This window comes from Ptychodera flava, chromosome 20 (genome assembly GCF_041260155.1).
Source record: "Ptychodera flava strain L36383 chromosome 20, AS_Pfla_20210202, whole genome shotgun sequence".
In the NCBI taxonomy this organism is placed as follows: domain Eukaryota; kingdom Metazoa; phylum Hemichordata; class Enteropneusta; family Ptychoderidae; genus Ptychodera; species Ptychodera flava.
In genome coordinates this window covers 16,266,936-16,380,826 of record NC_091947.1, presented here as the reverse complement: position 1 = coordinate 16,380,826, position 113,891 = coordinate 16,266,936, and the positions used below count along the sequence as shown (strand labels likewise).

The following is a 113,891-nucleotide window of genomic DNA, read 5'->3' as shown; positions in this document are numbered from 1 at the left end:
CAGAAACAGGCACAAAGATAGAACAGGTGGTAGTTTTGAACACACTCAATGTAGTTTACCTATGTGAGGTGCAATGTCTTCCACTGCATATTTGAAAATATACAGCAAGTTGTTGTTTATTGTGATGATGACTGCGCGCCGCTTGCCGTACTTTAAGTTTAAATAGAGCATTTAGAGGAATTTTGGGCAAAAAAATAAGGGGAAAATAAAAGCTGTTCACAACTGCCTACAAGTCACGATTTAAAAAGCTTCCCCTCCCATCAACTATTTACCCGGCTCCCTCCGAAACATCAAAATAAACTCCAAAGCGCCCCCTACAAGGGCTCTCAAGTGCTACGAGCTCTTACCATAGCAAAAGTTCCCGATTGTCCATAGACAGATGATTTTGTTCCTTAAGGGATGGTCAGTTTTCTTCAGCCTGGGGGGGGGGCCGGTGGATGCATGGGGTCACCCTGTTTTTGACTTTGGTGATAGGGGGGGTCACCATGTTTTTGAAATACTCAATAGGGGGGTCAGTGTGTTTTTGAATTTTGACAAAGACTCATCATTGCCTAAAATGCTAGTGTCAGCCACAAATTTCATCATTCAGTTGTATTTTTCGGCGCGCCCTTCGGGCGCGTAACTTTAATAATCAGTCATATTTTTCAGCATGCCCAACTTAAACATATCAAGCATACATACATCAGAGATATCTGTATGTTCAATATTTTTCAGCGTGCTCTTCAAGCTCATTACTTTAATATATCAGACATTTTTCAGCATGCCCTTCAGGTGCATGACTTTAATATACAAGGCATATATATCAGAGATATCAGGATGTTTCATATTTTTCGACGCGCCCTTCGGGCACCATACTTTAATTAATCAGAGATATCTTGATGTTTGCAAAGTGAAAGTGTACATTATGATATCTGCATTTCATATGAAAAGGATGACAAATTCCTGATACTTTTCTGTTCTCTGTATGAGAATTCAGTATGAGAAAGCAACATGCACAAATATTTCACAATATATATTTGATACAGTGACTTATTTTAGAGATAGAAAAATGACAAGATATCTTTCCTTCTCATTGATGCAATTATTTTCCTTTGTGTCACAGGTTTTCTGTAGAAAGATGCTTTTTTATGAACAAAATAACAGTTAAAAAAGGCAGTTTTTGTCATTATTAGCTGTGCTTTTATGGTTTCAATGTTACTAGAAAAGGTCCTCTCAGACACTGTACACATCACATTTGGCTAAAAAAGCTCTCTATGGCTCCTCAGGAGATTTAATTGGATGGTTAGCAAGTCTTAACACCCATCAAAGTTTTTGATTCACTGCTTTTTCCTCTTTGATATTAATGATTGACATCCACTTCTGTACAGCAGTTCAGGACATCTGGTTAAGCATAGACAGTGTGAAATACATTCACAGCTCATTCAAAATACAGCTCATTCAAAATGTACTGTATTCAAACTTTAAGATTGACACTTTGAAATTTCTATCCTACAACTGACATGTTAACAATTTCATTAAAACATAGAATGACTATTTAAATATAAATATATATGTAAATGTAAAATATTATATATATATATATATATATATATATATATATATATATATATATATATATATAATTTATGTCCACCTTTTGATTCTACCTATGTCGCGTGCCGGGGGGGGGGGGTCACCCTGTTTTCGAAATTTGTAATAGGGGGGGGTCACCCTGTTTTCAAAATTTGGAATAGGGGGGGGTCAGCCACTTTTTGACGTCGGCAAAAAATAATCCACCCGCCCCCCCCCCCCGGCCGAAGAAACTGACCAGTCCCTTACACTAAAGTTGGTATCGATCTTCTTCTTCGTTAGGCCTTCCTTTCACTATTGACCGAAAAAAATAATCCGTTCACGATAAACTCCGGTAACTAAAACTGCTGAATTGTTGTTTATCCTTTACAGGAAACCCTGGAAAGAGCCAATAAACTTTGGGTTCATTCCGTGAAATTGTTTTTGTGTCTATGTCAATTGATAAAGCAAAATCTAGCGATTCGGAACTTGCTGTATAGTTTGACATGGCAAAGAGGGTCTCGCTTGTATCTCCATGGGTCAGGACATCAACCCTGACAAAGTATCAGGTATCTGACCATCACTATTTCTTTTCTGAAAAGAAAACTATTGTCAGATATCGGACCATCACAGTATTTTTTCTGAAACGAAAACTATCATGTGAAAAACGTAGACTCCAAAACATGTCCATGGTGTCAAAGGACATCCGCGATTCACTTCGCTCAAACGTTTATTGCAAAATTGAAGCGATTTATTGCGCAAATCGAAAGAACACCGCAGCGTTGCATCGATGACACATACATACACGCATAGATGTCTTTTGGTAGCAGCTGGTCAGGGGCTTAAATCCCAGGGTCGATTACACCATCGCTGAGTCAGAGCCCGGACAAAAACATGGTTCTCTCGTTATGTCAATTTTATTCGCACAACCCATCAACAGAATTTAGTTTTAGTTTTTCCTTATATGACACTTTTCTTTGCCGTGTTTGCTGCACCATGGAAAGTCATAATATTTGTTATTTTTTTTCTGACAACCACTTGGTAAAACAATGGCAGCTTTCCTAACCCAGCACGTCGCGCATGCCCCCTACGTCAGGAATTACGTCATGACACTTTGTTTCGTATTTTGATCAAACATGTAAAGTGAAAGTACCGAACTGCACTGATGTAAGACTATGTATACTCACATAACACATTTTTATCACAAAGCACAGCAAGCATGGGGTCGATATTTGCTAAACTTTTGACTGGTTTACCACGCTTATATTGAAAGAAGGTTTACTAATCGGATGCTATAGACCCGGGAAACGAGTAGACGGCCGGATAGGTGTTTTGCATGGAATTTCAGAAGCTACATACTATAATCAGAAAAGTTCCCTAATATACGCCTGCATTCATATACATATGCGAGAAAGAGAAAGAGAGAGACACAGAAGACAGACAGACAGACAGACAGACAGACAGAGACAGCGAGACAGAGGAAGAGAGAGACAGAGAGAGAGATACAGACAGAGAAAGACAAAGACAGATAAAGAGACAGATATGCACAGATAGATAGATAGATAGATAGTAGATAGATAGATAGATAGATAGATAGATAGATAGATAGATAGATAGATAGATAGATAGAGTGGCAGACAGACAAATACACAGGCAGACAGATAGACAGACAGAAAGACAGAAAGACAGACAGAGAAACAAATTAAGATTTCTTTATGCCAGCATTCTCTATACGAACAAATATAATCCCTAGTCAATGGACATATGTATTTCAGGGCACGTAAATATCTATTCTATACCGACGAACTTTATGAATCCAATTATCCAGTGTTGCAATCCAGCCCAGTGATTCATACAGTGCTGACTGTGAGCTACGACTCTTTGGAAAACCTGGCGGAATCCGAGCTTCCGATTGGATGACACCAGTGTGATAACTCACTATAAATATGCATCAGGCCCAGGATGCTTGCATAGTCTGCTTTTGGAACACTGCGTTGAGTGCATACGACAACAATCATGTAAGTACACGATCTGTCTGTGCTTTTAGTACAATTGTCACATATGTTGGGCACCAAACTACTTCTCGCTGTGGTAAAGTTACATGTAGGAAGTTACCTCCGTAGATATGCTATCCGTGCACATATTTTCATTTATTCATGTTATTAGAAAAGGCTTAATTTAACGATCAACTGATCTGAAAAAGATTGAGCAGGGCAATATGTGAACAATAATCAGATACAGTCACACAAATCGTCATATGACAAATTCATCCTTCATATTTGTCAGTTGATAAGTACCCATCATCTCGCCATTTTGCCGGTCTCACCACAGTGGTAATAATTTTGGATGCACCGTGTGCTTCTATGGCTTCCCATGGTACGAAGTGTTCGTTTTCCTATTGTACTGTATCAGTAATCCACAATATTTGTATCAGGCAAGCTGTCGTTTCTGCGACTGCAAAACTACAACCCGTGTGTAGAGCCCATTATGTCGATCTTTTTTTTCTCTCGATATGAGTACAGTTTTATCTAAGCTGAGGATGATGCTGGCGGTAATAAAATGCAGCGTCTGTTACGCCAAGCTATTATTAGCTGTGGGTGGCTCGAACAAGTCCATGAACATCGTCGTGCCTTCCGTGAATATCAAACAACAGCCAATTGCAGACTTGCTATAGCCTGCTTAAATACCCATCAACATTTCACATTCTTTCTCTGTCCGTGTGTTCTTTATCGTTATTCAAGTTATAAAACATAAATGTTGACGAGGCTAATATACTCTTTTTAATACGTGGCATGGAAGGGATTTCTTTGTTGGTGCATTAATATACATCGTATGTGTACACTCAAAGGCCTTGGTTCAATGGCCGGATAGCCGAGAAATAATCCGTGCTCCATATTGTATCTATTGCAGTATTCTAAGGCCCAGCAAAGACGAGAGAGAGAGTGAGAGAGAGAGAGAGAGACAGAGAGACAGAGACAGACAGACAGACAGACAGACAGAGAGACAGACAGACAGACAGACAGACAGACACAGAGAGCAACAGATAGACAGACAGAGACAGACAGAGACTGGCATACAGACAGACAGAAGTGGGCGTGACAAATTGAACAGTTTATTCAATCACAATTGCATACGGATCCCAAGTTTTCAGTTGTAAATATTACACTGAAATAAGACTCCTGTATCTAACGAGAAGTATGATATAATAATTCCATGCCTGTTACATATTAAACTTTTCGCGATCGTATTATCAAACATGCATTCGGTAGTCGATGGAAGAGTGTCACGGTCAGTTTATACCAAATCTTATTCTAACGCTAAGACTTGCAAATGTTAGATTCGGTACACATGTGTACCGAAATTTTGTCTCTTTAAGCTATGGTAATATTTATGCATGATAATGAATCTATGCCATAATAATGCACATCTTGTGAAAATGTCCACCAATTCCAGTGGCCTTTATACAACATTAAAAAGAACGTTAAAACCATTCACGATACTCTATGGTACAAGCTGTTACTGCCGCAGCCGCTTATCGAACAAAATGCCAGTTACCGTTTTTCCATTCAGTCAAATCAAATATTTGCCTCCGAAATTATCTTGGCATAGGCCATAGTATCATTCGCGCAGCATGTGGTACATACACGGTTCCCAGACAAATCGTTGCTGATAACTCCTCTTTTTATTGCTAATGTCAGGATTGTGATATTTAATGTTGCAAATAAGGGCACTTACTGTGAAAAGCTGGCACAGTATTTTTCAGGTATGCCGATACTTCAACTATATGACAAGTTTTTTATGAAACGATTTGCGGAGGCGGCATCTGAAAGGATGAAGTCGACGATGTACCATCATGATCATTTTTAGTTCCAAAGAGGATAAGGACGAAATTTTGATTCGAGAAGCTTTTAGTAACAACGTTCCGTGTATGTTTGTCCAACTTCTATCTCATTTAATATTTAATTTTGACTACAGCGTCTAGATTCGAGTACTTATACGAGTAAAGCGAGCTTAAGTATTAATGTCGTTTTCATGAAGCGTGTTTACAATAGGATAGGGGTGGTAAAAATAGAAAAAATCCCTTTCCAAAATCATACAGACACGCTGGTTTAAAAAAATCGATCACTTTTAAATCAACGAATTAGTGTAAATTATCAAATATAGTATGCATGCAATGCATTATGAAAAAAAGTCATTCGTTAGAGTTATGCTCATTCAAGGAAAAACTGCATATCAGTACACAGTTTTGAGGAGAGAGTGAGAGAGAGAGGGAGAGAGACAGACCGGCAGACAGACCGGCAGACAGACACAGAGAAAGACGAATAGATAGAGAAATACTCAAAGATATACACGTCACATATATTATATTACACACAGACACATATATATATATATATATATATATATAATATATATATATATATATATATATATATATATATATATATATATATATATATATATATAAAGCAGTTCTATTACGGTGTTTTACTTGATATTTTGTTTGACTCCGCAGGGCGTTGCTGTATGATATCGAACTTGTTAGAAAGACTGAAGACCCAAACTTTGATGGTATAATTGTCGTCACCGATAAAATAACTAGTCTACCAGATGCACTGAGCTCAATCAAGACCCACTTGGAAGAACTGAAAAAGGTAATGTAACACCGTCGAGACGATTGCCAAGTCATTCATCTGAACTTCTGTTGGCTGGGATCTTTTATCTTCTTTCAGTGTTCATTCTGTTTGCACAATACATGTTCTTGTTCGACTGTCAAAATCCTGACAGTTAGGAAATGCCTGGTGTTCGCCCAGTTAAATCTGCCTGAATTGTTTCATGTCCAATGTTGCGTTTGATAATGAATTTCATTCCGGACTAAAATTCTCTTACAGTGCGATTACATATAATTATACACGGTACAGACTAGGTATACAAGGCCAAGATCTCGGGATCGAGTTTCAACATACGCTTTGAGACGAAAATATATTGTTTTGTAGAAAAATGAGAATGAAAAAAAAATCAAAAGTTCCCAGGATGTCCCAGTAGATAGATTGTTGAGCCCGCCCAATAATTTCAGTAATCTTGACCGGATGACCGTTGTTATTTTACATATCGATTTGACGATTAACTAATGTGTACAAAACTTACAATAACTACATAGTTGTTTTTTCTTTATTAAAAGGTGGATGAGACCGTTGAGAAGGAAGTGGTGTTCACCATCCTGCAGGATAAACCGTTCAATAATCAGCGGCTGTGTGTTTTCACCGACGGGACCCCTGGACAGAGACTATGATGACGTCAGACGATTTTCTGATGCTGCAAACGCCGGCATGGAGAGGTATGAGTGTATTTGAGAAAGGGAAACCATGAGATATATAATGGTTGATTTACAACACAATAGTTTGAAATTCGAAACAAAACTAAGTCCCGATCATTTGCAAGCTTATATTTATCAAGTTCTTGAAGATTTTAGAGATATGTAGTTATAATGTAACACATGCGCAGTAACACATCTTTTGATTTGTGTGTTCCAATATGTTTTATTACAGGGCTTTGAAGGCCGGCTGTAAGTCCCCTATGCTGGTATGTCCGCAAAATGCGTCCTTCAAGCACAGCCAGTTGGTTGCGGTACTCGGTGCCTTACACGCCGTCTACGTGGTAAGTTCTGATTTCAATGCCGAAATCTTTCCTATATTGATAGTGTCGGCACTCTTGATTAGAGGACAAATTGATTTTCCGATTGAAAATCGAACAATCGTCCTTCCATGGAGTGTGGTTGTGCAGTTCAAAGGACAAGGTTTCAGAAATGTTTCTACTGACGGGCGCTCTTTTCTCACTATTTCACAGCCACTGGAGGCAAGAGAAGCTGACGCTGAAAAGCAAAAGAAAATCGATAAACTTGGTATCTGGCAAAGAGGAAAAAATGAACGTGTTATGAAACTGGCCAAAGCCTTGGAAGGTGGCAGGTACGTACTTCTATGGGAATGGGATTACAGCCATTACACTCACTCACCGACGCATTTCATAGGTGAAATCTGTCTGACAGTGTTCACGTATGTATGTATGTATGTATGTATGTATGTATGTATGTATGTATGTATGTATGTATGTATGTATGTATGTATCTATCTATCTATCTATCTATCTATCTATCTATCTATCTATCTATCTATCTATCTATCTATCTATCTATCTATCTATCTATACAAGGATATGTCGATAGATGTGGAGAGGGGGTGAGAATGGTATTTAGTGTAATGTTTTGGCTTTGGCTTTTTTTTTTTGGCTTTGACTACACACAAAAAAGGCGAAGTAAGTTCGCCAACAACCAATTAATCAAGGGTATTGATATTTTGTTTTAGGTCAGTAGCCCGTGACATCGGAGGCTCGGATCCCGAACGGATGGCTGCCCAAAACGTCGCCACATTTGTCTCTGATCTGTTCAACGACCAGAATTCCGGCGTTTCCGTGAGTACTAGTAATCAATTAAACCCCATAACATCATTTTGTGTAAATCTTACCCTCATTGCGTTATCTACATTTAACTAACATCATCTCATTACCTATAATCACAGATTGGGATGTTGGCTAATTAATTACGAGCACATTCAGTAATATTGAAATATCATTAACTATTACTTGCAGAACATCGCAGCTTGTTAGCTTGAATTGATAAGAACAACATTAGGCCTATTTTCGCAAATTTCACATTTTTGATGAGTATTTTTAATTGATTAACATCTTTAAAACTGGCACATGAGTGGTCGACAATACAGTCCTCCAGTCTGAGACTCGATTCGACTGAAATTATTAAGATAAGGGCGTTCATGGTATTTAGTAGTCTTGGTTACCAATACTGATCTGTGGGGCTTTCATCCGGCGGCCGAGCCCCGCAACGCGGCCTGGGTAACGTTAACCGAGACAAGGTATTCAGCAACGATGCCCGCCAGCGGGCGCTCTGTCTAGTTGTTCATCTTTGCACAGAGTAAAATGAGATTTTTTTCCGACATTGTGACCTCTTTTGACAATGTTGAAGAAGTACTTAATTTTTAAAATTGAAACAAACTAAAAAGAACGGAAAAGGTGCTTTCTCCATTTGACTCTACTTGTAAAGATGATACCAACCAAGTTAAAATCCATCTTTGTTATCGTAGGTCAAGGTGATTTCCGATGAAGCCACGCTGGAGAAGGAATATCCTCTGCATGCCGCTGTGAATAGATGTGCCAAGCACGTCGACCGTCACAAGGGATGCATTATTGAGCTAGAGTACAACGGAGATGGCGAACCAGACGTCACTTTATTGATAGTTGGAAAGGTGCGGCTGTTTATTGCTGACAAATGTCACAACCTCACTTATGTTTAAATTTTACCCATTAAAGAATTCTGTACTTGATCGTTGTATCACCATTTTTACAAAAAGTACCTTTATACTGATCGTATCTCATCACAATTAAATCTCAAGGAAAGTGGTCAAAATGAAATGAAAATGTTAAATTACTCTTGCGCTTGCTTTTGCGAAAAAGTGCACATGGCTGTCACTAGAAAAAGTGGCATTCTTGAAAAATACACGCGTTCCATGAGAATCACATAAAATTGTCAAATCTTGGTATTCTAAAACTTACATACATGCATCAGCATTCTGACCAACGCCCCTATGGTATTTACTGGTCCATTCCCTTTAAGGTAGTCGCAGATTATTGCCAAAATGCTTCACATTACTATCTGATATTTGTTTTATCAGGGTGTTACCATGGATACTGGAGGCGTTGATATCAAGGTTTCAGGAAACATGCGCAGTATGCACAGGTTGGTCGGTTAAACGAAAGGATAGCGTAGAAATGACAAGCATCACCTTGCTGTTGACTACATTTAACATTGATGTTGACTACATGTAACATTGAGTCGTAATTTGAGTGATAAATATCATGAATTGTAATCGATCACTAATTCATTATTTATAAACCAGAACTTTACTGGTGTCAATATCTGTTCATTTACTTAAAGTTGTTACTACTCACCTCTTCACCCTACGATATGAACACATTGAGAGACGACAAGAAGGGCTCATGATGATTTCGTTTTCTAAATCTGTACTTGTCTCAGATACACCGCAAGTTCTCAAACACCAGTATCTGTCGCTGTCTGTCCATTACAGTCTCTTCACAATTTCTTGATCTAACTCTATCGTTCTTCCAGGGATAAATGTGGCGCAGCTGCAGTGGCAGGATTCTTTCAGATACTGTCCGCTCTGAAACCGCCTAATATCAAGGTTCTCGGTACGATGACCATGGTTAGGAACAGTGTTGGGTCTGGTAAATATGCTTCCAAAATTTAATCACAACCACCATCTTCGGGGCGTCATTGAACCTCTATCAGCATCATTACTGTTAAGAATTAACAAATTGCTAGGGACAATTGACGTTGAAGATTCAGAGCAACCACCTCACTTTGACAAAATTACAAAAAAAAAAACACATTCCTTTTAATGTCAGATCTCCTGTACCCCAGTCGTTGCCATAGCAGTCATTTTGCCTGTCATTCGCTTTATTTTTCGTGACGTCAAGCATAACATCGATTTACCTCACTAGTCATGCAGCTTCAACATGACCCATATCACATTTTGCTTGTTCTTTGTTTGTCTTTCCAAGGCTTCTGTGTTGTATTTTTTTAAACATGCGTGATGGTCAGAGCACTGAGAGCTCTGTCTCTATCAGTCAATTCTTTGGGCCTTATCACTTTCGTTGAATTTTTGTTCACAGATGCCTACGTCCCCGATGAGATCATTAAAGCTCGTGCTGGTGTCCGGGTCAGAATTGGTAACACCGACGCTGAGGGGCGTATGGCCATGGCTGATCCTCTCTGCAAGATGAAGGAACTGGTAAGTACTCTGATCTGGCATAAGTGAATGAAGAGGGATTTTGTACATGTACATCCTCGGAAGAAAACATGTCCCATGAATGTCATCGTTACCTCTCTTTGTCAACAAAACCATTCTTATATCAGCAGCTGTTACTTAGTTGGACGGATAGCTTAAAACAGATTAATACGAGATATGCTGGTCTCTTGCAATTTTGCATAACTTATTTGAAAAATGAAATTCAATCAAATTCTTAACCCACGTTACTCACATACCACTTCCATGGCAATAGAAACTACGTCTTTTGTGTTTTATTTTCCTTTTGTTTTGTTTCGGAGTTATCCGAAGCCCTTTAGCTGAGGATGACACATGTTGTACATTCTGCTTGTCCCTTTGATATCCTTAAGTTGTCACTTGCCATGCCAAGTCTGTCTGAGGTTGTAATTTCTCTAAAACATGCTGTGTGATAGGAGCACTGTCTCCAGCAACTTTTTCCGAGTCACAAGGGTAATTATGTCAATGAAAACCATGCCGCCCCGGATATGGCTCTTTATATATTCAATACCTGAACATAAATGCCACATAAAATTGGTCCCAACTTTACCAATATCCGGCATTGACTCTCTACCATATTATTGTATAGGCACTGAAGGAGAAAAATCCACATATCTATACCATTGCCACTCTTACCGGACATGCTGTGAGCACTGTCGGACCAAGCTATTCTGTGAGTAGTTCATTAAAGCTCCGTAAGCTGTATCTTTTTGCTATTTTTCAGAACTGTTGTTTAGTGGTTTCCCTACACTTTCTAAATTGAATCCCTGAACTGTAATTTAATGCCAAGCATTAAGCATATCAACACAACCTATATGAGTATAATTTCCATTGTTATTGTTGAATATTGTATTCAAGTCCGGACTAGAATTCATTTGTAAACAATAAACAATGATCACTACACACATACAAGCTGTGTTGACAAGAAGAATACTTGAAATTTCAGCATGACATAACCTTTTTCACAGATTGTAATGGATAACGGTCCTGCTCGCAATGCTAAACACGCGACTGGCCTGGCAAAAGGTGAGGATATGATGTACATCTAGTTCCATTTTAACTGTCTGAGAACGGTTGTCTTGAAATTCCATATCCCACCTTAGCACAGTAGGCCTATAGTCTCTCTCTCTCTCTCTCTCTCTCTCTCTCTCTCTCTCTCTCTCTCTCTCTCTCTCTCTCTCTCTCTCTCTCTCTCTCTCTCTCCTCTTCGTTTGTACAGAACAACAGAACAAGCGCATCTGTACGTACTCGAGTATAATAAATAATGGGTATTTCTGAATCTTTATCCCTTAAGCTGGAGGAGACTATGCTGATCCTATAGAAGTGTCAACCATACGACGTGAAGTGAGTTTAACTTTATTACTTTAATTACTGTATTTCATATGTTTCAAAAGCAAAGGTATTGAACAGACCCGCCATGATAAGAGAAAAACGCCATCAACGTTGATGCGAATGTACGATATTGACGGTAGAGCAGGCTGCAAATGGAGCAATGATTAAAGATTAGAAACGTTGCACGCGATTTTGCCATGTAAATTTTGAAACGTGGCGGTTAATTTAAGGCATCTTGGAGTAATCAAATGTCACTGTTCGTTCCTAGGCTAACATAATGTACATAACCCATGGACAAGTACGAAGCACTGACCGAGAAAGAGCCGTTATAAACTACGATTTAACGATGAATCCACCGTAACACTTGGTAGCAAATATTGATCGATGCTGTAGCAAGCAAATTTACGTTTTCACATTAAGTTACCATGTAGTTAGCTTATCGAGTCAATACAACAAGTACAGAAATACACTCGCCAAGTAGGGGTTCTGTTTCGAATCGCCTTTCTTCATCAACAAGCCTTCTTCCCTTTGGTCTGCTTTTTTGTAACTGTACAGTAGAGTAAGCTAGACACTCTTCTTAACAACTATGGAATTTCTGTGCTTACCAATCAAACATATTGCGTTTAATGCATGCACGAAATAAATTTCCCTCCTTACATGTTGACCGTAGGATTACGAGTACAATAAGGGCACGACACAGTATGAAGACATGATACAAATGGGTCTTAATGCCAGTGCGAGCAGCTCCAGAGGTCATCAACTCGCCGCTGCGTTCCTACTCATGGTGTCTGGTCTGGATAAGGTGAGTGTCGAGGTTTTCTCCGCTGCAAGCATTAGTTGCATGTGGTAATCAGTCAACTCAACCCACGAAGAAGACTTGTGATACGTAGAGGATGTATCTACACATTCTCGGACAATATATTAGCTTCATTGTAATCCCAATCTAGTAATTTGCATCTTCTTTGCTTTATAACCTTCATGGATGATCATGCTTCGCTGACTCTTCAATCTCGTGTTCCAAGTAAAGCACTCTTTAAAAACGAAATCGCTCAATAATAAAACTACATGTAAAGTGATTCGAATAGCATGTACGTGTAGGGTGTGATCAAACTCTTTGCGGCTATCGGAGTCTGTATCTCACCAGCTTAAGCAAAAACTAAAAGGCAGGGCACAGAAGGACAGCGAAGGACAATGAAATGGTGAAACATATAGTTTCTGTACGTAATTAGGCGAATGACAACATTTTCAGCACACTAGAACAGTAGGCCTATTATCCCCTATCCTGTTGTAAAGATATTGTCCTTCACCATATTTTGCACTGGTAACGTTGTCCTTCGCCCAATATAGCGAAAATGCTGACCTTTAAGATAATCTACACTGATAGCATTGTCCTTCGACCAATTATAGTGTCCTTCACCATATTCTCCATTATAATATTGTCCTTCGCCCCTATTTTGCAGTGAAAATAGTGTCTGTTACCCTATTCTTAGTGAAAATGGTCCTTCACCCAACACTGTAATGAAACTACTGCTCTTTACCATATTCTGCACTAATAACACAGTCCATAGCAGCGTGTTGTTAAAATGCTGGCCTTCAACCCATTATGTGACGGATAACACAGTCAATCATGACGGATAACACAGTCAATCACCCTACTCTTGAGAGGTTGCGCTCTCCTTTACTCGGTTCTAGACAGAAAATACTGCTCTCGTCCTTTCTGTATTCAGAAATATCGTCGTTCGTAATTCTTTGTAGTCTTTTGTATAGTCCTTCGCTTTAGCCTCATACCGAGCTTGAAAAACAATTTGATGTCGAAAATTAATGCCATATAAGCTCAGATACATTAAAAACTTAACTCTGTACATGTCTCGCTCTAATTTACCAGTTCATTTATTTGTTGTTTTTTTTCTTCTGCCGCAATAGCATGGCAACGACGCTGACAATCCATTGCGGTTTTCTCATTTGGACATCGCCGGATCCGCCGGACCGTACCCTGGCATCCCAACGGCCGCCCCTATCGTAGCTTTGGCTGCCCAGTACGTCTTACCAAGAATCAAACCACCAAAGGAAGACGAGAAACAGGAAAAGCAAGAGTGAAAAGCCAGCCCAGAGAAAAGCTCTTTAAACAGTGACTTGTACTCCTTCCGCGATTTATATCTCCTGTTACTGATGTTATTGAGTTTTCCAAACAGTTTTGAGTCGTGGTAAATTTTGACTTACACGCGCTTGTTAGTTGGTTGCGCAACTTTCACTCGTGAAGGTAGGAACGGAAAGTAGTCAAGCAAAGCGAAATATATCGGATCAGAGAACAGGTAGTATGATCGAAGGAGAGACGTGACGTCGATGTCACAAGTGTAGCAAGCATTGCCAGTGAAACAGGAGAGGGTATAGTAAGCACATTGGTTTGATTGGATTATGGAATATTGATTATTTAGAAAGGTTCGTATTTTACTAAAAATCTTGCTGATTCGAGGGGATGCTCATAGCAGGAAATTGCATGTTTTTACGTGTTTGAAATTGCATGGAAGCATTTTACTCTGGACATCATAGCACAGAGCAAGCGATTTGTGCAAACAAATATGGCAAACGAGTCGATGTATCTTTGTTGTTGTATTTCCTTTCAGTGGGGATTGACCATTTGTATTTTGGATGAGCTGGTCAGAATGCGTTCACGAAATATCCAATATTTGACAGTTTTTGCCTTGCACTGTTATTGGGTAGAGTAAGCGTGCTTGCATGCATACATTTCCCTTAAATTTCCACTTTTTGTGAGCGACCTCTTACGTGAATATTTTTCGCGATAGAATTTTTCCCGTTTTGATCACTCCCTTCAAATATCAAATGGTCCACCTCCTATGGGAAGAGTGTCATTTCATTGCTGTTCATGTTTCATTCGGAAACGTTCGTTCTGAGTGCATTTGACGATGACAAATAAACAAAATCAACCAACACTGAAAACAATGACTGCAATAACTTAAAGAAGACTAAGGGGGTCGTCGATCATAAAAGCTACAAACATAATTCCTTAGTTTAGGCGGGGTAAGGCTCTTATTAGTTTTGCGTGCGTCAAAATCGCTGTAAGGATTTTGCTTTAAAGGTAGTTTGCACCTCGAAAGTGAAAGACTGAAACTTTTGCTGCAACTTTCCTCAACGAAACTTTCAACCATTCTCTTACCAAAGCAAGAATAAAAATAGGGGTTCACCGGGCAAAATTTGGTACCGGAGAGATAAATTTCCTTAGATTTTCCGCCACCCATTTGTTAACTCCATAAATAAATTTAAATTTTCGACTTTCTACAGACTAAGAAAATTTTTCTTTCATCAAGAGCTTTAAAATGAGAGGTAGATCAGAAGAGAATTGAGAAAATTTGAAAGCCCGAATTTCTGTCCCCGAGTCGCGTTCTACCATAATAAAATAAAATGAAATAAGACCATAAAATCATAATAAATGCACACATGACATCGCTACAAGTCATGACCCCGACTAATGGCCTATCTGTTGCAAATGCATTCTATTTTGACACTTTTTGATACAATTGTACATAGGGGTCCATGATTTGTACCAGTAAATCATGATAGATCGAATTTTTCTGAAATATCTTCACGTGGTTCGAACGTGTTGTTTCCTGCCATGAAGAACAGTGTGAGCGGAAAATCTGTTTATCTATATGTCATGTGTAGAGTTTGCATCTTGTGTCCGTGAAAGAAAGGTCGGTATTCTCCATACAGAATAAACAACACAGTTTTCTTATAACTAACATTACACTAAGGAGTTTCGTTTTGAAGGGGATGACTCCAAAACTAAGGAATTACGTTTGTAGTGCGCCAGCTCTTATGATCGACACCTCTTTGGCAGATTCTCAGCACAACTTATTTTCAAAACGCTCTTTCTGTTTCTCGTTCTATCTTCGTTTGGCCAATCGTTAGACTTGTTTATCACCATAAATTCTCCCAAGCCTATAGCTATGCCGACTTATGCGTTCAACCAAAAGTCTTAATTGTGCAGAAATTCATTGAATATTCTAAAACTCACTTATAAACCATTTCCGATTGAATATTACGTGTTTGAACTATCAGTGAATGTGAAAGTACAGGCAAACAGTGTCAGTGAAGATTAAACTGAAATGGATTAATACCAAATTGATATGTGTACTGTTTATTGGTACCATGTCTGAGTTGGCTCTTATAACGTATAAACAACTGGATGACAGCCCGGGGTGACGAGAGGTTAGCAAAGTCAATCAGATAGGACGCTGACTCGCAAGTGTTAGAGGTAAAAGAACGCCTCAGCGTGACCTGTCAACGACCCTTTTAACCCCTATATGTTTCAACATTGTAAATTACAAAGAATCCATAGCAACATCAACGGACGAATCCATTTGCGAGGAACTTTCTTGTTCAGTCTCCGTTTGGCAAGTCGGTTGATATATATATATATATATATATGTATATATATATATATATATATATATATATATATATATATATATATATATATATATATATATATATATATATATATATATATATATCAACCGACTTGCCAAACGGAGACTGAACAAGAAAGTTCCTCGCAAATGGATTCGTCCGTTGATGTTGCTATATATATATATATATATATATATATATATATATATATATATATATATATATATATATATATATATATATATATATATATAAGTATGTAAAATATATAGAAGTATGTAAAATATATAGAAGTATATATGTATGTATGTATATATATATATATATATATATATTGTACGTTGTGTGTACGATATATATATAGAAGTATGTAAAATATATAGAAGTATGTAAAATATATAGAAGTATGTATGTATGTATGTATGTATGTATATATATATATATATATATATATATATATATATATATATATATATATATATATATATATATATATATATATGTATATGTGTATGTATGTATGTATGTATACACCGTACACACACAACGTACACACACGTTCTCGAGCTACTTTGCGCCTTTACCGATAGAACTTTCCTGGGTTCCTCCCCTCTTCATTTGAGATCGAAAAATTTACCGAAAATATTTTACTCCGCCTGCTGTTTATTTGATTCTTGTGAAAAACGGACATTGCTAGCATTTTTTTCTTAGTTTCAAAAACAAAAGAATTTTAACAGGCAAAAAGTGAAAGCGAAGGGGAAAAAGAGAATTCCATCTTGTTAATATGCTACCAGCTACCTACACACGCGTAGACGTCTACCTGACTCAGTAAGGTACGTTATTCTCGATGACCTCACGGTAACCTTTACCTGGTTGCTTTGGATAACCTAAATGGGAAAGGATATTCACCATAGTAACACCTATATATTTGTCCAAACAACACAAGGCTAACGTGTCTTGTGACAGCATGTCTAGACAGCGAAGCGAAACAGTTTTTTCCTTGTATTCGAGGTCGTCGAGTCACATTGAGGACACTACGTTACCTCATAATGAGACTGGATTATGCCTTTCATGTCTTCACGACACCACGAATAAAACAACGAGGTCTTTGTATCATTTCAACTAGCACACAGCTCAACAAGCTAAATTGGTACGTTCTCGAACATTTTGATGGCCTGTGTACTTTCTGTCAATCACCTTCAGTGCTGGGTACAAATATTCTCTCAGCTGATACGGCATTTCCTCCCCTGCGTCTAAAATGGGTCATCCCTGATCACATGGTTCGGCGGCCACTAGACACACGCCTCCTTTTGCTGTCCTTATTTCGAGAGTCACAACACGTTGGTTATAACACTCGCAAAAGATTTTAGTTGATCTGCTGACATTCTGCTTTGTAGACTGACACTGTGAGGCAGAACTCTGATCAGTCATGTAAGTAACATCTATTAGCTCTAATTCTGAAAGCTAAGTAGGGCTGGGAGCTTACAAACAAGTTTCATGTACAGCATGTCAACAATCGTAAAGGCAATATATGGCCTGGCTTGTACTTGGGTTGCACACCATGGAGGTCATACTGGCTTCACTAAGCATCAATTGCACCACAGTCAGTTGAGATTTAGCACTCAGGACTAATGAGGACTCGTTTGGGGACAGCTTAAGTTACTCGCACGCTGTCAATATCGTGAACATCAGAATTGACGGTGTTCAGTTGGCGTCTTTTGCCAACTGTAACCAGCAACGGGAAATTGGTTTAATGATAGACGGCTACTCCTTGCATACAACAGCTGAAGCTTGAATCTGCTCTGCTCGTGCCATGGCAGAGAATGAAAACTGTGCATTCAACGCGGGTCTGAACGCACGCGGGGTCTTACTGAAAAGTTAGTTACAGAAATTGATATTAGCAGAAGATTGTGTGCCTATGTTAGGCTTCGTACTCCTTAGATCTTCACTCTGCTTGATACAAGTCTGCCTTCTTTCAGTTTCAAAGTTTTACTGCAAACAAAATTATCGTAAGGCAATTTTTATTTTCTCGTCATCAGTATTAAAATCAGCGTGAAAAAATCAAATTCAGTAATGGACTATGATTTTCACGTTGATACTGCTCATCGCAATTTTTTTTTAGTTTTATGAAAGGGACCCGAGAAGTCTTTGTTTGCCGATACATATCATTGCATGCTAAGTATTTCCACCGACATGGGGCCGGTCTATATATACATTCTTTCGGTTACACCTTACTACATTTAGCACGTCTCGCTCATTACAGTCACACATTAGCATGCTAATTAATCACCTATTCAGTTTCCAGTTTCGAAGGGGTTAATCAGGTCGTTAGAATAGCGAAATGTCAGGGATATGTTCGTGTAAGAATTCACCTGCTCAACTGGAGGAATAGACTAGATAACAGCAGGTTTTCCTGATCGAAATAATTCCAGTCAACAACCTCTTATTTTACATGCTGCCATGCTAAAATCCGAATATATTTGAAAATAAATTGGTTTGCTGTATGATTTTATATAAATTTAGATTTTATGTTCAATAAATAGATGTTCGTGTTTTTGAGTTATTGCTGGAGAGTTTATGAACTGTTTCTGTGCAAACGCAGTAGGTGACAATGTAATCAGCAAACTGCCGTAATCTGACCCAATTCTGTCATGGAAACTTCATACTGCCACAATGCCTGTCAGAAAACCGTAAACGTAGCTAGCACACCTCGGTTTTGAACATTTTGTAAACCAATTAATAACTTCCCCGCAGTAAATTTTAAAGCGACAGTCCTCCATCCCTGGTTTCAGCATTAGCTGTTGTTAACACTGATTTTTTACGTGATTTTAGTCATTTGTGCTACTTAGAAATATGTGTTCGGCAATGCACTTTATTCATAATAAAGCTGATAAATGGCGTAAAATTTCAAAATTACACAGGGTTTGAATTGTATACACCCTTATTATACACGAGTTTGCTTTTGTTAAATTCGCTCACGGAGCGAGAACTAATAGTTACGCTTATCCTAATCCAGGACAGTAAATTCGATAAAAAAAGAAACTCACAAACATATATTGATTATATCTGCACGTCAATGAGTCAAGATAACAGTTTTTATGCGTGTACCTTTGACCCAAAAATGATATCCCAAAATTGCTCTTTGTTTCCTCCGCCCCTTCTGTTGTAGGTATATATCTTTGGTTTATGATCTAGGTCAGATGGTTGTACATGATCTCGCCAGAGCTTTTATATCAGATTACTACTATTATTAATAAGTTTAAAAAACTGCTCAGTTCAAAAATACTGATCAACTGTGCAGTCTCTGTTACTTTGTATATAAAGCCTTGAAATTGAGAGAATCACACGTACACAGTGATTGATGTATGCATTCTCTTCACTGTTCTTTTGTCACATGTTACAGTTGACGAAATTGTATGTATTTCCCTTTCTTTCTTTCTGATTTGTAGTATTCTCTGTCACAAGTTATGTATTCTATATAATTCCTCTTTGTATATGGGCCGGTGGCCTTGGAATGCAAATAAATTCTCATTCAAATTTCTGTTATATTACTATCACATATACATGAGTCATCAAGCTTTTACTCTTTATTTAACTCACATTGAATAAATCACATTGATTAAAGTAGTATGCGCGTCAAAAATGAAGGACTTAAACTTTTGATCATACTTTCCTTAAGAAATATTTCAACCATTCTCTTTCAAAATCAAGAATAAAAATCGGGGGGCACCGTGCAAATTTTGGTAATAGAGGAACAACCCAAGATCTACCAATATTCGAAATTCAAAATGGCCGCCATCCCTGTGTTAACTCTATGTAGAAAAATACAAATTTTCGAATTTCGAAAAACTAAGCCGATGAAAAGTTTTTTTACACCACGAGCTTTCTAAATGAACCCCAACAAGTGGTATATCAGAAGAGAATAATAAAAGTTTGAGAGTCTGAATGTATGTCCCCGAGCGGAGGCGCGTTCTACCTTAATTGCTTTTAAAATATGAAACTGTTAACTTTTGAACTTTTTCTTCCATTAAAAGTCGATGCAGCTGATTTTCTATCATTTGTTATGTTATGTGTAGTTGCGCAGTATTCGGGGGTTACGTACTTGACAAACATTGCAAATGATAACGGAATATGGAATTATAATAATAATCAGAGAAGTACCTCAAATTTACTGATGTTTCAAATCCAAAGTAGCCACTATTCTATGTTTATTCCATGTGCGATTGTTTATAAAAAAACAAGACCACAAAAATCACCATTTTCATCTTCAAGACCGTATATGCTGAAAACGAGAATTGGATAGTTTTAGAGACCAAATATCTGCCGCAAGAGATGCATGAAATTCAAGACTTTACATGTACGTAGAGCAAGTACGACGAAATTTGAATCAAGGTATTCTCACAGCTCGTCAGATTTTTACTTTTTTTCACACGACTTCACAGGGCTCTCCCGTATGACATCGAAATTACAACAGCCGTGGACGACAAGAACTTCGATGGCATAGTTCTTGTCACTGATAAAATCAGCACTCTACCCGCAGCATTGAACGACCTGAAGAAACCTCTGGAAGACCTGAAAGAGGTATTATCAATAGTTTCTCAGAGGGCGTTAGCTTACAGTCGGTCTGGTTATCGACTTTACGAATTGGAAGACGCAGAGGTGTCCTGATCAATCAAATTATATTTCACTAGGACCAAGTAACTGAGGGTCGATAAAATAAAGCTTAACCACTTTGTAAGATGTTTATGATGAAATAAAATTATGAGATGCATGTCGGATAAATCACGTGGTCATTAAAGGAATGGTCTTAGAATAAAGGCAGTGCTTTAACATGAATCTGTCTTCGAATTTTGTACACAAAAAAGGTGTCTTATTTTCTTTTTCTTTCGTTTTCCACCGACAGAATGACAAGTCCGTTGAGAAGGATGTAGTGTTCACCATCCTGCAGGGTGAACCGTTCAATAATCAGCGGCTTGTGTTTTCACCGACGGGACCACTGGACAGAGACTACGATGACGTCAGACGATATTCTGACGCTGCCTTGACAGGCATTGAAAGGTCAGGGGTGACTTTGAGTCTTGATTTCCATGGATAGAAATGAAGCAAACGTGTGGCCGTTGCATGTTGTGTATGTTTGACAACATATTTATTGGTGAGCGACACGTTAAAAGAGCTATAGCTGTGAATAAATTTTGACAAATTTTCCGTGGCACAAATCAAAGGAAAATGTAGTGAAACGTAGCCATTAAAATAGGATATAACAGGATTTAGACATGGAACTAAAACAGTAATTTTACAAGTTATGTACCACGTGTTTGTATCTTTATTTCCCCAGAGCTCTGAAAGCTGGATGCAAGGCTCCGCTATTAGTGTCCCCACCAAATGCATCGTTCACCCAGTCCCAGGTAGCGGCAGCGCTTGGCGCCTTACGTGCCGTGTATGTGGTAAGTGGGAATGTCCGTACGCACAGTATATGTTGCAATTCCCAATTCGTACCTTGTAGAGTGGTAAATTGATATGACTGTGCTCTATAGCTTCTTTTCTCCTCTGTCAATAAAAGATACCCTCCAGTTACCCGACAATTACCATCCTAACATGATAGCGAGGTGAATTTAAAATAGCATGCTTTTAGAATAAATTGTATGTTACGATATACATAGACCGTGGAGGCTAAAGTTCGACAGACTTTTGTAGGGAAGTGGTTGTCCAAAACTGCATTTGTAGACAGATATGACGAAAGAGGAAGCTTTTCACAAGACTAATTTGTTATGAACCTGCCATCAGAGTCCATCACTAGTACTTGTCTGGTACATTGGGGAAACCAGTAAAAAGCCATGACGATTTCTGTATTTACAGAGTCATGCGTTCGACGGTTGTTTTCGTCCATACATTGGTTTCATATTTATCTTTGTAGCCATTGGAAGTTAGGGAGGCAACGCCCGACAAGGCCAAGAAGATTGACAAACTTGGAATCTGGAACTCGGTAAAGAAAGATCGCTTTCTGAAAGTAACGAAAGCCCTAGAAAGTGGAAGGTATATCCTTTAAGATGTAGATATATTAAGTAAAGTGTGATGTAAGCGACACGTGTGATCGCTTGATAGATATTGCTGAAAAGAGAAACTTTAAGGGAAACATGTATCAGTTTGTAGAGAGAGCCATATGAAAAAGGTCTTATTCAAAGAAATTAAGTAAATAACCTCAAAACACAGCCAAATCAAATAGGGGTACAATATACACACGATATAAGTTCATAACAAAAGCGGGAGATTAATTTTATCTGTAAACTTTCCGTTTCTTCTTGGAAGGGGTTTTAAATCAATTTAGCCGTCACGTGTAACTTTTTTTGGAACATTATCTACAATTTTAGATTAAATAATCATGATAACATATGCCTCTAAAGTCTCCATTCAGAAGAATGGGAATCTGTTATTCCATGTAAATATCTTGATAAAAATTTATCAAATCTTACAACACATCGATATATGAGTCTACACCTTGTATACATTTTTCACACTTAAAGTGTACTCTGCTTATTTCTATCTGATCATAATACCACACGGCTTGTTATATCGTCAGCTGCGTCCTTTGTAAAAACAAGGAATCAGGAAAATCTATACACATTATTTCGAAATTTCAATGGTGACCAAGTTATTTTTCTTCCCAATTAGATCGGTAGCCCGTGACATCGGAGGCTCCGATCCCGAACGGATGGCTGCACCAAATGTAGCAACTTATGTCACCAAGTTGTTTGAGGATCCGAAATCTGGGGTAGCTGTAAGTCCACAATAATATTTCTGCATTTCACTGTTTTTCGCAATTTCGTCTGTCAGAAGTCTTCTTTTATAGGGACATACATTTTTGCGATGAACGTCTTTTAACAGCTGCCGAATACTCAGAATATCAAGAACTTGATTTCCAATTTATCTATAAAATGATGCTAAGTGGGCTCAATCATCTCTGTCACAGGTTAAGGTTATCAAAGATGAAAAAACTTTGGAAAGGGAGTATCCTTTACACGCCGCTGTGAACAGATGCGCAAAACACGTTGACCGTCACAAGGGATGCGTCATTGAACTAGAGTATGTCGGAGATGGCGAGCCGGAGGTCACGGTGATGCTCGTTGGGAAGGTAACCGAATATAACCATTCCGTCAGTTTTAAATGGAGGATATAGTTGCGTTTTGAATACAAAGGGACGTGTCTGCCATGCATTTGTTTGTGCAGCACCGGTTGCAGTAGCGAAGACAGTGGTGAAAAGTCTAGGTATAGCTTTGACGATTGTTCAGTTTGAATGCTCTAATGATCGTGATTTTTAGGGGGTTGGGAATCCAAAAATTTGACTTAACAACAGAGATAAGAAATTCTAAACTAGTTGTTGTCCACGGAATTTATTATCGCCAAGTATCTCGGAAAGGACATTGAGAAACCTTCCCAGTTCTTTCAATCAAATTTCCATCCTTTTGTATTAGGGTGTCACTATGGATACAGGTGGTGTCGACATCAAAATTTCAGGTGGCATGCGCAGTATGCACAGGTGAGTCAATAATATCTTGGCAAATCTGAGAATTGGTTAAACTTACACGATTACTTAGTGATTTACTTAAAACCTAATTGCTCTCAACGTTGCTTACTCGCTCACATGCTTTATTTATTTATTTATTTGTTTTTTATGCATTTATTTAATGATTAATTTATTTACATTTCCTGTGTTAGAACAAAATTTTATTATTATTGAACGTTCCACTATCTGAAAATGAATAAAAATGTTGACCACTATATGTAGATTTACAATAGATCAGTTTGCATCCATCATCAGTTTACAAACACTCTTTGGCAGTCTGTATGTGGCTGTCACATCTAAACGTTTCTCGGCGTTGTTTCCAGGGATAAATGTGGCGCAGCTGCAGTGGCAGGATTCTTTCAGATACTGTCCGCTCTGAAACCTCCAAATATCAAGGTTCTCGGTGCGATGACCATGGTTAGGAACAGCGTTGGATCTGGTCAGTACGTCCTGATACGTTGATGTAAACCAGAGTGCCAATCATCATCATGATGGTCATTATCATGTCTCCTCCTCCTCTTCATCATCATCATCATCATCATCATCATCATCATCATCAACGTCGTCGTCGTCGTCATCACCTTCACCACCACCATCATCATATCTTCGTGCTCTTCTTTGTCGTAATCGTCGGCGTCATCATCATCAACAACGTCGTCGTCATCTTCTTAATCCCCACCACCACCACCGCATCATCGTCCTCTTCGTTGTTGTAATCGTCGGCGTCATCGTCACCATCATCATCATCATCATCAGCAGCGTCGTCGTCATCATCGGCACAACTGTAGGAATTTGACATGTAATTGCAAATCTAAAACAATCTCACAGTTACAGAGAATAGACCCTAATTCATTCTTTTATGCCTTTTTCCCGGCGAGTTTCTTTTAAGATTCTGCCTCATTATTAAATAAGTTATTCGGCGACATTTTCATTTCTGCTCATCAATTATATTCACAGATTCCTACGTCCCTGATGAGATTTTGACAGCTCGTTCCGGCGTTCGTGTTAGAGTTGGTAACACCGACGCCGAGGGCAGGATGGCCATGGCTGACCCGCTTTGCAAGATGAAAGAACTGGTAAGAATAATTTATTGAAGTTTATTTATATTCTCGGTAAATTTCCGATGCAACTTCAATAAGTATAAAATCGTCTATAACTTTACAAACCAAGAAATTGGAACTGAGGTATTTTTCTAGTAATCGCACAAATAGAATGACATTCAGTATGACTGTTCTTCAATAAACATCGCGGTTGCTAACAAGCCTAGTTTCTGAGTTTGCTAACGTGATCAATGATGCCAGCTTCGTTGTCATGGCGAAAAGCTAGTCAAGCTGACAGAGGGTCTTCTTGCTGTGAATACGTAGGTTTTTTTGAGATCGCTTATGGTATATCTTTCCGCTGAGGCAGTTGTTCTCAATTAATTTGAGGCTTTGTATCGTCTTCAAGAGGACTCCTTCGAAATTGGCAATTTACGACATCAAGTGTTTGTGTAAGCGACACCGAACGATTTCATGTAAAGGTATATTTATGACAAGGAACATTGATCATGAGCAATCCAGTAAACTACATATGCAAATAGCGAAGAGCTCTTTCAGTACCTCTTAAGAAAAGTTTCACATCTATTTCTAGGTGAGTGATACCCGCCAGAACATCTCTCCATTTTGCCAACGGCTACAAATACAAGATATTTAAAATCTTAAACCTACAGTGCATCTCTTCGAATATAAAAAAATCTCGACAATGTCTAAATGTCCACAGGTGTTTCAAACAAGTTTTCATCTCATAACATTGTTATACAGGCTCTGAACGAGAAGAATCCACACATTTATACGATTGCTACGCTGACTGGGCATGCCGTGCGTACTGTTGGACCCGGCTACACTGTAAGTATACGATATGAAAGGATGTACATTTTAAAGAAAAAGGGACGGATGTAGAAAACAGACTTTGGCATATCGTCAAGTAGAGCGAGTGCAGACATTTTAGACCAATAGAATGATCGTGCATACATGTGATGCTGGCATGTAGATATACCATTGAAATGATCTATTTTTTGGTCCAGCTAAAACAAACTCTTCTTTATCATATGACTAAAACAAGCTGTTCTTTATAACCTAGATTGTTATGGATAATGGACCGGCACGCGAAGCAAACCACGCCCAAAATTTGGCAAAGGGTAAGGCCTCGTCTCTACTTAAAAGTTTTAAACGACAAAAATGTTGGAGGAAAATTTCAAGTTATGGAGTACTTCTGTAAAAGAAGAGTGGTCGACGCTTACTAACTATCAACTTGTAAAGCTATTCTCTGTGTAGTTTGTCTTCGTTTCAGAAACTCGTGCCAGCCATGAGACCTTCAATATGCAATGAGGCGTTTTTTCACTTTGAATACAAATGTACTTCATCTCTTTTTCCCCCCAGATGGAGCAGACTTAGCTGACCCGCTGGAAGTGTCAACGATTAGACGTGAAGTGAGTTTTGTTCCAGTTAAAATATATGCTTAAGAGTTTTGTGGGCATTATGACTTTATGCAGAGATACATATCCACCTCATATTCCATTTGCTAAATATTTGCTTTAGACTACCGTTCTTCAACATACATCTCTAATTTTTCAAGCAAAGGAACTGATCTTTCTTTGTCCACTTTCTCTGAGCATTTAGGACATGTCAAACCATAGATAGTAGCTCTATACTGTGTATGTTCAAACAGATTGATGTTCGTAAGCACTCTTTTGACCTTATTCAATAATTCGTCCAATTCCCAAGAGTCCTAGATAAACATGTTGTGCGAAATTGTTCCTGAAAGAAATCCATATTTTATCTGATCCCCCCACCCCTGAGTTAACCCGGGAATAACCGTAACAGTGGAATTATATCTGACTGTTTTTTTTTCATTGGAAATTTCTTTCCACGCGTAGGATTATGAGTACAACAAGAGTTTATCCCCGTATGAAGACATGGTACAGACGAGTGTGAACCCGGCATCTGGACCCGGGCCTAGGGGACACCAGAATGCTGCTGCGTTTCTGCTCATGATTAGTGGCCTGGACAAAGTAAGTAGTCATGTGACTGTCACGTGATTGCGCTGTTTTATTCCTTAACTAACTCTAGGAACAGTATAGTTTTAAATAGACATAAAAGCAGTCTTCAAGAAAAAAGCCGGCATGTCAAACATAACTATAAGCGAACATTATCTGGGTAGCTCTGATATACGATGGGATATGTCATTGATGTAGAACTTTGCATAAGTGGTTTTCGTCAAATTATGTAGCTGCAGTCAAATGTAATCGTTGTTTAACCAAATAACCATGTTCGTTTAATTTGAAATTGTACGTCCTTGTGACTGTGAAGCATAGTAGTATTTGACAATGCCACTTCACATCACATTCTGTGGTTGGCATGCCCTTCGTGAATACTATAGATGTCGGACCTTTCATCAACCGGTGAGAGCTTTAGATAAATAAAATCATACAACAAATCAAATCACATATATATATATCTTGTTGCGCTATTTGTATGTTCAATTCTTAGAAAGTATAACAAGAAAACGTTTTTAGCAAAAGGTATTGACAATCTAGTATGTGTCGTCGTATTATTGGGTGTAACGGTTCAACGGTATACAAAACTGAATTGGGGAATCTTGTCCTTACAGTTACTCGTGAAACATTTTCCATCATATTTATCAGTTGGAAAATACCGTATCTTCCAAAGTCATGTCGAAGTGTCCAGTGTTCGACCTGTGAACACAGCATGTGTTTGTGTATAGCAGTGAATTTTAGTCCGGATTAGAATTCATCCGTCAACTTTAAAAAGGAGTCTGCAAGGCTTTTGCTTTGTATTTCATTTGTATTTCATCGTACTGTAGGGAGATTGAAGAAGGACAAGATGTATTCGTTTTCCAGAACGAATGTAAATTGAGAATAGTGCATAGCCAATGTCCCTTTAATTTCGAAAATTTTACACTAATGAAAATTGATCACAAACTAAATCTGCACTAACTGATTTCTATCGCAGCACGGACTTGACTCCGAAAGTCGTCTGCGGTACTCTCATCTGGACATCGCCGCCTCTTCCGGTCCTTACCCAGGACTACCAGTAGCCGCTCCCATAGTAGCTTTGGGAGGCCGCTATCTCCTACCAAAGGTCATAGACGAAGAAGCAGGAGACAAATAGGCATCACAACGACGAAGCTATCACAAAGACCTTTCCAAAAGAGTGGCATATACTACTCCAGATTCAGTTCCCTGTATCGGATGTGATTCTTCGTAATATAATGATGAAAATTATGGACATTAATTTCAGCATCTTGGCCATAATGAGGCTGCGGCAGTATCGTTTATTGGTTGCTTAAAATTGTTGCATAAAGCTGCTTAAAGATGTTCAATGTGCAAAAGTGACGAAACTGCACAATACTCATTGTTATTCCTTTGAAATGTTATACGTTAAGTTTGATAATGTTTTCAGAGTCCGACATTGTCATGCTCTTCACAATAGTAACAGGAATTACATTTAACCGATAATCGATAATTCGCTTGCAATGTACTTTTTGTCATCGAATGTTTTCCTTCGCAATGTAACTCCTAGCTCCGTCAGCTAGATTTATGCAAATTTGACGCTATAAGACAAACCAGTATTAGTGTTTTCCATTTCATGCGTTTGAAACTTTGCAATCGTTGATCTAAGTATCCACACGCACTTTTACATCATTCGGCCTAAAATTTAAGGTGTACACAAACCAGTTACTCCTTTTCGAATCATTTAGTCGAATAGGAAGCACAGAGAAGAGTGTTGATCGTCGTGTTTGGAAATTAACTATACACATTGTGAAAACAGCTACATTGACGTGATGGCAAATGAATATGGTGTTTGTAACGGTACAAAACTGTTACAACGTTGATAAGGATTTTTTGTTAACCTAGATCAATAAGTAATGTTTAAATGTACTGTTTAATTTCTCGCTTTTTACTCAATTACTTCAATGCCCATACAGTGAAACTTGCATTTTGCGGTATATACAATATATATAGTTGTACTCACTCGCGTCCGATAGACGCATGCTTTGCTCTTTCCGATTTAAATAGTGTTTCGTACTGTAGCTTCCTCTGTTGGGTACTCTTTAAAGACCCCAGAAGCTTCCTTTGTACCTGATCCAATTCGTTTTGTCGGAGTTGTTTTCCCAATTTTCAGGCACGATTAAGCGGAATAATGAGTCGAAAATAAAACGATAAAAGTTCACCAAACCTTTGAATACACGCTGTAAGTTGCTCTTTCGTTTTGTCCTCAATGGTTCCCCTGACTGGTACCAAAATCATCAAGCGTCAAACAAGATTATAGACTTGGATCGAAGCCATGTTCTGAGAGCAGCCGTACAGACAAAGGTTACATGTACCTTGTTTCCAATGGCACATAGGTGTGTCTCTGTGCCGCCCAAAAAATCCCAACTTGTTTTGTAAATTTCAGAACAGTGCATGAAATTTGGGCTGAACATTTAAAAAAGGGGCTTAAATTTTGATTTACCTTGATAGGTATGACGTAGTGTTGCTAGGTACCAACCTGACACAATGACATTTCTTTTCAAGTTTGACTTACGGGTAAAGTACTGTGTATATTGCACAAATGCTAATTACAAAGAGTGTTACAGCAAGTGCAGTGAGATACTTGCAAGCAGCGATCAATTGTTCTGGAAACAACCACAGATTTCATACACAAGGGGCGCTTGATACAAATGCGAAAGCTACAATAGCCAGTCACATGCGGAAGTGTCACATCCCTTTGACAAATTTTCTAGGGAAAAAGTATTTGCTGATGGAAAGAACTTACATATTGGCATTTTCATTTTCGCTTTTTTCATATGAGAGACTTGAACTGGGGGGAGGGCCTAACATGTAATCATATAAAAAAAAGTCAGAATGTTTGTCAGCAGAAGATTTCAACTTTTACACTGTGCCATACGGTTCACGCAAAACCAATTGACTAGGCCACGGCTATAGCTTGTTCAGGGTGGAAGAGCATTATAAACTCGGTAACAGTATTCAATCTTTATCACACTACGTTTTTAGTAAACTACGCACTTTTTACGGTAAGATAGGAAATCCTGACAAGTTCTTAGAGAGGTCTACTATTTAATTAACAAGCGACCGTACGGCCGATAGAGCCCCGCTGTGTTATGTTGAGATTAACTATTTGTGACACGTGTTGATGACGATGGAAATCTGTCATAGCTCATTTCAGGATGGCCTGACCAAAAGTGTCAAAAACATTTTCAAAAATACACAATTTAAAATGTCATCATAATTTGAATATATCATAATTTGATCATCCCTATGAACCTGTCTATTATATATTAAAGTTATCAGACGAGCGGTTTAGCCGAAAAAATTTGGCCCACAAATGACAAAAATTGCCTTAAAAATACAAATTTGCACATTTCTTCACAATTTGAAAAAATCTGAAATAGGTCAACCCTGGGGACCTATGTCCCCAAGATCAAAGCTATCTTACAATACTTTTAAATAGAAGATTTTTGTAGACAAAGCCGTGTGTTGAATCTAATTAGTCCCCACGGACTAAGTCCCGGGGGACTTATAAATTGGGTCATCTCCGTCCATGCGTGCGTCCGTCCGTCCGTCCGTTCACGCAGATATCTCAGACACGCCCAGGTCAATTTCTTTTAAACTTTGCACAAGGATAGTACCCTACCCCATACAGATGCACGTCGATTTGTTTCACAATGCGATCAAATTTGGCCGTGTTAGAGGACTTTTTAGTTTACACCTCCCATAGACTCCCATGTTTAAGGCAGTTCTGCATAGAATCCCATGTATAAGTCAGTTGTGCATAGAATCCCATATATAAGGCCAAGTAAAATAAAACTTTAGTTTCTCATCGTATTCATATTGCAAAAAGGATGCAGTGACACAGTTTTTAGTCCCAACGGATGAAGTTCAGGGGGCTTATAGATTGGGTCATGTCCCTCCGTTCACGCAGATATCTAAGATATTTTGACAAAATGTCACGTGACCCCGGTGACCTTTGACCTCAAATATACATATTTGTCCATAACTCAGTAACCACAAGTGTTACACCCTATATGGTATGATGGGACACCTTATGACGCCACATATTGTACCTCATTAATTATGTACATATCTAATTTTGAGCGAGCCAATAGAGCTAGAGGTCTGATTTTCGGTATATAAGGATAATTTAGCAATACAATTTTTTGACAAAATGTCACGTGACCTCAATGACCTTTGACCTCGAATATACATATTTGTCCATAACTCAGTAACCACAAGTGCTACACCCTTCATGTATAGTATAATGGGACACCTTATGACGCCACATATTGTACCTCATTAATTATGCGCATATCTCATTTTGAGCGAGCCAATAGAGCTGGAAGTCTGATTTTTGGTATATGGGGATAACTATAGGTTAGAAATTTTTTGACCAAATGTCATGTGACCTAGATAACCTTTTACCTAAAATATACGTTTATGTCAATAAATAATAACCACAAGTGCCATGTCCTTTATATTTAGTAGGATGGGAGACCTTATGACAACACACGCTTTACCTTATTAATTATGCACATATCTAATTCTGGGCAAGTGAATAGAGCTAGAGGTCTGATTTTTGGCATATAGGGATTAATTAGCAATACAATTTTTTCCACAATGTCACGTGACCTCGATGAACTTTGACCTTGATTATACATAAATATGCATAACTCAGTAACCACAAGTTCTATACCCTCCAATTTTGATAGGATATTAGACCTTAAGATGTCACATCTTGTACCTCATTTATTATGCGCATATGTATTTCTCGACTGGCCAATACAGCTAGAGGTCTGATTTTTTTTCCCGATTTAGAACCATAACTTAGACATGCCTCATGTGTTTCAGATTGGGAACAACGACATAGACCTATGTGCCCATAGATCTCAACATATATACTCAAGTGATACTTCTTAAGGACCACATTTCCCTGGGCCATCAAGACTAATACTTCTATTACAAGTGGGGACTATGTCATTGTTAATGACTTGTTCACTAAGGAACTTCCGAAGCAAGCGTCTGAATAAGTCGAAAATGAACCGAAAGTATGGTTATTCTTCTTATTATTATTAATCTTTTTTTAAACTCGATAACGTCATAGGTAAAACACCTCTTTTCATGGAGGTCGAATAGACAAAAGAAAATCATATTACAGCACCAACTTGAAAACACAAAAAACACAGAAGTACAATATAAAAAAAAAACTACGAAGAGGCATCAGACAAGTAAATAGAATACAGAAAGTTGTTACAAGATTTCTTAAAACTAGTCAGTGATTCAGAGTTCCTGATTGATTTGGGGAGATTGTTATATTCATCCGCACCTGCAACAGACAAGGTGTTTTGATAAAGAAGTGTACGTGCTTTGGGAACTTTAAGGAGGTTCTGATTGGAAGAACGAAGTGATCTGGAAGGGATATAATTGTTTAACATACTGGTTATGTAGTCAGGGGTTAGATTGTGAGTTGCTCTGTACATTTGGGCAATACGACTAAAACGGACTTTAAAGTTAATGGGCAGCCAATGAAGCTGATTATACATCTGATAAGTGGAAAGAGGCGGAACTGTGTGAAGAATAAGTCTCATTACACGTCTCTGTAGACGCTCCAATGCATAGGTATTGCTATTGGAAGTAAAGCTCCAAACATTAGAACAGTACTTGATGTGTGGTGAGATGAAACAGTAATAAAATAGCTTGCGTGAGTGGAGAGGAAGAAATTTTTGATGCGTGCCAAAAGAAACAAATTAAATTCAATTATGCGTTGCTCTTACCCTTTGTCATAAATTCCAATGCGTGTTGCTCTTTTGTTTTGTTATAAATTCCAATGCGAGTGGCTCTTTCGGGTTGTCTTCCAAAATATCGGTGTGTCGCGACTGGTACCTGAAAGACAAGAGTCTCGTTAGGTAGCGGAGAAATTTGGACCAAAGCCATTCATTTAATCATGTCGAGCAGGGAATTCTTTCATTGCGCGTGTTTCAACAAAACGTATGTGACCACATAACCTTATTTCCTCTGACTTTTGGAATAGCCGATGGTATCAGGACTTAACTCTTAAAAACACCCACAGGTTAATTTGCCAGGTACAACGTAGCGTTGCCAAGTTGCTAATCTGACGTAATGGATTTCTTAACAAGGGAATGTTAATGGGGGTACTTCAGATCGTTAACATCACCTGGTCACTCTAACAGAGACAACAAATGATGGTATCTGTACATTACGTGATTAAAGACGTATATTAAGATATTTGCTTGAGTCGGTACATGGCTGTTGTGGGACCAAACATGAATTCCGGATCCGTAAAAAAGAGCGTTTCTAGCTAATGCAAGGCAACAAGAAAAAGCCGCTACAATCGTATTACATATAAAACAATCGCTTGTAGAGAGAACTTTCTCGAGCGTTTTTCCTTTGATTTTCCTCAAAGAGCTCGTAACTGTAACTTTTGATGATCTTTTCAATGTTTGTTTTTTGTAATTTCAACTACATTTCTTCTCCGCCAAGTATGTTGAGACAGACATCCAGGCTGTCAACTTAGCATGTATACACACACAAACTGTATCGTTATTGCTGACAAGAACATTCTGGTCCAGACTAGAATTTAACAATAATAGTGCATTTCATAGTCGAGACGCTGTATAGACAAGCTAATGGTATGTGTTTGACATGCCTTGCGGAGTAGAACAAGAAATTGCATTGGACACACAACACAAAAATAGTGGGAAAATTATCGAACAACTGCATTGTTTGCATGCTCCTTGCAGAAGTTAAGATCACTTCTCCTGACTGTTGAAGCTATGAATGTATACGACCCTCTGCTGCCCGAATACCGGTTAATCGCCATTATTATGGATATAGGCAAATATCGCCTATTCAAACCTGTTCGGACAGAAAGCATCAACAGTCAGCAGAGATTTTTTTCCCCTTGAGGTTTGTTAACAAAGGGATTGACATGATTAACATCAGTAATATCTTACACAACAAGGACGTTATGGACAAAGTACCACCTTATTTTACATTTCAAGACCCTCCTATAGTGTCCTATACCTATTCTAAGACCATAGGTAGGAAATTGTTTAATTACAATAGGGTCTTGAAAGAAATTGATATTAGGAACAATGTTCATGATGGTACTTGTGATTGTATGTCATCTCCCTTTTGTTACAAACCTCACGGTCATATAATAACAGGTGACATGAAATAGTTCCACATCCTAAGCTTCGGCAGCTGTTCCAGTTTGGCCCAAATTATCGCGAGTCACCCAAAGTAAACTGGAACTTTAACTTTAAGTTAATCATGGATGCTGCTGAGGCTTATGCTAAGAAGTGGGCTGCCCTTGAAGACGAAGACGTTGGATGTCTTTCGGACTGGCTTCGCACAGTCCGTGATAAGGTAAAATCTCGCATTTCACGTCTTCGTTCTTTACACACTGTCATCAACACTACATCTGCCTTCGATGACCCTTCTGTACGGAATGTCTAGATGCTTTACACGATAAATATGTTGTTGTGCCTGCAGACAAAGCATCAAACAACATCATTTTTGTCTGCAAGCAATATTACATTCAATGTTTAAAGAACGAACTTCAGATTAACTCAGATGATGAGAGTAGCACAGCATACTCTCTTTCAACCTTATCTGAAGAGGAAATATTGCAGAACCATTCAACAGTTTTGAGTGAGTTTGGCATCGAGTTAGCACAAGATGACAAGGTATTACCTAATCTATATTGGATTCCTAAGATCCATAAGAATCCCTATAAACAACGTTTCATAGCTGGTTCCAGTAAGTGTACAACAAAACTAGTGGGGTCAATCAAATGTGGATATTAAAGAACTCCAAAGAATTGTTACATATTTTACAAAATAACAAAAACATGTACAATTCAATCCACACATTTGATTTTTCAACGTTGTACACAACCATCCCACATAACAAACTTAAAGACAGGCTATCATCTCTCGTGAAGAAAGCCTTCTTTTACAAGAATGGTAGTCGTAGGTATGAATACATTGCCATCAAGCGCAACTTAGGCTATTTCACTAACAACAGTGATGCCAAACTCAAATACAGTGATGTTGAGGTGATTCAAATGCTATATTTCCTAATTGACAACATATTTATCAAGTTTGCTGGCATGACATTCAGGCAAACCATAGGCATTCCCATGGGCACAAACTGCGCCCCACTTCTTGCAGACTTATTTTTATATTCGTATGAAGCAGAGTTCATGCAATCACTTCAGAAATCTGGGTGTAAAAGGATTGCCAAGCGATTTAACAACACCCACAGATATATTGATGATCTCATCAGTTTAAACAATCCCGGTATATCCAATTATCTACACCACATTTACCCAGATGATTTAGAAATTAAAGAAACAACTGAAAGTGTGGACTCGGCATCATACCTAGATGTATTGTTTGAAATTAGACATAATACACTATATACTAAGCTGTATGACAAAAGAGGACGATTTCAATTTTGAAATCATAAACTTTCCCTTTTTGTCGAGCAATATACCATCATCTCCAGCTTATGGTGTGTATATTTCACAACTCCTCAGATACAGTAGAGCATGCCATTCATATGAAGACTTTCGAGTTAGACACAGCCTATTAGCTCAAAAGTTAGTGAGGCAAGGATTCTCAGAAAGTAGATTAGTGAAATCATTTAAGAAGTTCTACGGTAGATACGGAGATGTTGTATCCAAATATGACCTATCTGTTTCTCAAATGATGAGTGACAGCATACCAAATTTTGACTCACAAAAGTAATTTGGTGAATTCACCAAATAACAATGAATTTGTCGCTTTTGGTCAATCTTGACGGGTGCGGCTAGCTGGCAGGGTACGCCTACCAATTCCGGACACCTGGTACCACCACTATTTCGTGGTTCAAGATGGCCCCATTGCCTTTGTCATCATCTATATTCCTTGGACCTGGTAAATTTCATAGTTTACCTTGAATGATAACGATTATTGGACCTGATTTGATGTCTATTACTATGAGGGGACAAATGAATACACAAAAGATGACGGACACAAGGGAAATCATGTACATGCAATCCGAATTTATAAACTCGGTATGCAATCCTGTTCGTTGCCTGTAATCACTTTTCGTTGACAGCTCTTACTTCTTTGCCTGAGTAGGCCACATGGTTGGCCTTGAACTGATAAATCGACATGATTATTCCGCACGGGGTGGATTTATACGCGAATGAAGTCAGTGGGAGGACAGAAAATCTCATGTTTTACACCTTTGTTCCATTCTTTAACGTCATCGTTTTGAGTTTAGTTTGACTTTCATTCATTAAATGAACCTACCGCTATTTCTGACAACTTATATAAAGAAATAAAGATAATTCATTCATGTTGCATAATGTTTAAATACTTTTCAGCGTCATCACATCGTGATGAATGACATTATCGGTTTACTTTGATTTTATCTTAAATTTCTCGCGAACGAATTTACCATACCAGAAGAATCTTCGGGCTGTAGCTTGATTTCACTATGGACCTAATCATTTTTTATATCAAAATACATAATGTATTCTCAAGCAATGTGTAAGCTTTGCAAAGGATATGGCGTTATCATCAGGTTGTGGATTGATGTTCATTGGAAGATTTGAGAATCATTCTTTTGGCTGCCCATACGTTAGTTCATCTGTTTTTAAGGTCCTTTATTTCCTTTGGACAACAGGTAAGGGCAGTAGAATAAGTTTTAGAGTGCGGATGAGGGGCGGAATAATACAGTTTGTTAATAAGTGACAGGCCTAATAAGAAGGTGGGTAGCGGGAACTATAAAACGCTAGAAGACTAACATTTAAATATGTATTATTTTATTAACAACGTTAACTATACACTGTGATCGGAATAGATAAATATATAGATTATACAAAATATTACTTTCGCTTGTGAAAAATCATAATAATGACATAAGAAGAAATTATAAATTAAATCAAGAGGTTAACACTCTTTGCATTGCAAATACAACATTTTGAAATTCCTGAATAATTCGTACGCAGAAGGTCGGAGATTTGGGGTTGAACAAGTTGCCAAATTGACAAGTACGCCAACTTGTTCCAATATTGGTCCCTTCCCTTTGAAAACTCGCCATTCCACATTGCCCGCTCTTGCCTGACGAAATCTCGGCAACTCTCGGTTATTCTCGTGAAATACTGCATAGTCACTGGCTGAAAACAAGTCAGGGTGATTCAAATACGGTCGAAATCCGGTGAATATCTCAGCCAGTACCATACCGAGACTCCATACATCTTCTCGGTAGGTGATAGCGCGGTTGTCGAGTACTGACTCGGGTGACAAGTATCTCGTTTCACCAAGACCACGGAATCGACCAGCGTCACCGATGAGGGCAGTAGTACTTGTAGGAACTAATGTCACATTCAGTGTTTCGGGATTAACCTGTTAAATGAATACAAACACACATATTATGTTGACTAAAAGTGTCATAAATAGAAAGGGAAACATGAAGATGAGAAACTCGTTCCCCCTGACAAAGTTGCAGTCCATAGACAATTATAATATTATATAGGGCTCAGCCCTTGGTGTCGCGCCAGGGTTAAGATTGGCAATGTTATTTGTATTGATTCATGATAAAATGTAATTAATTGTTACTTCATAAACGTTTATATGACAACTATGCCCAGTTTCCCTCTGATGAAAGCAGTTCACGTCGTAAGTACAAGACGTCAAACCCTGCAGCAGAGCAGGTATAGATTTTCTGTAACGTGTAAAAATTTTGGACAAAAATTGGCAATTTTTATAATGATAACAGCCTATTGCGTTAAACAAGGGACGTATTATGCAATCATTATCATTGCAATGGTAACCGCACTGCCCACCTTCACTTGCAAGCTTAAAACACGGTTCCTCGTGCTGAAAACTACAGCGTTCCGTCTAAAAACTGGCAATTTTTTAGTCTGGTTCCCTGACCCATTTCCCCGGTAGAGGGCGTGGGGAAATATATTTCCCCACGCCCTCTACCGGGGAAATGGGTCAGGGAACCAGACTAGCAATTTTTGAATCTAATTATTGACACAGGGGGCGCTCTTCTGAAATTAAATCACAGCATTCTTTGCGTATGCCCCCGTTCATATGCACGACAGTTTTCTCCCTTTATCTACACAAACGATATTTTGTATCGGCGACAAGGTGCATAATAACATTTACTGGCAAATAAAAGAGGTATATTTTATAAAAGGCATGTTATATAATAGTAATTTGTTTCGTATTTGTTTATTTACGAGTACTCAAAAAAAAAACATGGCGGCGCCCGTGAAAGAAGGGTACACTTCCGGTTACTCGCATAGTTTATTATGAATAAGCGCATGCGTAGTCAGTAAGCCGCTGGCGCGACTATTAATCTGTTGGTCCCATATAATCGCACTACTATGCAGTATATCAATAAAAGTTATCAACACATCAAATGCTATATTACCGTTAATAGAGTTGCAGACAACAACAATTTTCGAATGGATCTACTATTTATCGAATATACACGGTGACTGCAACTTACACAAATATATAGGCCTATATACACATATTCACTTCTTCTGTCTGATGTTTGCAGGATGCATGAAACTTAAAGGGCCATTATTTGTACCTTTTGACCATTTTTACCTCGGAAAATCCCATGTTGGAGGCTTATATTTGTTGCAAAATGTTGTTTTACGAAGAAACAAACATGATTATATATTGATGTTATAGCCACATAAAACTGCTAATTTTTGTTCAAACATGTTGCCCTTCCGAGCTCGTTTGTTGACGTCTGGCATGCTCAGCGTGCTGGGGATCGAGAACGCAGATATGGTGACGCCGCGATCACGCCAGACGTACAAGTTCACGTTCATTGCGGGATCAAAACAACATTGCGTCGTGCATTGCCAGACATCTGGCTACGCAACGTGCTCGGACAATGGACTACGACGTAAGTACCGGGCATAAGTAATCAATATTTATTTTGAAATTGCTGTAAATGGCTCGCGCAGGTGCAGAAGAATGCCTACGTTGCAATCCGCGTGTCAACAGAGTTTGTATTTCTGTCCGGACAAAAATTGAAATTTTCGTTGTAAAATCACATGTTATTTAGTTGTAGGGCACGTAATGTTTCCGAATAATATGCGATTCTCTGTTATTTGACAGGCTATTCAACATGAGCCAGTGATCATTTCAATCAAAACTAACGGAAAAATCGCCAGAAGATACAGCTAATGGAACTTTAAGTAACAGATATCATTACTTTGCACTTGAAGTAATTTGTCTTATTTATAACTCCTCATACAAGCACTGTAATTTCCCACGAGGACATATGTATACTTCCGGGTCGATATATATGTATATATATATATATATATATATATATATATATATATATATATATATATATATATATATATATATAATATATATGTATGTATGTATATATGTATGTATGTATGTATGTATGTATGTATGTATGTATGTATGTATATATGAATATACATAGACAGCTATACATAGACACACTCGCGCGCACATGCATGCCCCGGGGGGTAACTCCCATAGATGGCTATACGGGGAGGGTCCGCGCGAAAGGGGTCGTTTTTTTGTGTTGTTTGGTATCAGAAAGGGTATACTTTTCACGAGGTGTTGGTATGAGAAAGGGTCCGGTTTTAAACACAAACTGACATTTGTTAAAAAATCATGCTGTCAACACTGGAAACCCATGTATCTACATCCCAGATCTACCATCAATATTTCCGATCTGTCGGTTTGACTGTTGGTAACCCTGGTACGCAAGGCGAGTGAGTCGTATCTGTATACGTATGGTATTGTATGGTATCAGATAGGGCGCCGTAAAATAAATTCTTTGTTTGCCGTCCGCGTGCGGGTAGGTTTTTGGACGAAATATGAAAAACAAACACAGATCGTATGCTCGAAAATACGACGCGTTGTGTCCTTCCTTTGTTGGCAATGACGCAGCAACTTACTCAAATGTCTCAAAAACGCAAATGTCGTACGATCGTTTCGATACAAATCAGATTACCTATCGCAAAGGGTACATCAACCGCTGTACGTAAAGTGTACATGTGCACCTCCTGTTGTAGTGGACTGCAGTATACCGTAAGTGAAGATCGATCGACCGTTTCACAAGTTATTTCTCCCTCAAAGTTTCCTACGGTGGCCCAAAACTACCTGTTCTCCGCATTCAAAGTCTGCGTCGCATTCAATTGTTTTTCTCTCACATATGTCTCCCGCATTCAAAGTCTGCGTCGCATTCAATTGTTTTTCTCTCACATATGTCTCCGCATTCAAAGTCTGCGTCGCATTCAATTGTTTTTCTCTCACATATGTCTCCGCATTCAAAGTCTGCGTCGCAATCAAATGTTTTTCTCTCACATAAGCTTATGTCTCCGCTTCAAAGTCTGCGTCGCAATCAAATGTTTTTCTCTCACATATGTCTCCGCATTCAAAGTCTGCGTCGCAATCAATTGTTTTTCTCTCACATATGTCTCCGCATTCAAAGTCTGCGTCGCAATCAAATGTTTTTCTCTCACATATGTCTCCGCATTCAAAGTCTGCGTCGCAATCAAATGTTTTTCTCTCACATATGTCTCCGCATTCAAAGTCTGCGTCGCATTCAATTGTTTTTCTTTCACATATGTCTCCGCATTCAAAGTCTGCGTTGCAATCAAATGTTTTTCTCTCACATATGTCTCCGCATTCAAAGTCTGCGTCGCAATCAAATGTTTTTCTCTCACATATGTCTCCGCATTCAAAGTCTGCGTCGCAATCAAATGTTTTTCTCTCACATATGTCTCCGCATTCAAAGTCTGCGTCGCAATCAAATGTTTTTCTCTCACATATGTCTCCGCATTCAAAGTCTGCGTCGCAATCAAATGTTTTTCTCTCACATATGTCTCCGCATTCAAAGTCTGCGTCGCATTCAATTGTTTTTCTCTCACATATGTCTCCGCATTCAAAGTCTGCGTCGCAATCAAATGTTTTTCTCTCACATATGTCTCCGCATTCAAAGTCTGCGTCGCAATCAAATGTTTTTCTCTCACATATGTCTCCGCATTCAAAGTCTGCGTCGCATTCAATTGTTTCTCTCCTAGATGGGCGTCGCAGTCAGTGATTTTGTCACCAACACATGAGGGCGCTGGCAAGTTTTTGTGAGCGTGACCCTCGCTCCATGACCCATGATTGCATCCGGAAAAAGTATCACTCTTTCAGTGTTCGTGATCGCAAAAAGCTCATTGATTAAGAAGGTAAGTGACAAAGTTATTCATTGTATTGTAAGCTTATGGGGTTAATGATCTAGCCACCGTCTAGCCCTGGATGTATTGGCAGTTGTGGACGGGCTGCCGTTTTACATTCGGACGCTCATGTGGGACCCATTATGGTGCGCCCATACTGGCACGCAGCGTACCCCCTTGGCTAGATCATTAACCCCATAAGCTTACAATACAATAAATTACTTTGTCACTTACCTTCAAAAATGAGCTTTTCGCGATCACGAACAATAAAGGAGTGATACTTTTTCCGGATGCAATCATGGGTCATGGAGTGAGGGTCACGCTCACCAAAACTTGCCAACGCCTTCATGTGTTGGTGACAAAATCATTGACTGCGACGACCATCCACAGGCGGCCCAATCACTATTAATAAAGCTTATTATTGAGTTTTTCTCAGTTTTCTGTCACTATCAGTCCCTCTCCTTTTCTTCATGCTCTGACTGATCGTAGTAAATAAAATAAATGACTATATAGCCTAACCTAGCCTCTTGACTCTTTATTTATTTTACACCCCATTACAAGGATGTTTATCTCTCATATACACATCTTGTAATTAATTAGTCAACACAACTAATTATGCTAATCCGTGGACTTATCAAGGGTTGGTCAACATTGGAAAGATAGAGATGTAAATGAAAAAGGAGTTTTAGTAACCTTTCCTATCTTTCGCGATGTTGACTAACCTATAAAATCCCTGATAAGTCCACGGATTAGCATAATTAGTCATGTTGACTAATTAATTACAAGATGTGTGTATATGAGAGATAAACGTCCTTGTAATGGGGTGTAAAATAAAGAGTCAAGAGGCTAGGTTAGGCTATAAAGTAATTTCTTTTTATTTCCTACGATCAGTCAGAGCGTGAAGAAAGGGAGAAGAACTGATAGAGAAAACTGAGAAAAACAATAATAAGCTTATTAATAGTGTTTGGGCCGCCTGTGGCCCATCTAGGAGAGGAACAATTAACTGCGACGCAGACTTTGAATGCGGACACATATGTGAGAGAGAAACAATTGAATGCGACGCAGACTTTGAATGCGGAGACATATGTGAGAGAAAAACAATTGAATGCGACGCAGACTTTGAATGCGGAGACATATGTGAGAGAAAAACAATTGAATGCGACGCAGACTTTGAATGCGGAGACATATGTGAGAGAAAAACATTTGATTGCGACGCAGACTTTGAATGCAGAGACATAAGCTTATGTGAGAGAAAAACATTTGATTGCGACGCAGACTTTGAATGCGGAGACATATGTGAGAGAAAAACAATTGAATGCGACGCAGACTTTGAATGCGGAGAACAGGTAGTTTTGGGCCACCGTAGTTTACAAATCGGCGGAAGTGCGCTGTATTGGCTTGGTCTCCATACAAGACGGATCGAAACAATTCTTGACTGGTTTAGCTTCGAATAAGGAATGGAACTGAATTTCCATCAGCTTCTGCGCGATCCGCGATTGATCACGAGGGGGCAAGCAGCCGGTGGTGGGGATAGCAGTTACCGCCGGTGAAATGTTCGTTGTTGAATGCTCCAAATAGTTCGTACGCAGTATAAGTTGCTTTCACTTTGAACACTGTATTTGTGCTAAAACGATGTGGTCATTTTATAAGTCCGGATTAGAATTCAGTTTTCAAAAATAGTAATGGCCATTCGGCATTGCTGTCTTGACAAACAGAATATTCAGCATTTTAGTATGCAATAGCGCTGATCACTTAACGTCATTTTTCTTTCATTAATGTGCAAAAATTTGTCTGCATTTTCGGCAAGAACGATGAAATCAAAACCTGCTAGCGTCATAATGCATACAGAAAATCACACTAATTCATATGAATTTATGGCTCAGACTATAAGTTGCAACAACGACCTCGACCGCCCATGCAGTAACACAATTTGTCCGATTTTCAGGCAGCGGTGTTCGAAGTCGCGCGCGCAGCTATATATAGTAACAAACCTGACACCGTAGAATTCGGGTAAAAGACTAGTTGATACACAAAATTCAGATTAAATAGCCTTTAAAGTTACAGCTAATGGAGCATTTAACTCAACAGAAACAGTGCTCAGGACTTGTATTTATTTGACATTAAAAGGAGGATTTGTACTCGAGGCTGTTATGATTTGCTCAGCTACCCACTCTTCTTACTGCAAAAATTCTAATTGTATGCACAGTCCCTCTATCCACTATTGATAGAGGGACTGTGTTGTATGGAAGAGACAGTAGTTTCACCTTTTACCGAGATGTTTAGCATTTGTTTTCTGAGTGACATCTATACTTTGTTATACTCAGTAACTTTGCAGTTTAATATGTGGAATGTTCAGGTTTTGCAAGAACACCTTTTTGTTGTAAGCTTACCCCAACATTTCGAAATAGTGTTTCGTTGGTACTATATAGACTTTACTTCTCGGTAGACAAGCTTGACAGGTGCCGTCCAAGCTACGCTTCTCCAATTGTCTAAATGCCCTGGACTACTCTTTGGTCGTTGTGTCCTCCTGCCCTGTCTGTTGTATTTTTCTCTCTTGTCCTTTCCCGTATTATTTTAGAATGGGATTTTAAACTAAGTTTAAAGCTTGTTTTGATCATTGTAGATATAAATTAAAGATAAAAATATACGTCCAATCGTAAACATCAATACAGGTCTCAATCTTAAATTTACGTGTTATAATTAATATACAAATGTCACTTAGAAACGTTGCAAAATTGAACTCATTACGTGAAATTCTTAGGTTCCTTCATTAGGTGTTAATTCAAATATATTTTGTTTTCTTCAAAACTTTGTAAACATCCTCGTATACGTAAGTTGCATTTGTCGCAAATATGCTTTTATTCATATTTGCGATCTTGTTATTTTAATTAATAGTTTCACTGGCACCTATGACCACCCAGACTGAGTGCATAAATCTCCGTCAGAGACAATCTGTAGATCTTCGTAACACAACCAGTTGATTACTATCACACTGTACATGTTGTACATTATGTTCTGGTATAGTGTTTATTGCCATTGTTTATTATGGAATTTTTGTTCAGACTCAGAGTCACCTAACTCTAAGTATGCTTGTTGTATTTACACAAGTATAACCTTTGTTTCCACGCATTGTTTTCAGCGTGCTAATGAAGAGCATAAGAAACACTGCATTGTAAATGTAACAGATGATTTTTTCATACTTGTGACCCATAAACCGATGGAAAAGTTAGAGTTTATGCGATTGATCTGTGTTGTGTTTTTTTTCTGTGTTTGTTTTTTTTGCTGGCTGGCTGGCTGGTAGGTTTTTCAAAAATCCAAGGACGGCAAACAAAGAATTTTATTAACACGGCCTAGCTGTGGAAACGCAGCTATCTGTTGGCGGGGTAGCGTGAGTTGCTATGCGGGTCAAAGGTCAACCCCGCCACTCACATAGCAACTCACGCTACCCCGCCAAGAGATAGCTGCGTTTCCACAACTAGGTATCAGAAAGGGTAGGTTTTTTTGCTCAAAACTGGTATCACAACAGTTTGGGTTTCCATGTTCGTGCGGAGCCCGCCGTACTATTAGCCATGGAGTTACCCCCCGGGATGCATGCACAGACAGACAGACAAATATACACAGACAGACACAATACACAGACAGACAGATACACAAAATTAATGTGAGGAGGCACATTGCCATAAGGCTTATACTATTACACACGTAATATCGTTGACTGTTATTGTAAGTTTGATCAGAGAGTAGCATACTCACAATGATGTGACCCGGATGGATGTTTTGGTGAATGATGTTATGTTTGTGGCAATGATCAACGGCGTCACACAGTTGACAAGCTAGATCCAGCTTCTCAGATAAAGTAAGCTTGTCCTGAAACACAAAGGTGAAACGGAACACATTCAATAAAGGTGTTCGTTTGACTTCCAACATTTCGGTCAATGTACCTGTACGTTCGTCTCATTTTTATGGTGAAAAACAAAGCTTCAACGTTGTTAGAGGGTTAATAGTGTGATAAGGTACATAGTTAACTCTGAGATTACTAACCAAGTCGCCATCCAGTAGCATCATCTCCAATGTCTTGCCAGCTGCATACTCCTGCACCAGTCCGTAATAACCACCACCCATATAAGTTACACCGTACAGATCAGGTATGTTTTTGTGTCCATTCAACGTACTGTAAATGGAAGCAGAAAACTTTGATAAGAATCGATAAGAAAAGGTTTGCAGTATCAATGAAAATTTGCATTTGGCGGTAACCATGGAGGAAAGTGGGCCCAGTAGAGGTAGTTGTCTAATACAAACGAAAGAGGAAAATCCATTCATGCATCACCACGTTATAATTTTAGACAAACTATCCTGCAGATGAATCCGTCAGTTATTTACAATGATGCCCGTCCAACTGGGTCGTCTATTCTTAATTGCAAGCTCAACTGAGAAGAAAAAGATATGCCCTTAGGTCTTCTATCTGCAGCGCTGGTGGCTGTAGCATTCTTCTAGGTCGGAAAAAATGGACGGAATAAGCCCATATTATATCATTTCCTTGCACATGTACCGGGAACTCAATTGGTACATGCGGTGAGAAATACCTGATCTATTCAGTGATAAATGAACAAGAATATCTAAAGACACAACGTTAACGACCGTAATCATAAAAGAACATGGAAAAATAAAACTGTAAATTGTACCTGTGAACAGAGCCACCATGATTTACAAGGTCCTTGCCCATGACTTTGACGACAGATTTTCCTGTTCCTGAAGTCACTCGATATACTCGAGACATCAATCCTTCTATTACACCATCAGGCTTGAAGAGTGTCTTGTAAAACAGTGGTAGATCTGTCGATATTAAGATTCGCCCGTCTATGTTATTTATCGCTTTGAACCGAGGAATCATCCATCACGTAGAATCAAAACAGTTTTTATTATCAAGCCAATTGAAGAACAGAATAATTTTATCTTGCGTTTATCAATGACGGAACAACTTACTGCACAAAGCAACTTCGCTAGCCAAGTGTGTTTCTTCGGACAGACGCCTTCGCCTGCTGGGGAGACTATGCAATACCTGAACTAACCAAGCCGTGCGGAGCGGAAGATGTGTTCAAAGATAAACAATTCTTGTAAAACTGTACGAATCTAATTCAAATTCTTTACCTTTGAGACATGGAAGGTCCAAGTCTGCATTGTTCCGCAACAACTTCTGCTTAGTGAAATATTCGATATTCTTCGGGGCTGAAAACAATTTCGTCGGGGAAGGTAAGCATTAATTATCATTATTTACTATATATATATATATATATATATATATATATATATATATATATATATATATATATATATATATATATATATATATATATATATATATGCGTTTTGTACTATAAACAAGATCGATAAATACTGTGTTGCGTACATATAACAAGATAACTCGATATATCTGCGCATCAAACTTCCGAGAGTTTTAATCTCCGTTTCGTTTACAGATGAATGAAATAACTAAAGTTAAACTTTACCTGGTATAATGTTCAGAATACGTGTTGTTTCTTCACTGACATCGATGTCATTATTATTGAAATCCGCTGAAGTTCTCTCCTCAGCAAGACTGTTTGTTTCGCTTCGTAAACTCGATTGCTCTGACAGCAGATGAGTGTCTTCGAAACTCTCGGATTTCTTGTTTCCAAGATTTGTCTGTATGATGCACAATAAATACCTATATTAGGCTACACTTCAACTTCAGAAAACTCTAATATGTATGGTTGCATTTTCCCGAGTAAGCTGCAATGTAACGAAAAAGTTTAGTTGAAAGTTAGTGGTCTGGGATATAAACTAAGCTTACTAACCGGCGCTTCGCTGGTAGACGAAGGCACCGACGAAAGTATCGTTGCTCTGAAAAAGTCTCCGATGGCTTTTCGACAATGGCGCATGCGTCGTCGGAAACCTCTGCGACGGGATGGCATTGTGAAAGAACTCGATGAGAATTAGATATAACGAAATTGTCAGAAATTGTGGAGATCACTCAATGAACTATCCGCACGGATCCGAATATTCTGCGATTGTGATTGTTGTGATATTTAGAACGTATCAAGGCAATAGTGGCCTCGTTCCAAGAAAGTCTTCAGATTTTTAAAGTTCTCATTCTTCTTAGAGCACGCTATTCTAGTTTTAACACGAACGAGGTTAAGAACTTGGAACGCGAACATTTGTGATGTCACAGAGAAACTTCGTAGGCGCGATTATCGAGTTGGCGTCGGACGATGTTTTTTAACTCTTCTAGAAATCTGATTGAACGTTTTAAAGTGTTGTTTCGCTGAATGTTGAACAACTATGGATGATCACTGGGCCATAAAGCGGTATTTCTCATTACAAGAGCGTAAAAACATTAATAAATTTATCATTATGTATTATATTGAACATAATTTAATATTTCTATCATTATTGTTTACTTACAACAGTATTCTACTGCACTTGAGTCCTGAATGATGATCAGTTTTATACCAAATTCACGCAGTTTTAGTACAGACCCTATTATAAAGAAATTTATGATAATAAATATTGTTGATAAGATTTAATACTTCAAGGCCTATCGTATAGGCCTGATGACAAACAATGACACAGCTGTTTCTTTGGCAAAATTTATTTATTGTTGTTTTGAAAAGAGAAAGTGTTATATCATTTCTAAATGAATTTTGAGGTTTTTTCTTTCATTCTTTCTGACTTGTTCAACTTGAAGTTTGCGTGTTCAATATCTTTATTGTATGTGCTAATATGCCTGACTGGCATACGGTTCAATAGAGATCTATTCTATTCTATTCTACTTACAAAAATACCCAACTGCACTTGATTCCTGAATGATGATCAGTTTTTATGCCAAATTCACGCAGTTGTAGTGCAGACCCTCAGAAATATGGTCAATATAGGCCTATTTAGGCCTACAGCCGTTCGCGAATCAAGTTACTTAAATGCTATATGTAGTAGGCTTATATATCGAATATTTTCTAATTCTACGCAATTTTTTCAATTAGGCTTCGATAATTAAATTTATCGGTTGCGAATTTTACCCTTGCGTTTAGGGCCGCCATCTCCTTAGGCCATCGCCTGCGACACCCCTCCCCCCCCCGAATATAATGCCCTCAAATGTTTGAGTCGGTGGACTATACTCCCCTTCCAACAAAGTGGAAGACTCTGTAGTTGACCTTTGACTTCATGATGGCGGCGTGCATGCAGTAAACACGATTCTCGACAAGCAAGCTAAATTGATTTAGTTTGAACGTTACCAGTTATCCAGTACATCCGTTTCAGCGTTGATGACATTCGAACATCAACAGATATATTGCATCTGCCATCTGCAGTCATAAACACAAGCTGATCGTGGTAAAATTGGCAGAGCTAACGTATATTGAATTGTATTGTGTGGCACTGTGATATTGACCAGTTCTACTTCCACTGCTCAGACTGTCCAGTTCTCGTAGTGTATGACTTTGAGGTTGGCGACTAGAATTGCTGCGCTGAAAGTATGGCCGAAATCAAAGTAGTACCTCTAGGTAAGAGAATCCAATGAATATTGAGTGTTTTCTCAAGTTTACTTTGTGTCATAGAATATACATTATGACACCATCTGCATTGGTAAACATTGGCAAGACCATAAAGGTGAACAAGATGGTGGGACTCAAATATGATTACATCATAGAGGTAGAAACTCCATGGTTTTAATACATGTAACTGTATTTATAACTTCAAAAATCTGGAGGTAATATATGCTAGGAAGGTGTGTGTGTGGGGGGTGGGGGAAGGGTTAAGTATCATGATTTATAGGGAGTTACTTTAACGTGCGCCAAATCTGGGCTTTGTGAACAAATGTTCAAAGGCGGTAAAGAAAGGAGAACTGATAGCTTGTGAAGTGCCGTCAGCCCATGGTTATTTTTGTACATCCATGGTCATCCCCATGCTAAAACCTCCTGGTTTCATGACTGTCACTTTTGTAACACTGTCTTCATTAAACACATGTCTGAAGTAATAGGTGACAGTATTCGCCAACTGTATACAATAATAGAGGCTATGACAAGAGTACAGGTCAACCTCCATTATAAGTTCCTAAAAATTTCTTCTAATAACATGGATTTGTATTCTCCTTTCCTTCATAGGTGCTGGTCAAGGTATGTACACATGTAAAGATACAAAGCAGTCTCTCAGTGTAATCTTTATATTTTTTACTCAAGAATGTTTGCACATTTTACTATTGCTTCTTCTAACTCCTTGAGGAATGATGAAAGGGTGATTTAATTGTGGTCAATTCTGCCGTAATTGCATGAAGTTATGATGATTGAAAAAAAAGGAAAATCAAACAGTTTAATTATATGTTGTGTTTATATTAACATATACAATTCGACTTTAGATTGTGAAATTGTAAGACTGCAAACATTTATATTTTGTGCATGTAAATTGAACTGTAATGAAACTAAGGCGATATGCCATTTCATTATACTTCTGTCAGATTTTTACAAGGGGTATACTTTTATTAGTGTTGTATTCTGAACAAGGGAGCAAATGTAAACCCAAAGGAATAAAAAATCTGCTAAGCTTTATTGTGTAGGGAATAATCAAGCCATGAGAATTCACAGACTAGACCAACATTTCAGCATTTTAAGAATCTTTTTTAAAATTGTGGCATTATGCAGATTTTTACAATTGGCTGATAGGTGAATCCATTGAATTAAAATTCCAGTGGTACGATCTATAACAAGAGATTCTTTTGTTCATTTATTGATCATGAAATTCAAATCACAGTTTACAGCATGAGGTTCAAACATAAGACATGAAATTAAAAATTACAGAAATTTACTGTAGTATGGTGTAAAATGCTACAAGTGTTTGTTTATGGTTTTTTCCAATACAGATGTCGGTAGAAGTTGCATTTTGGTCTCCTTTGGAGGAAAGAATATCATGTTAGACTGTGGAATGCACATGGGATACAATGATGAGGTAATTTTTAACCCTTTCAGGCCTATAGCCTATATATAGGGGTAGTTCTGGTAAGTTAACAGAAAGTCAGAGCTGAATGGGTTAATCATATGTGAGGTAAATCTAGGAGTTTATTTTGGAATATCAAGTGTGAACACAGTTGTCACAATTCATCAGATAAAATCAACTTTGCAATGTAAAATTACTGAAATTTCATGCTCAGTGTAGTGGTGTAAATTTACAGTTTCTTCATGTTCTTCATTATTATAACCAAAATAAAAGCTCTTGGTGGATACAGGGCAACGGTATAATAATTGTATGTAAATTTTAAGAATTTTTTACCGTCAATGGGTATGAAATCCGTTCAAAATGTTTTACTTTTTAATCTAGACCAACTTTCTCCTGCCTTTCATACTGTTTTCATCAGAATCTGTCCCGTCAGGCATATGAAAATTCTAGTTTGAAGATTCTAATTTACAAGCTACCTGGTGAAAGTCATTATTACTTACCTTGACATGACCCATATCCTAACTAGGCCTCTATTACTAGGATGCAGACAGTGTGAATCATTTCCATTGATGAGAAATTTTTCTGTGACCCTTTTCAGAGGAGATTTCCAGATTTTTCATACATTACCAGGACAGGAACTCTCTCAGAACATTTGGACTGTGTCATCATCAGGTAATTTATTTTCTGAAATGTACCTGTATATGAATGTTTTTCTTGAGGATCAACATAAGTTTTACCGTATAAACTCTCTCAAAGACATTATGACACTCTGAACTCACTGTACTGGTATATGGTCATTTCTGCTCGCTACCAGGAATCTGGTTACAATGCTGTTCAGTATTGTTGGTCCTCAGAACCCTTCTAACCATTAGGAGTCTACAGAGAGCATTATTATTTCTAGCTTTTTCCTATTTCACTCACCAGGCCTTCACTGTAAAAACTTAGAAAGTTTTATAAGGACCTTGTGTACTTCCTCCAATCAGATATCTTAAACCCCAGCATGTACATCCCTCATCGATATGGGCATGTATTGCCAAAGATTTTATTGCTTGCTCACGATGGATTAAATTTTGTAATTTTTCAAGCAATTCAAGCTATTTATTTCTTAAACAAATACTGATGCCTTTTGTTTTGAAGTCATTTTCACTTAGATCATTGTGGAGCACTGCCGTACATGTCTGAAATGGTAGGATTTGATGGGCCAATCTACATGACACATCCCACCAAAGCTATCTGTCCTATCCTTCTTGTAAGTATCTAATGATTGTATCGATCACGTCAAGGTCTTTTCGCCAGTGAATTATTTTAAATATCTGTTATCACAGCTTGTTCTACACACAGATGCTTGCAGCGTTGCATAGATAGTGGATCGAAGGCTTGGAGTGTAAGGTCAAAGGCTGACAAGAACGGAATATTTGACTTTACAAATTGGAAAGAAGTCCAAAACCAACAAAATAAAACATCCACCCTCAAAAAAATAATATCCACCAGTCGAAAAATACCTTCAAAAGTTCAAATCTTTAATCTTGTAACTGCATTTGACTTATATATTCCAAAGCCAGGCAAAAATTCACTGTCAGGTATTCTCCATACATAAGTTATCCACCACTGGGAATTGTCCAAGCACAAAGGATCATGGGTGTGAAAGTTCACATCACTCAGGTTTGGCTTGGTTTATTAAGTGAGGTGTTGAAGATAGAGAATATTGAAACCCGCCAAGCTCTGTCTCTGATAATTATGCCAGGGATCACCTCCAACAGTGAAGTAAAACGTTTGCATAGTTTTAATCCAATATTCATATATTTATTATTTTTACAGGAAGATTACAGGAAAATTACTGTAGAAAAGAAAGGAGAAACAAACTTCTTCACCTCACAGGTAATTCATATTTTGTACTATGATCAATAATTCATTACTCGATAAGAGTCCATTAGGGGAGATGTCTTCACTTCTTGGATCAAATTCGAATAGATAAGATCCAGTTCAGAACATGGATTTTTTCCAAGGAATGTCAAAATAAAATTGTATCAAAACTTCATCAGCAAGTCTTAGTAAAAGAAATGTGCAGTGTGATTTCAATGGTAATGATCGCTTTGCATATTTAATAATCTGCTTCTCAGACTAATATGGTTTACAGGGTTAAAATAATTTCAGAGTCAAAATCAAGTTTCTAAACTCATAAGATTCTCTTTAAGGTGTCGATAACAAATATTACTGTTTCTTTTCAATAGATGATCAAAGACTGCATGAAAAAAGTGGTTGTGGTAAACCTTCATCAAACAGTTCAGGTATGTATAGTTACACTTTTTACGTTACCATTCTTATGTCACCACATGAAATATCTGTCGTTGTAGATCAGAAAGTGTCACATCAAAATACGCATGTCTCTCTGCTCTGTTTGTGTAATACTGTTTAATTTCTTTGTACCCAAGTTTTATGCATGTTTGCAAATTAATGTTTGGTTTTCAGAAATTTCATTTTTACTTTAACTGATCAAAGGTGTAAATTTCAAACATTAAAAAACCACCTTTATGATTATCCTTGTGTGAGTCATCACGGGTAAAACTGATAATCCTGACTGAGATTAACCTTTGTGATCCTTACCTTGTAGGTTGATAGTGAACTTGAAATCAAGGCATACTATGCTGGCCATGTACTTGGTGCTGCTCTCTTTCGGATGAAAATTGGATCTCAGTCCGTTGTTTACACCGTAAGTTTCAGACCTAAGAAAGAGGATTTTTGTCATAATGTCTGCTTGACTCTGTAACAGAGAAAGAACAATTTTACAATATGAGCAAAAACCCCAACATTTGATTAGATTTTTATTTACATCATTTTACTCAAATATTTTGTTACCATATTTATGAAAAACATCTGCCTGAAAGGTATTACTGAGAGGATGCAGTAGTGTTAACTATCCTTACATTTATTTTAATGCATTTTTTCCAGAAACAAGCATTTCATGAATGAGTGTTACATTCATTTCGAACAGGTCAAGCATTAATTTATTCGTGCATTGTTACTGTTATGTTTCATCACTGCAATCCATGTACGTATCGTATTCTTTGCTACCATACTGACGTGTTCTTTACAGTATGTACATGTAATCTACATGTACACTTGTGCAATTGACCTTGCCAGATTTCATAAAGCAGTGGTATTATCTGTGTAATACTCAGTCTGGAAGTTTTGTAAATCTGTTTCATATTATATATATTAAAGTTTCATTCAATGGTGTAATTTACTTGATGAGATACATTAATTGTAGAACTTTCCAACTTTGTTCTCAGTCCATCTAGACAATTAGTCTGTTTCAATGCTCTGAGTATATTTGAAGGAAGTTTGACAATAATGTCAATCTCTGTTTTCTTTTTGAAATAGGGTGACTATAACATGACCCCAGACAGACATTTAGGGTAAGGTTACCATCATATGTTCTGAAACCCATCAATTATTTTCCAATTTTATCATGGTAGTTACATCTTTTGCTTTATACATGTCCCAGCCTGATGAACTCATAATAACTAAATGTTTTAGTATCGTTATTTTGTGTTTCAGTTCCGCCTGGATCGACAAATGTAGACCAGACTTGTTGATCACAGAATCTACCTATGCCACGACAATACGAGACTCTAAGAGGTACTGACTAGCTTTTAATATTAAATTAATTGATTTCATATGAATAGCATTACACTAAATTAAATGGGGCCATACTTGAAATACTCTTCAGTCTGGTAAAGTAAAGAAAGCGTGCTGTAATAGTCGACTGAAATTCCAGTTGCCATGTGTACCTCATTGTGCACATACATTGTACACAAACAATCTAATCATTGATGTTGGCAGAGTCATGAGGAATTCTTTAATCCATTAAAGAAGTTCTATGTACAGACAGCTTTCTATGGCAACAGCCAGATGACAATATTTCCAGTACAATGGTATCATTTTGGTGAAGTTCACAGATATCCAACAAAGTGATATTATTTTATTATACCTCAGGATGTACGGTAACAATGTGTATACCATGAGTGCTCTGGCCACGTTTTACCATCTAATCATCTCCCTTTAAACCAGAATTCATTTGTGCAAAATACTTTGTAGCTCAGAAAAAAACATTGTAGTTAATGTTTGAAAGTTCAAAAGTTATATATTGATAGTTGTCACTTCCTCACATACTCTCAGCAAGTATGTTACAAGTATTACAGCCAGATACAGTATTTAGTACTTGGTTCCAGATTAATAGTTTGATATTGGCAGATATTTTTTGTACTACCAGTATTCTTGTGGATGTTTAATTTTAATTAACAATGTACTAAATATTTAAGCCAAAAAAAGCAATAGATGACAGACAATGTTATTGTTTTTTACTAAAAACATTTACATATATGCATTGTATTACAGATGTAGAGAGAGAGATTTCTTGAAGAAAGTACATGAATGCATAGAGAAGGGCGGGAAAGTATTGATTCCAGTTTTTGCACTCGGGAGAGCTCAGGAATTGTGCATTCTCCTGGAGACATTCTGGTAAAGTATTGTGCTCTTTAATGATTATAATAATTATTGAAGCTCAGCAAAAATCAAGCATAATCTTTTTTAGCTCTACTTTCAGCAACATGGAGCTTATCAAATAAGTGGCTGTGTGTTGTCATCCGTCGTCCATCAACTTCTTACATTTAAAGCTCCTTCAAAAGGGCCTGTCCGGTTCCTTTAATATGTGGTGTACAGATCCTTAGGGATGACTACAATCAGATTTGTTCAAATTGTAATGGAATATGCAAATTTGTATATTTTAGGCTAATATCTTCTTCTTTAACAGCAGGTCCAACAGTTTTAATATTTGATATACAGGTCCCTAGCAATGACCATATTCAGATTTGTTCTGAATATGATGAAATGTGCAAATTTGCATTTTTAAGACATTTAGCTTCTATAGACAACATTGTAGTACAGAAGCTATTTGGATGAGTATCTTTTGGCAGTAGAAGATTCCTAATAAACTGAAATATCTTAAATTGCACATTGTATTTTGTAATTAAACAGGAATTGCAGAAGAAAACATGATGTTTATTGAGCTAACCATTGATTTTTTTATCTTCACAGGGACAGAATGAATCTGAAAGCACCCATTTACTTTTCAACTGGCCTGACAGAAAAGGTGAGTGTTCTACAGAATACAGTGGTTCCGTCTGACCCAGATAATTTGTAAGGAAAACAGGTAGTCTTTTCTCAAAAACAGTGTTATGGCCAGATTTTGATAGGTCTCAGAGCATGGCCAGATTTTGATGTTTATTCCTTCCAAAATGCTTGCTACAGCGCAACTTTGCTGTTAGAAGTTTATATCTGAATGCTAAGGAAGTTAATGCATCATTTCTGTATGTTGTTGCCCAAAGAGATTATTACCGGTAACTAACTACAGTTTCATTAGTTTTTAGCTGATATTCACTGCATTCAGCCTAACAGTTAAGCAATGTCAAGTTACAAGTTACGCACTGTGAAATACATTAAAATATGAGTAGATTTGTCAAAGATTTCAATATCCATAGATTAATGACTTTATCTTAATTTTTTTATTTGCCCATTTCAGGCAAATCATTATTATAAGCTATTTATCACCTGGACAAACCAGAAAATAAGAGAGACGTTTGTGCAGCGGAACATGTTTGAATTCAGACACATCAAGGTAAAGAACTTTTTGAGTAAATCTAGACCTGTGTTACAATTTTACAATTGAATATAATCAACATGCCCTCTATTTATGTTTGTTCTTAACATCGATTGTTTGTGTAAATTCCAGTAAGTCCCCCATCATGCATGTTATGTTCAAGTCCTGGCCATGACCATGCTGTCATGCCCTTGAACAATACATTTCAGATCTCATTGTCTCTCCCTAACCCAGGAGTCATGGGCACAGGTCTCATCCTGCAACTTGACTTCTGTTTTTGTATGATGGGAGAAAAAATTGCAAAAATTCTCTATTTTTTTGTGTTCCTCTCCATGGTGACAGCCATTTGACAGGGCATACAGTGACAACCCAGGACCCATGGTGGTCTTTGCCACACCAGGGATGCTACACGGTGGTCTCTCACTGCAACTCTTCAAGAAATGGGCTCCCAATGAGAAAAACATGGTGATAATGCCCGGTTACTGTGTGGCTGGAACAGTGGGACACAAGATTTTGAACGGTCAGAGAAAGATTGAACTGGAAACCAGGCAGATTGTAAGTTATTTGTAACTAGTGCGCAGAATAACGTATGACATTTCTCAACACTTTGATTCAATGTTGGAATATTTTAAACTTCTTTGCTGTAGCCATATACCAATACAACAATTATGTAAAATTTTTGTTCGCTACGAAAAGAAAATTCTTGAGTCACTTGCATTCATCATTTATTCTACATCAGAGAGTATGCTATTTCTGACAGGTACATTTCAAGGACTTAACAATTTGAACTCCAGATTTTGTAATATCTTAATTTCATTCAATTTTAGGTGAACATACATTTTCTTTCAGCAAAGAATACATGTTTCTGTCATTGTGATGTGTTTCTTTACATCAGCAAAGACGAAATGACTGAGAAAATGCATCACTTCATCCATTTTCAACAAACTTACTTGGAGTCTTTAGTTTTGCTAGACCCAAAGTACACAGTGTATTAGGTTCATACAAGGTCAGGGAACTTTCTCGTCACAAACAAAAATGGACAATAAATGTGAACTCTAATTTTAACAAAAACTAGGAGTTTTATTTGAGATGTGAATATTAGCACTGATAGCCAACATATCAGTAAACCTGCCTGAACATTTTTATTCTACACAAAGTGTCCTTTCTGATTCAACAATATTTTCTTTCATTTCAGATTGATGTTAAACTGTCCGTGCAGTACATGTCATTCAGGTATTATCAACAAAATGTTGCTCTAGTTTTCCCCAATATCACTCACTCATTTAGATCTTTGGTGTCATTTGTTTTCCCACATTTAAACGGATTTCTTTCGTCACACTCCTTTGACATGTATTGTCATTGTGGAGGTCACCAACATTAACAATGAGTCAATCTGCTCACATGAAAACATTAAACTTTGAATAAAAAAGAATTCCTGACTTCTCGCATCATTTTAAGCCAAGATTTCATCTATGAGAATACAAATATAGATGGAATTACATGTGTTCAGTCTTTTAACTTTGATATTGTTGATATGATTTCACAAATTTTCCAGTACACATGTCTCTGCCTGTCCATCAATGCTCTGTTCATTTTTGGTTTTTACAAACTTACGTGCTATAATTTGACAACTTTAAAATCTGCAAACAAAAGTGCTATCAGGTTCTGACTCAGTCCAATCAAATTCTGTCAAAATTTGAATTCCAGTGCTCACGCCGATGCCAAGGGTATCATGCAGTTAATCAGACAGTGTGAACCAAAGAACGTGATGCTTGTCCACGGTGAAGCTAAGAAGATGGAATTTCTCAAACAAAAAATCACACAGGAATTCGGTAAGACTATTTCAGTTATTATTATTAATGTCTTTGTGATGTGTGTTTAGTCACTTTGCTGTCAATCCTGGTATAATTCCTTTTGCTATGTAACACACAGTCAGAACATACATGTATTATCATGGCAAAATGATTCTTGCATACATGTATAAACGTATTTTTCCTTTCTTAACAGGCATTGATTGTTCCATGCCAGCCAATGGAGAAACTGTGTCCATACCAAGCCAATCCAATATTGCAGCAGATATCTCTGTAAATTTGTTGAAGAGGAATGCAGCTCTTGCAGGTATGCATCATCTGTCCTCCTACTTTACTTTTACTCAGCGCATAGTGTGAGATTGGCAAAGTTAAGTGGAAATGCAGTGTTGTTTACTGGTTCTCCCAGTCATGTCACCAGGGTTCACCTTAGAATATCAATGCTATTCTCTCAGTGGACAACAGAAATGTTACCAGGGTTCCCTGACCATTTAGCTGTGTATCCAAACTTCAGCGAAAACACTGATAATGTGTTATCAACCTCTTGATAATAGGGCTATTTCCCACCTTACAGTTATTAACAACTTGAAATGGACCAACAGCCAAAACACATTGCCTTCTGCATACTAATAATGGTACTAACATCAACCTGATCTTGTATGTTCTAGGGTTGAGCAGTTCTCTTTCGACGGATCCCAAGAAGCTGTGTACCCTCCATGGTGTGTTAGTGATGCAAGACCATGTAAGTTTCCATAAGAATCCGTTGATCATTGAAAGCAACCATGTGATCAGTTACTGCCAACAACTTTTGATGGGCATTCTACACCGGAACTTTCATTTTTTGGTTCAAGTATCAAAGAAATTTAATTTCTGTCATTGATTAGAATAGCTGAAGCAAATCATCACTTTCTGCTTAGAGTTTTTGTATTGAAAACACCACAAAAGATTGACAAAATAGAATTTCAACAACAACTGGAACAGCTGATGTCACATACCAAATGATCTCCCAATCAATGATCAGTAATGTCTTGTTGTCATGTAGCAGCTATGTGTATTGCTGCAACAGATCCTGCATTAAAAGTATTAGTTGATTCATGCCGGCATTAATTTACAGAGATGAACATTTGTCTGAAATTGTTGAAAAGCTTCTTGGAAAGTACATGTACAAAGACTTGTGTAAAGGCTACTTGTTCTTTGATCACTAAAGTACCAGATAAAGAGAAAAATATAGAAACATTCATTAAGGGCCTGTACCAAAAGTTGCAGCAGTAAATACAAGTGCAAAACATATAAAATTTTTTGCAAGTTTCTATCAAATGTCTACAAATATCACAGGTACTGCTATGTTTAAATTCCTATTCTATAAGTATTACATGTAAACACTGTATAATAACTCAAACAGTGATGTTATACCTCTTTTTCACTTTTTACTCTTGTATTTCATACTGTGTTCGCAGTGATGTTAATGATCAAACACTGTACCAATTTGTATCTCTACTACCAAATACAGGGCATGAAGCTAATTGAGCCAAGCCAAGCACTGAAGGAATGCAACGCATCCGAGCATGAAATCAGATTTACATCCACCGTGTCACTGCCACCAGTCAGCATGGATGCACTCTACAAAACACTCAAACAGTAAGTTACTTTACACAGGCACTCTGACTAGTGTAACCATGGCTTGGTTCAAAAGATATGCCAATTGTAACACCAGTAAATTTCCAAGCCTTAGATGATTAATCCTTTCCCTTGTTGTTGAAACACTGGGAGAACAATCGATTGATTGAATTTCTGTGAAGCAGATCTCAGGGAAGAAGTCTTTCAGTCTTTTTTGAGGTTTTTTGGGGTTTGCAAGTGCTTGATATTTGCCCATTTTTGAATTTCTCCAGGAGATTTACGGGTCACACAGTTCAACACACATCAGACGGATCACTGGTAGTGGATTCAGTTTTAATCAAAGTAGGTGCATCATGCAATTATTTCATCTGTTTTGTTCAAACTTTTTCACTTCCATTTTCCTGTAAAAAGATCCACAACAACCATTAATAACTGTGGCTTTGGGCCACACCCTGATGCTGAAATGGAATAAGTCTGCATATTAATATAATACTCTGTATTATGACATATATTTACAAATGAAATCAATTTGTGATGTCTTCCCTGCAGACTGCTAATGAATCTGATGAAGGTACAGATGTCCTTGTGTCATGGCCATACCAGGTAATTTCATGGTTATTGTAAAGCTATCAGTGTCACTTAACAATTACTTCAACTTAAAATATTACAAAACTTAGTATGCCATTTTTTCTATTTCATGCATCTCTCACTGCACATGTATTGTTACTGCATTGTCATTTCACTGATGGCTTTCACATCAATAGTCACATATGACTCTTGCAAAGCAATCTTTCTTCATAAAGTTAAGGTAGTTCTGGAAAGTGAAAGACAAACTTTTGCTCAAAATTTCCTCAAGGAATCTTTCAACCATTCTCTTTCAAAATCCAGAATAAAAATCGGGGGTCACCATGCAAATTTTGGTGCTAAAGAAACAAATTATCGAAGATTTATCGATATTTGAAATTCAAAATGGCTGCCATCCCTGTGTTAACTCTATGCAGAAAAATAAAATTTTTGATTTTCTAAAAACAAAGATAGTGAAAATCTTTCTTACCCCAAGACCTTTCAAATGAGCCCCCAATAATGATAGATCAGGAAAGAAATGTAAAAAATTTAGAGTCCAAAATATATGACCCTAGAAAATTTGTGCCCACATACTGACAGTATAAAACTAAAGATAAGATAACGATTCAAGACTATACTGTATCACTCTCTGCAGGATGAAGAGCTCGGTAGTTCATTATTCTCCATGCTTCAAAGCAGATTTTGTAAAACAGAGCCTCAGTGATTGCCAGTCTGGTCATCAGGAACGCTGATCAGGAAACTGAAGAGAATACGTGTGAATGTGTTACACATGAAGCAAAAGCACTTATACAAGTATTCTGAAACTTGAAGAATTCAGAAAATCACCCAACACATGTGTGCTCTGGTTCCTTCCAAGCTGAAATTGACAAAAACAAGACACTAGCACTGACATCTTCAAGAATGGAACAGTGATGTATAAAAGTCACTTTATGACTTTATCGCATTTTAAGGATTTCTATCATTATTTCCATGATGTACATGTTTTCTGTTGTATTTTCATATACCATCTGTTTCCTATCATCCCAGTCAGATTTCAATTTCGATTAACAGTCACTGTTCTCAGCAGACATAATGTTTCCAATGACATATTTGAGAGAACATGAATTTTCTCACACACAGCGAGAGATTACTTTTATTCTTGGTAAATTCATCACCATGAGCTTTGCAATCTTCTATTCTGAAAACTGAAAATGTGATGACAACATGACTTAAATGATGTAATGATTGACAGCAGGTCTCTTCCGCGAATTCACTGTCTGTGGCGAGTCCTCATAAAGGTATTGTGGGTCGTCCACAAAAAGGTCCAGTGATTAGATTAGTGACAGTTAAATCCGACATCAGAGTCAATTTATGGAACAAATATTGTGCAAATGTGGATTCATTATGCTAATCCTTGTCAATCTTGAAGTTGAAACTGCACACGACAACTGCATTGATGTTTTGTGAAATCATTTTGGATGATACTGGTATCATTAATGTGAATGAAAGTTTGCTGCTGTAAGTCATTGGATACTTGCAACTTGCTGATCCCAAAAACATTCAATGTAGACCATGAGGCCGAAACATGAGCCTCTGTACTCACCACAGAATAACATTTCTTTTTCTCTGTTGAATATAGCAACTGGTGGCGTACATGTTTTCTTTAAACACTTCCCAGGTTGACCATGTATACAAAAGAGCATTTGAAGGAAATGGTGTTCAATAAATATTTTTTTAAAGGACATTGTTTTTCTCTGTGTGAATTTGTTTGCTGAAATGCATCAAAATACTTCATTACTGTAGGTTTTCATTCTTTGGTAGGAATTTTTTATAATGGAGCACGGTTCATGTAAAACAAGCTCTAACAAATGTTTTTAAACTTGGTCTGTCTTCAAAAGGAGGTACCCTTACCCTTCTGCAGATTGTGCTATGAGTGCACTAGAGATTATGTAACTGAACCAGCAGATACAATTTTGTGTGCAGTTGCCATGACAATACCTGTCACTGTCTTATGACAGAATCACTCTGACCGAATTAGCAGATACAATTATGTTGGTATTTACTATGGCATTGCATCAAGCATGTCAGCATTTTGTAGCATTTTGTAGCACAGTCAATTTGGACCAATCAGCAGATACAATGTTAGCTGCTATTATGACAGTGAGAAGAGCAGAGTTTTGTTTTTGTTCAACCGTTTCATCTCACTCCAAAACTACCCAAAAGGAGCATTACAGTAACATACATCTATTACTATATCAAATGTCATAACTTAACAGAAAATTTGTTGTTTCTATATGCAGTCTCACTGAGCTGAAATTTTGCTATTCCACAACTCAGCTGCAAGCTTCACGATTTTGCACATTGGCATCATAATAAAGTGTGGTAATTTACGCCATTTAGCCACAGAGCCCTGGAAAAGGATGGCTCCTGTTTTACAGTCTATGATTTACCCGGATCCTTTTGACCAAGAGTACACCAAGCAATAGAGAACCTGCCACTTTAATAGCTTTTGCAAAGTTCTGAAAGATTTTCTTTGCAGTGATAATAACTATGAACACAAACTTGAGAAAGAAAATTAAAATCAAAGTTTTGCCAAATATCAATGTTTGCTCAGGCCTTGAAAGGTAATTGTCAGACTAATCATCAATCATATTAATTGTAGTAAAGTGATAAATGTTACCAGGGTCAGAGTTTTAATGCATAGATTTTGCAATTTTCTTTGGTTAAGAGTAAGCACACATGGAAAAAAGTTCAACAAACAATATTCAAACTTTGAATAACAATGTAAAGATGTATATTATATTTTATAAATACACATTTAGCTATCACAAATTGATATTCCAGATTTACCTGCGGTGTTATGTAATAGTAAATTTTGCCACTCCCAATCTTCTCTCAGCACAACTTCGATTTGTACAATTACAGTAGACATTAATGCTAAAAGATTCAGGTAATAGGTCTTTATGCCATGGCATAAGAAAGTATTCCCAAAAGGAGGATGATTACCCAGCACATCAACTTTCACTGTTCGACAGGCTGTGTATAGTATAGTGGGAAGGCTGTCCCATTAAAATTAAAAATAAGGATGCTTTTTGCTGGATTTAAAAATCAATATGAAGGAATACAAAGCAAACTTCAGCACTCAGGGGGGAAAAGAAACAAACATGCCATGTCTTCAGTCTCTTCACCAAATGAGCGTCAATTGGTGCTGTTGTCCCAAATCACGCCCTCAACGGACATTATTTGACAAATCTGATTGGTGACCTCTGACACATCCTGATCGACCGCGCGAACTTTTGACTATCTTCATCTCGAAACACTATGCTGAAAAGTGAAATGAAAACAGTTATGTTACATGTAACGTAGTTCCTTCGAAGAGGTTGCAAGAGTTTCTCTGGCCTACAAAAGCCTCTGGAGCAGTTCTACAGACTGACCGGTCGGTCGTTCGTGAAGACCATCTTGAAAACCTCCAGAATTCTACGACAATGAGTGACTTGAATGCCCAGTGCAGAGGGGATGTTGTCGACAAATTTGAAGTCGTGTCTTTGGAAGGACGTGACTACTGCGGTGAAGGGGATGGCACCATAGACACCGAAGGGCACAACGGCCGACACCGTTACCCCGAGTGTCTACCATACAAGACAGCAACGTGTACAGATCCTGCAAAATGTGGTGCAAGACATCCTCACATATATTTTCCTCCGGCCTTTGACTGGGAAAGCCAACACATGATGAGATTGGGCTTCAGTTCACAGTCAGTAACCTCGGTAGATGATTGTGGTAGCTCTTTGCCTTTTGAAGAAATTGTCAACAACTGGTTGATGGAGAATCCCAGGCATGTTTTGACCCACTTGTTGCCCGACTACCCTGTAACAGCAGAAGTAGAAGAATACGTTGCTGAAGTAGGCATGGAAATACCAGAGTATCGTCAACTTCTGTCCAGTTGCAGTGAGTATACTATTATATATTTATGATGTTCAGACACGGAAAAACTCCCAGACTCTGGCCCTACCCAGGGTCGACCCTTGGCCTTTGTGAATGAATGTGAATGCTTTTGCCCGACCCTGAGTCGGCCACATTTCGCCCGGCGCGGGAGGGGGGTTTAGGCCCAGGCAAAGAACTGCGTCCGGGACGCGAATGTCAATGTGAACGCGTTTAGGGACGGTTCAGAATTTACTTCCGGGGGGTGGAGGATTTTCGGGGGGGCCACCCATTTTCCCCAAGAAAATTTAGGGGGGGGGGGGCAGACAAAAATACCACAATCTTTTAGGGGGGGAAGGAAAAAAACATCAATTCAATATTTGCCTAGAATTTCTGATCTCCACAAAAGAGAACCATAGACGCTACCTGGGTGACAGATAAACTCAACATGTTTAGTTACACTCCTTTAGCTGCCAAATTCGGTAATATTCACAGTGGGTTTTTTATGCATCTACTGCAGTATCTTGTTCTCCTCCCTGAAGCGTCATTAAATGTCCAGTATTTAGCATGTCAACACAAACCATACAGTGAACAGTCAGGGTTGTTTTTGTTGAAAAGAGATCTCGGATCAAGTCCAGACTAGAATTCATTTATCAACAATAACAATAGTCATTTATGTTCACACTGGTATGTTGCTAAATACAGCATTGGGTGTTCTATGTAGTGATAGAATAACAAACAAATGCTGATACACAGAGATGAACATTGAACAAATGCTAAAAATTACAGCAAATGTCTTTTTTAAGGTTGGGTTTACTTGTAAAGCAGTTGAAAGTTGCATGATAAAGAAGTTAATTTATGCAAATGTATGCAAATCACCTGATTTCTTGGCTTCTTTTGCCTCCCAATTTCAAAATTTCCAAAGAATATAACTCCACTCCGACTGGGTCAAATTTTCTGAAATTTCACATTATGTTTTTTAAATGCTTTATATAACAAAACGACTATCAATTGGTTTTGTTTGGCAATAAAGCTCTTACATTTTTAATAAGAGGCATTTTGAATGGGAGGCATTTTAATTTTGCTGATGATGATTTTAATCAATTATTAGAGTGTCAGTCTTTAAACCCCTACAATTTTAAAATGAGGATGGATAACGCCAAATAAAATAGTCGTTTTTTTCTACATATACTCTCCTTTCAAGTGAAATATTACATTTCAGAAAATACTGTCTAGTTTTTGACTTAATTTTTATCATTAATACCAAAATTGAGGTTTTTTACCCCAAATATACACCCACTTCATCCTTTAAGTAAACTACTGCTACCATACCTGTGCTCTCCCTGGCCTTTCGAAATTGTTAGTAAATTTACGAATTGGGTTCAAAAAATATTAGTAAGCAGAAATTATGTTATTCTGAACCCACCAACTTTCAACAAGCACTTCTGGTACTCAATAGATGATTTTAAGGGGATAGAAATGATGAATGATTTCATTATAGACAAAAGAAAATGAAAAATCCCTTTTTAGTTTTTTTGATAATGAACACTCATATTTTGATACGCATTTTCAAAAGATTTATTGAATAGCACAGTACATCATGGGTCATGAATGCTTGTAACATTGAAATTTCTTCCTTGTCTCGCAGCTCAATAAAGTGTGTAATTTTGGTCAACGGCCAATGAATGTTATTCAATTACTCTATCTTTATTACACAACATAACATGTTCAAGTATATTGTGACACAAATCATAACTCCCCTTGTGTGTGTACTCAGTGGTTGATGATTATATATATTAATTTATGAAGCGGTCATTAATATTATCAAATATTATCAGTGTTTGCACAAGTTTTAGATGCTAGAAAATCTGTCCCCTGTTTTTCATATTTGGAAAGCTCTGTTACTTTGAAAGTATGCACGTCATCCATAGGTACTAGGTGGTGCCACTATAGCTGCAGTCATTATGCCATGTTCATCTCTAAAATTCTTTTTAAACAACCACTGATCAGAACATCTGGCAGTCTGTGGTTTCACACAAATTTTGTCTCATCTCAATCAAACTTAAGTACGCAAACTGAGACTGGTGATCCTGCTAATGTTTTTTTTAGAGACAGTTACACTTTTAAAAAGCTGCAGATGATCGTCATTTATTTTTTTTGTCTGGATAAACTTTTTGGTCATGGGACTGTGCACAGCATTTTCTCTGGATCATAGAAAACTATCAGTATTCATTACATTTGATGAGACAGTTTTTTGTAAAATATTTTGAAGGAAACCTATTGAAATTGGCAAGCTGACTGAAAAATTCAATTTGCAGATCGTCAAATGACAAATCTATGACATCTAAGATTTCCGGCTCGCTTCCACCTCCATGCACAGAAAAACACTTTGCAGTACATGTTCAACCATGCGCGGTCCGGACTGCAGTTCTGCTGTAGTTCGACTGTCTTTCAGGCTGACTGTTCTTGATCTCTTCTAGCTCGGCGGTTTCATTGTTTCGTATTTTTTTCATATCAGTTGCCGTTTTTATGCCCAACTTTCTTTCCCAACTGGATACTATCAATCCAAAGTATTTGTAACTGCCCGCTTCCCTCGATCCGCTTCAACAGTCCATTCGGAAAGTTGACAGCATGTGAGTGTTTGGGTGTCTCGAAACTACCGTAATGGGGTGGTAATGCATGACACACCACTATGAGATTACAAGACCCGGGGATCTTGAAACCTTTTCGCGCATGCTCATGTTATCACAGGTCAAAGTCCAAAGCCAGCTATCACCATGTGTCGATGCGCCGATGATAGGGGCAGCGTAGGTTTTGAAAGACGAGATATGACAGTATTTCCCCGGAATTCACAATCTTGACCGAAAATCAGGCTTCAAAAATAACAAAATCGTTCGTAAATGGCCGATCGGGCATTCATTTTTTTCGTAATTTTCATTTTTGTTCGTATTTACGAAAGTTACGAGCGACAGCGAGAGCACAGCATACTAAACTTTAGAGTCTCTGCTTTTTGAAAATATATGATATGAGGGGGTTTCCTGTGCAAATCATGACTTGCTACTCTGCCACTTCTTAAAGTAACATGGTCACGTTGGTTCTCTGGGATTTTGTCAGTTCAGTGTCTGTGTCACTATCATATTCAGAACCAACACCATCATCATCACTCTCAATGACTCCATTGACAGAGATTTCCAATTCAGAGTCACTGCTATCTGACTCTGACTCATCTGTGACATAAGTTGTTACATCTTTCCCTGACAGTTTTCTTAAATTGAATGAAGGTTGTGCATGTATATGTGCGGTTATAATTTGAACTTTTTCAGCTTTCAATTTTTTTTGTTTTGGTAACTTATGTTTATCAAGGTATTTATCTAATTCTTTTACGTTTAAATTTTGAAGGTTCCCACTCAAGAGCAACTTTAACCAGTTATAGTCCTCGTATTTTTTATCCTCTCTTCTTTTCTGCTCCTTTTTTCTATGTTTCATTCTCATCAATTTTTACCCTTTCTAAATTTTTTTATGTTCTACATAACTTTTTACAGTGCTTACATCTACTATAAACTTTTTTGAAAATAAATTTATGGCCGTCTCATCTTCAAGTTGCTTTTCAGTGAATAGTTTTTTAATGTTGAAAATAAAAATATTATGTATTACTGTCAAAAATATATGGTGAAAAATTTACAAAAGGGTTGATTTTCCAATAATCCTGTATGTGCATCCAGAAGATCATGTGGCACTGCATCAGTGCTATGGTGTCGGATTGTTGAAATATTGTGTACACAAGAAATTTGCTGTAGTCCAAGAAGTGATCTCAGTGTGTATGAGGCTAGGAGAAATGTGGATAGGCTTACACATTGTGTATTGATGCTAATACTTTTGTGTCCCATTCATTCTGATATGTATAATCAAAGATTTCTCAGTGGCGGCTGGCAGAAAAGGCAAAAAACCCCAAATTAACATGTATTGCTTCGTGTCATCTGAAAACATGCGCATCATGACTATTTTAAAATTAAAGTTTGTTAAAAAAATTTGAAATATTAATGCTCTGTCAATTTTGAAAAATACTGCTGACAAAATGTGAACTTTGACTAACACAGGGTCTGCATTTTAATATGAACATTGGATTGTGAATGGAATGAGCAGAATAACATGTGAATTCATGTTTTGGATAAGGTGTTTTGTTCAAGAAATGTTCTAAAATATTCCTCAGCATTGTTGCTTTCAGTGGCAGCTACTTGGTTTTATGACAACCAAATTTGAAAAAGAGAGAAAATTAAAAACAAGTTGGCTTTCCCCAATTTTAATTCCTAATGTTTAAAACTTTCACCATGAGTCTGCAAATATTCAGCATCATCAAATGAAAATGTATGCTGAACTTGTGCATGTACATGTACATCTCACTTTCCAGAAATATCTGGATATCTGCAAATGATGTACCATTAAACTTCAAGATATATATCACTTTGCCAATTATCTGCTCCTCTGATTTTCTGTTCACAATTTGTAACTGACATCTTTGCTTGTCTTTGTGTGCATCATATGTATCAGTGAGACATAACGAAAAAAGTATTCATATTTAGTAATTAACTTTTCTTCAGAAATTTACAACCAGATATGTTTATTGCTACCCTTTCCAAAAGTGTGCCACTTGCAGTCCCTGCAAATCATTCTTTTTATAGTCACATAACCCTAAAATGATTTGTTATATCATCGATTAAATGTCCACTACAGTTCCTGCAACTTGTTAGACTGGATATGTCTATAGTGTATAAGCATGCATGTATATATTAGGGGGGGCCATGGAAAAAAAACACGAAAGATGAGGGGGGGGGCCATAGATTTTTTCTATAATTTACTAGGGGGAGCCGTGGAAAAAAATCACCCAGAAAATAGAAAATCCTCCACCCTCCCCCTGGAAGTAAATTCTGAATCGTCCCTTATGCCCGACCTTGGTCCCAGATGACACCCTCACTGTTGAATTATTAATTATTGACACCGTTTTGACCTGGGGTGACCGTGCAAATGTCAACAAACAACATGAATACGTCTGTGGTAGGCCGGGGCGTAAATTGGTCCACCGAGGAAGTACTTTGTCTGTTATCCATTTGGAAAGATGACATTGTACAAAACCTGATGGAAGGAACGTCAAAAAACAGACTAGCTTATACTATGGCGTCGGAGAAGATGAAAGAAAACCGATTTGGGAGAAGTGCCGACCAGTGCCGCCGGAAAATGAAATATCTTAAGTCTGAGTACAAAAAAGTGTGCGACAACAATAGAACAAGTGGTAAAAGTCGTAAAACTTGCCCATTTTATGATGAATTGTCGGATATATTAGGTGACAGACCGGCGATCAACCCGAACCCAGAATCCGTCATCGATAGCGCAGTTGATCAACTTGATCAAGGTAAGGATAAAGCGCGCCGGCCGGCACCGGTGCAAATCACAAATTGTCGTCTGCTACATGAGTGTGGTAAAGTTGCTGCGATTTTGATGTCTATACAGGAGATTTTTACGTGATTAATAAAACGTTAAAGTTTTAATTATAAAATCGATTACTTTTTTATATATCATGAAATTTTCAAATCATAAACTCGATAAAAAGACATTGCACCGATCTATTAGACCTCTTCCGACGATGCTTGGATATATGCGGGCATTTCTTCAGAAATTTTAATATCAAAGCAATCATATGACATAGGAATATTGATCATAGAGTATGTTAAATTTTAATGACAATTTTTTTTTCCTTTGTCAAATATTAAACTTAGACATGGAGGAGACACTGGTGGATTCTGGTCCTGAATCAGACAATGAAGATTTAGATAGACATCTTGTTGCAGGTAAGAATGCTGCTGGTATTCGGTTGATACACTGAGAAATTTGTATTGTTAAGGCACTTTTGCTATCCCTGGGATCGCCTTTGTTCTAAGATGTACGAGGATTATGGACTTATGATAGCCTTTTGTTTTCAATAATGTTGAAATTGTAACTTTAATAGTAGGTATATTTTCTGATGATACAATCTGGCGCCAACACAGGCCTTAATAGCTCTTTGTCACTGTAAACAACGGGCATAGAATTGAAGTAAATATAGCGATACTGCTAACAAAAATAAAATCATAAAATATTGTTTGCCACTATCATTCTAATTCACAATAAAATTGATATGATTTTCCTTTTTGTGCATTGTATCTAGTTAAATGTTTCATTTATTTATTTTTTAATATTATTATTTCATAGAGCATACTCGACCTTTGAAGAAACGCAGAGTGGAACAACCAGGCTCAGAAATGGAAAATCAAGACAGTGATAAAGGTTTGGACATGTATAATTGTTTGTAATATGAAAATCAAAGAGAAGTAGATTTGGTTTTCTCTAGGTTGATGAATGAATGTAAGGTCTGAGTACTTTTGGGTGGTTTCCCAGGATCTTTGTTCTGTATGTCAACTCCATATTCCCATTCCATTCTCTATAACATGGTAGAATGCCCAATCTTTGCAAGAAATTGAAAACAACCCAGTGCAAGACATTCTATATACGATTCATATGTAATAAAGACTAAATTTTCATGTTGATTCCTTGTTCAATTTATAGTGCTTACCGGTGACAATGACTGTAGCCCTGATAAGGGATCCACAGATGGTGATTTGCAACAGACACAACAAGGTTAGTTATATACCGGTATATGTATAAATGATTTCTGATTAACTCCTCTATGTGGTCTTTATTGAAAGCCCTAACAATACCTGTGAATTGTTCACCTCATAAAACACACACTTAATGAAATGCCAAATGTTTAGCTTCTCAAGAGATGTGTATAAGCAGCAATGTTATTGTTGAAAATGAAATTGTAGTGTAGATCTGAATTCATTTGTAAAAGATAACAACATATTGCAAGTTTATGTTCAGTATCCAAAGTCTGCGTATATCATTATGACATAGTCAGTGAAATCAAATGTGTAGTTAAGCAAACAAATATACTCAAAAAATTGCAAAAGGTTACAGATATAGGGGATTTAATTTCTGTTTGACTTTAGATCACGTGCAACCATACCAACAATAAACTATTAAGGGGATAGCAGCTATAATTTTTTTATGACTTTGCTGTGTGTGTTAAGTACTCTCTTGTTTCCCCCTAAATTATTTTGAAATGTCCAGTTTTCCGTTAAACATCACTGTTTTACAGTAGAGTTTTACTCCATACTGTAAAATTCAAGGGACAAAGTCAGCCATTTTCCATGATTTTGTATGATGCAAGATAATTAATTCATTTTCACGATGGTTTCATTTAGTGTGTCGAAAACTGGGGTCAAATATATGCATGGTCACCAATTCATTCAGTATCTTTCAACATGTCTAACGGTATAAGTAGTATCTTGTATCAAACAAACTTTATGAAAAATGGGCGACTCTGTCCCTTCCATTTGTCAACAGAGCAGTGCTGACTGTAAACTCTGAGCCTGCTCACAAGATGAACATTGGACATTTCAACATGCTGTAAGCAATAGAACAAGGATTGTAGTTAAAACACACTGCTAAAATCATCACGAGTTACAATTAATATCCCTTTCAACTGTAGTTTGATGAACACAAAATGTTGTGTGACCTTTACATAAGTAGCACACACTGTATCCCTTCAGTAGCACTTGTTATATGCAATGTACACCATAAAAAATATTTTCGATTTTTTTTCTTTTTTCTTAGTGACACACGAGAACAAGAGAAGAACCCCAAGCCCAGAAGATAGACCAAAATGTGGTTCTGAACAGAGGCGAGGTATGTGGCTTGTTGCTGCCATCAAACAATTCATGCTCAGTAAATATTTAAATTAACAATTAATTAACATAATACTGTATAGAGCCGTGTTTGTTCAACGTTAAAGCAATGTGAGCTCAACATCTGTGCCAAGTTCATAAATTTTGATAAACTGTTTCTCGACATATCAGCCTAATTACAAAAATTAATTAAATATGCAAATCAGAAGTTAATTGACATGATATTTCTACATAGCTTTGCATGCCACAACATTACTGGAAGATCAACATCTGTGCCACATTTCATTAAATTTGATGCAGCATTTCTAGACATATCATACTAATTATAAAAGTTCATCAAGTATGCAAATTTGCAATTAATTGACATGATACTGCTTAATGTCTTCACACGGTATTACAGTACTGAGAGATCAACATCTGTACCATGTTTCATCAAATTTGACGCAGTGGTTCTGTAGATAGCCCACTAATAAGGAAAGTTCATTAAATATGCAAATTAGCAATTATTTCGCATGACACTGCTAAGTGTCTTTGTACACTATTATGAATCAGTGTTAAAGATTTGTGCCATCTTAATTACAAAAATGCATCAAATTTGATAATTAGCAATAAACTGATGCAATACTGACATTTCTCATTGTGTGCTATCAGAGATCTGTGCAACAAGCATCTTTACAAAGTTTAATGAAATTTAGTGCAGTTGCTCTACAAATAGAGCTTTTTCAAACAGTCATTGTCAATGACATACTCCCAACTCTTTAAATAAAATGGCCGTCACATGGCTATTTTGGATCGGATCACAATCAACCTGCATATGTATGACAAAGGGAGTAATCCTTTTACCAAGTTTGAAAGGAATCCCTCCAGGCATCTCTGAGATATCTGCGTGAATGGATGGATGCACACACTGAAATGACCAACATATAAGTTCCCTGGATGGTGTCTGTTGCGACTAATCAGCACTGGTTGAAAATCTATCTCTTAGTAGAACAAAATAATCTCAAACCAAGAGAATATCAAAACAGACTGACTTTGCCCCTTTTATCATTATCTCAACAGAAATTCGATTGAAAAAAAGAGGTGAACGAGATTCAAAGTTGCAAAAAGTAATGGAAAAGTGTATGGAAAGACATCTTCTACATGAACAGAAACGTGATAAAAAGTATGACGAGTATGAACGGAAGAGAGAAGAGAGAGAGGCTGAATATGAAAGAATCCGTCAAGAGGAAAGACGAAGGATGCTAGATTTAGAAGAGCAAAGATTAACATTTGAACGAGAACAACAAGAGTTGAATAGACGCCATGAAATGCATATGTTTAATATGTTTTTTCAGTTCATTCACCGAGAACAAATGCAACATATTACAATCCAAACACACAGACAGAATACATGCCTCCACCTACACCTCAGACACAGTATGCAACTCCCCCATCACACACACAGCCATCAACATTTGTTGCACCACACATCCAAAGAAATACAGTCAGATATATGGCACAGCCACCATCTACACAGAATGACGATATTCTTAGTGACAGTATCCTATCTGATTCTGTTAATATAATAACAAATAAATAGAGGAAAGTCACTGAATTTGTGTAGGTTTGAAATGGAAACGGCCAAGTTGAGTGTATGATTTGTCTTCCCTTTGGAAATGAGTTTATGCAAAAATTAGTTGAGAGAGTTCAGTTTGGCTTTAGCTCACTTTCATATGTGGTTTAGATTAGTATGAAATCCTTATGTGACAGAAAAATAATCCAAATTACTGGGATTGCAAAAATTGTTTGTTCAAAATTGGTAATTGTAATTGTTTAAAAAGTTGTCCACTATAGTATAGGTATTGAAATAAGTTGTTGAAAGAGTAAACTTTTTAATAAATTATATAACCTTCAATGAATTTCATACCAGAAGCTACCAGTATTTTTGTTCATTTTCCCTGTAAGTTGTTCTTTGCAGTAAATGTTAATGGTTTCTGTGAAGCAGATTAATAGGTCAAGAAATGTAAAAAAAACATACAAATGTTATCTTTACAAGATTTATTTGCATATGTAAAATTTCAGACTGTGTTATTATCAAGCAATATATCATTCGGTAATAAATATGAATAAATAAAAATAAATATTAAAAACTGCATAGAATATATTGTTCTATCTTTTCTTTAATTTACTTTAATTTAAATAATTTACTTTTATCACAAGCAGTAATAGTACATAGTTATTAAAATGCTGGTCAAAATGATACCTACAAAATTTCGTAGAAATCTGACAAGTTTCATTGGAAACAATAGTTGACCAAATGTGACAAAAATTGTTTGCAAATCACAAATACACAAATTTCACGAAAATCTTACAATATCTGATTTAAAGTCACCCGAGAGAACATGCATATACCGGTATTTCATGTCAATATGACATGTGATTTCAGAGAAAACAATGTTAACCAAAAATGGCAAAAAATTGCCCTAAACATACAAATGTGAACATTTCTCAAAAAATTTACATTGTCTCAATCAGGTAACCCTACCAAAGTTCAAAGCAATCAGACAAGCAGTTTCAGAGAAATGATTTTCAATCAAAAGTTGGCAATACTTGCCCAAAAACTGGAATATGCAAATTTAAAAAAATTCTACATTGTCTTATTCAGGTCAGCCATGGGAATATGCGTACCAAATTTCAAATCAATCAAACAAGTTGTTTCAGAGCCCAAAACTGTAAATGAGCAAATTTTACTGAGATTTTATATCATCGAACATAGATGTAATTATCACTGCCAAAGAGCAAACAGACAATGGACTTTGACTAAAAATGTCAAAAAAGAAAATGAGGCTTCACAAGGCTTAATTTCCAACACAAGGCGATATGTACTTGGTCCACTGAAAATATGGACTGTGTTATAAAATGTACGGTCTACAGTTATCTGCAAAACTGATGAATTGCTTTTGTCATTTACATAGTGTTATAATGTACAAACAGCATTACTATTGTTGAAAATTGAACTCGAGACCAGCTGTTGAATACTGGATATTTAAACATTCTGAAAATGCTCCATAATGGCATGTCTAACGACTGTACCAGTGATGTCATCTGGTACATTGGCTTGGTCATCTGGCCCTTCAAACTCTCCAATTCCTTGTAACCATCTATCATTGAATGGATTACGATGATGTTCACAAAGATTATGCAACACACAACAAGCTGAAATTACAGTTGGCATAATATTTAACTTACAGTCATTTCGTTTCAGTAAACACCTCCACCTTCCTTTAAGTCTACCAAATGCATTTTCAATAACCATTCTTGCACTACTCAATCTCTTGTTGAACTGATTTTGTTGAGAAGTTAACCTGCCATTATCATAGAACGGTTTCATCAAATTTGGGAGCAATGGATAAGCAGGGTCACCCAGCAGTACCAACGGTACATCAACACCTGAGAAAGGTTGTGTCCTATTTGGGAAGAAGCTACTGTGTTGCAAAAACCCTCGCATAATGCACACTCCCAGCCCAACCTACACATATATTTGTGAAACAATAATTATCATCAGATACTGCTTGGAGTACGACTGAATAAAAGCTCATCCTGTTGAAGTAATCAGTTTGGTTTACTTCTGGTGCAAGTATCGGAATGTGACATCCATCTATGGCACCCATTACTTGTGGAAATCCCCATTTGTCACAAAATCCATCCACTATGTTCTGAGGAGAGATGGAAAGGAATTGGTCGACATAATTTAATTTATAATTAAGGCCCTGAACAAATCTAGGCCTTTTGAGGTTATCAAAGAAAGCAATTTTTGAAGACTTATTGCTGCTACTATGCAATAACCAAATTTACTTTTCAGTTTGTCACACTTTATCAAGTAATATTTGGTCTCTATCCCCAGGTCTCTATCACAGTACTAATCATTCACTATAAAGCAGTACCAACTGTATTGGAACCTCCTGGGATAAGTGTAGTGATTCAATATTTCAAGCATGCAACACAGTCCACCATTAATACCAGAAACAGCAGTTTTCAAAGCTTCACTGTATACAGACAAACAAACACAGATTCAATAGACCATTTTCTGAGCTGCATATAGCTTCTGAGATCTCGCATGGATACACAGCTACCGGTATGTGATGGGACAAAGGAAAAACACACAGGACAAACTTAATATTGTCTGTTGTTTATATTCTACTCTCATGCAAGCACAACCAAACAACTTGGTTAGCAACCTGTTGCTATGGTCATTAAAGCCCCTGTAGCTGTAATTTATGAAGTTTGTTGACCTGAAAAAAGGCTTTCTATTTTGGGGGGGGTCTTTAAATTCTATAAATTTAAAGGATATAGTCTTTTACTTCTGAAAAATTGGACGAGTAAATTTAAATTTTAACTGTTATTTTGATTTCCCGCCATTTTTAAAAACTGGTAATATCAACAAGAAAACAAAGCATATGGTGTCCCAGTGGAAAACATTCAGCACTATGCATTATATTGGACTACTCTGTTGTTTCTGTGAAGATTCCAATGCATATATGCACGATGTACAGTGCTTTTGCTTTATTTGCATGAGGGCGCCATTTTACATTTGGGCAAACGTTTATTATTTATCTTGCACAAAATTGCACATGCAGTCCCAGTAGACCGTTTATTATACTTGCATAAACACCCCTCAATGAGTACCATACATTCCAACGAACTTCTTTTGGTTTTGAAGAAAAATCACAAAAATAATGCTGAAAGATACAGCTATTGCCGGGGCCTTACCAAGTCTTGTGATACCTCACACAAGACCAAAAAGCATCTTTTGGTGATTGCATGCATTGACACAGGCACTTGGCACATTGCTGGGATAATAATCGTATTTAATATGTAGAATGTCTATATACGACTTGATTATTCAATAAAAGAATCACCGTACGTGATATTAGTGTAGGCCTGTACTCCTATAGACGCACTGCATAATCATCAGTGTGTAGAATGTCTACATGACTTGATTATTTATTAAAGAATAATGGTATGTGATATTACTGTACATGTCGGCCAGCTTAACCTAGCGGCTGTAGAGCCCTGCAGGGCTTGGGCCCGGCTTTGGCCCGTTGTCCACTGCTGCAGGAACTCAAGGTGAGAAAGTAATTCACAGCCCGATTTCATAAATCAGCGAAATTCACGAACTCTGAGCGTTTCCGGTGATAAAAACTGGTAAACGGTCAGATGGTTGCAGAAACAATCGATCGACTGGCCTCTTTTGCCTAAAATCATACCTTACCCTATGCTACTGGCGAGAAATCGTCCTGAAATCGGCTGGGCACATCAACCCAGCACCGGCCATTTTGAATAAGCTGCATTCAATGTACGCGTCCAATGAGAGAAGAGCAATGACGTCATCTGCCAAGGGTTGTATGCACAGGCGCATACATTGCATGCAGCTTATTATCCCAGCAATGTGCCAAGCGCCTGTGTGCATGTATACATACATATGCAAAAAGATATGTAGATAAATACATGCATGCATGTAGGCACATATACATCATGTACATATGTGCATCTTACACTGTTGATGAATCCGTACAAACTCAAAACATGTGATAATGACAGTTGTAATTAAGGTAGAATGCGCCTCAGGGACAGATACATAAACACATAAAAGGCAGAGTCAGTCTGACAAACAGACAGGCTTATAACAACACTTAAGGATGTAGGAGTGGTGTGCGCGCGTGGAATTTGTCACTTCCCATAGGATTACATTGAAATTTGCTGGAAAATCAATTCCTACCTCCGTGTACACAACATCGTACGAAGAGCGAAGCGACATGTACCGGGCGCATTAAGTGCGCTGGCTAAAGCAACTCCCCAGGGTATTGCTAAAAAGAGTTTTGTCAGATAAGCACATCTTGTCAGATAGGCGCCGTACATACGTACGTGTGTAGTGCACACACACAGAAGCGCGTCTGAGATAGCGTTTCACACTTGCGCTATAAATCGGAAGAAAAATTGTTGAGATTGCACGAAAACGGTCATTACTCTGACAATTTGATGCCACAGTCACGAATGTAAGATGTATAATAATAAGGTTATTACGAAAATACCGCAAAGGATGCACTCGGACATTGGCGCCGCGCATCGCCCTCCACGAATAACCTCATATTATTACAACGTACGAGATAGGCCAGACTGGAGGTCTAGATTATTCTAAAAATTTAATACAAACCCCTGAATTGACCATCGTTTGCTGCAATTGACAAAGAAAAGGCCTACTTATAGGTTCAATAAACCGATTTTAGTTTCAACAGGGTACTGCAAATGATGACAAGTTCAGTGGTTGAATTGATTGAATTAACGTTTTACATAAAAAAATACATCATTAATATCATTAATATAAGGTCATATGCACAACCACTGTGAATACAAGTAAACCCTCTGAAACATGTCATTTACTTTCGTTCATTTTAATTTAGAAAATGCCTGCGGGACGAAAATAAAATTTCACATGTATCTGCAGTCCCTAAACTATCAGATTACGTTAAAATGTCAACATGTGTGTCAGTAATGTAAGTTTGTAAGGTACTTTGTTATTTTTGGTGTCAGAAACAATCTAATAAATCATCATGACCGATGGGCCCTAGGAATGACCTTTATATTCAGATATCAGGGCAAGCCAATTGCTAGCCCATTCCAAATGAATTTTTGACCTAGGCTTGTGCAAAGTTATTCAAATTTGGTAAAAATTGTGATGAAATTTGTTCTGATTTTTTCTTTCTGATTTTGACCACCCCTCCCGAGATCTAATGGTCCATCCCTAATTAGTTTGTCCGTTGGGACCAATGAGATTTGCTCTCTGTATCCTTCCGCGGGCCTCAACTGATTTCTAAGTTGGTACACAACACTATGTCGTATATTGTTTTTTTGTGATGCAATCCAATATGGCTGTTTGCAGCCATTTGATGACGACTTTTTTAATTAGCCTTTATGCAAATTACTTATTATGTGTCTGTTATTTGGTCAGGAACTGTGAACTGAACTATGATATATGTTGAGAACTGAAAGTACTCTAATTTCACCTGAGCCCTGTGGACTTTATTAATCACAATTACCAGTGGGGATTATGTCATCAATAATGACTTGTTACAGTATATATTCTGCCAATACAATTTTACACTTTCTACCATGGTACATGCATAGAGTGAATTTGCAGTAGTGCAAATGTTCATTGCTTTGCTATTTTTGTGGGTGTGTATGGCTGTTACTGTAACTATTGGTCTTAATCCATGTGGGGACCATGACAGGAGTAAATTATATAATCTGTGAATTCACAGTTTGCTCAAAAGGTGGGTGTGAACAAGCATTTTCTTTCGTTACAGTAAAGGAAAGCATACAACAAGATGACTTTATGCAAGTATTGACTGAGTTTGCTGAGAAATATGACATGAAAAAAGCCCTGATTAAAGTTCTCTGTAAGGCTGCATGTAAATCTGTGAGTAAAAATATGAAACATTTGTAATTCTTGCGTCAAGATGACACATAGTAGTATGGTACTGTATATATATCTACTGGTAAACAATCTTAAGAACATGATTGTATGGTGTATGTATACTATGTGCATGCTTATGGAGGATATACAAGTGTATAGACATCACAGAATATAGAGAACCACTGTATAAATCATTTTTAGCTCCCATAGCCATATGTATATATGGCAATGGAAGCTATTCTTATAGGCTAGGGAAATGTCTGTATGTATGTATGTCTGTATGTCTGTGTGTCTGTATGTCTGTATGTCTGTATGTCTGTATGTCTGTCCGTCAACATCAAAAACTCCAAAACCGCTGCACATTTCATCTTGATATTTGGTGTGTACATGGATGATGGGCTGTAGATGAGATTTTGTTCAAATGAAGTTGTCATTGCCAAAAATATGCTAATTAGTGCCAAAAAAGGCGTTTTTGGTAAAAATCTTCTTCTTCATAACCGCTGGTCAGACAGCTTTGATATTTGGTATACAGATCCCTAGGGATAACCCAACTTGGATTTGTTCAAATTGTGATGAAATATGCAAATCTGTATTTTTAAGGAATTTTTTGTCATTTTTGGTCAAAAATTTATTTCATCAAAACCGCTCGTCTGACAGCTTTGATATTTGGTATACAGGTTCCTACAGATAAACTTAATATGATATATAGAATATATGATGAAATCTGCAATTGAAATCTGCAATTTTGTATTTTTGGTGCAATTTTTGCCGTTTTTGGTCAAAAAATGTGTTTCTCAAAAACTACTTGTCTGATGCCTTTGATATTTGGTATACAGGTTCCTAGGGGTTCTCTTAGTGTGATATAGTGAAATTTGATGAAATCTTCAATTTTGTATTTTTGAGTCAATTTTTGCCGTTTTTGGTCAAAATATTTGTTTCTCAAAAGTTAGTCATGTGATAGCTTTGATATTTGGTATACATTTTTATACATAATTATGATGAAATCATCAATTTTGTATTTTTGCAGCTAATTTTGCCATTTAGGTCAGGCCATCCTGCAGTGAGCTATCAAAGATCTCAACCTTCTTCATCAATACATGTCACGAAAAGTTGCTCTCTACATAACACAGCAGAGCTCTGTCGACTATTGGGTCGCTTGTTTTTTTCTAAACTGCTGGTCAGACAGCTTTAATATTTGGCTAACAGGTCCCTAGGATGACCTTAGTGAGATGATTTCATACAGTCAGGAAATACTTAATTTGTATCCATGTCTATAGTAGCTTCAGGGACATTGGCCCAATGTTCAAGATAATGCGGTGATTCAGTAAGCATTTGAAATGGTAAACTGTATTTGGTGTTGAAATGCGGTAAAAAATAATGAGAAAACATAGCTGAGGTGATTTCAGCAGGTTTGGTTTCCAACAAATATATTCAAAGTTTTTTTCAATGTTGAAGAGTCCTGGCAGATTTTGAAAAAAATCCAAACAAATGTCAATAAAAAAATCAGCCACAGAAGGTTTGTCAAAAAGAAAAGGTGGGATAGTGGGAAAAAAGAATGTACAATGTATCGGATAAAAAAGATAATGTTCCTCATCAATCTTCAGACAACCCCCTTTTATCAAATGGTACACCCTGATGTATTTTTGTGTGCAATTAACCATGCAGTGTATTTTAGTTTAAGATGTCAATCAAGTTAGGTAAGGATTTGAAACGAATAGTCAAGTTCACCACAGTTAAATTTCTTAACTTTATCTCTTGTGTCATCATCCTTGTGTAATTGGTTAAGTTTGTATGTTGCTCCAGATGTGGATGTACCAGCTGTTCTGGAAGAAAACAATGTTTACTTTTCCCTGTAGGGTTTCTGAGTTGATGATTGTATGTTGAAATCTCTCCATGTATCTGGTGCATGGGCAAAATGTAAATACTGGTTGCATGTTATGTATTTCAGTCTATGTCAAATATTGTAAATGAAAAATCATGAACAGTTTGCTGTGTGCTTGTAAAAGATAACATGTTTGTCAATACATATTAAAACTGATTGTCTTAAAAATTATCACAGAAGTTGAAAACGAAAAGAAACTAATCAAATTGCTGTAACATATTCACCCTCAGTGTCCTGTAGGCCTATACTTAACTATTTTATCATTACATTCAGCTTTTTGTTATATCTTTATCACTCTTCATGGGCCAGGCACACTTGGGGTCAATGTCATCACTCTGTGCCAGTCTGTGAATGTCAGTCTGTCTGTATGTGTATGTCCATGTTTCATACAATTGTTGGTTTGTTTTGATAACTGTATGGGAGCGAACAGTGATTATTGTCACTGTATAAATCATTTTTTATATTTTACTTTTAGGTGCATGAGCTGATCATGCTGTTCAACATATTCAAATGAGCCTTCTTAATAGACCATGTAATGAAGAATACTGATTACTGTTTTGAAATATTCAAGTAACACTTCTTGCTTGTATTCACCAAAACATAAAGCAGTATTTTTGATATGGAGCTTGATAATGGTAATATCAGTGTTATGATATAATAAGGAATTGCATGTGGTACGCTCGTAGGGGTAGCCTTAGGAGGAATCATGGGATTGTCGTAAATATTAGGTTTTTTACATATATTTACGACAGATTTGGTGACTATTTACTCAACTAACATAAACATTGGTGCATGACACAAACAATTGTGTTTAATTACATTTTACTTACCTTAGTATCGCTACTTTGTGGATAAATTATGACAAAAAATAGAAATAAAATTGTTAAAACTTTATGCAGGCTCTTTTTTTTAGCAATAATAATTTAAATCAAGAGCTTATGGTGTATAGATGATAATGAAATTATTAAAAAACAAAATTTTTCCACAAATGATCAGGTATTTGTTTGTGATAACTTTAAGCGTGAAAACATGAGTAACCTGGATTTTCTAATTATGTATTTGTAGATCTTGCCGAGATACAGGAAAGCATTGCTAAGATGGATTGTTACCGTAGATGAATATAGAAGTGGTACACTACATGAAGCATTCTTGGACCATTTCCTGGCTGATATAGTTGAAGTGGCCGCACAGGAAACTGATATCACGGTGGTAATGAAGTAGGTATCTCCTGAATCTGTTCACCCCTAATTCCCTGTAAACAGGTCCACCATCACCATTGATAACAATGGGTTTTGGGCCAAACCATGGTGGTGAAAGGGTTAAAGTAGTTACAGCCACCAGTGTAACCTGTGAAAGTTTAGCCGGCATAGTCTTGCCAAATCAGTCAAAAGCGGTAAAGGCTACACATTTTACCATTCAAAGTATTTTGACTGACTTAGCTGCGCAATTTGTTACACTTAATATACTTTAACTGACTTGACCATTTGAGACCCCAAAGATCACCTTTATAAATGCTACTTTTGACAGAGTGGACAATGTGAACAAAGTACTGATTTATACACACTTGATTTTTACTGATTTAACCAGAATGTTGCATGATATTTGCCTGAAAATTGACCTGTTTATTACCCATGTGACCTTCAGGGCGCCAGATAGCTTGGACCCTTAAATACAGCAGAGCAGCCATTACAGGTTTCTCAGATATTCTGTGTGCATAACTAATGAAATTATAAGGTCAGGGGTCAGCCCCAAATTTGGGAATGTGTTTGGTCTCATAGGTCCATCTCCAACAAAACACAGCTGTAGAACTACAAGGTCAAAGGTCAAAGGTCATCTAAATGTCATCCAAAATATTGGCAATAATTGTTTTTCTCCACACTGGTCCATGTCAGAAAAGCAGATCGCTAGCACCATTAGGGTAGCTGAGAATTAAGCAACTCTAGCCCAGAATTTTGACATTTTATTTACTGCAGACACAATAAATGATTTTAGATCAAAGTTGATGAGGCCCAATCAACTATCACTGCAATATTCTCTCTTCCTTGATAAACGGCAAGGCATTCTACAGAAATCTGGGTATTACACGGCAGTGAGCAGGTGCACTACATCATGTCCAAAAGTTCATACATGAGGATCATGTGACATAGACCTTCAAGTGCTGATCATACTTTCCTACTGTTTTCTCAGGAAGATAGGAACATTGTAGGGCAAAGTGTATGGACTTGACAGTCATTTCTTGTGTTTGCAGTAAACGCTCTATGTGCACACTTAGCTACCACATGCTTTCAGTATGGCAATAGGATCTAAAGCAGGAGTACATGTCTGTCGTCTGTGTGTTTGTATGTTGTTATGTATGTATGTATGTATGTATTTATGTCCATGCATACAAACTGTCACTAAAAGAGCGTCATTAATGCTATTTTGTCAATCTTGTTTCAGTCAGAGAGCGGCTACAGCACGCAAGATTGTCATATGTGGGAAATCCGTGGATGTAGAAAGTGACGTCGACGTTTTGGCACCTGATGGGGGCGGTGTACTGCACATTGCAACATGTGTGAAGGTAAGTGGTACATTGTACACTTCGGTATTGTTCTGAATGCTGCACGTCTCGGACAATGCCTCCGCTGCACGATGTACTCGGAGATAAATCCCGGTATTTTGTGAATAACCTTATATTATTACACCACTTTGAAGAAATCTTTACATAGCCAAAGTAAAATATCACTTTTGAGAGATGGAAAACTTTTGGGGTTAAACCCCCCAACCCCAACTGAAATAATTAACTTTCTTATCCAACATTTATCTTTTGATGTGCTCCCTTAGTACAGTACAGTGTCTAAAAACTTCAACAATGAGAGTTTCACATGAAAAACATGGCCTGTAATGTTGTGATCACCTGTCTTTACAATAATCCCGTAAATCTATTTTACCTCTACAGAAAGAACCTCATGCAAGACCGACAGACATCACCAAATTACTGTCACAGGCAGTGTGTGAGGCATTGGCCGTAGCCTCAAAGTCGCCATTTGGTAATGACCAATATAAGACTGTGTACCAGATCCTTGTATGTGCCGTGCGATCCAACAATACTGACGTATTGCAGTTCTCCATCGTCCTTGTCAAGTGCAGTGTTTCCGTTCAAACACTAGACAGTATGACTCAGTGTCCAATACGCAATCCTCTGCGACCATCATACATCATGCATACAAAATTTGAATGTCCCCAATTACACATGCCTGGTTTCCCCTTGGTCTTCTACAGGGCAGTCAAAGCAGTGTTGATTGCATTCAAAGGAATTAACACCTGTGAACACAGTGATTGAGTGTATGTGTCCTTCTGAAATCTCACAGTGAACCTGAGAGGAACCCATTATATTTACATACAGTGTTCAAATTTGCCTATTGGCACAATATCTGAATTAAACTTCAACATTACATATGCTAATGCTACTAGTATTATACTGTAGACACATACATGGAAGTATGTATTTCTTCTGAAATACAGTTTTCCATAGATATGCTTGAACTCAGTATATGCCAGATGTCCAGACACCAGCAGTGTAACATTATGTAAATAAAGGTAGTATGAATTCATAGTTCAGGACTATTTGAGATTTTTGTAAGTTATTTTAGTTTTGTAAATATGGTTAAATTATCAGAGGTTTACTGGAAGTTATTAACTGAATAATGATATACATGAAACATGGCGAATAATGTACCATTGATGCACATTAGAGTAATCAAACTTGTAACAGGGCAAAAAAACAAATTCACTGAGGGTAAACATCTAGGTGCATTGTTACCTAACATTTGGTATATGTACAGTGTATACCAAAGAGAGCTTATATGGTAAGTCAGTGGCATGTGTATGTCCATGCACATCAAAAATCAAAACCTGCAGCGCCTACCGTCTTAGGTGCACCTAAGGGTAGAGATGTGAATTTGTTCAAATGAGCATGTTTGTGTCAAAATATACAAATGAGGCAAAAAAGGCAAAATACTACAAACTGCTAAAATTCTGTGACCACATGTCAGATGTGGATGAAACTTGGGATGCAGGTTCCTAGAGATAAATTTAGATGTGTAGAAATTGTGGTAAATTTTTCACAAAATGTGTATTTTTGGTCAACGATGACAGGGAAAGATAGTTTTTGAACGTCCGGATATAGCTATGACAAATTATTTCAACGGAATTCTTATTAAATGTGAAAATAATCGTGCAGAAATATCAAAAACGGTAAATCTCCGACCGTATGTTATTTTTTGTAATTCTTTATTTTTGTGGTAATTTAGGAACGTTATGAGCGACAACGACAACACAACATGGGTGACTTCAATTGTGAGCTGTTCAGCAAAATAAAACACCTGAAGCCAAAGATATCGATGTCAAAATCGAAATTCTGCTTTTTTTCTGAACTACACATACAAGTGGTAGTCATGAGTTATCGTCTAGTACTGGTGTTTCATCTTGTATAACTAACTTGTACTCTGGTTACTATCGCCCTCTTCGTTCTAAAGAAGAAATCGAATACAAATAGTTCTCTATCTCGGAGCTAAAGAGGGCGCCTGAGTGAGTCAGTAGAGCAAACCCGGCCGGGCCAGTATAAACGGAAGAATGCGCCTGTGCGACTTTGTTGTTTATAAACAATGCATTTCAGATGCCTCACGTCGACATAGCTGCAATATTACAATTTTACGATATACATCATGACAAGCATGTTTTAACTTTCATCAATCGGCAATGTACCTTGGATATATTGTAAATTGGTCGTATGGATCCAATACAACCTGTGAGCGCCGCTCTGATGACCCCCTCTTTCCATCAACAGAACCTAGGCTCAATGTGAGTTTGCGTAAAAACAGATACAATTGCAAGGGATGCATATTCTATACTACCTATACTTTAACTTGGATGCATTTCTACAAGGCAACATATGAATCGTTTGAATAGAGTATTATTTGCAAATATCAGGCAGCGGACTCATTGAAACAGGACGCTTTAGTCTGCAATGTGTTTTATGAGTCCTAGAAAACCTTGTGAGAAATATAAGAACGTTCCAGTTTAGAAGTGTGAAGTAGAGACTGAGATAAAAAAATTCGAGATACTATCTTCTTAGATGTACCTGATACACGTTGCTTTGAAAAGTTGCGAATCGACTGTTCTACTTTCGTAATTTTACACTGGCATGAGAATGTAAACATCGCTGCGCTACAAATCTAGAATCTCCTCTGTGCAACCGCGAAAAAAACCATGGTAGAATTGGACAAACCTATAGCAGACATGTACACTACTGCCCTCTGGAGGTCACCATATCTATTGCACAGATTACAGTCCTGAAACTCGTCTAAAAAGACACTTTTTTTAAAAATTTACACGTGTAGCATTCATATGCTGCTGTGTATGGTGTTGCAACGTTGATTCATAACATGCTACTGCAAATCTACCTCTACCATAAGATAACGCAATGCATTTGTCAAACACATACAAAGAGATCCCTTCAAATGGGAATAAAAATGAACGTTGTTACAAAAACATTTTCCAGGACGCATATAAGACATTTTTACATGGACAATAGCTGTAACTTACGATAACATTGTCATGATTTTTGTTTTGTTTTGTTTTTTCGGAAAAGTTGGTACAATTTCATATTTGCGTTGCTAAAGTATGTTGCAATCGTTAGCCTCGCAAAACAACATATATGTATTATCAAGTTAAAAACACACGCAATGTTACTGTCAACAAGAATTCTACTCGGTCTTAAAGTTCAGTTGTCTACAATGCCTTTGGACAATACAAAGAGACTGTCTTGACAAGCTGATGATTTTTTTAAAAGTGAGGCAATATTAGGGAGCCGTCATTATTTACGGCCTGGGGTCGGAGGAATGTGAGGCAAAAAATTGAAAGCTGCAAGGGGTTGCCCAAAATGGGGAGAGAAAAAGGGGGTTACTCAATTTTTGGAGCAAAATAAATTGAAACACCTCTCAGAGTGCACCATTGCACACATCAATTTCTCAAAATTTTCGATGCGAGAGGGGCATCCCTCTCTCGCGCTCTTCCCCTTGGGATGAGCGCGAGACTATAACCAGTATCAACCAGTACTCAGTTTAAAAAGAAATTAAAAACACCTCTAAGATTGCACCAGACTGCGCCATTGCAAATCATTTTCCACTCAAGATAGGGGACACTGTCCTCCTCAACCTCTCGCGTGCCCCCCCCCCTCCGTAAAACCAAATTCTGCCCAGTCAGATATCCTTGTGAAAACTTTGTCATAATACCCATCCAAATTAAACAGTACTGATTGATACTGGTTATAGCATGAACTATTATATCTATATTTTGTTGTAACTTTTGAATTTCATTTCGTTCGTCACACCCTTTTCAACCGTCATGAGATAACCGATTAAAATCAAGCAGGGTACACCAGGATTTGAAAGGTCTTTCTATTGCTGCATTTTTGTAAGTGTATTGATATTTAATTTTTCTAGGTGGGGGGGTCAGTCAAAATTTCTGTATTAGAACGGGGATTACTCAAATTCATCATGGATGGCAGGGGAGTTACTCGAAATATTGAGTTTCCGATGAAATTCCTCCGACCCCAGGCCATAAATAATGACGGCTCCCTTAAAAGACCATAGAAAATACGCAAAGCAAAAGGCAAATGGAGCTGTTATATCAAGGACCGCGGGAAGGTTCTTTTTTGTTATTGTCGAAAGTAGATTACATGGCTCATTGGAGGTTGAGTATCAGCTCGACAAGAAAAATTGTAAAACTGAATAACGAATATACTTCAATAACGTTTTTTCGCGCTCAGGCATTATCGAGTCTGTGTGGTGAATGTTGTTCTTCACGTTCATTCCTGAAAGAAAAAGGCGAGTAGTGAGTTTATCTCATGTTAAAATTTACTGCCTTATCCATCTACTTGACAATAGAATGCATGAACGTGAAATGGTGCATTCGATCGCCGAGCTGAAGGGTACGCATGGAGGGAAAACTTTGCATTTTTATATATTGACTAACTTCATTCCTGCGACAAGAAAAGGTTCAGTCAATTACAGAGATCACTGAAAAATATCGATTCCGCAATTAGGAAACTTTTTACATTAGACGCGATCGCTGATGAATATGTACTTCGGAAATATATATATACCATGATTGCTTTTGAAGCGTAACAGTGTTCTTCAGAAATCATCAGATGAAAGTTAGATACTTCTCTATAGGAAGGATCGTCCTTGTTTACGCCCTCTTTTTATCTCAAGGGATGCACTCAGCAGCTCCATTAAATGAGGTGTTTCATAATTACATTTTTACCCCTAAGTATATAGGAGACATGTGTAAGTAATTAGCAGGATGTCATCCAAGATAGAGTTTATGTCACCGCTGTAAATGGATCCGCTAGACGGCCATCATGGTCGGCGAGCTGGCCGTCTCGGTGCACTTGTGTTACGTGTATGGGCATAATGTTATTCTCTGGAAGTAGGTCTGCGCAATCCACCATTGCGTCTCTTTGGATAAACAACTGTAAACTGCTGTTCCGTGGTGGAAGTTAATTGCACGATGATGAAGAAGATCTTATACAATGTATCTGATCTCGGACCTCTCCATAACTTTGATATAGAACCTCTCTAGGACTTTGGTTTCAATGTACTCTACCCTGCCAGTCCCTTCCCTTCTAGGTTTCAGGGATAGCGTAGCGCACACCGAATCCGATGAGAGATTCTTCTATTTGGCCAAGGCAAACTCATTTGAGGGGGGTTAACATGCTATTTTGTCAAGTGTGATGGTGTTTAAAGGCAAATCTTAGAACTCAAATAACCAAGAAAGAGGTTTGGAGTGTGTGTCCAGATAGATCCAACAGTAACTTGACTTTTTATACGGGTCGAAAGAAAACACCAGAAAAAGAAGGGGACTGTGGGATTTTTGCTAGTGTATGGTGTACATCAAGCAGCAACATTGCCCGCGACGACGACAACCGGTATTTATTGATTTCATGAGTGATTGTTGTATAACTTTGAATATAGCTCCACGTCTGCCACGCAAAGCTAAACTTTGACGTGCTTTCAGTCACGTGCATCCACAGATGGAAAAGTACAAACATCAAGAAACAATTCACATGTAGAGAGATTGTGTGTGTCTGACGCCTTTGTCGTGAGGGAAAATGTATTGCTTCCACTCGACAAAACATTTGCTGAAAAGTAAATTTGGAAAATTGATTTAATGAGGGTAAAAAAGGTTTGCTTTGGTACTTGTTTCCTCCAGCCTCCCCTCCCCCCCCCAGCTCACATCAAATGGTTCAATTATAAATTCCGCTTACGTGCAATTCACTTGTCGCTTGGGACTCCACATAGACCAAACATGTCTGGACCCGAGGAAAGGTGTCTTTTAATTATCATGTGCCACCATCGATCGTGTCAAGCTGACCAAAATGCGGCCTAGCCTGTTCAAAATGTTCGAACTTAACTTTAACAGGTGGCAACGTTGCGGCCTAGGGACACTTCATTGAGTTATGATCGTTGTGCGATTTGTTTTGATGAGTCTCAAGAATGAGACTGGCATTGTAAACTTGCTTCAAGAAACACATGAAAAATCGTAGTAAATATAAAAATAAACGAAACAAAGTCACCGCATTGAAGCTCAAAAGTTCCTTCCACTATTTTCCGCCAAGGACGCCGAAACTTTTCATATAATGGAAAAATGCTGTAATTTTTGTGAAAAACTTTTTTCATTATTTTTGTTTCAGAAAACGTCTTTTCTTCTGTCTCAGAAATATTGAAATTCACAGCATTAGCATTGGAATTCAAAATTATATTAGCCTCGCAATCGAAACCCATTGTGTACAATATGCAACGTGGTAGACCCTCCTACATGTAGTATGTAGTATTGACCATTTCAACTTCAGTTTTTACAAAAACGTCGTTTGAGAGAGAGAGAGAGAGAGAGAGAGAGAGAGAGAGAGAGAGAGAGAGAGAGAGAGAGAGAGAGAGAGAGAGAGAGAGAGAGAGAGAGAGAGAGAGAGAGAGAGACAGAGACAGAGAGACAGAGACAGAGAGAGACAGAGAGAGAGAGACATAGTGAGATGAGATGAGAAAAAAGAAAGGATAAGAATTTACAATTTAATTTGATTTTTAAACTGGTATAGTTCATAGGATTGTGTTCGGCTCACCAGTAAAGGTCAATGGCCCCATTTAGTATGACGTTGTGTGAAGCTGTAAATTGTAAGGCATACAACCCCAAGGTCAGCAAAGTTGAATGCCTTCAGTAGCAGATGAAAAGACGATTTTGTGACATTTGATCCATCTGTTTGGCATCTTCAGCCAAGTAGACAATAAATCCAAAAAATCTTTTATTGGGGATGTCGACTGATATGGCTCATTTTATAATAACCTCGCAAAAATAGAATCGAAAATCGTTAGAACCTACATATTCCTAATCGGAGAAAATGAAAAACAATTATAGAACCATTGACGCGTGTGAATTTGATATCACTGTCTTCAAACTCTTATGAGGTAACGTTGGCGGTGAAATCCTCGTCCTCTCTAAGGGGGAGAACCATTTGATTTCTGGGGGGGTATGGAGGAAGAGGGTATGGGAGCAAATTTTTTAGTGACAGCAATTTTTTTTTTCTACTGTCAGACCTGCATCAATTTTTTTTCCAAATGGAGTAGCAGTGCAATTTTTTTTTATTGGTCATCAAGTTTGTAATGCATTGTATATAAGGGAGCCGTTATTATTTATGGCCTGAAACTCCGAAATTTCGAGTGACCCCCCCCCGCCCTTTGCCAACCATGATGAATTTGAGTAACCTCCCTCTCTAACTCTGAAATTTTGACCGATCCCCCACTTAGAAAAGTTAAATACCAATACATGTAATTGTAAAATTCACAAAATACAGCAACAGTAAAGACCTATCAAATCCTGATGTACCCTGCTAGACTATCATCAGTTATTTCATGATGGTTCAAAAAAGGTGAACACATCAAAATGAAATTCAAAGTCACAATAAAATAAAGATATAAAAGATCACGCAGTATCTAATCATATAGTATATTGTTTAATTTGGATGGATATTATGACAGGGTTTTCACTAGGATATCTGACCGGGCAGAATTTGAAAGTACAGGGGAGAACATGAGAAAGGCGTAGGGGAAAGTGTCACAGGGGCTTTCCCCTATCTTGCATGGAAATTTTTAAGATATTGATGTGTGCAATGGTGCAGTCTGGTGCAATCTGAGAGTTTTTTTAATTTGTTTACTAAGTGAAACTGTTAGAATACCCCAAGGGGGAGAGCATGAGAGGGGGGTTCCCCCTCTCGTATTGGAAATTTTGAGAAATTGATGTGTTTAATGGTGCAATCTGAGAGGAGTTTCAGTTTATTTTGCACTCGGTAAAACTGTTTGAAAATGACATTGAACACTGATATTTTTTACATTTTTTGCATGATCAGTTTTTGAGTCACAATATTCAACAACCAAACAATGACAATACAATTTGTGAAAAACAGTTCTGTTTGCCAGAGACTGAAGACAAATGAATATACAGGAACGTAAAATCTGTGACCTTCTGGTGTCATTTCTCCAGCTGCCAGCTTCTAATGAAAAGCCTGAATATGGTATGTTTGCGATCCGGTGTTTGTGGTCAGAAAAACAAGGCTCACACATTGTATTTCATTATATTTGTTGTTCCTCAATTTTTCATTGTCAAGGTACATCTTTCTAACAAATTTATATTGAGAAAATAATATATTGGTTTTAACACTAGTTTATTGACTCCTGTCTTGTGTTTTAAATTTTCACAATTTACAGAAGTCAAATAGTCCCCTTTAGATAGTGCCTATGCCATTGAGATATTGCAACAGAAATCCTGAAATATGATTTCTTGGGTCAGAAAAGGGAAGGAAAACATTGAGTGTACTGAGGTGTAAAGTAGACCTATGTAGTGCATGTTTATATCATAAGTGCTGGGGAAAGAAACAAGAATTGCTTGTGGTAAAAACATTTGCGCACCAGCAAAGAATACATGAGAATAAGGTTTCCAAATTTTGCTTATTTCTGGTGCATTGTGACAATTTTTTTTTTCTCTTCTGTCTGTTATGACAATTTTTTTTTTCTCAGGCCATGACAGGATCAATTTTTTTTTCTTCTCTCTCACCTGGTGACAAATTTTTTTTTCTCAAAATCCTCCATATCCCCCCAGAAATCAAATGGTTCTCCCCTAAGGATGACCCTTTTCATCAAATCACATTTTAAGAGTTCCGCATCCTGTAACTTATAATACAGTTTCTATTCCTAGTAACAAAGTTGTCATATTCGTCAAAACTTATTATTTTACGCTTTTGATACACTAGCTTACTTGGATACGATAAATCCAGCGCTTTTCCACTCGATTTGGACTATAACAAGTCTGGCGCCACGAAATACCAGCACGGAATGAACAACATGGCTTAACTCGTTTATATATTTAAAACTTCACTCAGTAACTTATCATTCTCATAAAGGTATTCTGAGTACTACCTCTGTGTTCTATTGTTTTTCAATCACTTGTAGTATTGAGCTCTTATTATCGTTTTAATTTATTCATCACGTGGGACTGAAACAATCGTAGCATGCCGCGAAGTGATGATTTGTACTTTTGTATCTTTTCTAATGTCGGTAGAAATCACAGTATTGCATATCATCGTATTGTGTTCTTTATAGCGTCGGTATCCGACATAAACACGATAATGTATAAAAAAGATTTGAAAACTGAGGGAGAGAGACACTCTCATAGCTTTTGGCCCACTGTCTCTCCGAGGGATAATTTATGTATCAGCGGATGGGCCGTGAGGCCAGGTTAGCTATGGTTCCGTATTCAATAATCAAGTTCCAGTTCTATATCCGATCGTCACTCGGTTTTCAACTTGTCGATGCCGATGTAAATGTAATCAATCAATTAATTGATTACTAACTAATTAATAATTAACTGATTGTTTGTTTGATTGATTGATTGATTAATTATTTAATTGATTAATGTCATTATTTAAAAGTGGAGTAGTCCGCACTTGAATATCATAGGTCAATAGCAAGTGAACAATAACTTTGTATGTTGAGCGTAATGCATTATTTTGGCATTACGTTGCCATTACTGTATATTGAAGCATACACTATGGAGACCAATAAGAAAAATGTATTTGTTTCAGAGAACAAATGTAATGAGAATGTGATAAAAAAATCCATCTATTTCAATCACACAACCATACAAATAAACGAAATAATTAAATAGATCAATTCGACCAATCGTGTGTGTTTCACCTTTTCTGTCGGAACAAATAATATTACAGTTTATTTGCACTGAAACCTTGTTTCTAACACTTTCAAATGTATCTTTCACAACTGCTGAACTCCAAAAAATTATAGTGAAAATTCACAGCGTCAAGCCAGATGTCTAGTTTTAGTTTATTGCTCATGTTTATTATTTGTTGATGATTATGTTATTATTTGCCGGCATGTATGTCTGATAAATTTGAAGAATAGACTCTAATATCCTGTTGTTAATGATTTCTTTCAATCATGTCGTTGTAATTGAAAAAGAAAACATGTAAACGAACATCATAATGATTTGGTTTCGACTGATCCAAAGTATATACCGTAGAGAAGTTGGTTCATCGCCAAAGGCTAATCTCTTAGCTCTACAGACACACAGCGTTTCGCACGGTACTCAGAATCTCCGAGCTATGAAAATCTAATGACGTCATTTTAGATATATATTAAATTGAATGATGTTTCTTTTCTTTCGGTGGATGTAATTTATAGAATTTTTGAGGAAGGAAAAATCTAGATCTGTTCTGGTGTCGGTAGCATGCCACCTCCTGGGTGGAAAATTGCCCAACAAAAAAGGGGAGGGGTTTATCCTGTTTTGTTGAACTCTTGGGTATCACAAAGATGTGTTTGACTGTGAACAGATTCCACGCACTCACATCCCCCTCAACAAATTTAGGGTACGGCCCTACCAATTCTTAAAGAAACAACAATAATCCAGTGATCCGCAAATGCTACTGTACTGGTTTTAAATGGATTATTACATATTTTGAGACTCTGTAGTCACGCAAGCTCTTTGATTACGCTAAGTACGCACATTCAAAATATTGCATTAACCAAGAGATGATAGTTCCAGATATTACATTAATATATGTTCTGGGCAATTTTATCTTTACAAGACACGGAAACATAGCATATGTTACGTCTTTTATAGACGAGACAGTAGGAGCCGTTTTCATTCCTATGCTTTTGCATTATTTGTCAGTATTAAACATAGACTAGGAAATCAGGATTTAATCAGTGTTTAATTTCACACTAAATTTAGGCTAATCAGTTTATTTGTAACACTTATTCATCAGAGGTTAACGGTGAGTCTGGATCCTGTATGGCATCCGCCAAGTTTCCTTGTTTCATCTTCCAACAATAAACTACGATAGGAAAATGTAATTTTTCGACAATAAACTATGAAAGGCTTTTTACGATGTTAGTGTATATCTTTCCGGTCAAACAAACGTTAGACAAACGAAGCGTCTACCCCAACCTACAGGTAGTCTGAAATAACACACGGAGAATAGCAAACGCAGTGGGTCACCGAACCGCGCCTCTCAACGCAACCTAATGACTGAAACCGATCACATCCTGGCGCGTAAACAAATAATTAATCGGCCCTTTGTTCGGCCTGATATGCCGATTTGAAAGATAGCCGAAACCCTGGAAGATAATAGCCACAGAAGTGGAATTGAAACTCCGTTGATTTCAAAGTCATCAATCAGGGAGATTAGCCGAGAAATGGGAGTCACCGTCCATTGATAGCAGGATCAGCATACACGATGTGAGATCTCCCCAGTGAGTTGATCACATCAAAGTCGCTCGAGAGTTATTCAGCTCTGGGACTATTCGCCCCATAGACGAGTATACAGAAGGGGTATTTCTCGCTTCTGTATACTCGTCTATTGGGCGAATAGTCCCAGAGCTGAATAATTCTCGAGTGAGTTGATCACATACAAGATTCTCTTCTTCCAATTAATACCGTCAATCGGCTTTATTGCAGAGTTTAAGTAGTAAATTGAACATGTAACGAAAGACGTTCAGCGTGCTCCAGCGGTGCTAACGTGTAAGGTTGCTTGAAGTAACAAATATTAAAAATTCACAGACAATACACGTCAATGATGTATCTTTTGAGCAGTCAGTGCTCTGTTCCCTGAGTTTACAGGGTTCGATTTCCTTGTCAATTTCGAAATTCACAACACTTTGTGTCGCGGAACCCTGCGAGACAGGAAGGGTGTCACGCCGTCGTGTTTCATTTCGTTCATTCAAGTCACGCCAGCCACGGTGAAAGTGGGAGGTCAGAAATAAGCACCTGGAGCAATTTACACAAAAAAAGTCCTCATTCCTAAGACAGCCTGAGAGGTGTTCGCCAGAATCTTGTGAAGGGTTGGTCAAATGGCTTTCGTGACGCAATAAAAAGGATAATCATTGGATCGGTTTCAGGGGGTTCTATTTACTTTCACACTCACATGGCTATCATCAATCCAGTCCCAGGGTAATAAGAGAGACAGAAGAGATACTAGGAGATGCCGACAATGGTTTTCAATGAGCTATCTACTTAAAGTCGGTGAATTGTTTTCACGCAGAGATTGCACATGTAATGGGCTGGTTGATGACAGTAATGAATTTCTAATGAGCTTAAGCCCGATTCCATTTAAACTTCATTAATTGAATCAACTGAGAGAGTGGTGATGAAAGTGCGCAACAAAAAAAAAAAAGTTAGCAAGCGTGAAAATTCCGTGTTTTGGTATTTTTCATGGATATCTTTCCTATCTTCAGCGGTCAACGCGTACTCTATAGCGTGCGGTCACAAATTCTTCTTCGAGTCGGCGTTCATATGATTCATATCGTCTGATAAATATCGCAAGCCCATTACCTTGTTTACTTTGAAACAGGAGACCCGGAAACCGGCCTACAAAATTGTCGTCGTGTCATGACAGCAGAGGCTGAAGACGACACGTGATTCATTTTCCGTCGCCGAAAAAACGGGAAATGAATATCACCATGACTCATACGACCCGCACTTTAAACTGCGAACGGCGACGTAGAGAGAGATGCCCGCACTTATCTCAGGTGGAGATTATAGCGCCCTCTACTCGTGACGATATCGCTGTTGATATATCAGACTCAGCTTTCGTACACAAAAAGAGCAGACTGCGTCCTATATGGTTTATCTGTCATAACTTTCGCGACATCAAACATTTCTCACCATATTACGGTAGTATGCGTCTCGAAAGTGAAAGACAATCTTTTGCTCAAACTTTCCTCTATGAAACTTTCGATCGTTCTATCAAATCAAGAATAAAGTTCAGGGGTCACCCGTGCAAAATTTGAGACTAGAGAAACAACCAAACATTTACTTTATTTGCAATTCAAAATGGCCGCCATCGCTGTGCTAACTTTATGGGTAAAATAACACTTTCGATTTTCAAAAATCTTAGACTGCGATTTCTTTTTCTTATTGAAAGAGCTTTAAAACGAGCCCCTACAAGTGGTGGATCAAGTATTGTCACAGTTTGAAAGTCTGCATATCTATCCCCGAGGCGCATTCAACCTTAAAATCTTCAAAATTTTCCCGACTCTCCAATTGTCCAGTCCCTGCATCTACATTTCTGTCTAAGTTTGCAGACACAGTGAACGATCAAGGCGTATTCCCTCCACAAAGCTAGGGGCTGTGGTTCGGAAGTGCAGTGGGCGCTATTGGGGTGTAGTCACGACGCTCCCGTTATCAAAGGATCAGCGAGTAGCACTTATCAAACGAACTTGCCATAAATTTAATGGTCTCATATCAACTGGCTGTAGTTAGTACTTTGACGGCAAAATTCTTTCCTCACATGTTTGTCTTTTCATTACGAGTTCGTCCTTGCCGAATTTTATGGTCCAGACGTCCTCAAACTGGACAGTCCAAAATTTGCCGGTCGTCGCCAATGCTTCACTAGCGGAAATCATCAGTACGCCTAGTATCCTGTCTAATATAGCTGAGGATTGTAATTTTGTGGTGCTCCACTTCAGGTGACTACTGTAATAGTTTAATGCAACGTTTCTAACATAATCTCTCTTTACGCATGTAGATTTTGCTCATTGCCCCTTTTATCTTTTTTTTTCTGTTTGTAAAATAATCAAACTTCGAACAAGGAATTCATTGGTAAGCAAACATCGTGTACTTTACACAGCGAGTTGTGTTTGAAAAGCTAATATGACAAGTGTGTCGAGCAACAAACTGAAGAAGAGAAGAAGAAGTGGACTTTCTTCAAAGAATTAAAGATGAAAACACGATCAAAATTAACTGCTACTGCCTTATTCGCCACACGTCTTTTAGTGATTGTCGGGCACTGTCTCCGAGTCGTCAAGTCGACACACAGTCGGGTCCGTAGCGAAGTCTCGGATTAGACAAAATTTAAATAAACGGGAGATCCGAGATAGAGAAATTTTAAGATAGAACGCGCCTCGAAAGTGAAAGAGTGCTTTTTGCTCGGACTTTCCTCAAGGAAACTTTCAACCATTCTCTTTCAAAATCACAAATGAAAATCAAGGGCCACGGTGCAAATTTGGCAGTAGAGAAACAAACCGCTTACCGATATTTATAATTCAAAATGGCCACCATCCCTGATTTAACTCGATGGAACTAATGAAATTTTCTATTTTCCGCATTGACAAGATGATGGAAATTTTATTTCCAGCTTCAAAATCAGCCAACACAAGCTTTAGGTCAGAAAATTAATTTAAACATTTGAGAGTCCAAATATCTGTACCAAAGGGACATTCATTCTAACGGAAACAGTCATTCCCCATCAAAGATTTCGTTTTGTGAATGAAACCAGGATTATAAAAGCAACCTTACTTTTCAACAAATATTCCACAAAGATAGACCGCAGTTCATTGGGATTTTATGTAGAAAATAAAGCAACATACCGAGTATGATTGCTACATGCAGATCAAATAAAATATCAGTTTACAGGGGCAGATTCTACATCAGCTTTATCTCTTAGCAAATTGACTAACTATGCACAACTTTCGAAGGAGAACAAAGGACTAAAATCACATAAACAATCAATGTCAACAACCACGAATGCGAGAACCAGGGATTGAGGACTGCCCCTTTAAGATAGAATACGCCTCGGGGGCAGATATTCAGACTCTCAATTTTTTACAGTGTTTTGATGATCTACCACTTGTGGGGGCTCATTCTGAAGCTTATGGAGTAAATAAAATTTTCCCGCCAGAGCTGTTCGAAAATTTTTATTTTTCTGTTGACAGGGATGGCGGCCATTTTGAATTTCAAATATCGGTAATGTTATATTTGTTTCTGTAGTAGCAAACTTTGCAAGGAGGCCCCTGATTTAAATCTTGATTTGGTATGAGAATGGTTGAAAAATTCATGAAGGGAAATTTGAGTAAAAGTTTCAATCTTTCACTTCCGAGGCGCATGCAACTTAAATGCAATTTAGTATTCTATTTTTGCAATACATTTTATTTAAATCTCACTTTGTCATTCATATTACTTTTGCTTTCTTACACATTTACGTACAAGGGGGAAATGCAGGTTAGAACAATTTTACACAGTACGTTCGGCTCATTTCGCACCCCTGTGCGGCTGAATACCACTTGAGTCCGATTCCTAGTTGTTAATTCATTATTTGAATAACATGTCTGTCGATTTATCAAGTAAGAGACCAGTGTAATTTCATGAAATCAAGTCGAGTCCATTCATTCATCTGATTCGTTGAAATAATCATGTGACTAAACATAAAGTCGAAGAGTGGCGTCTTAGTCTGGACAACAGCTAAGTCTAAAATCTCACCGCGGGGTCCAGTATTCGAGAACTCAAAGCCACCATTGAAAGCCACAGCAACAAGTAGACCTGACAACTTCTTTAGCCAACATGTCCTCGCGAGTAGAACTTCTTATGTTGGAGCGGTCACTTTAATGAAATTGACATATTAAAATATTGGATATTATGTCAAAATTGTCTAGTATTATCCGTCTCCAGTTTGTGCAAAAACTATTTTGCATAATATTTAGTGAGAATATATTTAAAATGCTTTTAAACTTATGAAATATCAGGGGCAGTCAATCATGAAAACTGACACACTACAAACGTTACTCCCTAGTTTAGGGGGAGGGGGTAAAACTCCAATTCGTTTTGCGTATGTCGCAATGAGGATTCTGTTGTAATAAAAAAAAATAAGATTAAAAAATATGAAATGGCACCGTGAAACCATAAAAGAAGAGAAAGAATTACAATACAGACACGGACGTGACACAAATTACGACAACCTAAAAAAACATAATTTTAAATCCGATATAAGAATACAGACTACTTTGAACGTTGAAAAATGTAAACGGAAAAATTATATATATATATATATATATATATATATATATATATATATATATATATATATATATATATATATATTTATTTTTATTTATATATTGTATACATTTTGTATATATATATACATGTGTATATATATATATTTATATTTATTATATTCAGGTGTAGATTTTGCACAACGAGAGACACGGATGGGTTGGTATTCCCATACATAATAAACAACACACTTTTCCTGAAACCAATTTCGCATTAGGGAGTTTCGTTTTGTTGGGGGGGGGGGGGTAGTTGAGTCCAAAAAGAGGGGACTATCTTTCTTGTGCGTCAGCTTTCGTGATTGACAACCCCTCAGTCCATTCACGATAACACTTGCAAACATCGACTCTCCAACTCACGCTCCCTCGGTCGGCCTAGTATCTGCACGGCTTTCGGGGTCGTAACATGCGGGTACTAGACTGCTCTCACTAGGTTGATGATTGCCGATAACAGATTATTTGATTATCCGGGCTCCCAACCTTGAAATCTAGGGATACGCTCCGCTGCGATGAAATGTCAACCCTCGCTCTTTGTTTCACCTTTAATACATAACGACGAAGTACACCTCTACTATCTGTTGCGGAGTTACACAACAATAGTCCGAAAAAATTAAATAACTTCATAAATGATCGACGCTGCTACAAGACAATGTTCTGGAAAGTCGCTTTATAGGCCTTGAAATATTAATTCCCCTGTTGGCAAAAATTGTTAATTTAATTTTTTGTACATTTTTAGGTCTCGAGTGAGTGAGCGAGCCAAGAGGTGTGAAGTTGTTAGTGGTGCTGTTAAAATCTTTGTGATCTTTCCACCGTCAATAGTTTATCCTTCGAGATTCATTTTACACGTCGGCGGTGGACAAATAGATCTGCAGAGGGTGACTCAAAATTCAACTTTCGTCACCTTCAAAACTTACTATAAGAAAACTTTTTCGAAGGAAATAGGCGCTTTCTTCAAGAGTCTGACATTTATTTCCGTTTATCGACATGATCATAATTTTGAAAAGGCAATGCCAGTATCTTTAACCTGTTTAACATCATGCTTTTGTGGATTTTGTTAAATTTTGACCCCGCCTCATCCACGTCAATTTCAACCGTTTTCTGGTGGCAAAACTCCGGCTTCGTTGCAGTTTAAGCTGGAGATATCGCGCAGCCACCGCCAACTTAGCCTAGATTCCTTTTCCGTCCGCTTGCCTCCGTACCTCCGTCCCCACTAGTAGTGGGGACGGAGGTACGGAGGCAAGCGGACGGAAAAGGAATCTAGGCCACCGCCAACTCATCTGAAACCCCAGTAACAACGTCCAAGGACCGAATCGATGTTCGACTGCAAATTGCAATTAATAAACCCGGCACTGTTTCTTTGCCATGTAAGGAATACCCCTGTTTTCAAAACTCCCGTAAAATTTTAAACTAGATTCCAACAAGTATGTCTGACAGGCGAGACTGCAAGCCGGCCTTGGTTAATGTTTCTATAATGGCGTAACGTTAGTAGAAGCAAATGTGTACAAGGCGACATGAAGTTGTCGCCAAACAAAGAAATGCTATCGTCCAATCTATCAACTTCAAATTGTGACGACAAATTGAGCAATCAGCGACAAGTACGGGCCATCGTTTCCATGACCTTTGACACAGTGATTGGACTCTCGAAATAAGAAGCGTGTTCGCCGATTGCACGGTGATATGAAATCGCTTGACGGCGTGACCTTTCTCAATGTCTTGCGGTTAGTATGTTTTCAATATTGCCATAATTTAATAACCTTCTGGTGGATGACCCTCTAGACCCAGAGATGTGATCTCGCCGGGCGTTTGCTATTGTCCATACAAATTCTCTTTACATATTTGATTACCCCGAAGGATACTTTTTAAGAAACAACAACAAGAAAACAAAACGACGAGCAAACTAACAAAAAACGCGTGGTAGAAGTGAAGTTTGTCGGGCAGGAGTGTCCTGTCGTTATGACAACCATGTAGATTTCAGTGTAGGAATGCCATGAGAACATGTGCATCCGCCGCCCGTTGGTTATAACAACACGGTCGAGATGTAATCGACATCGGTGTGTTCGGTATCACTGACGCAAACATATTGGTACCGGTATGTACGTCATTAGTTTCAGCTTCTGATGTGATGGATCGCTTTCTAATTCCTATCCTATTAGCGGGAGTTGATACAGACAAGAATGTGCTTATGTAGTCGATTAGCTCAATGTAAAAGATGTCGGAACACTTTAAAGAGACGATAAATAAACATTATTCCACGGTGTAAGAAACACTCGTTTAAAATGTATAGTGTTGGAGGAAAACATTGCGTCTCCGTTTACTTTGCCAATTCTCCTTTGCTAACGATTCTCACATATTTGAGGTAGGCTTTCTTAGGCAAATGAGCGTGTGCATGGTTGAGTGCTCTCGTAGAAAACCCAACAGTAGCATGGATCAGTGAAGATTGCACATTACGCTACAAAGGCTTTCCGCGATTACTTTCCTTTTGTTTCGACGAATTGCAGTCGATTACAGGGGCTATTTTTCAAATTAGGAATTTCAATCCACCTACAAGAAGAATCGGTGTGATTTTTCCTACCCTCAGATTGGCTTTTAGAAAAGAGTGAGTGTCAGTACCGTCTCACTGGTGTCGCAACGTGTTCAGACCGACTTTTTTTACTGTTACCTTCAACACCCCAGGGTATAAATTAAGAACCGAGACCCAAAGGTAGAGCCACGCCAACCCGGTGGGTGCAAAGCCAGTTCGAATTCCAATACTGGCGGGGCCCAGTGATGACTGCGCTGCGAAACCTCATTAGGAAGACACGCTATGACCCCTTGATTGATTACACGTGTTCGCCGGGGCAGCCGAGATTGCCCAGTGTTTCAATTTGAGAGACCCTTATTAGCTGTGACAAGCTTTGCTCTTTCCTTAAAGTACCTTAATCAAGGCAATCATATTTTTTGGCGAGGCGCAATCCGGTAACGAAATTGTATCTGGCGTTTATGGGGATCGCTTCAATTTCATGTCAGAAATGATCTGCTCTCTAACACTTTAAGTGCCAAGCGTTTCTCTCTGGGCAATTTATCTGATGATTAGAGGGCGACTGAAATACTTGACTGCAGTTAAAATCGCGTAACTTGGAGACGAATTCCTTAATTCAAAGTAATACATATGAAAAACTACTTTCATGTACTCTAACCGTTCATTTTATTCCAATGATTGTGTCCCCCAGAGATCCATCAAACTGGAGGATTCTCACAATCTAGATGAAGTCATTCCTCTCACTCGACTCGACAAAAACGGTCCAGTCATTTAAATCGATTCAGAAACATACACTGCACATTGCGCGAAAATAAGAGAATTCACACTTTGTGACATTTGTCTGGAACTTCTCTGTACTTTTGGTATCGTACCCGAAGCGAGGTTCTGAAAAAATATCACAAAGTGTGAATTCTGTCTCATCTTAGCTCAATATAAAATTTGTATTTATGAATCGATTTAAATGGCTTATGGTACCTAATACAAAAACTATAGAGAGATTCTGGACAATGTGGTATCAGGTTGTGATACTCTTTAAGAGAGTTACCACGTTAAGAACGCCTAACATTGAGCTCATCATGAGTTAATGACAGAGAAATTGTACGGGTAGCAGTTCGATCGGTTTAGTTTTCTATCCCGTATTGTGAAAGTGGATGCGAAACATGTCGTTTATGTGCGCTATAGACAAGCTAGCAACAGAACTCGAAATGTTCCTTTCGTTTTCAACAGGGGGCCAGCGCGTTGGTGTTCACGGATGGTTGCTATAGATATCGTCCGAATTTCGCGGTGTTTGTCTTGTCGATCTGCATCCTCTCTTGGGACTAGGATGCCGTGTCCGAATAAAGAGAGCGGGTAGCGATGATGACAATAGACCCACAGACATAGGTTAACATGAATGCCGTCGCGTTTAATCGTATGGCTGTCGTATTTCCTGAATTTGGCACATTTCCCACTCAGATAGATTCGCTCGCTAAGTAAATGTTCATGTCTGGAGGTCAATGTTAGAAAAAAATCATCGTTTCGGGGATTTCTATTGTGAAATTGGGTTGACATGGGACTCCCCACCTGTTCACGTTTTGTCGTTCTCTTCCCACACACGATCACAAGTCTATACTGCTCATCTCCAAGATTAATTTTATTGGCCAACTTCCTTAGAAACCAATTTGAGGAGGGTCGGATTACTATTGTTTGGACTAATTATCTTCTTTTGTTTTGTAAATTCAGCATGACATATCAGTGCCAACTCATCCCACTCACCGGTCTTCTCGGAATGTGTCATTGTAAAGAGAGCGCGAAACAAAGGATCTCTTTGTTATGTTAATTGTTCATCTCATTATTTTCTCCCAATACAAAGTTCTGTAGCACCATAGACCCTCTCTTTTAGGGTCTATGGTAGCACAGAAGTTTTGCAGCACGTTCACTTGATTAGACCAGAATTTTCCATGTGTGTATGTGTTTTCAGATCAATTCTACTTCAACAAACTACAACTGCTGCTTCTCAGTTTTGAAATAAACGTTCAACAAAGGTCGCTAAATTTTGTGGCATCTTCAGATTAAAAAGTTCGGCCGGTCAAAAGGTCCTACATAATAACTGAATGTCGCTTAGATTGGGTTCAGAGATGCTTGATTCTGTAGGAAAATCCGCTGTCTTTTCTTGGGGCTAGATTTTTGACCTTTCAACGAAACACTGAAATGTTTCAAATGATTAGCTAAATTGATAAGGCCCGGAAAACCTTTATTCGACCTCTGCACATAATTAAATGTTTTGCACTTGTGCACTTGCAACCCTTAAGAGTGAAATCAATTCCACACATCAATTTACCCAAAATTAATGGATAGATTTTTCAATCCGAAATATTTGGCCTTTTCGCTCGGTTTGTCAAATCTGCATATGACTCGCAGACGGCACGTCAATCAGTGTATACACGTGTATCTGTTCTCCGTCCAATTCAACGCTATGCATCAATATCTGAAAGTGCCAAAGGCGGAATTTAAGACAAATTGTTCGTTGGAAAATCTAGCAATATTTGACAAATTATTTTCATTCAAGTTTCTTTGATGCATTATTGTGTTCATTACTCGCAGTGCTTGTCAGTAAGATGTCGCGTTCTATATGAGTCACAGTATTTTTTGTGGGAGACATAGAGTGGAATGTAACGAAAATCGATTTAAAGGACAAGTTTGACAACAGCGGAACTATAGGTGTCGATACATAAATAAAAAATTTGATTGTTTTTATTTATTGTTATAGTAAATGTCGATCAGTTCTGTATATACGGGAGTGGGAGCGGGACGTTTGCGTGCAAGTGGAATTTCGGGAGTTCTAAATGGGAAGTCGTCAAACGCATGTAACCCTTTGGCCTTCGCAGTCTTCTTGTACGTCCACGACGTAACGTTGTCAGACCAACATCACATAATTTAAAGAAACTTAACGTGCTTCAATGCACAATGTCTATCAATTTTGATACTACTTACAATATTTTTTTCTTGAAAATAACCGTGACTAAATTTTTTCGATTTTATTAAAGTTTATGAAGTATGAATTACTGAATCATGTGCGCACTGTGTACAATTTACAGATTTTCATTGATGACAAATGAAACCCCATCCGGAACAAAATTCAGTTATCAACATTCGATTAGGCACTTTACAAACATACAGGCTGTGTTAACGAGTTGAATAAAAGGGTGTCGGCATGACAAACTGCACACGATGTGTGGATCACTGTTCCCACAGAAAATATTCTCTTCGTCGAGAAGATGAGAACACGCCGGGAATCTTCACAGACAAAAAGGGGTCGTCTTTCAAACTTCCCTAATTCCGGTGATGTAATAATACGTCTCATTTAGTTTTAAGGTTAAAAAAGCGAATGTACTTTTACTCAGTAACTTTTTTTCACATTGCTTACTAGTATCTGTAGGAAATTGCAAGTTAAGAATTCGATTGATTTTAACAGCTCCTTGCGAAAACAAAGCCAGGAATTCCTTTGTCTTGGACACAACTCCTTCATTATTTCAATCCATCTCCGCCATTCAAACCTTTAACACACCGATTGTGTCCAAGCGTTAGCTAACATAACACAGAAGATTCCCTCATTGTGAGAGTATAAGTCATCAAACTTCTTTTTTTCTACTTCCATGTGGCGTGAACAGGCGTTACCGGGTCGGCAAACTTTGAGGAAGTCCCCCTGATTATCCTTACAAATGAATATTGGATAACCAGTACAAGTAATAGTAGCTAAAATTCATGTTTGAAAGACAGAAATTGTTTTCTCAAAATCAATATACTGTCTGAACAACCCGACTTTTCCCGAATATAAGCGACGGGAATGCGAGTTGTCTTTCTTGATCTAAACTCTTTAACTCTTCAACAATTTTATTGGACATAATTTTTGTTGTTTTCTATTGTTTATTTTTGGTGTAAGAATCTGACAATCAAACATTTACAATAAAGTATGGAATTGCCGCCTTTTACGTCTATGGTCGTTTTTTCACACCTGAATGGCAAGGCCACTGTCGACTAATAACTTTTCGTGTTATCCAAACGGTGTCGTTATGATTATGGCGGTATCAACTATCCGCGAGAAATATAGCCTTAACATCACAGGGACAACACGATATCAAAGTGCTGAAAGTGGACGCCGGGTTGCCTCTGAAATTGACAGTCGCGTGTGTCGTCATCAATGGCTCGTACAGATACAGTAGATAACATTTTGACCTATCCCCGCGCTTCCACTCAATATCATTGCCCTGTGTTCCACACTTGTCAATTTCATGAATAGACCGAGATGGCGTTTCATTGACGGGAATTATGCATCATCAAATTGCTCGAAGTATAATTACTGAAAAATGTACCTTAGAATTACCCCACCGAAGAGGGTACGCATTCGATGGCTCATTGTAACTGTTGCATGGATGGTAAAATTCTATATTCGTGAATGAAACTATTTCAGTATTTATGTAATTTTAGTATTGGGTGAATAGATACTGCTCCAGGTCGGCTTACACATAACTTTTCCCCGACTATTTATCTATTTATTTGTTATCGTATTTATATTTGTCTGCCGCGGCCGAGCCAGTCAGTCATTCAGTTTTAAGTTAGACAGCCAGTGAGAACGCATAACTTCTTACATTGAGACAGACAAATCAGACTTTCCTTCGTTGTTTTCACTATGTACCCCTTTGCACTGGTCACTCTCAGGTGTTCTTTCTTCGATGGCATGGGTTTACACATGGTGTTGAGGAAGCAACGCCGGTTTCCAATAGGCTACTCAGTTGTGCGCAGCCGCAATGCGATGGTGAGAACGTAGAGAGTCCGATCATGATGACCACGGCTATGTGTCATAAAAAAGTTACAATAAACCTCTTTGGGCTGTCTCTTTAAATACTTCTCATTACATTTGGTGATTCGAATATTAATAAAATCTCTTTATCGGGATTATGAATGAAGAATGAACGCAAATTCATCGACCGATAAAACGTCTAATCTATTTGCCATGAAACGTAAAATTTTGAAAGTTAACATATCTCCCGCCATTAAACGGCAACATTTTATCCATTGAAGAAGAGGATCACCGAGACCAAGTTTAATTTGAAAATATCGAGAAAGTGGGGATACATTGTATGCCACAGAATCGTCATGCTTTTACGAGAAAGTACAGTCTCTGGCGCAAGAATATAAACTGCATGTATGTGGACTTACACCCAGTACGTCACCCAAACTTCAACGGCAGTACTGTCATGTGCGCCCTCAGCTACGTCGAACGGTCCACCTCCACACACTTCATATGTATTGTGTCCCGCCAATATTATCGTGTAACTAACGCTGCTTTCATGAACACCTCTAGAAGAGGGGTAGCTGGAGAATCTAGAACATTGTCTCTGATTTGTTAATTACCCCCCCCCCCCCACCTCCTTACAACCTTAGGAAAATTTCACGTACCCGCCTAATTTTGAAGTATCCCAAGATATGAATTACATCTTGCGTCCACAGAGGCAAAAGCGGGTTGCATAATCAGTTTTTGCACATATCAAAACACATGTCACTTTTTCTCGTAAAAAAAGGCAAAACTTATCACTGGAAAAATGGAAACTAGGTTCCTTCCTTTCAACTATCGAAAAAACGGTTACTGTAAATGTTGACCATGTATGCAAAAAACTATATGCATGGTATTTTAATGCATGGTCCTACAACTGTTGTGTATAGGAAACTACGAGAGACAAAAGGGCAGTAAGCTTACTAATTTGAAAGGGGAGGGGACAGGGAGGGGATACTTCCTCCCCAAAGTGAGAAGCTCTTTGAAAATTTTCAAACATTTTGAGCAATTTTTTTTCCTTCATACATCTCGAAAACTTGGAACATGGCCACAGAGATACAAGCCGTGATGATAAACTGAATACCAGACAAATAAAGGATTAGAATATATGAGAAACTTAACATAAAACATCACAAGAACTTTAGTCCATAGACCCTAGAAAACTTTCTTTTCTACGGACTAGTCTTTTCTACGGACTATGTTCAGTCTGACTGTGTAGGGGTGTTCAAGACCCGAGGAAGAGCCAGTTATATTCTATACAAGGTATTGCAGTTAAGAAACTTACAGTAGGTGAAACAGCCCTGAAGAAGTGCACGTGTAGACGGAAAAATTGATACCCGATCAATTGCCTGGCGGCTGGCTGAAAATGCTTGGATTTAAAGTTAATAATATATCTACAGCAATATCATGCACCTTTGATCTGTCACTGTAAGTCTCACAAAAATCATCTATGTCTTGAGACTATGTCAATGAATCGTCTTGGGTGATTACGGTCCAAGGAGGAGTAGCTGACACCTCATAACCAGTCGACATATGCAAACTATTCCACTTGCAATTACTCTGTTATCCGGTTTGGATGTATAGAAAGGGATGTCCCACCAGGTTTATTAGAACCAACAGGTAAATCAGCGCCTGGCTGCTTATCAACACACATTTGGTTCCATCTCTATGTTGAAGAATACTGTAACAGCGAATTATTGTAGACTGTAAGTCGAATTCTCAGATACACTGCAATAGATGAAAAGGTCGGTGTAATCTAGATCACTATATTCGTACTACTCTTCAACAAGCAATGTTCTTTTGGCGCAACTATGTGATTTGTGCTAATCTTTCTAGGTGTGAGAAAGTATTGTTTTCAATATTATATGAATACACAACTGCGAGACTTCTGGTTAAACTGTATGTTTGTGCTACTCTTTGTTCAATATTGGTCCATTATGATACTTTCAATTGGCAGCATTTTTTATCAAGCCCCCCGTTTCAGTCCAACAGTATTTTCAAGTCCCCACACATGTACCCCCATTTTTTCACGCTCCCCCACCCCGATCTCCCCCTTTAGATGATGCGTTTTTGAACGCAGCCTAAATACAATGGTCCGTGTTCGTAACTTGAAGTTTAGGAAAGGACATTGCACGATTCATACAGTTTTCCGCCATAGCCAAAAAATATGCTCCCACTACTCCCCCCCCCCCGCCGATCACTTCGATTACTTTTTACGTACATCTACCAAATATGACATCTATTAACTGTCCTAGAGTTCGCCTTATATTTTTACCTCAAATAGTTCGAACGAACCAGCGTCGCTCGTAATATTTAAAAAAAATTATAACGTGCACCGTACTGCTTCCTGGGTGCCCTATGAGTGTACAAGCATAGACACTAGAGACCAGTCTATGGTAGAAGTCATTGAGGTGCTGCTGGCTAGTCCAAGCACTGGCCGGAGACACAACGCATGCGCAGGTCAGACGATCGTCGACGTCTGAGCGGCTTCTGTGGCGCATGGCGGGAGCGTGGCGACGTTGCCCCGGCATCTATACAGAAAGCTGGCGACACTTGATATCTAAAAATAAGAATACGGATATTGACAATATGATTGCAATTTATCAAAACACCGCACCATAATGAACAAGTCGTAATCGGCTTTTTATTGAATTGTGTCTACCTTTGATTGTTGAGACTGATAATGGGCTTACGGAAATTGAACAAGTACAACATACTGATCCGCTGCATTGAGACCGCGGTTACTCGAGACAAATAGAGTCCCCTGACACGATCAAATTTACAATGACTCCAATACAGTTTAATGCGTTTCTTTTTCCCTTTTTTCACATTGAATGGGGGCTTCTTTCAAAAAATAAATCTGCTACTCTCAATGATTTTTTTTTCAGTTGTTACTTTCACTAATTAATCTAATATTTATTGTCGCTCAGTGATCGAGTGGTAAATTCTTAATTATGGTGGTTACAGAGATGTTTCACATCATACGTGATGTTGCCTGACCTTCGCCGATATTTTCTAACATTGATAATTTACCGCCGCGTGCTATGATGCAGACAGGGAATCGCAAACAAACATGCGCACTGGCCTCATCAGTTATACCACATTGCGATTTTCCCCACAATATACCATGTAATACAGAGATGAGAGCTTCCACCAACAATTAGACACCGCAAAATGCCTTTCTCTCTTTTTTAGCCGAGTTTAAGTACAAGTGATCCGATCTAATGGTATCTGCGCCGACGGTGCCAGAAATCCGAAACCGTACAAGTTCAACACCTATCCGTAACCGTATATTAAATGACTGTACTCTCTTTCAACGACTATTAAAATGCAACCGATTCCACAGCAGATTCTCTCGCAACGATCACTGAGTTGCAACCGATACTGCAACGGCTATTCTGCACGCATCTCAGAGTTTGAGAAAGAAAGATTTGCAGAAAGATTTGATTTTGGTCATTTTTTTGGCAAAAATGATATGGTATTGTAGTTTTTATTTTTTCCCAAGCCACTTCGGTATGAGATAACAGCAGCAATTAATGTTTTCTTCCCAGGCTAAAAGTCTTATCTCCCGTCCTATTTAGTATGTTATGTTATGAAGACAAGACCGCTGTACATGTACAGTATGTTAAAAGGCCAGTGGCTCTAACAATTTTTGATGACTTTTTTCACCATTTTTGTTTTTGACATCAAGTACTGTTTCTTGTTCTACTCCAAAAGCATCATGTTGAGATGCACAGTATTCAGCTTGTCAACTCAGCCTGTACATGTGAAGACTGCATTGTTATTGTTGACAAGTGAATTCTGGTCCGAATTAGAATTAATATATGACACTAATAATGGATTTTTGTGTAGATGGTGACATATAATGGGAACCCGCACAAGAACTTGCAATTAACATACAAACTAACAGTATTGATAAAATAATCAAAAGCTACAGCCACTAGTTGTAGAACTAATGTGATATTATGGATCATGTTAGGTTAAGTGTAGGCCTTTTCTTTGGGAACACGATGCCGAGGATTTTGTTGAACACACAAGAGGAGGGAGAGAAGACACGGTGCTCACGTCTCGCAGGGATGCGGGCGTTAACCACTATTCGATATTTTGGGCGTAAGACCGCCCTACGCGCCCTGAAGATCATGCTGCACATATATCGATAGTGCTATCAACTTCACCCAATTTTCGTTTACAAGTAATCGCGTGCGTCAGTAGACGGGGAAACAGCAACTGATCCGGACCATGTAGAGTTTAACAAACATACACAAGTGAATTCGAAATGCTCTTGAGGTTGAAGTTTGGTTTTACGCTCATTATTCGAAGGAGTGAAACTTTTAAGAAAAAAGTCATTCTTTCGACGTGACCTGCACTGTTAATGCGCAGGTAACCCCATAGGTATTGAACCCGAGAAAAAAAGCCCCACTGTCGTCCACATAATCCGTACAAGTCCCGGGTGCTACTCGTGTCCTCAACACATCTTTATTGTTATTTCGAGTCGGAATCTAGCCTTTTTGTCTTGTTGCTGCTAAAGTTGGCCCACCTCAACTTGAAATAGTCCGAAAGTTGACATTCGAAAATTTTCTTCGAAAACAGATCTTGTTTGAGAGCGTTTTTTTCCTTGGAGCTGTTTGATTTCTAAATAACAAAGACTGCTAGGCGTAACGTAGCTTACGCTCCAATGTTTTCACGCCTCTGTGAACATCATCTGCCTCTTTTTCTCTTCACTTTACTCATTACCGCTGAAAAGAAACGAATAAATTTTCATTTGTTTCTTTCAAAATCCAAAAATCCCCCCTGTGAAAAACGCTCCAATACCCCACCTTTCATGGTTCATTTGTGTCAGAGCGGGGAAGATATTTCATCGTTAGACTCCCGCTAACAGTTTATTCAGATCGCTGCCATCGCCCGCCTGTGTATTAAGTATTGAATTTGTAACCGGGCGACTATCAGTGTCGCTAATCTTCTGCGCGTGATCGCCTCCACAGATTGGTTTAACGATGCAAAGCTGTAGAAAATTATAGTGGGCATTAAGAGTGGACGATGCAGCCACTGATCATGGGGAATTTTGCCATTTTGACGTGCAGTTTAGTGTGTGACTGATGTATGGCGATATGGTAATACGGCATAACAAGTCGAAAATTAATTGATGGCGTGTAGGTAAACTGGGGTGGCTTTATGTTTCAAGCGAGCTTTGCACAAGTGTCAAATAACATCGATCTATTCAAATTGCGCTTTCTTTTTTATTGTGAGTTATATTCTTTATTTTCATCATTTTCTCCTCAATCATCACTGCTTTCCGGAATCAAGAAAGCGGGATCTTCGCACCTTATAGGGCTTGACAGAACGAGCACGATGTAGCATCAACGAAGCGCGATCTGTGCTCGATGGTCGCCGCCAAGCTCAGGCGATTGCGGAGAAAATTCGATGGGCAGGTCCTCGCGGTGCGCAAAAGACACACACGTTTGACGTTCAAAGAATCTCCTCGGTCGACCTCCTTCGTACACGTTCCAGGCCTAAACCTTGCTATGTCTTGTATTTGCTAAAACGGCACACAAAGCGAGTAAAATCGGAGTAGACGCCTTTGAAAGAGCCGGTCAGGCTTCGCGCAATTTGCTCGACGCTCATGCTGGCGATGCTTGCCGGCGTACGGACTCATCGCCTGACCTGCCTGTTGTATTAAAAGCCACTCAAAAATTGAAGAACAGGAAAAAATAGAAAGCACTATGGTGTCTATGAATATATTAAAATCTCCACGGGCTGAGATGGCGGGGTAATACACCATGATGTGATCACTTAAAAGAAATCAATCGTGCTAGCGTGATTGATGGAACGTTTGGGAATATCGCCCGGATTGCTGAAAATCCCTATAAAATATACCTTCTGTTGATTGTCTATAATGTCTATTATCTGCAGACGAGACTTTCAATGTCGGATAGTAACCGTCTATGCCCATAATACACGGATTAAGAGCTCTACTTCTTATTTACCCCGGTGCCCTTAATGATTTTTGCCAATTTCACGAAGCGTTTCTAATGACAGCCGGGGAATCCCCCGGATTTCCATGTCCTTTACTCCAATAATCATGTCAATTTCATGTCAATTTCACCGTATGATCTCTCTTCAAGGTACATCAACTGCCTCTAAAATCATGATTTACGCCCGGCTTTCGCCAAATGAGGATTTATGTTCGTTGTACGCATGCGTGTCCATACACTTTTCGCGCGCGAAGGTGTTTTTGTATATTTCTAATGTTCCTTGCTGTATTTTGTTTCACAAATCGATTAAAGAGCAGACATTTTACCGCGGTTTTTTGGGAACCATCTGAACGGAAATCAACTTTTTCCTGTAGAAAGAAAGTTAAGGGCGGCTCAGATCTCGAAGAAGGAAGCTATCCTAAATTCTTTCTCGTAATCTTTCTCATTGTTATTCACTTTTATTCTACAGCCATTTGTCGAAAGTTTAAGGTCCGAAACGACATTGACTTCACGTGGTTCATTTGTAGCTTCGCAATTGTTAAACTTTATCGACGCTTCACCCCTAGGGCGAGGAGCGACCACTTTACCCACATAAAGCAAAGTTTTCACTTTTTGGCTTTTTACGGGATTTTAACATGAAACACGAACCCCTTTTTTTTCTTCTCCATTCAGTTCGTTTACAGGGATTAATGTGGCAAAGTGATTTGATTGGTAGTCAAATATTAAAGACCCATCGAAACTGAAGACAGGAGTAGCTGACGGCGGTATACGCGGCTATGAATATTTAATGTCTTCCATAGTGTTTCCCGTTCTGTTCAGCTGCCAACACTAGTTCTTTGGTTTCTAAGGCTTCAATCGTCACGGATTTCACTTTCTGTGTTACCGTACAGGAGATGACTTCACACCAACGTTGCCTTACAAAAAAAAGAAAACTAGTTTACCTCTATGAGGCGTTGCCCTGTAAAACATCCGCATGATAGTCGTTTCTGCCTCGGATCTGGCCGACCGGGGGTTTTTGTATCACAGCACGGCATTAAAAAGTTCGCAAAATGTTTCTATGGCTAACCAATCTTTTATTGATATGCCCCTGGGATGATAAATCGAAGGATAAAAAGGCATCATAATATCTCCAGTATCTCTGACGGATGATTGGCGCTGGGGTCTCGGTACTTCGAAGGAGAAACTAACAGCAGAGTTTCTGTTGCCACGGTTAATAAATTGTAAAGCTATGTAATTTTAATGACGGAAGGTCGAGTTAAAGATCAGAGAAAATGTGAGGTCACCCACATCCAGTCCGTCAGTGTAGTCCTGCCTAAATCTGGCAAGAGGTACGAAACGTTTAATATTTATTGCCATAAATCTTCAATAAGATTTCCACGGCACGATAACGCTGCAGCGAGTGCAGGGGGTGGTATCATTAGAGG

General features: G+C 37.9%; 5 protein-coding genes across 8 annotated transcripts; 4 read left to right on the top strand and 1 right to left on the bottom strand.

Annotated features, from left to right (window-relative positions):
* Positions 1-3,382: 3,382 nt before the first annotated feature.
* Positions 3,383-15,932, top strand: LOC139120165 (putative aminopeptidase W07G4.4). The gene is made up of 15 exons (XM_070684325.1): positions 3,383-3,566; positions 6,065-6,203; positions 6,731-6,886; positions 7,098-7,206; positions 7,396-7,514; positions 7,911-8,016; positions 8,703-8,864; positions 9,291-9,355; positions 9,746-9,861; positions 10,309-10,427; positions 11,050-11,133; positions 11,429-11,486; positions 11,755-11,804; positions 12,463-12,594; positions 13,716-15,932. The coding sequence occupies exons 3-15, from the start codon at positions 6,735-6,737 to the stop codon at positions 13,887-13,889; spliced, it is 1,446 nt and encodes a 481-aa protein (XP_070540426.1). The 5' UTR covers positions 3,383-3,566; positions 6,065-6,203; positions 6,731-6,734; the 3' UTR covers positions 13,890-15,932.
* A 1,553-nt stretch (positions 15,933-17,485) lies between these two features.
* On the top strand, positions 17,486-29,025 carry LOC139120164 (putative aminopeptidase W07G4.4). The gene is made up of 15 exons (XM_070684324.1): positions 17,486-17,651; positions 20,663-20,801; positions 21,124-21,278; positions 21,556-21,664; positions 22,135-22,253; positions 22,890-22,995; positions 23,188-23,349; positions 23,690-23,754; positions 24,105-24,220; positions 24,739-24,857; positions 25,581-25,664; positions 25,900-25,957; positions 26,199-26,248; positions 26,696-26,830; positions 27,792-29,025. Coding segments are annotated over exons 1-15 (1,578 nt in total). The 5' UTR covers positions 17,486-17,649; the 3' UTR covers positions 27,951-29,025.
* Positions 29,026-34,255: 5,230 nt separating this feature from the next.
* Positions 34,256-45,215, bottom strand: LOC139120733 (probable serine/threonine-protein kinase Sps1). The gene is made up of 4 exons (XM_070685272.1): positions 45,135-45,215; positions 44,847-44,960; positions 36,973-37,257; positions 34,256-34,345 (listed from the first exon to the last, which is right to left on the bottom strand). The coding sequence occupies exons 1-4, from the start codon at positions 45,213-45,215 to the stop codon at positions 34,256-34,258; spliced, it is 570 nt and encodes a 189-aa protein (XP_070541373.1).
* A 3,059-nt stretch (positions 45,216-48,274) lies between these two features.
* On the top strand, positions 48,275-61,439 carry LOC139120163 (integrator complex subunit 11-like). 2 transcript variants are annotated; one of them, XM_070684322.1, is made up of 22 exons: positions 48,468-48,628; positions 49,229-49,240; positions 49,981-50,066; positions 50,653-50,726; positions 51,192-51,303; positions 51,873-51,932; positions 52,286-52,342; positions 52,666-52,764; positions 53,436-53,470; positions 53,613-53,693; positions 54,453-54,575; positions 55,152-55,206; positions 55,636-55,731; positions 56,056-56,268; positions 56,909-56,946; positions 57,421-57,545; positions 57,721-57,831; positions 58,190-58,263; positions 59,032-59,159; positions 59,411-59,480; positions 59,688-59,741; positions 60,358-61,439. In XM_070684322.1, the coding sequence occupies exons 1-22, from the start codon at positions 48,601-48,603 to the stop codon at positions 60,424-60,426; spliced, it is 1,800 nt and encodes a 599-aa protein (XP_070540423.1). In that variant the 5' UTR covers positions 48,468-48,600; the 3' UTR covers positions 60,427-61,439. The 2 variants fall into 2 exon arrangements, with proteins under 2 accessions (XP_070540424.1, XP_070540423.1); XM_070684323.1 differs by lacking the exon at positions 49,229-49,240 and having other exon boundaries at positions 48,275-48,628.
* Positions 61,440-62,972: 1,533 nt separating this feature from the next.
* LOC139120162 (hepatoma-derived growth factor-related protein 2-like) lies at positions 62,973-84,331 on the top strand. 3 transcript variants are annotated; one of them, XM_070684317.1, is made up of 7 exons: positions 62,973-63,650; positions 68,962-69,030; positions 69,395-69,466; positions 69,867-69,941; positions 70,221-70,292; positions 71,331-71,402; positions 72,461-73,470. In XM_070684317.1, exons 1-7 carry the CDS (start codon positions 63,188-63,190, stop codon positions 72,964-72,966), a joined length of 1,329 nt encoding a protein of 442 aa, XP_070540418.1. In that variant the 5' UTR covers positions 62,973-63,187; the 3' UTR covers positions 72,967-73,470. The 3 variants fall into 3 exon arrangements, with proteins under 3 accessions (XP_070540418.1, XP_070540419.1, XP_070540420.1); XM_070684318.1 differs by lacking the exon at positions 68,962-69,030 and having other exon boundaries at positions 72,461-73,533; XM_070684319.1 differs by lacking the exons at positions 68,962-69,030; positions 69,395-69,466; positions 69,867-69,941; ... (1 more) ...; positions 71,331-71,402; positions 72,461-73,470 and adding exons at positions 78,745-78,857; positions 81,802-81,953; positions 83,176-83,296; positions 83,675-84,331.
* Positions 84,332-113,891: the final 29,560 nt, after the last annotated feature.

Coding starts and splice junctions, on each gene's coding strand:
- LOC139120163 (XM_070684322.1), top strand. CDS start 48,601: ATGGCCGAAATCAAAGTAGTACCTCTAG. Junction 52,343..52,665: donor ACCTTCATCAAACAGTTCAG/GTATGTATAGTT, acceptor CTTACCTTGTAG/GTTGATAGTGAACTTGAAAT. Junction 58,264..59,031: donor TGTTAGTGATGCAAGACCAT/GTAAGTTTCCAT, acceptor TACCAAATACAG/GGCATGAAGCTAATTGAGCC.
- LOC139120162 (XM_070684317.1), top strand. CDS start 63,188: ATGAGTGACTTGAATGCCCAGTGCAGAGGGGATGTTGTCGACAAATTT. Junction 69,031..69,394: donor AGTTGATCAACTTGATCAAG/GTAAGGATAAAG, acceptor TATTAAACTTAG/ACATGGAGGAGACACTGGTG. Junction 69,467..69,866: donor AGATAGACATCTTGTTGCAG/GTAAGAATGCTG, acceptor ATTATTTCATAG/AGCATACTCGACCTTTGAAG.
- LOC139120165 (XM_070684325.1), top strand. CDS start 6,735: ATGAGACCGTTGAGAAGGAAGTGGTGTTCACCATCCTGCAGGATAAAC. Junction 9,862..10,308: donor TAGGAACAGTGTTGGGTCTG/GTAAATATGCTT, acceptor TTTTGTTCACAG/ATGCCTACGTCCCCGATGAG. Junction 11,487..11,754: donor CGCGACTGGCCTGGCAAAAG/GTGAGGATATGA, acceptor TTATCCCTTAAG/CTGGAGGAGACTATGCTGAT.
- LOC139120164 (XM_070684324.1), top strand. Junction 26,249..26,695: donor TGTCAACGATTAGACGTGAA/GTGAGTTTTGTT, acceptor TTCCACGCGTAG/GATTATGAGTACAACAAGAG. Junction 26,831..27,791: donor TGATTAGTGGCCTGGACAAA/GTAAGTAGTCAT, acceptor TTTCTATCGCAG/CACGGACTTGACTCCGAAAG.
- LOC139120733 (XM_070685272.1), bottom strand. CDS start 45,215: ATGGGTGGTGGTTATTACGGACTGGTGCAGGAGTATGCAGCTGGCAAG. Junction 44,961..45,134: donor TGCTACTGGATGGCGACTTG/GTTAGTAATCTC, acceptor TTTGTGTTTCAG/GACAAGCTTACTTTATCTGA. Junction 34,346..36,972: donor AGTTGCCGAGATTTCGTCAG/GCAAGAGCGGGC, acceptor CTTTGTCTGCAG/GCACAACAACATATTTATCG.